Below are 144,179 nucleotides of genomic sequence, written 5' to 3'. Positions count from 1 at the left end.
GGCGCAGCGGAAATGAATCCAACTAGTATCCATGAGGCACAGGTTCCATCCCTGGCCTCGCTCAGTGGGTTAAGCATCCGGCGTTGCCATGAGCTGCAGTGTAGGTCGGCAGCTGTAGCTCTGATTCAATCCCTAGCCTGGTTTTAACTTCCATATGCTGTGAGTGTGGCCGTAAAAAGAAAAAAGAAAGAAGGAAAGAAAAAGCTCTATTCCACCAGTTCAGTTGAGAGAACAGTAGGAGGAATAAAGTAGAGGAATGCATTTAAGATACATTAAATGGAGCTCCTGTCATGGCTCAGTGGGTAACGAACCCAACAAGTATCCATGAAGACGCAAGTTCAATCCCTGGCCTCGCTTAGTGGGTTAAGGATCTGGCGTTGCCTCGAGCTGTGGTGTAGGTGGCAGACTCGGCTAGGATCCCACATTGCTGTGCTGTGGCTGTGGCCGGCGGCTACAGCTTGAATTCAATCCCTAGCCTGGGAATCAACATGTGCTGCGGGTGCAGCCCTGAAAACACAAAAAGAAAAAAAATAAAAATAAAAAAAATACATATTAAGTTGAACCATATAAAATTGTTATCTTCAACCTACACAAACAGGAAAAGTACCCAGACATGCTTAGAGACCAATGTGGCAAGAGTTGAGAGTGTGAGCATGCAGGCAAGAGCAGTTATAAGGATGCATCCCATTTTTGTGGCTTGAGTGCCTGGCTGAATGCAGGTGTATTATAACATAAGGAAAGTTGATGATGATTAGTTTGGGAAGGGCTTTAAATGTTAACTTTTCCTTTGAATTACTTGTGCTAGAGACCCCTTTTAGATGCCTACAGAGAAATGGTGAGTCAACTTTGTCCAGTATGGTAGCCACATGTGACTATTTAAAACTTATAAATTTGGGGAGTTCTCACTGGGAGTCTGGGGTAAATAGATGCAGACTATTGCATCTGGAGTGGATAAATAATGAGATCCTACTGTATAGCACGGGGAGCTATATCCAGTCACTTGTGATGGAACATGATGGAGAATAATGTGAGAAAAAGAATATATATATATGACTGGGTCGCTCTGCTGTATAGTAGAAATTGACAGAACACTGTAAATCAACTATAGTGGAAAAAATAAAAATAAGAAAATAAATAAATTTTAAAAAATTTAGGGCGTTCTCATTATGGCTCAGCAGTAACGAACCTAACTAGTATCCAAGAGGATGTGGGTTCAATCCCTGGCCTTGCTCAGTGGGTTAAGGATCCGATGTTGCTGTGAGCTGTGGTGTTTCTGTGGCTGTGGCATAGGTCAGCTCCAATGTGACCCCTCGCCTGGGAACTTCCATATGCTGTGGGTGCACCCCTAAAAAGAAAAAAAAAATTTAGTTCCTCAGCCACACTAGCCACATTTTCAGTGCTCAAGAGGCACGTGTGGCTGGTGGTCACCATTTTGGACAGTGCAGATAGACTATTTCCATCATCACAAAAGGTGTCACTGGTCAGGGTGGGCTGCAGAGCCTCATTTGGGAGAACTAGTAAATACGTTATTATTAAAACCAGAAATGGGATGAAGTGAGTCAAGAAGACTCATTAGAAGAACAGTGAGAAGGAATGGAAACTTGTGGATGAGACATGTGAAAGGCCAAGAAAAGGAAGGTGACTCCGTGAAACAAACAAGAGGCGGGACAGTGGCAGAGGAGGCTGTCACACACACTAAAGCAGGAGACCTTCCAGAGGTACAGAGAAGGGGACAGTCAGGCACTGCAGACAGGTCCAGTGACATAAGGAACAGGCAAGGCGCATTGGACTTGACCGTAATTAGGTCCCTGGTGAGTGCAGATCACAGGCACAGAGGAGACACCCAGGCTTTGTGCAGTGAATTGATGTATGAACAGAAGTGTGGTGACATTTGCCAAAGAAGAGGACTGTCTGCTGAAGCACTTTTTTTTTTCTTTTCTTTTTAGGGTTGTACCTGCGGCATATGGAAGTTCCCAGGCTAGGGGTCAAATCGGAGCTGCAGCTGCCGGCCTACACCACAGCCACAGCCACTCGGGGTCCAAGCTGTGTCTGCAACCTACACCACAGCTCATGGCAATGCCAGATCCTCAACCCACTAGGCGAGTCCAGGGATCGAACCCACATCCTCATGGATACTAGCTGGGCTCCTTACTGCTGAGTCACAATGGGAACTTCCATAAACTACTTCTTTATGACAGGTATTTGAGAGAAATATTTATGGAGACCAGCTTTTTTTTAATATACTGATTTTTATTTTTTTCCATTATAGCTGGTTTACAGTGTTCTGTCAATTTTCTCCTGTACAGTATGGTGACCCAGTTACATGCATACCTTCTTTTTTCTCACATTATCATGCTCCATCATAAGTGACTAGACATAGTTCCCGGTGATACACAGCAGGAGAGCTGTTTTAAAGACATGAACGTACAGGCCATTCATGCTGAGCTCTAATTAGTCTAAGCACTATGCCTGGATTCAGCAGGATGATCAGAAAAATATCTACCTCAACTTCCGTTTTAGTTACCTGAATGCCTGTGTCAACAAATGCCCCGCTTTGCCAATATGCCCTCTATTTCCAGGGGAATTTTTTCGGGGTTGTCCCTGCAAAGATGTACACTATCACCTCCAGGAAAAACCAACAAAGACATTTCTCCTGACTCTGATGACTTTAGAAGGTTTGGTTTAAGCCTCTTAGCAACGCAAATCTTTAAACAAATATTGTTTGATGCTCTGCTGCGGCTATGAAAAAGGTCGGAAGAAACTTGCACCTGTACTTTGGAAAATCTGTGACACTTGGGGACCTGTATCTAGTCATGTGCTAACTCTGCTGTGCTATTCCTCTACTTTTGTATTATCCTCCCTGAATAATTCTGACCCACTTCTATAACTCTGTTATAGATTCATTAACCACCTATAAAAACCATTATTAAAAAAGATGTCAATGAACGACTCACCTGAGATATGTTCATTTTCTGCTGCTCTTGGGAGAATGCAGAGAACTGTGAAGACCAAGCTGGCGGCAGGGGGAAGGAGGCAGGAAAGATCTGGTGAGCTTCTGCCTCCACTTGTCTAAAAAAACTCGCATCACACCAGTTGGGGAACAGGTCTCTCTGTGGAAAAATGTTCTGTTGATCACCGAGAATGGGCAGGAAGCACCACATAGAGACAGCCCTCTGAGTATGTACATCTCCGAATGATCACATGGCTGTAACCTTGCTGTTTTTCACTGGGTGACAGTACATTATTTTCCTATTGATTTCCAAAAATGTATGTCCCCTCTGACTAGTTAACAAAAGTTAAAACAGAAGATTAATATTAATATCCTATTAATATTATTGACATCTTGAGTTAGAAAATCAACAGAAAACTGAACATGGGAGTTCCTGTCGTGGCGCAGCAGAAACGAATCCGACCATGAGGATGCAGTTTCGATCCCTGGCCTTGCTCATTGGGTTAAGGATCCAGTGTTGCCGTGAGCTGTGGTGTAGGTTGCAGATGCGGCTCGGATCCTGCGTTGCTGTGGCTGTGGCATAGGCTGGTGGCTACAGCTCTGATTAGACCCCTAGCCTGGGAACTTCCATATGCTGCAGGTTTGGCCCTAAAAGGACAAAAGACCAAAAAAACCCCAAAAAACAAACAAACAAAAAAACTGTGAACATAAAGATGCGTAATGACAAAATATTTTAAAATCTTTTTTTTCTAACTTTTTACCATTTCTCAAAAAGACTTTGATCAAACACTTTCAGTGACTTACCTGTGACAGAATGAACAGCACTGTGCTTTGGTCCTAGCTTTGTCCTGGGGACCAGGGGACATACAGCTCAAGCTCAATATATACATATTTTTGTCTTTTTGCCTTTTCTAGGGCCGCTTCTTGTGACATATGGAAGTTCCCAGGCTAGGGGTCAAATCAGAGCTGTAGCTGCCAGCCTACACCACAGCCACAGCAACGTGGGATCCGAGCCGTGTCTGCAACCTACACCACAGCTCATGGCAACGCTGGATCCTTAACCCACTGAGTGAGGCCAAGGATCAAACCTGCAACCTCATGGTTCCTAGTCGGATTCGTTAACCACTGAGCCACGACGGGAACTCCTCAATGTTTTAAGGTTTTAAGAGTCAAACAGAAATCCATCCCTATATTATCATTTTGTGGTTCTAAATGTTCAGGACAAAGGAGGCCTCAGCACATCTCTAGACGCCACATGGGATGAACATGGTGTGAGAGTGGTTCAGAATCTGGAAAGAGTGAGGGAAGAATGAAGAAAGTAGGGGGTTATTTAAAGGACTGAAGATAGAACTTCCTTGACTCTGGCTGTGGCTTTACCTGTGCAGTCTTATCAGTCACCCATCCCTTTTGCCCCCGCTCACCACCTTCTGCAAACTGATTCACAGTTTCCACGGTCACACAGTCTGTGATGGTTTTTAGATGTGGTGACATCACCAAGTTTGGCTCTCTCTAGGCAAGATGATTAAGAACTACCTCTGGTGGAGCAAATCACAACCTGCTCCTTTAGGGGTTTTTCTGCATCAGTTCTGAGGCTCTGATGAGGGCGGGTTCTGTGGGAAGGGCTATTCTTCCAGGTGGGATTCCTGTCCCCAGGGCTCCCTCCTTCCTGCCACGAATGAGCTGCTTTGTTGCAGAGGTGATGAGACTTAAGCCTAGGAAACAAATTCACTTTAGTGGAGACTTTCAAATAGAGCAGGGTTTCTTGGCTTCAGTGCTAATGATACTGTGGGCTCGATAACTCTTTGTTGTGGGGGGGCTATACTGTGCATTGTAGGATGTCAAGCTGCATTTCTGGCTTCTACCCACCAGGTGCCAATCGTGACAACCCCAAACATTGTTTCCTGACATTTCCAAAGGTCCTCTGGGATGCCAAATCACCCTGGTTGGGAACCACCAGTGCAGGGCCTTAGACCCAATCCTCTTGGAATTCATGAGAACTGTTCTATCCATTACTGTAGCCACCAGCCACATCCCACTATTGAACACTTGAAATGTGGCTATTGCCACATGCTGAAATAACCTTTTTTTTAAAATTTATTTTATTTTTTTGTCTTTTTTTGCCATTTCTCGGGCTGCTCCAGCAGTATATGGAGGTTCCCAGGCTAGGGGTTGAATCGGAGCTGTATCTGCCAGCCTACACCACAGCCACACAACGTGGGATCTGAGCCGCGTCTGCGACCTACACTACAGCTCACGGCAAGGCTGGATCGTTAACCCACTGAGCAAGGGCAGGGATCAAACCCGCAACCTCATGGTTCCTAGTCGGATTCGTTAACCACTGCGCCATGACGGGAACTCCTGAAATAACCTTTTTTTAAAATGCAAGTTCCCAGGCAAGGGGTCGAATCAGAGCAGCAGTTGCCGGCCTATGCCACAGCCACGGCAATGCCAGATCCCAGACACATCAGTGACCTACACCATAGCTCACAGTAACGCAGGATTCTTTGACCCACTGAATGAGGCCAGGGATCAAACCTGCATCCTCATGGATACGAACCGGGTTCTTAACCCACTGAGCCACAGTGGGAATTCCTGAAATAACATTTATTTATTTATTTATTTCTGGTCTTTTGTCTTTTTAAGCCGCACCTGAGGCATATGGAGGTTCCCAGGCTAGGGGTCGAATCAGAGCTGTAGCTGCCGGCCTATGCCAGAGACATAGCAATGCCAGAACTGAGCCGTATCTGCGACCTACACCACAGCTCACGGCAGTGCCGGATCCTTAACCCACTGAGGGAGGCCAGGGATCGAACCCACAACCTCATGGTTCTTAGTCGGATTCATTTCTGCTGCGCCACGATGGGAACTCCAGTAACATTTTCGATATACATTTTTGAGGTAGACACAATATATCCTTAAAATTAATTTCACGTGTTTTAGTTTTTAATGTGGCTACTAGAACATTTAAGATTATATACGTGGCACGCGTCTTTCTATTGGACAGCACTGCACTAGAACATCAGACTGTGCATTCTGAAGACAGAAGACAGCATGGACAGTGCAGAAGCTGCTCGGAGCCTTAGTCTTAACCCAGAGGCTCTGGAGACAGAAAGGCCAGAAATCCCAGAATAAACATACGGGTTACAGAGTGAGATTTAGTTCGCACTGACTTTACAATCACAGTCCTGGGGATCTGGGGGCAAGTCACTCTGCTAGTGGTGTGATGGTTGCAACGCTGGGTTTTGGGTAAGCAGGGTCTTAGGAATAGCTTGAATCTGGGACTAAAGCGTATCTTTTTTTTACATCCTAGCTTCCTCACTTTTGTGACCTTGGGTCTCACCCCTCTGAGCCCATTTTCTTTTTCTCTTTTCTTTTCAGGGCCACACCTGCAGCATATGGAAGTTCCCAGGCTAGGGACTGAAACAAAGCCTCCGCTGCCAGCCTATGCCACAGCGGCATTTGTGACCTATGGGGCAGCTCATGGCATCACCTGGAGGCTCTCAGGGAGGGATCAAACCCACATTCTCACGGGTGCTAGTCGGGTTCCTAACCCACTGAGTCACAACAGGAACTCATTTTCTTTTTTAAATTTTTTTTGTCTTTTGTCTTTTTTTAGGGCCGCACCCACACAGCATATGGAGGTTCCCAGGCTAGGGGTCTAATCAGAGCTGTAGTTGCTGGCCTACACCACAACCAGAGCCACACCAGCTCCAAGTCACTGACTGTGACCTACACCACAGCTCATGGCAACGTTGAGATCCTTAACCCACTGACTGAGGCCAGGGATCGAACATGCAGCCTTATGGTTCCTGGTCGGATTGATTGTTTCTGCTGCGCCAGGAAAGGAACTCCTCTCGTTTTCTTTTCTTTTTCTTTTTTTTTTTGTCTTTTTGCTATTTCTTGGGCTGCTCCCGCGGCATATGGAGGTTCCCAGGCTAGGGGTCGAATCGGAGCTGTGGCCACTGGCCTGCGCCAGAGCCACAGCAACGCAGGATCCGAGCCGCGTCTGCATCCTACACCACAGCTCATGGCAACGCCGAATCGTTAACCCACTGAGCAAGCGCAGGGATCGAACCCGCAACCTCATGGTTCCTAGTCAGATTCGTTAACCACTGTGCCACGACGGGAACTCCTCATTTTCTTTTTTAATGATATGTTTATACCTATAAATAGAGTGGTTGTGAGGATTAAATACTGAATGAAACGAACAAACTGTGTCCTAAATATGAATCAACATTATTGGTTGGCTTATTAAGTACTTCTTACAGTGCTTATTACCTAGTACTTGGCTAAACGCATTACGGTGATGACTTTTCTCTGAACAATGCCACTAAGCAGTTACTAACAACCTTATTTTTAGATGAGAAAGCTGACTTATGCCAAAGTGACAGAGATGGCATTTCCTCGCTTCTTCTGGCTGCTAAACTGGGGAGCTCAACACAGACCCAGGGCCTGGGCGCGCTTTGTAGCAGGTTCACAACCAGTATTATAAATGCGCATTCCCTTCCCGCCGCTGGCAAAGGCTTTTCCCAGGTCCGACTGCGGTCGGCTCCCACATCCCCGCCCGCGCCGAGCATCTCTGACCGGCATCAGCTCCACCTGCGCCCCTGAAGCCCGATCCCATGCGCCTTCCCCAGGTCTACCTCCTGGCCGGGATAGAGGACAGGCGGAGGGGGTCCAGCCTTGGCGCAGGAGGGTTCCCGGGACTTGCTATTACCTGGCCGTGGGCACAAGCCCACCCTTCCTGCCTGGACGCCCAGACTTGAAACCTCCTCACCTGAGTGCGAACCCTCCGCTCCCGCAAGACCGCAGACAGCGGAAGCAGGAAAGTAGGGCTGACTGCACAAGCGCAGAGGAAACCCCGGGATGCCCATTCCCAGAATGCGGCGCGACCACCGGTGCGGCTCAAGACTACATTTCCCATGAACACCGCAAGTGCTTGCAAATATGGGTCTGGGGGCGGGGGGCGGGGGGCGCGGGCGATTTAGGGAGCAGTAAGACGTTATCAACGGTCTGTACTCATAAGTGGATCCCAGATTCTACCAAAGCTCCAGAGGTTATGGGTTAAACTCTGATATTACTGCAAATCCAATGTGTGGTCCTCCATCGATGATCCTCTTCGGATAAAACAAGCCATTTGGGAACAATTGGGGAAATTTGTCTGTAGACAGGATATTAGAAACTTTAAGGGAAGTTATCGTTACGTTTGTTGTTATAAAATTGGGATTAGGTAGGTAAATTTACTTTTTTAAAGAAATGCGTATTAAAGTACTTAACCATTGTATTATATATTTGTGATAAAATAACTAGAAAAGGCAAATATAGACAACGTTAAGAATATCTACCTCTAGAAAGAAGCAGTGGAATAGGATTCTTAGAGGTTTCGGGCACGAGTCAACATGGAAACAGGACATGATTGGCTAGGAGGTCCGAGATTTTCCTCAAAGGCAGGTCCTATTTTCTAGGTTAAAGTAAGCTAGCTAAATAGTGTCATTATTAGTTCTCTTAGCGATAAATTTTTGGTTAATAAAATCAGTCCAAATTACTGAGGAAATCAAAGTAGACGCGTAAAATATTTACTTTGTCTACAATGGTCAAATTAATTAAATTTCATTTTTTTCTTAAACGTAGTATTGATGTACCTGTTTAAAAAAAAATTAAGCTAGTTAAAGCTGAGAGGGAGGATTTTGATTGGTCTATATTAAGTTTCCTTGACAATGGTATGTCCCATAAGTGCAGGCTGACTAAGGTTTAGATTTTCAATGTGGGCCCCCATTTTGTGCATCCTGATAGACAATTAACTTTATCATGTATATATACAATTTTTGTAAATGAAACTAAAATCTAACAAATACTAGGAAATGGCGCCTATGATTAATATGAAAGTATGGTGTCTCTAATCCTCAGAATTTATTTCTGAGGAAGAAAGAGAAAGGAATACCTGAAAGTACACATAACTCAAATAAGGAAATGATTATCATGCAAACCATGCATGTCCTAGCAATGGATTTGCTTAAAATTTGTGTGCACACTTCTGAAATTAGAACTAAATTAGAAACCTCAGTTTATTCTTACATAAACACACACACACACACGTTTCTTGGTTGATATTTTGTAATACTGATTATTTTATATGGCAATGGGAAAAAGCATAAGTTTCGATTAGCAAGAAAAAAGGACTAATGTTATCAGCAAGTTAGGGCAATTTTATGAATCCAGGTGTGTTTTTTTCTTTGACATTTATGTATTTTCTTTAACATTGATTATATATATTTTTTGTCAAACCTAAAGGAACAATTCCAACTTTCATACCAATAAAAACATTTGGTAATGATTAGAAAAGAATAAAAAATGCATAGCAATGTGTCCATATTAACATGTATGCTACTGCTAAAATATTTAATAACTGATGGTTGTGCAATAAAAGTTCAAGTCCAGGAAGAAGAGAAAGTGAGGATGTAGTGTGTAGCAGAACTGGCTTCAATTCAGTGGAAAAAACATTCAGTAACCTCATTAGAACAAAGTAAGGCCATATCCACAGCATTCATATTACAATAAATAATTTTCACAGGGGTTCAAGCTATAGGTGCTTAAAAGCAAATTAAATTTCTGAATTTATGTTCTTAATATGTAGCTCTTTCAGATTGGCTTTTTAAACTTACTAATAGGCATTTAAGTTTCTCCATGGTTTTTCATGGCTTAATAGCTCAGTTCTTTTTGGTACTGAATAATATTCTATTGTCTGAATGTATCCCAGTTTATATACCCATTCATCTACTGAGGGTCATCTTGGTTATTTCCAAGCTTTGGATATTATGAATAAAGCTGCTATAAACATCCCTGTGCAAATTTTTGTATGGACATACATTTTTCAGCTCCTTTGGGTAAATACTAAGGTGCATGATTGCTGGGTCATATGGCATGATTATACCTAGTTGTGTAAGAAATTGCCAAACTAACTTCCAAGTGGCTGAACCATTTTGCATTCTCACCACCAGGGAATGAGAACTCCTGTTGCTGCCCACCCTGGTTGGCATTTGTTGTTGTCAGTGTTTTGGATTTTGGTCATTTTCATAGGTGTGTAGTGGTATTTCACTGTACTAGTTTGCAGTTCCCTAATGACATATGATGTTGAGTATCTTTTGATATCCTTATCTTCTTTGGTGAGGTGTCTATTCAGATCTTTTGTCCATGTTTACTTGGGTTCTTCTTATTGTTGAGCTTTAAATGTTCTTTACACATTTTGGATAAGTCCTTTATCAGATATGTCTCTGGCTCATATTTTCTCCTAGACCATGGCTTGTGTTCTCATCTTCTTGCCAGTCGGTGCTTTTTGCAGAGCAGAAACTTTTTATTTTAATGAAGTCCAGCTTATTAATCATTTCTTGCATGGATCGTATCTTTGGTGTTATATCTAAAAAATTATTACCAAACCTGAGATCATCTAGATTTTCTCCCATGTTATCTCCTAGGAGTTTTATAGTTTTGTACTTTACATTTAGGTTTACAATTTAAGTTAATATTTGTAAAGGTTATAATGTCCAGATAGATTTTTTTTTTGGTCTTTTTGCCTTTTCATGGGCTATTCTCATGGCATATGGAGATTCCTAGGCTAGGGGTTGAATCAGAGCTGTAGCTGCCAGCCTACACCAGAGCCACAGCAACTCGGGATCCGAGCCGCATCTGCTACCTACACCACAGCTCACGGCAACGCTGATCCTTAACCCACTGAGCAAAGCAAGGGATCGAACCCTCGACCTCATTGTTCCTAGTCGGATTCGTAAACCACTGAGCTATGACGGGAACTCCCAGATAGATTTTTTTTGCATTGTACATTCACTTGTTTCAGCATCATTTATTGAAAAATTTGTCATTTCTCCATTATGTTACCTTTGCTCCTTTGTCAAAGATTAGTTGACTAATCTAATTTGCGTTGGTCATTTTGAGCTCTCTATTCTGTTCCACTGATCTTTTAGTCTATTCTTTCACCACCACCACATTATCTTGATTACCATAACTTTAAGTCTTAAAGTTTGGTAACATTAGTCTTCTGACTTCATTCTTCTCTTCCAACATTGTAATAGCTAGTCTGGGTCTTTTGACTTTTTATAAACTTTAGGATCAGTTTGTTTATATCTACAAAATAACTTGAGATTTTGATTGGGATTGCATTGACTCTATAAATCAAATTGGGACATCTTGGCAATATTGAGTCATCCTATCCATAAACGTGGAATATCTCTCCATTTATCTAGTTATTCTTTCATCAGAGTTTTGTAGTTTTTCTTATAGATCTTGTGCATATTTTGTTAGACTTATCACTAAAAGTTCAATTAACAATCAAGTGAAGAAGAAAAAAGGAAATTTTATTTGAAGCAAACTGAGGATTGTAACCTCAAAGATAGAATCTTGGAAAGCTCTGAGAACTGTTTAGGGAACTATATTCAACATCCTGTGATAAACCATAATGGAAAAAGATATGAAAAAGAATAAATATATATTTAGAACAGTCACTTTGCTGTACAGCAGAAATTAATACAACATTGTAAGTCAACTATAGTTTAATAAAAAATTATTTTTCCTGTGGCATATGGACATTCCCGAGCTGGGGGTCGAACCACCTTCACTGTAGAAGCAACACTGAGTAGTTAAGCTGTGAGCCACAAGGGAAGTTCCAATAAAATTTATATATATGTATATATATCTTTAAAAGCTTCTACTACCCTCTTTTTTTTCCCTTTCAGTTTTAGGTTCTACTAACTGAGCCAATGCTATAGTCACAGGCAGTGTGGACAGTGTTTACATTTCAAGGACATAGTAAGAGTTATAACTTCAAGCTTTTTTCTTCCTTTCTTTCTTTCTTTTTTTTCTTTTTTTTCTTTTTTTCTTTTTAGGGCTGCACCTGTGGCATATGGAAGTTCCCAGGCTAGGGGTTGAATTGGAGCTGCAGCTGCCCACCTACACCACAGCCACAGCAATGAGGGATCCAAGCTTTGTCTGTGACGTACACCACAGGTCACGTCAGCATCGGATCCTTAACCCACTGAGCGAGGCCAGAGATCAAACACGTATCTTCATGGATACTAGTTGGGTTTGTAACCTGCTGAGCTACAGTGTGAACTCCCAACTTCAAGCTTTCTGATAGGAATATTTTTGTTTTCTCAGGGTGAGAATTTTGAAAAGATATTTTATCAAGTTGACTTCCTATACAGTTTTGGAATGTCCAAAGAGCTCCATTCTGGCCGTTTAAGAGTTAAGATGAGTACTTGCAAGTATTGACTTTGTTCCAGTTGTACCGAAAGCCAGCTAGGGTTCCAGCGAGTGGCTGTCCATCAGGGAGTTATTTGGTGCCTGTGGCATGGTTTCCATTTATTAATTTGGTAGCCTAATTCAGATATCATCTCAGCAACTTTCTGAGTGCAGTGTGATGGATTGAAAGCATGCTGCTTCTGAGTCTAGCTCCCCAAGGATTACCCTTGGGTTGATTTGACTCTTACACGTCTTGATTTCTCTCTCTTATAGGCTAAAATTGCCTTGGGTGCTCAAAGCAGTAGGTGGCCAGTCTTACTGTGTCCCCTGGTAACCAGAATTTGCTTAATGGTGGTAGTGGGATCCTCTGTGGGACCACTGTACATAACAAGGATTGATCCTCAGATATTTCTGCTAGGGTCTCAGTTGTCTGAGAATGTTTGTGGCTGGAAGGAGAAAATGTCCTTTTTCTTTGGAGCTGAGCAGGTGCACCCTCTCATTTCGCTAGCAAATGGTTTGTACAGACTGTGTATAAACTGTGTATAATAACTTGATTTCCAATTTAGGCCAAAATTTTGGAAAAGGCCCACTAACTCCAAGGTTCTGCCCTAGGTTCCTAGCAAATGTTCTGATACCTTGTCAGGGCTCAAATCCCAAGAAAAACAGCTGGATTAAAATTCAGGACATAAAGCAATTACGTCTGGATATCGGGAGGACTCAAAAAAGCACCTAAGGAATATCAAGAAGTAGGTGGGGCTCAAAGGGCCCATGCTGGTACTGCATGCCAGTTTGGGGTAGACTCCAGGTGTCTCTGATATCCTGCCAGTTATGCCGAGGAAATGTTGATAAAAGTTCAGTTCACAAGCAAGTTTGAAAGTAAAAAGGGAATCTTATTTGGGCCAAACTAAGGCTTATAACAGAGGAGATAGACTCTTGGAAAGTTCTGAGAACTGTTCCACCTGTTAGAAGTCAAAGGCACTGTCATATACATTTTTGAGACAAAGGATTGTATATTAAAATGACATATTGATGTTTTATATAAATGCTATTCTTTTTTTTTTTTTTTTTTGGTCTCTTTAGGGCCGCACCCATGGCTTATGGAAGTTCCCAGGTTTGGGGTCAAATCGGAGCTGTAGCCACTGGCTCACATCACAGCCACAGCAACACCAGATCTGAGCCGCATCTGCAACCTACACTACAGCTCATAGCAAAGCCGGATCCTTGACCCACTGAACAAGGCCAGGGATTGAACCTGCATCCTCATGGATGCCAGTGAGACGCGTTTCTGCAGAGCTGCGATGGAAACACCTAAATGCTATTCTTTTAAGAAGTTACATTAAGAAGAAAGGAAAAAAATTTATTGACCTTTATGGCTGAGCAGGCATTTCCATCTTGGAGGAGGTTTGGTTAACATGTAATGCAGATATACACTGCACATTAGGGTAGGAGGGAAGAGGCCCAAACAGACACACAGTGAGAATTTTATGTTTAATTTTTTTCCTTGTCCTGCCTTTATTTTTTTTAATTTTTTTGTCTTTTTGCTATTTCTTAGGGCCGCTCCTGCGGCACATGGAGGTTCCCAGGCTAGGGGTCCAATCGGAGCTGTAGCCATTGGCCTACTCCGGAGTCATAGCAACGCGGGATCCGAGCCGCGTCTGCAACCTACACCACAGCTCACGGCAACGCCGGATCGTTAACCCACTGAGCAAGGGCAGGGACCAAACCCGCAACCTCATGGTTCCTAGTCGGATTCGTTAACCACTGCGCCATGACAGGAACTCCTGTCCTGCCTTTAAATATAAATTTTATTTCATCAGATTTATATCGAAGTTTTCCATTGTCTTAGGGTGCTTATGTAAATGGTGTTGTGTTTTTAATTTCAAAGTCCTCTTGTTCATTGCTTGTGTATAGGAAAATAATTGGTATTTTTAAATATTAACTTTGTATCCTGCAAACTTGCCATAATTTCTTGTTAGTTCCAGGAGATTTTTTTCAGTTCTTTCATATTTTTTACAACCATGTCATCTGTGAACAAGGATGATTTTATTTCTTACTTCCAAATCTGTATGTTTTATTTCTTTTTCTTGTCCTATTGTATTAGTAGAACTGCCAGTATGATGTTGAAAAAGAGTTGTGAGAGGGGACAACCTTGCCTTGCTCCTGATCTTAAGTGGGATCTTGCCCAGGTATGATATTATCTATAGGTTTTTTGGTGGCTGTTCTTTATCAAGTTGAAGAAGTTCTCCTCTATTGAAAGTTTGCTGAGAATTTTTCATCATAATGGGTGTTGGATTTTGTCAAATACTTTTTCTGCATCTATTGATATGATCATGCGATTTGTCTTCCTTAGCCTGTTGATGTGATAGATTGCATTACATTACATTGATTTTCAAGTATGGGATCAGCCTCGCATACTTGGGATAAGCCCCCCCTTGGTTGTGGTGTATAATTCTTTTTATACATCAAATGATTCAATTTGCTAATATTTTGTTGAGAATTTTAGCATTTGCATCAATGAGAGATATTGGGCTGTTAGTTTTCTTGTAATGTCTTTGGTTTGGGTATTAGGGCGAGGCTGTCATGGAACAGATTAGCAAGTATTTCCTCTGTTTCTATCTTCTGGAAGAGATTGTAGAGAATTGGTATAATCTCGTCCTTAAATGTTTGATGGAAGTCGTCAGCGACTTCATCTGGGCCTGGTGATTTATATTTTGATTTTTTAGTGTGAACTAGGTTGCATCCCTGGGATGAACTCCATGTCATTGCAGTGCATTCAGTTTGCTATTTTACTGAGGATTTTGCTCATGAGAGCTATTGGTCTATCGTTTCCTTTAAGTGTCTTTTACCAGTTTTGTTACAGGGTCATGCTGGACTCACTTAAATGAATGAGAATTCTTTTCTCTCTTCTGTCTTCTGAAAGAGATTGTGTAGAACAGCTTTATTTCTTCATTAAATGTCTATCAGAATTCATCTGCTTAGTCTAAGATTATTTGGGTTATCCATTTCTCTTTCTTTTCTTTTTCTTTTTTTTTTGGTCTTTTTTTTCTTTTGCTATTTCTTGGGCCGCTCCCGCGGCATATGGAGGTTCCCAGCTAGGGGTTGAATCAGAGCTGCAGCCACGAGCCTACGCCAGAGCCACAGCAACGCTGGATCCGAGCAGCGTCTGCAACCTACACCATAGCTCACGGCAACACCGGATCGTCAACCCACTGAGCAAGGGCAGGGATCAAACCCGCAACCTCATGGTTCCTAGTCGGATTCGTTAACCACTGCGCCATGACGGGAACTCCCCATTTCTCTTTCAATGAATTTTGGCAATTTCTGTCTTGCAGAGAATTGGTTAATTTCATCTAAGTTGTAGAATTTATGGGCATGGACTTCATGTCATTCGCTTATTACCATTTTTAATGCTCATGCAGTTAGTAATGATACCCCTTCTTTCATTCATGATATTGTTCATTTGTACCATTTCTCTTTTTGTCTTGGTCAATCCTACTGAGCAAGGTGTATGTCAATTGTCATTTTTTTCAAAGAATCAGCTTTTAGATATGTTGGTTTTCCTCTATTGTTTTTCTATTTTCAATTTCATGATTTATGTACCTCTTTTCTTTTTTATTAATTATTATTTTTGTTGTTATTTCCCCAATACAGTTTTTTCTTCAGCTGTACAGCATAGTGACCCAGTTACACATATATGTATACATTCTTTTTTCTCACATTACATGCTCCATCATAAGTGATTAGACATAGTTCTCAGTGCTACACAGCAGAATCTCATTGCTAATCCATTCCAAAAGCAACAGTTTGCATCCATCAACACCAAGTTCTCAATCCATCCCACTCCCTCCCCCTCCCCCTAGGCAACCACAAGTCTATTCTCTAACTCCATGATTTTCTTTTCTGTGAAAGGTTCATTTGTGATGTATATTATATTCTAGATATAAGTGATATAATACGGTATTTGTTTTTCTCTTTCTGACTTACTTCACTAAGTATGAGAGTCTCTAGTTCCATCCATGTTGCTGCAACTGGCATTATGTCATTCTTTTTTATGGCTGAGTAGTATTCCATTGTGTACATACACCACACCTTCCTAATCCAATCATCTGTTGATGGACATTTGGGTTGTTTCCATGTCTCAGATACTGTGAATACTGCTGCAATGAACATGCACGGGCATGTATCTTTTTTAAGGAAGGTTTTGTCTGCATATATGCCCAAGAGTGCGGTTGCTGATCATATGGTAGTTCTATGTATAGTTTTCTAAGTTACCTCCATGGTGGTTGTACCAGCTTACATTCCCACCAACAATGCAGGAGGGTTCCCTTTTCTCCATACCCCCTCCAGCACTTGTTATCTGTGGACTTATTAATGATGGCCAATCTGACTGGTATGAGGTGGTATCTCATGGTAGTTTCGATTTGCATTTCTCTTATAATCAGCAATGTTGAGCATTTTTTCATGTGTTTGTTGGCCATCTGTACGTCTTCCTTGGAGAAATGTCTGTTCAGGTCTTTTGCCCATTTTTCCATTGGGTGATTGGTTTTTTTTGTTGTTGAGTTGTCTAAGTTGCTTGTATAATTTAGAGATTAAGCCCTTGTCAGTTGCATCATTTGAAACTATTTTCTCCTGTTCTGTAAGTTGTCTTTTTGTTTTATTTTGGTTTCCTTTGCTGTGCAAAAGCTTGTCAGTTTGATTAGGTCCCATGGGTTTATTTTAGCTTTTATTTCTGTTGCCTTGGGAGACTGACCTGAGAAAACATTTGTAAGGTTGATGTCAGAGAATGTTTTGCCTATGTTCTCTTCCAGGAGTTTGATGGTGTCTTGTCTTATATTTAAGTCTTTCAGCCATTTTGAGTTTATTTTTGTGCATGGTGTGAAGGTGTGTTCTAATTTCATCAATTTGCATGTAGCCATCCTGGTTTCCCAGCAATTCTTGCTGAAAAGACTGTCTTTTCCCCATTTTTTGTTCTTGCTCTTGCATCCTTTGTCAAAGATTAATTGACCATAGGTGTCTGGGTTTATTTATGGGTTCTCTATTCTGTTCCATTGGTCTATATGTCTGTTTTGGTACCAGTACCACCCTGTCTTGATGACTGTGGCTTTGTAATATTGCCTGAAATCTGGGAGAGTTATACCTCCTGCTTGGTTTTTGTTCTTCAGAATTGCTTTGGCAATTCTGGGCTTTTCGTGGTTCCATATAAATTTTTGGATTGTTTGTTCTAGTTCTGTGAAATATGACACAGGTAATTTGATAGGGATTGCACTGAATCTGTAGATTGCTTTGGGTAGTATGGCCATTTTTACAATATTAATTTTTCCAACCCAGGAGCATAGAATATCTTTCCATTTCTTTACATCTTCTTTAATTTATTTGATTAATGTTTCATAGTTCTTGGCATATAAGTCTTTCACCTCCTTGGTCAGGTATATACCCAGGTATTTGATTTTTGGGGGTGCAATTTTAAAAGGTATTGTATTTTTGTATTCCTTTTGTAATATTTCACTGTTAGTATACAGAAATGCGACTGATTTCTGAATGTTCATCTTATATCCTACTACTTTGTTGAATTTTTTTTTTTGTCTTTTTGTTGTTGTTGTTATTGTTGTTGTTGTTGTTGTTGCTATTTCTTGGGCCGCTCCCGCGGCATATGGAGGTTCCCAGGTTAGGGGTTGAATCGGAGCTGTAGCCACCGGCCTACACCAGAGCCACAGCAACGCGGGATCCGAGCCGCGTCTGCAACCTACACCACAGCTCAGGGCAACGCCAGATCGTTAACCCACTGAGCAAGGGCAGGGACCGAACCCGCAACCTCATGGTTCCTAGTCGGATTCGTTAACCACTGCGCCACGACGGGAACTCCAACTTTGTTGAATTTGTTGATCAGTTCAAGTAGTTTTTGGTTTGAGTCCTTAGGGTTTTCTATGTATATGGTGAATGTGGGCATTCCTGTCTTATTCCAGATTTCAGTGGGAAGGCTTTCAGCTTTTCTCCATTGAATATTATATTTGCTGTGGGTTTGTCATAAATGATTTTTATTATGTTAAGGTATGTTCCCCCTATACCCACTTTAGTAGGAGTTTGGATCATGAATGGATGTTGGACTTCATCAAATGCTTTCTTTGCATCTATTGAGATGATCCTATGGTTTTTAACTTTTATTTTGTTAATGTGGTATATGAGGTTGATTGATTTGCATACGTGGAACCATCTTTGTGCACCTGGGATGAATTCCATCTGGTCATGGTGTATGATCTTTTTTTGCGTGTTGTTGGATTTGGTTGGCTAAAACTTTGTTGAAAATCTTTATGTCTATTTCATCAAAGATATTGGTCGAGAGTTTTCTTTTTTGGTGGTATCTTTGTCTGGCTTTGGAATTAGTGTAGTGGTGGTGTCATAGAATGTCTTTGGGAGTGTTGCTTCTTCTTCAACCTTTTGGAAAAGTTTAAGGAGAATGGGTATATAAGTTCGTATTTGTATGTTTGGTAGAATTTGCCTGTGAAGCCATCTGGGCCTGGACTTTTATTTGTGTAGGGAGTATTTTTATGACATACTCAATTTAATTTCTAGTGATCTGTCTGTTCAGTTGATCTATTTCTTCTTGATTCAGTTTTGGCAGGCTGTAAGTCTAGAAGGTTTTCCATTTCTTCTACGTTGTCAAATTTGTTGGCATATAATTGTTGATAGTATTCTCCCATGGTTTTTTGTATTTCTGTAGTATCTGTTCTTACTTCTCCTTTTTCATTTCTTATTTTGTTTATCTGTTTTTTTCCTCTCCTGTTCTTGGTGAGTCTAGCCAGAGGTTTGTCTTTTTGTTTACCTTTCAAAGAACCAGCTCTTGGTTTTATTGATTTCTTCTATTTTTTTAAATCTCTATTTATCGGTTTTCTCTTTGATCTTTATGATTTATTTCCTTTGGCTGACCTTATGTTTTGCTTGTTCTTCTTTTTCTAATTCATCTAGGTGGTGGGTTAAGTTGTCGATTTGAGATTTTTCTTCTTTCTTGAGGAAGGCCTGTATTGCTATGAATTTCCCTCTGAGCACTGCTTTTGTGGCATCCCATAGATTTTGAGTGATTGTGTCTTCATTATCATTTGTCTTAAGGTATTTTTAAAATTTCCTTCTTGATCTCCTCATTGACCCATTGGTTTTTTTAGTAGCATATTGTTTAGTCTCCTTGTAGTGTGTTTTTTTCTCATTTCTTTCCCTGTGATTGATTTCTAGTTTCATGCCTTTGTGGTCAGAGGAGATACTTGAAATAATTTCTGTACTGTTAAATTTGTTGAGATTAGCTTTGTGCCCTAATATGTGATCAATTCTTGAGAATGTTCCATGTGCACTTAAGAAGAATGTGTATCCTGCTGGGAAACCTGGACAGCTGCATGCAAAGCAATGAAATTAGAACGCACCTTCACACCATGCACAAAAATAAACTCAAAATGGCTGAAAGACTTAAATATAAGACAAGACACCATCAAACTCCTAGAAGAGAACATAGGCAAAACACTCTCTGACATCAACCTCATGAATATTTTCTCAGGTCAGTCTCCCAAGGCAACAGAAATTAAGAGCAAAAATAAACCAATTGGATCTAATCAAACTGACAAGCTTTTGCACAGCAAAGGAAACCAAAAAGAAAACAAAAAGACAACTTACAGAATGGGAGAAAATAGTTTCAAATGATGCAACTGACAAGGGCTTAATCTCTAAATTATACAAGCAACTTAGACAACTCAACAACAAAAAAACCAATCACCCAATGGAAAAATGGGCAAAAGACCTGAACAGACATTTCTCCAAGGAAGACGTACAGATGGCCAACAAACACATGAAAAAATGCTCAACATTGCTGATTATAAGAGAAATGCAAATCGAAACTACCATGAGATACCACCTCATACCAGTCAGATTGGCCATCATTAATAAGTCCACAGATAACAAGTGCTGGAGGGGGTATGGAGAAAAGGGAACCCTCCTGCATTGTTGGTGGGAATGTAAGCTGGTACAACCACCATGGAGGTAACTTAGAAAACTATACATAGAACTACCATATGATCAGCAACCGCACTCTTGGGCATATATGCAGACAAAACCTTCCTTAAAAAAGATACATGCCCGTGCATGTTCATTGCAGCAGTATTCACAGTATCTGAGACATGGAAACAACCCAAATGTCCATCAACAGATGATTGGATTAGGAAGGTGTGGTGTATGTACACAATGGAATACTACTCAGCCATAAAAAAGAATGACATAATGCCAGTTGCAGCAACATGGATGGAACTAGAGACTCTCATACTTAGTGAAGTAAGTCAGAAAGAGAAAAACAAATACCGTATTATATCACTTATATCTAGAATATAATATACATCACAAATGAACCTTTCACAGAAAAGAAAATTATGGACTTGGTGAATAGACTTGTGGCCACCCGAGGGGAGAGGGAGGGAGTGGGAGGGATCAGGAGCTTGGGGTTATCAGATACAACTTGGAATGGATTTACAATGAGATCCTGCTGAGTAGCATTGAGAACTATGTCTAGATACTTATATCGCAACAGAACAAAGGGTGGAAAAAAAATGTATACATGTAAGTGTAACTTGGTTCCCATGCTGTACAGTGGAAAAATAAATTAAAAAAAAGAAGAATGTGTATCCTTATTTTTTTTGGATGTAATGTCCCAAAAATGTCCATTAAGTCTAACTTTTCAATTGTTTCCTTTAGGATCTCGGTTGCTTTATTGATTTTCTGCCTAGAGTATTTGTCCATTGATGTGAGTGGGGTGTTAAAGTCTCCTACTGTGATTGTATTCCCATCAATTTCTCCTTTTATGTCTGTTAGTATTTGCTGTAGATATCTGGGTGCTCCTATATTAGGGGCATATATATTTACGATTGTAATATCCTCTTCTTGAATGGATCCTTTAACCATTAAATAGTGTCCTTCTTTGTCTTTCTCTATGGTCTTCATTTTAAAGTCTATTTTGTCTGATATGAGTATTGCTACTCCTAGTTTTCTGTCTTGTCTGTTGGCATGAAATATCTTTTCCCATCCCCTCTCCTTCAATCTATATGTGTCCTTTGCCCCAAGGTGGTTTATTGTAGGTAGCAGATTGAAGGTTTTTGCTTTTTTTATCCACTCAGCCACTCTGTGTCTTTTGACTGGAGCATTCATTCCATTGACATTTAAGGTGATAATTGATAGATATTTATTTACTGCCATTTTAAACTTCATTTTCCAGTTGATTCTATGATTCTCCATTCTTCCTTTCTTTTTTTGGTTGCATGGTTTCTATTTATTTTATGCTTGAGTACTTTTCTTTTCAGATTTTGTGAATGTAATGTTCGGTTTTGATTTGTGGTTGCCTTGTTTTTTAAGTATGTTAACCCCTTCCTATATCTGCTTACTTTAGCCTGATAATCATAGCGGCTCAAACACATCATTAAAATAAAAAAAAAAAAAGAATCTATTTTTTCTTATTTCCTTTGCCCACATTGTATGATTTTGATGTCTTTTTTAATCTAAATCTTCATGTTTATATGTGTATGCTGGCTTATTTAAGTGATTGTTTTCCAATTGTGGTTTCCTCCATCCTAGTTCTCCCCCCGCTTTTTTTTAACTTAGAGAAGCCCTTTCACTATTTCTTTTAGAATGGGTTTTGTATTGCTGTACTCCTTCAACTTTTGTTTGTTGGAGAAATTCTTTATTTCCCCTTCTATTTTAAATGATATTTTTTCTGGATAGATTATTCTAGGTTGCAGATTTTTTCCTTTCAGTGCTTTAAATGTATCTTGCCACTCCCTTCTGGCCTGTAGTGTTTCTGTAGAGAAATCAGCTGATAGCCTTAGGGGGGTTCCCTTATAATTAATGCTTTGCTTTTCTCTTGCTGCCTTTAGAACCCTCTCTTTATCTTTAACTTTTGCCATTTTTATTATAATATGTCTTGGTGTGGGTCTGTTTGGGTTCCACTTATTTGGGGCCCTTGTGCTTCCTGTATCTTGATATCAGTATCCTTTAGATTTGGAAAGTTTTCAGCCATAATTTCTTCAAATATATTTTCAATCCCCTTTTCTTTTTCTTCTCCTTCTGGAATTCCTATTATTTGTAGATTGGCCTGTTTTATGTTATCCCCTGGGTCTCTTATATTGCTTTCATGTTTTTTCATTTGGTTTTCTGTCTGCTGTCCTGTTTGGGTGATTTCCGTTGTCCCATCTTCTGTATCACTAATTCCTTCCTCTGCATTATTCATTCTGGCCTTTATTGCCTTTAGCTCAGTGTGTATCTCTGCAAATGAATTTTCTAGTTTTTCTTGGCTCCTCCTTATATTTTCTAGTTCCTTTCTGAGGGAATCTGCATTACTGTTCATATCCTCTCTTAATTCCTTTGGTATTTTCACTATCTCCCTTTTGAACTCAAATTCTGTCAGACTGCAGAGGTCTGTTTCATTGTTGACTACATTAGGTGAGTTCTCCTGTTGCTTTAACTGGGATTGGTTTCTGAGCTTCTTCATCGTGCCTGTGTTTTTCTTTTTAGGTTAATTTGGGGAAGCTAAACAGCAGTTTTTACAGTCCAGGGCAGGCTGGTGGGGCAGCTCCATGCAGGTGTGCACTGGCACGCAGAGTGTGGCAGGCCTGGTGGGGTGGCTCCACACAGCAGGTGCATAGAGCACAGTGGGCCTGGTGGTTCTGCACACGTTCGCGAGTACCTGGAGCGTGGGGGGCCTGATGGGGTGGTTCCGCACAGGCACCTGCAGGTGCGTAGAGTGCAGTGGGCCTGGTGGGGTGGCTCTGTGCCTGGGTGTGTAGAGCGTGGTGGGCCTGGCAGGGTGGCTCCACGTGGGTGACCGCTGGTGCATAGACTGTCGTGGGCCTGGCAGGGCAGCTACCTGCGGGTGGGCGCGGGCATGTAGAGTGCAGCGAGCCTGGTGGCAGCTCCGCATGGGTGGGCGTGGGCGTCCGGAGCACGTCAGGCCTGGCGGGTTGCACTGGTGACGTTCTGCTGTCTGCCAGCTAGTGGGCAAGCAAGCACACTGCGGTGGCACAAGGAGTTTCCTATAGCGGCCCAACCCTCCTCCTCTCCCCTCCCAACAATGGCGCCTTGTATTTCCTGCAGATCTGGACCTTCTCCCGGGTTTCCTCTCATGGCTTTCTCCTCCCCAGCCCTTAGCATACTGCTACCCGCACCCGCAATGCACTGTTCTCTAGTCCCTTAGGCTGTCTTCTGACTGCTGACCCCAGCCCACTTCCAAGGACTGACCTCTGGAGCCTAAGTCTCAGCGCCCAGCCCCCACCTGAGCATCTCAGGCTGTGGTGTCTGTGCCAGTGGTTCAGATGAGCTGTGCATCTCTCACTCTGCTTTTGGTTCCTAGACCCGCTGCTGCACTTTTCTGGCATCTTGGAGATATTTCCGTTGGTCAGGTGGTTTCCCAGGGTGTGGGTTCCCTTTCTTTTTTACAGCTCCTTCACAGGAGTGCTAGTCCCATCCTGATTCCTTTTCTCTATTTTTTTTTCTTTTCTTTTACCCCATTATGTCAAGAGTTTCTTGCCCTTTTTGGAGGTTTAAGTTCTGCCAGCATTCAGTTGATGTTCTGTGAGAGTCGTTTTACATGTAGATGTGTTTTTTTGAAGTATTTGTGGGATAGGGTGAGCATGTCCTCTCAGTCTTCCACCATCTTGCCTCCAGCTATGTACCAATTTTTATTATTTCTTTCTTTTTGCTTGCTTTGAATTTAATTTGCTCTTCTTCCCCTAGATTTATAAGGTGGAGGCTTAGGTTACTGGTTTTAAATCCTTCTTTTCTAGGAATTCCCATCGTGGCTCAGTGCTTAACGACTCCAACTAGGAACCATGAGGTTGCGGGTTCAATCCCTGGCCTCACTCAGTGGGTTAAGGATCCGGCATTGCCGTGAGCTATGGTGTAGGTCACAGACGTGGCTCAGATCCCACATTGCTGTGGCTGTGGCGTCAGCCAGTGGCTGTAGATCTGATTAGACCCCTAGCCTGGGAACCTCCATATGCCATGCGTGCGGCCATAGAAAAGACAAAAAAAAAATCCTTCTTTTCTAAAATAAGCAAATGCTCTAAATATCTGTCTAAACACTGTTTCCTGGAAATTTTGATATGTTCTTTTCTCATTTTTATTGCATTTGCAATATAGTTTACCCTTGAACACTATAGACCACTTATACATGGATTTTTTTTTCAATAGTAAACACTACAGCACTACACAATCCAAGGTTGGTTGAGTTCATGTATGTGGAACTGCAGATACAGAGGAACTACAGGTACAGGCTGATGATAACTTATATGTAGATTTTTGAATGCATGGAAGTTTGGTTCTCCTAACCCCCATGTTATTCTATTTCTCCGTTTAGAACTCTGTTTGTGACCCATTGTATTTGAAACTCTTGGTACATGCATACAAATTGAGAATTGTAATGTCTTCTTGGATAATTCCTTCATCATTATGTAATGTGCTTCCTGATAATATTCCCTTTTCTGAAGTCTGCTTTTTTTGAAAATAATGTATCTATTCTAACTCTCTTTTGTTAGTATTTCATGGCAATATCTTTCTTACTCTTTTACTTTTAACCCAGCTATGACTATATATTTAAAGTGGGTTTCATGTATGCAGCATAGCATTGAGTCTTATTATTTTCTTTTTCTTTTTTTCTTTTTTTCAGGGTCAAACTTGTGGCATATGGCAGTTCCCAAGCTAGGGGTCAAATAAGAGCTGCAGTTGCTGGCCTACACCATGGCCACAGCAACATGGGATCCAAGTCACATCTGTGACCTACACCACAGCTCATGGCAATGCTGGATCCCCTACCCACTGAGCGAGGCCAAGGATTGAACCCCCATCCTAATGGATACTAGTTGGATTTGTTTCTGTTGCACCACAATGGGAATTTCCTTTAATTTATTTTTTAAATTAAAGTTTAGTTGGGTCGAGGATCCGTGTTGCCGTGAGCTGTGGTGTAGGTTGCAGACGCAGCTCAGATCCTGCGTTGTTGTGGCTCTGGCATAGGCTGGTGGCTACAGCTCCAATTCGACCCCTAGCCTGGGAACCCCCATAGGCAGTAGGAGTGGCCTAAGAAATGGCAAAAAAAAAAAAAAATGGAGTTCCCGTTGTGGTTCAGTGATTAACGAATCCGACTAGGAACCATGAGGTTGCGGGTTCGATCCCTGGCCTTCCTCAGTGGGTTAAGGATCTGGCATTGCTGTGAGCTATGGTGTAGTTTGCAGATGCGGCTCGGATCCTGCATTGCTGTGGCTCTGGCGTAGGCTGGTGGCTATAGTTCCGATTAGACCCCTAGCCTGGGAACCTCCATATGCTGTGGGAGCAGCCCAAGAAATGGCAAAAAAGACAAAAAAAAAGTTTAGTTGATTTACAATGTCGTGCTAATTTTTAGTACAGCAACGTGACTTAGTTATACACATATATACATTCTTTACTTTTAAATATTCCTTTCCATAATGGTTTATCCCAGGAGATTGGATATGTTTCCCTGTGCCATACAGTAGGACCTCATTGTCTATCCATTCTAAATGTCATAGTTTGCATCTACCACCCCCAAACTCCCAGTCCATCCCCCTCCCACCCCCTCCCCTTGACAACCAAAGTCTCTTCTCCTGGACCATGGGTCTATTTTTATTTTGTAGATAGGTTCATTTTTGCCAGATTTTGGATTCCACATATAAGTGATATCATATTGTATTTGTCTTTCTCTTTCTGACTTACTTCATTTAGTATGATAATCTCTAGTTGCAGCCATGTTGCTGCAAATGCATTATTTTGTTTTCTTACGGCTGAGTAGTATTTTATTGTATATATGTACCACATCTTCTTAATCCATTCATCTGTTGGTGGACCTTAAGCTTCTTTCCAAGTCTTGGATATTGTGAATAGTGCTGTGAGGAACAATGGGGTGCAATTATCCCATTGTTTTGTCCAGGTATATACCCAGGAGTGGGCTTTCTGGATCATATGGTAATTCTATATATAGCTTTCTGAAAACCTTCATATTGTTTTCCATAGTGGTTGTCCTAACTTACATTTACACCATGTGTAGGAGGGTTCCCTTCTTCTCCTAACCTCTCCAGCATTTGCTAATTGTAGACTTTTATGATTCTGTGGTGTCAGTTTGTAACTTCTCCTTTGTCATTTCTAATTTTATTTATTGGAGCACTCTTTTTTTTCTTGATGAGTCTAATTAAAAGTGTGTCAATTTTGTTGATCTTTTCAAAGAACAAGCTTTTAGTTTCTTTGATCTTTTCTATTATTTTCTTCATTTCTGTTTGATTTATATCTGCTCTGATCTTTGTCATTTTGTTTGTTCTTTTTCTAGTTGCTTTAGATATAAGGTTAAATTGTTTATTGGAGATATTTCTTAATTCATGAGGTAAGATTGTATTGCTATAAACTTCCCTCTTAGAAATTCTTTGGCTGCATCCCATAGGTTTTGGATCATCATTTTTTTTTTTTGAGATTATTTATTTATTTATTTTTAAATTATTTATTATTATTTTTTCCCACTGTACAGCAAGGGGGGGTCAGGTTATCCTTACATGTATACATTGCAATTACATTTTTCCCCCAGCCTTTTTTCTGTTGCAACATGAGTATCTAGACAAAGTTCTCAATGCTATTCAGCAGGATCTCCTTGTAAATCTATTCTAAGTTGTGTCTGATAAGCCCAAGTTCCCGATCCCTCCCACTCCCTCCCCCTCCCATCAGGCAGCCACAAGTCCATTTTCCAAGTCCATGATTTTCTTTTCTGAGGAGATGTTCATTTGTGCTGGATATTAGATTCCAGTTATAAGTGATATCATATGGTATTTGTCTTTGTCTTTCTGGCTCATTTCACTCAGTATGAGAGTCTCTAGCTCCATCCATGTTGCTGCAAATGGCATTATGTCATTCTTTTTTATGGCTGAGTAGTATTCCATTGTGTATATATACCACATCATCATGTTTTCATTTTCATTTTTCTCTAGGCATTTTTGATTTCCTCTTTGACTTTTTCAGTGATATATTAGTTGTTTAGTAGCATATTGTTTAGCCTTCATGGGTTTGTGTGTGTGTGTTTGTGTGTGTGTTTTGTAGTTGATTTATAATCCCAGGGTATTGTGGTCAGAAATAATGCTTGATATGATTTCAAATTTTCTGAAATTTACCTAGGCCTTTTTTTGTGTGACCCAGCATGTGATATGTCCTGTAGAATATTCTATGTACACTTGAAAAGAATGCATATTCTGCTGCTTTTGGATGGAATGTTGTGTAAATATTAAGTCCATCTGTTATAATGTGTCATTCAAGGCCTGTGTTTCCTTATTGATTTTCTGTCTGGATGATACATCCATTGATGTAAGCTGGCTGCTGGAGTTGCCAGCTATTATTGTGTTACTATTGATTTCTCTTTTTCTGGCTGTTAACATTTTCCTTATATGTTGAGGTGCTCCTATGTTCGGTGCATATATATTCACAATTGTTATATCTTCTTGAATTGATCTCTTTATTATTTTGTAGTGTCCTTTGTCTCTTGTAACATTCTTTTATTTTTTAGTCTTTTTGTCTTTTTAGGGCCACACCTGTGGCATATGGCTAGGGGTCGAATCAGAGCTATAGCAATCAGCCTGCACCAGAGGCACAGCAGTGCTGGATCCAAGCCACATCTGTGAACTACACCACACTCACAGCAATGCTGGATCCTTAACCCACTGAGCAAGGCCAGAGATTGAACCCAAAACCTCATGGTTCCTAGTTGGATTTGTTTCTGCTGTGGCACAATGGAAACTCCTCTTGTAACATTCTTTATTTTAAAGTCCATTTTGTCCAATATGAGTATTGCTACTCCAGCTTTCTTTTGATTTCAATTTGCGTGGAATACCTTTTCCCATCTCCTTTCAGTCCATATTTGTCCCTAGATATGAAGTGGGTCTCTTGTAGAGAGCATACGTATAAGTTTTATTTTTGTATCCATTCAGCCAGCCCATCTCTCTCTTTCTCTCTCTCTCTTTTTTTTGTCTTTTTGTCTTTTCTAAGGCTGCACTTGTGGCACATGGAGGTTCCCAGGCTAGGGGTCCACCTGGAGCTGTAGCTGCCAGCCTACACCAGAGCCACAGCACCGTGGGATCCAAGCCACATCTGCAACCTACACCACAGCTGCTCATGGCAATGCTGGAGCCTTAACCCACTGAGAAAGGCCAGGGATTGAACACGCAACCTCATGGTTCCTAGTTGGATTCGTTAATCACTGAGCCATGATGGGAACTCCTTTATTTTTATTTATTTTATTTTTTTAAAATTTATTTTTTAAATTTTATTTTGTTTTTCTCTCTTTTTTAATGGCTGCACTGATGGCCTATGGAAATTCCTGGGCCGTGGACTGAATCTGAGGCACGGCTATGACATTGCCAGATCCTTTAACACATTGTGCTAGGCTGGAGGTTGAACCTGAGCCTTCACAGCAACCCTTCCACTGCATGCAGATTCTTAACCCACTGTGCTACAGGAGGAACTCCAGCCAATGTGTCTTTTGATTGGAACATTTAATCCTTTTACATTTAAGGTAAGTATTGATATGTATTTTCTTATCACTGTTTTGTTAATTGTTTTGGATTTGTTTTTTAGGTCTTTTTTCTTCCTCTCCTTTTTTTGTTCCCTTCTCTTGTGATTTGATGACTTCATGATTGTGCTTGGATTCCTTTTACTTTCTTTTTTTTTTTTTGACCACAACTGCAGCATGTGAAAATTCCTGGGCCAGGGATCAGACCTGCAGCACAGCATTGACCTGAAACACAGCAGTGACAATGCCAGATCCTTAACCACTAGGTCACCAGGTAACTAATAGATTCCTTTTCTTATTTTTGCATAGTCTCCTTTAGATTTTCAGTTTGTGGTTTCCATGAAGTTTTGAAATAGAAGTCTACATAAATACAAGTTTGTTTTAAGTTGCCGGTTTCTTAATTTCAAATGCATTTCCAGTATTCTGCATTTTTACTCTCTTCTCAGGATTGCTAGTTTTGATATCATATTTGCTTGTGGACGATTTGCTAACTTTACTGTATGTTTGCCTTTACCAGTGAATTTTTATATTTTGTAGTTTTCTTTTTCTTTTCTTCTTCTTTCTTTTCTTTTCTTTTTTTGCTCTTTAGGGCCACACTTGTGGCATATGTAAGTTCCTAGACGAGGGCTGAATTGGAGCTTCGGCTGCCCGCCTATGCCACAGCCACAGCAATATAGGATCTGAGCCACATCTGTGATATACACCACAGTTCACTCCAATGCTAGATCCTTAACCCACTGAGGGAGGCCAATGAGTAACAGTCTTTGTTTTAAAGTCCACTCATGCATACTAATTTGGGCTCATTACCACTGAGCTATAATGGGCACTCTTCATTTTGTAATTATATTTTCCTAGTTTATTTTCCTTCTAGATAAGTTCCTTTAGCATTTGTTGTACAGCTGGTTTGGTGGTGCTGAATATCTTAATTTTGGCTTGTCTATAAGCTTTTGATTTCTCTGTCAAATCTCAATGAGAGCCTTGCTGAGTAGATTATTCTTTGTTGTAGGTTTTTCCCTTTCCTCACTTTAAATATATTGTGCTACTCCCTTCTGGCTTACAGAGTTTCTGCTGAAAAATCAGTTGATGATCTTATGGGGATTCTCTTGTATGTTATATGTTGATTTTCCCTGTTGCTTTTAACATCATCCTTTTTTTTCATTTTTTCCCCAAAATTATTTTTTCTTTTTACAACTGCACCTATGGCATATGGAACTTCCTGGACCAGTGGTTGAATTGTAGCTGCAGCTGCCAGCCTATGCCACAGCCACAGTAACACTGGATCTGAGCCTCATCTGTGACCTAATCTGCAGCTTGTGGCAATGCTGGATCCTTATCCCACTGAGTGAGGCTAGGAATAAAACCCACATCCTCATGGACACTATGTTGGGGACTTAACCTGCTGAGCCACAATAAGAACTCCATTTTGCTTCAGTTTAATTAACATGCATCTCACTGTTTTCTTCTTTGGGTTTATCCAATAAGACTCTCTGTGATTCCTGGACTTGAGTATTTCCTTTCCCATGCTAGGTAAGTTTCTGGCTATTATCTCTTCAAATATTTTTTTGGGCCCTCTCTCTATCTTCTTCTCTGGGACCCCTAATGGTATAGTTGGTGTATTTACTGTTGTTCAAGACGTCCCTTAAACTGTCCTCACTTCTTTTTATTTTCTTTATTCAGTTCCACAGCAGTGATTTCCTCCTTTTTTCCCCCTTCCAGCTCACTTATCCATTCTTCTGCCTCATTTATTCTGCTATGGCTTACCTCTTTGTATTTTTCATTTCAGTTCTTGTATTCTTCAGTTCTCTTTGTTCTTTATATATTCTACATCTTTGTTAAACATCTCTTGTATCTGCCTGTTCTGTGCCTCCATTCTTTTTCTAAGGTCTTTTGTCATAATCATCTTCACCATCATTACCTTGGATTCTTTTTCAGGTAGATTGCCCTTCCCCACTTTACTCGATTCTTCTTCTGAGGTGTTATCTTGTTCCTTTGTCTGGAACATATTCCTCTACTGTCTCCTTTTGTCAATTTTCAGTGTTTGCAGTCTCTATTCTGCAGGTTGCAGGATGGTAGTTTCTCTTGCTTATGATGTCTGCCCCCTGGTGGGTCAAGGCTGGTCTAGAGGCTTAGGTAAGCCTCCTGGTGGGAGGAACTGATGTCTGTCCACTGGTGGGTGGAGCTGGGTCCTGTCCCTCTGGTGGGCGGGGTGTTAAGAAGTGGCTCCAGACTCAGGAAGACTTTAGGCAGTCTGTCCTCTAAGGGGTGGGGCTTGTTCCCACCCTGTTCATAGTTTGACCTGAGGTGTGGCAAGGTTTTTGTGTCAAAATGGCAGGCTTTAGGAAAGCTCACACCTCAACTCCTCAGTAGCTCTACCAACAGTGTCTTTGTCCCCACAGTGCTATAGCCACTCCCTACTTCCCCAGGAGACCCTCCAAGACCAGCTTTTAGGTTTGGCCCAGGATCCTATGAAGTAACTGATTTTTCTCTGGGTCCTGGTGCACATTAGACCTCCAAGAGTGTCATTTCTATGTCCCCCAGTCCTGTGAAGTTCTTTCAATCAAGCCCCACTGGCTTTCAAGGGCAAATATTCTCCTTCGGATGCCAGATCCTCTGGCTGGGTAGCCTGACATGGGACTCAGAACTCTCACTGCTGTGGGAGAGCATCTGAAATACAGTTTTCCAGATTATGAGTCACTCACCCAGCAGGTATTGATTTTGATTATATTTTGAATGTGCCCCCCAGTCTTGTTGTGTCTACTTTTTTGTCTTTGGATATAGAATATCCTTTTTGGTAGGTTCCAGTCTTTTTTTGTCAATTGTTGTTTAAGAGTTAGTTGTGATTTTGGGGTTTTCATGAGAGGCGGTGAGCTCAAGTTTTTGTATTCCTTCACTTTGTCTCCCTCTGCTCATCTCTACTTTGAAATCATGACAATTTATAAATCTGTCCCTGGATTTGGGTATTTGATGCATGAATAAAATACCACAGTTACTACTATACCACAAAAAATTAAAAAAATATTTAATTTCTTTCAATATATCTGGTTTTCACTGTGATCCAGTATACTCTATGCATTAAAAACTTTATCAAGGACCATGGTCTTCACCAAAGTGCCAAAGTTTTCCACTGCACAAAACACATTCAGAAGCTAAGACACAAAGACTTGAATGCTATGGCAATAAGCATATTAATTTGAGTGACATTACTCAGTAATATTGCTCTTCATATTTCTCTACTTCTTAGTTTAAAATACAACATATGTGCTTCATGCAGTGGGTTAATTTTTATTACTACATGTGAATAAGAAACTTGAGGGAATTAATGCTGATTAGCTGTGGTGATTTGTTAAAAGACAAAAAGTACTAACTTTTCATGATGAGTTTGCCCAATGTCCACAGGTATTAATGGGTTTTTTTTGGCTTACTGGCACTAATCAGTCCTTCCATAGAAAGAAAGGCCACCTGAAAGCCATGTCATTAGGGAAAGAAAAGTTGCCAGGGCTCCTGTAGTTGTTTCACCAAGAGTCTTAATGTCACTCACCAGATGGAGTGGAAATAATGTTAATTGACACCAAGACAGCCAGATGATTGGGTAGGAAGATTTAGCTCCCAGAAAACCACTCTCCAAATTAAAAATCTTTCCTATGGGCTTAACTAATCCTGTAGGAATTTCCATCATGGCTCAGCAGTAATGAACCTTACTAGTAACCATGAGGATGCGGGTTCTATCTCTGGCCTTGCTCAGTGGGTTATGGATCTGGCATTGCCACAAGCTGAGGTGTAGGTTGCAGACATGGCTTGGATCTGGCATTGCTGTGGCTGTGATCGACAACTGCAGCTCCCATTTGACCCCTATCCATATGCTGCACATGCAGGCCCTAAAAAGCAAAAATAAAAATAAAAAAATTTAAAAAATTTTTAAAAAGCCTGCCCAAACCATTTAGCTTCTTAGAAATAATATACTTGGCTTTCCAATGATTGAGTTCTCTGTAGCACTGAGAACTTCCATGCTACAAACTGGAGACTGTTCAGAAATAAGTGATAGAACTTAATATGGCTAAAAATGTTACAGAAATAAAACATTGCCCTTTAAATAAATAATTAACCATTGTAAATTTAAAAATATGTAAAGAAGATGGAGCTAGAGGGAAGATGATAGAACTAAGAAGGACCAGGAATCTATCTCCCCTCCCAGACAATAATTATGCTTGCTGAATCTGTCTGATGTAACTATTTTGGAACTCTGGAGTCTCCTGATTTGCAGTTCAGGAGATGGGTTGGTTCTATAAATTTAAGTTAATTTTAGTCAGTTTCAGCTTTTAGCACCACAGTAGTTACTCATCTCACATACCTTCAACCCTGCTACAGGCAATCATGAACATGCTCCTGGAGCAGTTTTCATGGAGCAATAATGACCCTGTCCCCCAAACATTTGGGACCTGTGTTTATTGCTGACTGCTGCTTCTGATCACAGAGGTGCAGACACAGAGGTAGGCAGTCATTCATTTTTTTTTTCTTTTTTGGCTACACTTGAGGCATATGGAAGTTCCAGGCCAGAGATCAAATCCAAGATGCAGCTGCAACCTATGCCACAATTGCAGCAAAGCCAGATCCTTCATCTACTGCACTAGGCTGGGGATTGATCCTGCACTGCTGCACAGACAATGCCAGATCCATAATCTGGTACACCACAGCAGGAACTCCAGGAAGCCATTCTCTGTATCTGGCTGATGCAACTTCTAGAGGATGTATAGGTCCAGCACCTTTCTTTAAATCCCTTAATTTTTCTTTTTAAAAAAATTTTTGGGAGCCTGATCATTCCAAAACACTCACATATATAAGAAAATTTAGAAACTCATCGTAAATACCCAGGGAGAGAAGTAGGCTCAGAAAACAGAATCGAAGGGAGAATCAACCATGTCTACAGTAATAGGGAGACTTCAGTACCTCATTATCAATAAGGTACTATCATACAACTAGATAGAAGATAAATAAGGAAATAGAGAACCTGAACAACACAAGAAACCATCTAGATCCGACCTATACAGAACACTGTATCAAATGGACAATAGGACCTTTTCCAGAAGAGACTATATGTTAGGTCACAAATTGAGTCTCAGCAGAGAGAGCTATGATACAAAATTTCTTTTATGACCATAACAGGATGAGGTTATAATAAAATCATGGGATGTAGTGAAAACAGTGCTAAGGGGCAATTTATAGCTAAATAATATGAAAAGATTGGAAAAATTTGCCAGAGTCAGGATAAGCCAGACTACTTAAAAATGTATTCATTTTTTTTCCCAAGGAAAAAAAAAAAAAGAAAACAAATTTCCAGTGTGTTGGTTAGAAACATCATTCTTGCACTCTTTCTTTGGCAAAGCACGAAGAGTGCAAGGCAGCTGCTGACACATAGTAATGCTTTAATGTTAAGTAGGTGTGATGTGCCCAAGCTTAAAGGAGGACACAATTAGATGTGGTCCTGAGCTAAAGCACTACTATGTGTCAGCAGCTGCCTTGCACTCTCTCAGGCACGGAGGCTACTCTTGCTCTTGAATACAGCACAGAAAAGGCAGATGTATGGGAAACACTGCTTGGCAGCCTCAAGTGGTATATACCAGGCAGACTAGCAAAAACTACATAACGATGCCCAGGATCCTAAAAGCCCCTGGCATCATAATGGCGAGATAGTACCCCCACGAGCATCACACTGTTACCTACCCTGGATTGTTGCTCTCTGTCAAATCAGGCAGAACCAGAAATCCCTGGGGCTTCTGATCTTCAACAGCCATCACAGACACAGGTCTAGGAGGTTGCTCAGAACTTGTAGCCTGGCTTGTGTTTCCGGTGTTGGACCAGCAGGGAATTACAGGAGGCCCCTGAGGCCTACCTGGTTGGCCTGTTTGGAGATATCAACCTCTGTGCTCTCTGTGCCAGGAGGATCACCTTCCTGCTCAGGACCTGCAGCTGCCAAGGGGCTTCCATGGAACAACCACTTGGCTTGTGGGCTCAGGATAAGACATTGCTCATCCTCTTATGGAGATTGGACATTGGATTTTGCCTTTTCCAAGGATAAGTCACCAAAATATATGGTGCAAACTGGCAAAATAAAGGCCTGAAACCCTCACTCCCATTTTAAATATAATATGTAGATATAAAGCATTAATGTAGGGAATAAGGGTTTCACAATTAAAAATCAATGGCAACTTAATGGTTTCTGGAACATACTTATGTACTGTGGATTACATCTTTTCACTATAATCTTCTATACCTGTTTTCCTATGTCTTGTGACTACTGTCTGCTTTTGTGCTATTCTAATAACTTTGATATGGAAATAAATACTATCAAATAAAAGTTGTTTTTGGCTCATCACTCCATTTGATTTCACCTCACCTACTGCTGAAGCATTTACAAGTATAGTCATTCCCACACCACTGATGGCAGTTAAGTTTTTCTTAAGAATATGGAGGGGCCTCTGAGAATTCAGCTTAATCTTGTCTCAAGGTCCTGTCAAAATTCTCCCTGACCCAGAAGATGAATTCTCAAATTCTGGCCTAAGTCATGCCCCCATGAACTCTGTACAATGGCAGGAGACCATCTACTACTTGAAACAGTATTTTTTTTAAGGTTTTAACACACCTATGGGGATGATATTCCTCACCGAGTTTACCATGATTTGAGTCCATGATGCAGGAGAACTCAGGATGCAGTTCCACCTGAAATCACCTCCAGTATAGTAAGCAAACAGTGGCCATTGAAAGGTGTGTGTGTGTGTGTGTGAGTGTGTGCACGCACGTGCACATGCATGTTTGTTAGTCCCATCTTGAAGCATGACTTCTCTCTAGAATATTTATACATGTGGTATGGAACTTCTACCCTGGAAGGACCTGGAAGAGAGAACCCAAGTGACAATACGCCAGTTTAGTTTGGACTTTAAAAAGCTTCCATCAGAGAGAACCTCTGGCAGGAGACAGAAGAGGTTGAATAATGGGGGGCGATTTCTGCTGTCTTTGTGGAAAAGCAATTTCCTGGAAACTGGACACTTAGAAAATGTTTGGGGCTGAGGCATGTCAACCAGCATGCAGACCACAGTCTTCCAAAATTTTAGGAATGGTGTCAGATAGAGAAAAGACTCTGAGAGTGTGAGGAACTCCCACCTACCCATCACATCAAGGCTGAATCTCCTTTAGGCCTAATTTATTATTTTATCATCAGTTATAATCTGGCTTCATGCTCTTTAAGGATAGAGCAGACCATTAGTATAATGGAATGTTCTATATAGATTGTGGTAGTGTTTACAAAGGTGTATAAATTTTCAAAATGCATTAAAAGGCACCAAAAATACATATATGAATTATACATCAATACAGTTGATTTTTGATTTTTAATTATTTACAGACACATTTTGATTTTTAATAACAGTAGTAAAATAGATAATGGTTAGTAATTACTTATTGCTCATTTACTCTGTGCCATTGTTTTAAGTGACTGACATAGATTAACTCAGAAAATGCCTCCAAGAAGGACTGTAGGTAATTGCTGTCATATGCATCTCTCACAAATGAGGAGACTGAGGGACATCAAGGAGAACTGCCTTGCCCAAGGTCACACAGCCATATGGAAGGGGGAAGGGAATAAATACTCAAGTAGTATGTGGCAAAATCAGAATCTGGGTCTCACAATATACTGGGGATTCAAAATTCACTCTTATAATTCTAAAAATTTTAGTTCTACCTTTGGGCTATTATGAGTAAGGGTTCTATGGACATTTTTATATAATTCTTTTTAAAAATTTTATTTTTTGACTTTGTTTTTATACAATTATTTGTTTTCCTGGGAGTAAATATCTAGAATTGACATTGTTGATTTTAGGTAAGATATCATTATCTTTACAAGGAACCATCAAATAGATTTTAGTGCTATTGAAGGTTTAATTTGTACTTCCCTGATGACTGAAGTTTTAGACATTTTTTCTAGTACTTAGTGGCTATCTGTATATTTTCTTTTGTGAAATGCCTGTTTTAATCTTTTTCCTTTTCCATCACTTAAACTTTGTATTATTATTGCATCATGAATATTCTTTACATATTGTAAATGCACACCTTTTGATAGATATAATAGAAACATCTTCTCCCAGCATGTGATTTTACTGTTTCCATTAGAAAATCTCGAAAAGCAGACATTTTTAAATTTCATAAATTCCAACTTATCTTTTTCACTTTTATGTCTTATACGCTTGTGTTACATGTTAAAAATGTGTGTGCCTCGGAGTTCCCGTTGTGGCTCAGTGGTTAGCGAATCTGACTAGGAACCATGAGGTTGTGGGTTCGATCTCTGGCCTTGCTCAGTGGGTTAAGGATCCAGCGTTGCCGTGAGCTGTGGTGTGGGTCGCAGACAAGGCTCGGATCCTGCGTTGCTGTGGCTGTGTCAGAGGCTGGCGGCTATGGCTCCAATTGGACTCCTAGCCTGGGAACCTCCATATGCTGCAGGAGCGGCCCAAGAAATGGCAAAAAAAAAAAAAAAAAAGTGTGTGCCTCTAAGCAGTTTTTCTTTCCTAACAGAAATGTTGTACTGCTGGCTATTTGGTTTAGGTTTGTGATTTATTTTGAATAAATCTTTAATTAGGTATAAACATCAAGGTGCACTTAAAATATATGAATATCCAATTATTTTAATCACCATTTTTGAAAAAAAAATATTTTTTCCCCATCAAATTGCCCTGGAATATACACCAAAAATCAACTAACAACTTTCAGTTACAGTTCAGATCATTAGAGAACAGGAAAGAGCATTGCCCCTATTCTTAAAACATGAAAACAGCTGGGAAGACTATATATTAACAACTTTTCTTGAATACATCACGTTCATCAGGTTACAGGGCAAACAAAACAAAACAAACAAACAAACAAAAACAGCCCAAAGTCTGGTGAGCTAGGTGGCTGCAGGGTGAAACAGTAGTCCAAGCAGTTGCTTAACTGAGACAAAGAATACCAAATGTTATATAAAGTGATTGTAATGTAAAAGCTAAACAACATGCAAGATCAGCTGGGTTATTTCATCAGAGAGATGGAAAGAGTTTAAATGCTAGAAATAAAAAACACATACAATAAATGAAGAATGCCTTCAAAGGGCTCATCAGTATACTTGATACCACTGAGAAAATATTTAGTGACATTGAAGAGAGAGAACACAGACGTAGCATTTATATACATTTCTATCTGTATATGCTTCAATATGGTATTTCTATTAGTGACCCTGAGATGATATAATAGTACACAGAAAATGTTGTTTGACTTTGTTGGAAAAAGACAGCTTAGTAACAATGGCCTTTCCTATATGCCTGTGTCAGGAGGCAGCAGGAGAAAGGCAATGTGGTATAGAATTCTGAATTTTCAGATACTTTCTTTAAAAGATTTGTTATTAATACACACGGAGCAAATCATATCAGAGTAGTTACCAAGTAAGGGGTACATAACTCTATCATAATGCAGTTGAGTTCCGATACAAGCAAAACAAACAGCTAAGTGGCACACATATAAAAACTCACATGGACGAACAATAGAGAGAGAACTCAGAAAATATTCACATACATTCAATACTGTGCAGTTTATGCAATTTATTTCTTGTTTCTTAAAGCTTCCTAGTCTAGTGAATGTTCACAAACCAATATTGTTATATTTCATTAAATGTTTTAATATAACATGTGAAACAATAGTTTTGATATAACACAAAGGCTATTTTTACCTTTCTCAAATTGCTAAAACTGTCCCTTATAACAAACTCTGAGCGATATTAAAGTTTCATGACTTGTTGAAAGCTTTCACACATTCACAACTCAATTATCAGATATTTATGACAGCTCATTTTCTGGGTAAAGGATTACCTACATATGTTGAAATATCAGATTATCTTTCCCTGATATTTACCTAAGAGGGAAGAGTTGTGGATAAAAATTATGGTCATTCAGGATGCTGTTTGAGGTTTCTCCTGTGTTATGTTTCTGATATACATTGAGTTCATGTGCCCACAGAAATCATATTCATAGGTTTTGTTAACTAAGGGTGGGTAAGTATATGTCAGTATTAAGTATACCCCAAACCTATAGAACCTCAGCAGAGAACAAGTTTATTTCATTATGGCAAAAATCTGTGAACATGTAGGAGAAACTTTCATTCAACAGTCACTCTTTGGTCCTATTTTTTTCTATTTTGTACTCTTTCATCTTCTGTGCATGAGCCCCTTGGTTTTGCTGGGGGTAACATCCACTCCATTCTAAGGGATAGGAGAAAATATTAAGACTTCAAGAGATGTATTTAGTAAGATTTGTCATTGGTTAAAAATATGATCTCATATTTTTAACTATCACTATCCAGACATTAAAAATATGATCTCATCTGGATGGCAGGGTAGTTGAGAAACTTAGACTAGGTGTGGCATGAGGGAGAAGAGGAAATGGTTCCTGAACAATTAATAGTCATTACGTGTCATAACGATAGTTATTACCCCTCTGTTAGTTAAATAAAGATGTGACTTATAGTTAAGATTCCCCACATCTATAACCTTGATTTTGTCTCTTCTGATATACTGTGAGGTCTCTACCCGTTATGTATTTTCTGCTTTACTGAGAAAGCTGGATTTTAGCTAAAGGTTATCACATATTTATTACATTCTCAGTCTTCTCACTGTTAGATTTCTCTGATGATGAATGAATTTTGATTGCTGGCACAGTTTACACATTTTCATTACATTCCCAGAGTTCTTCTGCAGTGTTAGTTTTTTGAGGATTAAATGTACGAAGTATTTCTTGTATTCATTATCTTTTTAGAGTTTCTTTGCTGAATTGAGTTCTCTGATGTACAATGAGGACTGCACTCAGGATGAAACAGCCCATATAAAATGTATCCCAAGAATTTCTCTCTTGTGTTAAGTTCTCTGATGTTTAGTGAAAGCTGGTATCATCCAGATGAAATTCCAAGTGTTTTATTCTATTCATAGGGGCTCTCTCCTATGTATTTTATTTTGTTTTGTGAGATTTGATTTCCAGCTCAGAGTGTTTCCATATTCATTACATTTATATGTTTAATTCCCCATGTGGGATTTCTGATGTTCTCTAAGGCTTGATTTCTGGCTGAAAGTTTTCTCACATTTATCACATTTATAGGGTTTCTCCCCAGTGTGAGTCCTCTGATGTACACTGAGGTTTGATTTCTGGCTAAAAGCTTCTCCACAGTGATTACAATTATAAGGTTTCTCTCCTGTGTGAATTCTCTGATGTTTTCTTAGGACTGACCTCTCAATGAAAGCTTTGCCACATTCATTACATTCATAGGGTTTCTCCCCTGTGTGAGTTCTCTGATGTCCTCTGAGATTTGATTTCTGCCTGAAAGTTTTTCCACACTCATCACATTTATAAGGTTTCTCCCCTGTGTGAGTTCTGTGATGCACTCGGAGATTTGATTTCTGCCTAAAAGCTTCTCCACAATGATTACATTTATAGGGTTTTTCCCCTGTGTGAATTCTATGATGTCCCCTGAGTTGTGATTTCTGACCAAAAGCTTTCCCACATTGATTACATTTATAGGGCTTCTCCCCTGTATGAGTTCTATGATGCTTTTTCAGACCTGATTTCAGTTTGAAAGCCTTCCCACATTCATCGCATTTATATGGTCTTTCTCCTGTGTGAGTTCTCTGATGATTCCTTAGGCCTGACAAATGGCTGAATGATTTCCCACATTCACTACATTCAAAGGGTTTCTCCCCTGTGTGCGTCCTCTGATGTACTATGAGAATTGATTTATAGTTGAAAGACTTCCCACATTCATTACATCCAAAAGGTTTCTCTCCTGTGTGAATTCTCTGATGTATTCTTAGGCCTGACTTTGCACTGAAAGCTTTCTCACATCCATCACATTTATAGGGTTTCTCTCCTGTGTGAGTTCTCTGATGTTTTCTTAGGCGTGACTTCTCACTGAAAGCTTTCCCACATTCATGACATTCATAGGGTTTCTCTGTATGACTTTTCGGAAGCTGAATCAGGCGTGAAGTCATAGTGCAAGATTTTCCGCGTTCATTACGTTCACAGGGTTTCACTGGTATTGGAGTTCTGTAATGTACACTGAAAGTTGACTGGTAACCTAATGTCTCTGTACATGTGTCATAGTCAGAGGATTGGTCTATTGAATGAATTTGTTGGAGCACTGGGAGGGCTGAATTATGGCTGAAATTCTTTCCATATTCAAAGGGTTTCACCCCTAAATTAATCTTTTGCTGTTCTCTAATGTGTAATTTTTGGCTAAAAGATTTCCCTTCTGTGTCTGTCCTTTGAGTGTTCCTACTGAAATTATTTCCGTTTTCAGTACATTCGTATTTACTAAACTCATAGTGACTCTTCTCCTCTGGATGATTGCTCTGAGATACTATCAAGGTTGATTTATCACATTGATTTTCCCCAAATTTATTAAATTTATAAGATTTCACCTTGGGGTGGGTACTCTTAGGTGTAGCAATGGTAGTCTTTTCAAGAAAATCTTTTCCACATTCTTTATATTTAAAAGCTTGCCGCAAAGTCTGAATTGTCTGATGCTGAATAACTTTGTCTTTATGTCTGGAGGCTTTCACACTGCTAGTATAAGCCAAAGATTTCTCTCCAGTATTAGTTCTGCCATCCTTAACACTGAGGAGCAATTTCTCACATACGTGAGTTTTCTTTCTTGAAAACTGACAGTGTGGGGCCAATGAATTGCGAAGAAAGTAAGTAGACCCTGTACTGTCAAATTTACAGGGCATTGTGTTTGCAGGAAAAATGTTTATTTCCAGATTACATGGTTTTCCTGAAATTTCCTGATCTGTAGTCAATGATTTGTTGGTGAATAAAACTTGCTTCAAATGTTTGCCGTGGTTTTCTAGGCTCTTTTCTAAGAGTTCATCAGGTTGGGATTCTTCTAAAAATAAGAAAATTTAAAATATTTTATGATGTTTAATACATTTATTATGGATTGAAATTTATACATATGCCCCATTATGTATCTGACTCCTTGGTTTCTGGCTTAGTTCCTCCAAAATAATTTCAAGTGTATGTTCTCTTTTTGTTGTTAAACTTTTTGTAGTGGAAAGAGAGGAGTCTAGAAATGAAGATACATACATATTTGATATCTTAAAGTTTAATTCTTAAAACCAGGTACAGAAGAGGATATAAAGGAAAGGAACAATTAAGAAAGGAGAATATATTTAAGAGAGTTAGATCCTGGGAACAGACAAATTTTTATTATCTGCACTAGTAGATAATAAAAAGTATCAATCAAGAATTGCTTTCACTGTCTTTACCTGAGATAGAGTTTGCATTAGGGAAGAACACCAGAGTCTACATTCATAGTCAAATATAGATTAAAATAACTATTAGTCTATATGATTCTAACTGGAACTCCATTTTTTCCATTCAACACATTGACACTAAAATAAATTTATCATGGCACCAACTTTCTCACGTTGGAAGAAACAGAAACAGAAACATAAGTGTATCAGTGGAAATGAAAAAAAACTGATGAGAGTCAAAGCAATTTTTCCACCTATTTTGGAGTCATCTCTCTTTCTCGGTTTTGGTACCTTGGTATTATATCAAGGTTGTTCAACAGAGAATCCTTTTTAATCATCAAAATTTTAACTTCTCTATTTTCAATTTTTCCCAAACTGGTCTTGCCCCTGTCCAATACTTAATTCTATTTTCCTGCATATCTAGTTTAAATTCACTGTAAGAATCTTAAGGATCATATGTTTCAAACTGGCTCTAGACACTTTGCAAATATTCTTCTCTTTTTATGCTTTTTTTAGGGCCATACCCGCGCCGTATGGAGGTCCCCAGCTAAGGGTCCAATTGGAGTTACAGCTGCTGGCCTACATCACAGCCACAGCAAAACAGGATCAGAGCCACATCTGTGACCTACACCACAGCTCACAGCAATGCCAGATCCTTAACCCACTGAGTGAGGCCAGGGACTGAACCCACAACCTCCTGGTTCCTAGTCGGATTCGTTTCTGCTGTGCCAAGATGGGAACTCCTACAAGTATTCTTTACATTTATTTATTATAAATTTCTTGTTCATGTTTGACTGCTATTATCCTCCTGCTACCCACACTCCATGCAAAAATGTCAGGCCCATTTTAAAAATATTTGAAGGCTTTGGATATATTATATTAGATACCAAGAGATGAAAGATTAAAGTGATGTAATTCAGGAAAAGAAAGTTATATGCTAACTAAATGCTCATTATATATTCTAGCTACCAATCAACTAGTACATGGTATTTTTTGTTCTAATCTTGACAGGGTTATCAGTCTTCATTAAATGGTTCATTTCCAACAATAACTTTATACTCACATCCTTTCCCTAAATTATCCTCCACTCTAGCCTTAGAACTATTTAGAATCTAGATGGCCTTCAGGCAGAGCAAAGCTATTTTCCCAGGTCTTACAACAAAAAAGGCTTGTAATATCCTCTCAAAATTTAAGCAACATTTATTTTAAAATATGACAAAGTTACCACCTATATCACTCATTTTAACAAGGGATATGTAGAGAGCACCCATGTATGTAACTCACAATTTTTAAAGTAAATGAAGTCACTGAAATCAGGAGGAACCTTAAAATGGATGGCAAAGTCATAGTTAAATGAGCAGCATTTTCTTTTTCTTGGTTTCCTCAAAATAACGGCTCTCCTTTAAATCAATGGCACTTTATGTAATGCAAAACATATTTTATGCAGTTTGCTCAACCTTCCAAAACAAAACCCTTGCTGTGATATCCTTTGGATCTCTCTGTAATATAAATTAAGTTAGTGGTCCATAAAAAGCACTGTGCCTCAGAATTACCTAGAGGATTCTTTCACACATAAGGATTCAGATCCAAATACCAACCCACATCCAATGATTAAAAAGTCCCAGAACTTTATGGATAGTATTTTCTGAGTGAGTCAGTATGAAATCTCTCTCTACCTGGCTTTGGAATCAGCCTACGATGTTATTAAAAATATTTATATGATGAATACCAGAAAGGAAGAGTAAAACAGAGATTATTCTTTTGGGGAGATTATAATCCAGATGAGGAAAGGAGCTCATGCAGCAACTGTCTGGCAGAGAATCTCATCTTCTTTTGATACATCCATTAAATGGGTTTTAAGAGTTCACAGAAGCAAGAGATAAAGCATAAGCTAAAGTATTCCAAGATTGTATTATAGAAGTAGGAGTCTGAGCCCAAACTTAAAATGAGTAACAGTGCTTTCTTCCCATTTTCTAGCTGAGGTTAGCAATTTTATTTGCTTCTATTTCAAGAACCACCTTTTGGCTTTATAATTTATACTATTATCTTCATTACACCCTTTTCTTTGCTAAGGTTTCTTTAAAAACTTTATTGCTTAAAAAAATAAGTATATGAGGATAAAAATGTTTCCTCTAAGTTTTACTTCATCCATAGCACAAAGGGTCTAAAAACATGGTTTTCATTAAAAAAATCTGGATAGTAGACAATTTTAATTTATTCTTTGATAAAATAGTTTTTAAAGATCAATATCTTTTTTTTTGTTTGTTTGTTTTCTTGTCTTTTTAGGGCTGCACCCATGAACATGGAGGTTCCCAGGATAGGGGTTGAATTGGAGCTGTAGCTGCCGGCCTATGCCAGAGCCACAGCAATGCCAGATCCAAGCCATGTCTGTGACCTACACCACAGCTCACGGCAACGCCTGAGCCTTAACCCACTGAGCGAGGCTGGGGATCAAACCTGCAACCTCACGGTTCCTAGTTAGATTTGTTTCCACTGTGCCATGACGGGAACTCCATGTATCCATTATTAATTTTAAGATAGAGGGATTTAACTTTTTGTCAAATTGTTTGCAATAGTATTATTTAACAATAACATCTTTATTTTGTAGAATGTATTGATATTTGCCTAAAATATTTTTATGTTTTTGTCAATGTTCCAAGATAATTTAAAAGGAGGTTTACTTGGAGAGTTCTCTTGTGGTGCAGCAGGTTAAGGATCTGGCATCACTGCAGCAGCTTGGGTCACTGCTCTTGCACAAATTCGATCCCTAGCCCGGGAATGTCTGCATGCTGCAAGTGTGGCCAAAAACCAAAACAAACAAACAAAAGTTTATTCGTTTTCAGAACAGTTATGTAGTGTCTTTGTATAGCTTTGTTTTCAAACATAGTAGATTCATTTTATAAAATATGCAATTTATAATTTCTAGACCAGAGATTGGTAAACCTTTTTCTATAAAAGGCCAGAGAGTAAATGTTTTAGGCTTTGCCAGTTATTCAGTCTCTATTGCAACTACTCAACTATGCCTTTTAGTGTGAATATGTAAACAAATGGATGTGGCTGTGTTCCAATAAATGCTTCTTTAATAAAACAAGCAGTAGGCAGGATTTGACTGGCAGGCTATAGTTTGCTAAGCACTATTCTAGAGTCCACAGGCTGTGGAATGAAATCAGAGAGGGAGATTAAGGGTGACTATATCTAATGTGTTGCTATTTCCCCTTACAACTCTTGCAGTTTTTTGTTTTATGAATCTTGCTGGTAATTTCTTTGGTGACTAATATTTAAAACTTTTAAATATCCTTTAAAAATTATCTTCTTTAGCATCCTCAAAATGTCCTTTTTCTCACCTGTTTCTGACCTGAGTTGAAGCTTAAGTATTAATTAGATAAACACTGAGTTGTTTTTATATTTATTGACTTAATTCATGAATGAATTTTCAAACTTCCTAAATTATTTTTTGGGTATATCTCTGATAAAATATGACAGCATGGGAGTTCCTGTTTTGGCTCAGCGAGTTATGAACTCGACTAGTATCCAAGAGGATACAGGTTCTATCCCTGGCCTCGCTCAGTGGGTTAAGGATCCAGCATTGCTGTGAGCTGAGGCATAAGTCACAGATCTTGCCGTGGCTGTTGTGTAGGCTGGCAACTGCAGCTCTGATGAAACCTGCTAGCCCAGGAACTGTCATATCACAAGAGTGGCTCTAAAAAGCAAAAAAAAAAAAAAAAAAAAAGACAGTATTTTCCTCTCACTGGGTATATTTAATTCATTTACACTGGCAGTTGATATGGCAGATATGTCTGTCTTATTCCATGTCATATAATGTGTCTGCATAGCTTTTGTTCAGGAAATATTTAACACAGCAGGCCCGAGACTGCCACCCTTAGAAAGACCTACTTACAAGATTAGCCCTTGGCTGGCATATGGGAACTTAGATTTCATAATGGTTCCCAGGATTCCCAGAACTTTAAAAACTCCTTCCAGTGAAAACTCTGGGCCCCTCATCTCTAACGAGCTTTCCAGGGTGACATTTCACATGTCGTTAGAACTACTGCTGGAGGTCTTGGAAGCTTGCACCTGGCTTTCTCTTGACCTTGTTCCATGCACCTTTTCTCTTTGCTGATTTTTCTTTGTATCATTTCACTATATAAAGCTTAGTCATGAGTATGCCTATATTCTGAGTCCTCCAAGTGAATTAATGTATCTAATGGTGATCGGGGACCCTTGATATAGCTTTATAAGAAACTTTTCTAGTAACAGGTCTGTTTTCTTTGCTCTGTCAAATGTATTTAACTTCTAACAATTAGGAAGGATGCAGTTTGCTCCAGTTGTTATCCTTTCTAACAACGCTATGTAATGCCTTAATCATCTACTTATTTAGATTGTCTCTAGTAGTTTATTATTGTTATATAATGATAAAAGTAATGGTTTATTTCTCTCTCAGTTTACTCGTTTTATTAATTTTTCTTAGTTTTTATCTTTTTACTGTTAAATATACATCCATTACTTAATTTTTCAGCTTCAGCTTAGCTCCCGTCTTTTATTTTTTTTCCTTTTTTTTATAGCTCCCGTCTTTTAAAGATGAGAATATTAACATGCTTACATTCCATTCCTTTCATCAGTTGTCCCCCTTCCACATTTTATTAGATCTATTATTTTTAAAATTTCAAGTGTAAAAGCCTCTAAAAGAAGAGTGCAGAAAAAACATTTCAAATTGCTCACTTTTAGCTGATCACTTTGGATCTAATTTTCCTGGATGCCTTCTGCCAGTATTCAATAACTCACCTGGGGAACGCCTTTTTACAAATTCTTTCTCTAATAACCACGGATCATCCCCTTGTTCCAACATGAAGATCAGTTCTGGTTTTGTAAAGCAGTACCCTGTAAATGGGAAATACTTTAGTACTTGAGTTAGCTGCACAGGTTTCACTGTTTCTGAATGTGCAGAGAGGTACAGCTTTAGAAGTGGCACACTGGGGATGCTTGCTACAACTTTTTCTAGGGGCGGGGAATGACAACAAAAAACATTTGTTACACTCATAAGGGATCATCCTTCTTAAACTCTTGAGTCACAAGCCTAAATTAACATTAAGTTCTAAAATGGTCAATGTCTGTGCTTTGAAAGAGATCTCACAGGGACAGATTTCATATCTGGCCATAATGGAGTAAAAGGAACTAATTTACCCCTCCATATCAGATATCTAAAAACCATACAAATTATTTGAAATAATTTTAGAAAACAGGCAGAACAGACAGGGAGACTTGGAATAAACAAACGAGGTGAGCCCTGTGAATACTGCTGAGTTTGCAATCCATAGCACAAAAAGGGACCACCAAAACAGGGCCTGGCTGACTCAGTCATTCAAGGCAACAGAACTGGATTTTAAGGAAGCCATGAAAACTAGGATTTGTAAGATAAAATATAAGAGAAGAAAGAGCTATACCGATACAGAGTCTTGGAGATCTGCAGAAGGGTCTCCTAAGTACCAACTTTTGAAAGCACTTGAGGTTGGAGAAAGACCAGTGAAAAAAACGTAGACGGAAATATCACTTAAACACACAGAGAGGTGGGAAGCTTCTGTTTCTACTAGCCAGGGTAAAAAAACTTCCTAATCTATGGCTAATTGGTTAGAATAAGCAGAGGGTATTTACTGCCTTAGTGGAGGAGCCAAATTAGTCCTAGACTAAAATGAGCTCCGAATCCAATATAACAAAGCTTAAAGCAAACCTTGAAAGGATCATATTAACCCATATTAATTCTCACTTTCAGAACTCTCTTAAAAATAGTAAATTGTCTTTTAAAATAACAACAATGGGAATTCCCGTTGTGGCTCAGTGGGTTAAGAACATGACTAGTATCCAGGAGGATGCAGGTTCAATCCCTGGCCTCACTCAGTAGGTTAAGGATCCGGTGTTGCTGTGAGCTGTGGTGTAGGTCACAGACACGGCTTAGATCTGACGTTGCTCTGGTGGTGGTGTAGGCCAGCAGCTATAGCTCCTATTTGACCCCTAACCTGGGAACTTCCACAATCTATGGGTGCAGTCTTACAAAGCAAAATATAAATAAATAAAAAAGAGAGCAAATGAACCTACATCAAAAAAATAAAATAACAACATAGTACTATGACAATATACATAGTACTATACAATATACATAGTATTGTGATCATACTACTATGATCACAATAACACTGCCAAAGATGGAAGGTAAAAAATGGAAAATTATTGTAAGATTCTTAAAATATATATGGCATAATAAGTTAGTAGTTGAAGGTAAACCATAACAAGTTAGAGATATATACTGTAAATGCTAAAGGAACCTCCTAATCACAGAAAAGAGGCACACCCAATAAACCATTACATAGATGTCATGAAATCCTTAAAAATACAGATCCTTTGGAGTTCTTTGGTGGCCTAGTAGGCTAAGGATCCAGTGTTGTCACTGATGTGGCTTGGGTCACTGCGATGGCACAGTTCGATCCCTGGCCTGGGAATGCCTACATTGCTGTGGGCGTGGCCCCCCAAAATTTAAAAAACATAAATGTTTTACTTAGAATACCTTTAAATTCACAGGAAAGTTGCAGAGAAGGAATTCCTGTATAAACTGCGAACTATTTATCCTACTGTTGACATTTTATATTACTAGATTTGTATACCTATTAATACTAGATTTGTATACCTATTAATATTAATTATTATTAAATAGAATTTATACTTTATTCAGATTTTCTTGTGCTTTTTAACCTAATCATTTTTTTCCTGTTCCACAATTCCATCCAGGATACCACATTACATTTAGTTATTATGTCTCTTTAGCCTTCTCTAGACTGTTAAGGGATAATTTTTTTTTCTTAAATAATCTTGACAGTTTAGAGGACTCTGTAAAAAGGTCCTTCAGTTTCTGTTTGTCCAATGTTTTCCTCATAGGTGAAAAATGGGTTTGTATTTTTCAGAGAAACACCCCAGAGGGAAAACACCCCTCCCATTCCGGAAAATGGTAGACTCTGGTTTAAAAACAAAAAGTACTTGCTACTCTGGCTGATACATTCCCATGAGTCTTCAATGGATTAAAATGTATCATGAGTTTCAGCTGCAAATTATTACAAAACTTGCACAATCTAATCACTTGGTGCTCAGAAAAGATCTCAATATCCTAAAAACTCGCTGAAATGAACAGGCTAATTCTCCAATTCTGATAGAAGAAAAACGTTAAATGACCGACTCTTACGGTTTGGGGCTAAAACGGAAGGTGTGGTTGACGGGGTGTGCAGCTGATTCGCGGTAGAGAAATCTCCCCTCTGTGTATCTACCACACGAGCAAAAAAAGCTTATAAAAATTAAACTAAATATACATGGCAGTGGGGGGGGGGTGTTTTTACTCCCCCCCCCTTCTTACCCTATCTTATCAGGTACATGCTATCAATATGACTTATCACTGATGATAACCTGGCTGAGGTAGTGTGTGCCAGGGATGTCCCACCCCTACCCCTCAACTATCCGCCCTGCACTCTTTAGAAGGAAATCACTAGGCACAGACCACTAAAGGGGTGGGGAGTTATATTCCACCTCCTTGAAGGTGGAGTCACTACATATTTATCACTAGTACTAATTACATACTAATTACACAAATTGCTAGTATTTTGTGTTAGGCATTTTTCTGTCCTCTCGCATTAACTTATTCACTTAATCACTTTTATCAGTATGCACTCATAGGTAGTTTATATGTTGGGTTATAAACAAAAACTTTATTATTTTTTTGCTCAAATTGATGCAGCTTTAGCTGTTGGGATCTCTTTCAGTCTGGCTCCTTGTGTTCTTTGACATATTCCCAAAGTTCTGTTTTTTTGAGTATTTCCTTATGTTCCTCCACACTCATCTTGTGTGTTCCACACCCTAGTCCTAACACCAGCCATTGCTCCAAGGAACTGTGGTTCCCTTTATGGGACAATTGTACTAGCAGCTACTTGTAGATCTATTTCATTTTCTTTATAATTTTGTTTTGGAAGACAATGGGTTTCTAGGAATTCGACCATTTCATCTAGGTTATCCAACCTGCTGGCACACAATTACTCAGGGTAGTCTCAGGATTATTTTATTTCTGTCAAATTGGTAGTACTGCCCCACTTTCATTTTTGCTTTTAGTAATTTGAGCCTTCTTTTTTTCTTATTCCATATAGCTAAGGTTTGTGAATTCTGTTACTTTGTAAAAGAACCAATTTTTGTTTTCATTGATTTTCTCTATTGTTTTACTATTCTTTGTCTTTTTCTAATCTCTATTATGTTCTTCCTTCTGCTAGTTTTAGGTTTATGTTGCTCCTCTTTCTCTAGTTCCTTAAGGTGTAAAAGTAGGTTATTGATTTGAGGTCTTTTTTCTTGTTCAATATATGTGTTGACAGCTACAAATTCCCATCTTAGTGTGACATTCACCACATCCCATATGTTTTGGTATATTGTGTTAACATTTTTAGTCTCTCAAGGTATTTTCTAATTTCCCTTGTGATTTCTTTGACTCATGATTTTCTATATAATTAAGACATTTCATTTTCCTTCTGTTAATGATCTCTTAGTTTCATTAATTGTGATTGGAACAGATAGTATGTATGACTTAATCTTTTAAAATGTGTTAAAACTTGTGGTCTATCCTGGAGAATTATCCATGTGCACTTAAAAAAATGTGTAATCTGCTGAACTTGGGTGGAGTCTTCTAAATGTCTGTTGGGTTCCATTGGTTTATGGTGTTGTTCAAGTCCTTTATTTTTGTCGGGTTGTTTACTCCATTACTGAAAGTGAAATACTGAAGGGTTTATTACTGTAGAACTGTATGCTTCTCCCCTCAATTCTGTCTTCATATATCTCAAGGCTCTGATGTTTGGCACATATATGATTATGCATTTTTTGGTGGATTGGCACTTTTATCAATATATAATGTCCTTTTTTGTCCCTTGTAACAGTTAATTAAACTTAAAAGTTTCTGCACAGCAAAGGAAACCCTAAACAAAATGAAAAGACAACCCACAGAATGGGAGAAAATCTTTGCCAAGTGAATCAACTGACAAGGCATTAATCTCCAAAATTTATAAACACCTCCTACTGCTCAATACCAAAAACAAACAAACAACCCCATCCAAAAATGGTCAGAAGATCTAAACAGACAGTTCTCCAAAGAAGACATATGGATGGCCAAAAAAACACATGAAAAGATGTTCAACATCACTCATTATTAGAGAAATGTAAATCAAAACCACTATGAGGTACCACCTTACACCAGTCAGAATGGCCATCATCCAAAAGTCTACAAACAATAAGTGCTGAAGAGGGTGTGGAGAAAAAGGAACCCTATGACACGGTTGGTGGGATTGTAAATTAGTGCAACCACTGTGGAAAACAGTATGGTGAGTCCTCAGAAAACTAAAAATAGAACTACCATTTGATCCAGCAATCCCACTCCTGGGCATCTATCCAGAGAAAACCACGACTCGCAAAGACGCATGTACTCCAGTGTTCACTGCAGCACTATTTACAATAGCCAAGACATGGAAACAACCTAAATGTCCTTCGACAGAGGAGTGGATCAAGAAGATGTGGTACATACATATAGACAATGGAATGTTAGCCATTAAAAGGAATGAAATACCAGCATTTTTAGCAACATGGATGGACCTAGAAATTATCATGCTGAGTGAAGTCAGTCAGACAATGAGACACCAACATCAAATGCTTTCACTGACATGTGGAATCTGAAAAAAGGACAGAATGGACTTCTTTGCAGAACAGGTACTGACTCACAGACTTTGAAAAACTTATGGTTTCTTAAGTCTATTTTGACTGATAGTATAACCACTCCTACTGTTTTTTGTTTACTATTTGCATAGAAAATCTTTTCCCATCTTCAACCTATTTGTGTTTTTAGATCTAAATTAAGATGTAGAAGACATCATAGATTTGGATCATGCTTTGTTTTGTTTTGAATTCATCTTGGCAATCTCGATCTTTTGACAGAATTTAATCCATTTACACTTAAAGTACTTCCTGACAAGGAATGACTTACTTCTGTCGCTTTGCTACTAGCTTTACATAGCTAAGGTAGTGTGTATCAGGGATGTCCACTGTAAAGTTATTTCCTACCCTCATCCCCCAACTACCCTCTGCACTCTTTAGAAGGAAATCATTAGGAACAGAGCACTAAAGGGGAGAAGTATAGCTTCTTCGCCCTCATTTCCTCCATTGCTGGCATCATTTGTGTTTAGATAAATTTTTTTGCCCTGGTTCATTTTGATTTCCTTCTCATTTTTGTTTGTGAATATTCTGTAGATTTTTTGTGGTTATCATGGAGGTAATATATAACATTTAGTGATAACAATTTAAATTGATGTCAAATTAACTTTAATCATAAAAAACTCTATAGCTTTGTCCTCTATTTTTATATAATTGAGCTCACAAATTATATCTGTAAACACTGTGAGCCCAATAAAATAGATCTATAATTTTTATGTGCTTGTTACATTTTGTAGAAAATAAAAAGTGGAGCTTACAACAAAGTTAAAATAATACTGGCTTATACATTTGTCCATGCATGTGCCTTTACTAGAGATGCTAGATCATGACTAACATGCTAGATCTAGCATCCTTTTATTTCAACCTGAAATAAATTTAATATTTCCTGTAGAACAGATCTAGTGGTAATGAACTCCCTTTGATTTTGCTTATCTAAGATTAATCCAATTGTGATTAATTTCAATTGTCTTATCTTCTAGTTCATTGATTCTTTTTTTGGCCTGCTGTTGTCTCTTGTTGAAGTCCCTGTGAATTTTTCATTTCAGATATTATACTTTTCAACTGCAGATTTTCTGTTTGGTTCCTTTTAATTTTTTCCATCTCTCTCTCTTTTTTTTTTTGCTACTCTAATTTTACTTATATATTATTTTCTTGATGTCCTTTCTTTTCCCATGTTTTCTCTTAGCTCCTTGGTCATATTTAAGACAGTTGTCTTAGTGTTTGCCCAGCAAGTCTATGTCTGGGTCACTCAAAGATGGTTTTTTCTGTCAAAGAATCTTATACCCTTCAATGAGCCATATTTTCCCATTTCTTTGTATATCTTGTGATATTTTGCTGAACATTGGGCATTTGATTATTATAATATGGCAACTCTGGAAATCAGGTTTTCTTCTTCTCCTGGGTTTGCTGTTTTTATGTTTTGAATTGTTGGAAGCTATAGTAGTCCAACTGATTTGGGAATTTTCCAAACTATCTTTGCAAAGTCAATTGCATGTAGTGTGCGATCACTGATGTCTCTGTTCCTTTAGTTCATAGTGTTTTTATTTTTAAAAAATGTTTTTCCTTTTTCTTTTTAGGGCTGCACCTGTGGCGTATGGAATTTCCCAGGCTAGGGGTCTGTATCACAGCCACAGCAACGCCAGATCTGATCCATGACTGCAACCTATGCTGCAGTTCACAACAATGTCAGATCCTTAACCCACTGTGAGATGCTGGGAGCCGTTCATGAAGGTCTGCCTGCTGACAAAGTCCAGGAGACTGAGGACCCCAGACTGCACAGCATGTCTGGGAAAGCGATGGTCCTGCTGCTTCTTCACTGCCTGCTTATGCTGTTAATAAAAACTGCGGGAGCTGGGAAATTGCTGCTAAATAAAGTTTCCTGAAAAAAGACCCCGGGGAGGGTAAATGTCGGGGCCTAGTGCTTACCCACAAATTCTTACTATCCCCTTGTTCTATGATCATCATCCACTTCTGAGTTTCCTCCCTTTTTTCCAAAGAGACCCTAATAGAATGCTTTCATGTTTGGATTATTATTGCTTAACCTGTGAAAGAACCCTGGAGGCATAACAGAGGCTTGAGGCACAGGTCTCTCCATGCTCCAGCAGGTAGTTCTTTTCTATGCTAGGGACTAGTTGATGAATAGGGTAGATATTGGGCCTTAGTTATAGAAAAACTTGTGCGGTTTGCACCATGTAATTGAATACGGGTCAGGAAATTACCTACTCTCAGTCAATTGTATATTGCTATGCCCGGCCTGTTGGCCCAACCTCAAGGAGTGTCAATGCTGTGGTTTCTAGTTCTATAAGAATCAAAATAACCTTTGAGATATATGATTAACCTTTACTAATAGAATATAGTTTGGCCTTAGGTTTTAGACACATAAAATATTCTTAATTATAAAGTTAATAAGTTCATATTTTGGCTACCCACAAAATTAGACCATTAACATGAGTACATTTAATTCTAAAAAGTCAAGTGGAAAGCACAAAAAAGAACATTGTTTGTGTTCACAAATGTACCTGGTCATGTACTGGGTCATAAGGTAACATCTGACGGAGTGGAAAGTTAAAAAATATCACCAGATGTATGATGCCTGACGTAGGCCAAAGGAAAATAAAAATTGTATATAAGCTTGGTTAATTCAATCAATAAACGAGCAGTCCTGCATAAACGCCAGGTCTGTGTCCATTCTTTTGCCAATGCTGCTCATCCTTTAGGAGGCCCTGGTTCAGCTGGAGCGGGACTCCAGCAGTGAGAGGCCAGGGATTGAACCCATGTCCTTGTGGATACTAGGTGAGTTCATTACTACTGAGCCACAACAGGGACTCTCCATTTTTTAAAAAAATGTTACTGGAGTAAAGTTAACTTACAATGTTGTGTTAGTTCCAGGTGTACAGCAAAGTCATTTACACATATATACATGCATCCATTTCTTTTTAGATTCTTTTCCCATATAGGTTATTACAGAGTATTGAATAGATTTCCCTGTGCTACATTTTCCTTGTCACGTATCTATTTTATCTACAGTAGTGTGTATATGTTAATCCAAAACTCCTAACTTATCCCTCCGCACAACATTTCCCCTTTAGTAACCATAAGTTTGGTTTCAAAATCTTTCAAGAGGTTGTTTCTGTTCTGTGAGTAAGTTCTCCTGTATTATTTTTTAAATTAGATTCCACATATTAGTGATCCCTTAGGACAGGGTCTTTCTCTGATTTACTTCACTCAGTAGGATCATTTCTATCCATGTTGCTGCAAATGGCAGTATTTCATTCTTTTTTATGGCTGATTAATATTCCATTGTATATTTGCACCACATCTTCTTAATCCATTCATCAATCAATGGCCATTTAAGTTTTTTCCATATTCTGGCTATGGTAAATAGTGCTGCAATGAACACTGGGGTGCATATCTTCTTTCAAATTATGGTTTTCCCTGGACAGATGCTGGGGAGTGGGATTGCTAGATCATATAGTAGTTTTTTATTTTTAAAGGAAATTCTTATTTTATTTATGTATATATATATTGACTTCTTACACAATAAACATTCCTGTTCTCCTAATGGTTTGTTCTATATACTGGAATGGCCTAGGAAATGCATTGCCTGATTTTGACTTTATTGTATACTTTTAAAAGAGAACGTGGGAACAGAGAGAGGTGTCATAAATTCCTTGGGGTTCATTGTGTACAACACTCCTCCGACTCAAGGTTCATCCAGACTTTTGGGAAGTTTCAATGCTGAGGGGAGACTAGGGGAGCCCATCCTACTCCACAGGGAGAATTCTATAGTTCTATCACAGTGCTTTAGCTAAAGCATATGTTTTAAACTAAAGAAAGTTTCAACTTAACATCTAAATTTTTAAATGGTGTAGCATTTCAGCAACAAATAAGCTCAGAGTGCTCATTTCAGAAGTAAAATTAAAGAACTATTGCTCTGATGTCTGAGAGTCAAGCTGTTGTTCTTAGCTGTGCTCCACTTCCAGGCATGGGCAGACACATGAGGTTGCAGTGGCTCCTTGGCAGCACCATTCACCAGGGCATCATCCTCTGGGAGGGGGGTAACAGCACCAAAGCATCATTGCTGGTAACATAAGCCAGACATCAGAGGAGTTCCTGTCATTGATATATCAGTAGCAGTTCCAAATGCAGCTAATAAAATAACCCTTAAGAGTTAAGATAATGCTGATAAACAGAAGAAGAATAAGGATCTAACAGGTAGGATTCACCAACATGTTACTGTCTTTGTAAGGAAAATTAGGAGGCAGCTATCATGTATTCCTGAATGGAGTTTGGATAAACAAGCACACTGACTGCAACCAGGGTATTCAGGACAAAATCAAAGGTCTGGTAACAGAAGGATGGGATGATCCAGGCTCTGTGTGTGTTGCTTAAGTAGTCCCTGTACAGATTAGGATCACGAGAAGAGAAATTGCAATAGCAATGCACATGTTGGCATCATCTATGAACTCAAAGTCACCTCCTAGTTCAGAGCTTGAAAAGTGATACTGATCGTGATCAGCCATGATGCTCAGCAGAATCAACAGCACCACTGAACAGATCAGGATGACCTGGCAGCAGCTATTGGAGTAGAACTGTGTTCAGGGGGCCACAATCTTCATCACTCTGGCTGCCAGCACAATGGCATGAGTGCACGCCTAGGTTTTTAGGAGCTTTGACCGTGTTGTTCAGGGCTGTGCTTTGGCTGCTGCAGGCTCCCCTGCCACTCCTGCTCTGGGTCCTCATTGGCTGTCCACTGTCCCTCAGCCTGCTCCTCCCTTGAGAGAACTTCAAGTGGCCCCATATGGTAGTTCTCTATTTAGTTTTTTAAGGAATCTCCATAGTGGTTGCATGAATTTACATTCTCAACAACAGTGTAGGAGTGTTCCCTTTTCTCCATACCCTCTCCAGCATTTATTGTTTGTAGACACTTTGATGATAGCCATTCTGAATGGTGTGAGGTGATACCTGATTGCAGATTTGATTTGCATTTCTCTAATAATTAGTGATGTTGAGTGTGGGGAGCCGAGGAGATGCAGGGACTCAAAAAAAAAAAAAAAAAAAAAAGGGACCTTGCCTGATGACAGAAAAACCTGAAGGCAGGTTCCTAACCAAGGAAGGGAGCTCACCTGAACGGTACATGCTGATGGTGGGCCTCTGGACAGGATAAAAGCCTGCCTGAATGGTGCATGCTGAAGGTGGGCTTCTGGTCAGGATGAAAGCCTGCCTGTACGGTACAAGCCGAGGACAGGCCTCAGGTTATACAGCTCTCATATTGATGTTGATGGGGAAGAATTGGGGCTTTCCTGGGAAAACAATTTCCATGTTTGCGCCGGAGAACATGGATTGTTTCTCGGGTGACCTAGTCTTTCCTGTTGTTTTATTTGTTATTCAGTTTTCCTCAGTCTTTCCTGATTATTTGCCTATTCTTCTTATTTCCCATTTTTATTTTCTTGGGGTGATTTGTGATTTAACAAAATTACAATAATAATATAATAAGAATTTCATTCTAAAGGACTTCCCCTATTTAAATCCAACTTTATTAAAAACATAGTGTTTATCTACTAACTACTTATACAGTAAACTTTAGAGTTAGGATTTTAATGAGGTTCGTAGAAGTTAGACATATATTATTCATGATCAAAAGAAACCCAGCTGTGAGTTTTGTCCTTGATTTCAGAAACTTTTAGCAGTAGCTAGCTAAGTTGATTTGTATTTTCCCATACTGTCTCCCTGCCAAGGGCACTTTGAAGACAGACACTAGTTTGAAAACGAGATTTGTTGTGTTTGTAACTTCTTCAGCTTGTGGGAATTGGCTGGCCATGAGATGGTTTGTGCTGGGTCTCCTCTTTCCCACATGATATGCTGTGCCTGTTTGTCCTTGAATTGTGCTCACTAAATTTAGTTAAACTAAAGATTTTAAAACATGGTGTATTGCTACTGTACCGTGTGATCAAAAAACAAAGCCTAATAGTTAACCAATGTACTTTTAACACTATGATGTAATCTGCAGTGAAAAACTGTCTATATAATTAACAACTTATGCCAATAAAATTTGAGCAGTCCAGCACCCTGAAAGAAGGGACAAAGAGGCTGTCTCCATTCTTTCGCCGACACTGTCCATCTCCTATCGGGATGTATACACCCTGGCTGCAGGACCCGGTTGTTGGATCTGGCCTCTGGCAGTTGAGCATCGTTTCATGGGCTTATTGGCCATCCATATGTGTTCTTTGGAGAAATGTCTATTTAGATCTTCTGACCATGTTTTAATTCAAGGCTTTTTTTTGATATAAATGTGGATGCGATGTTTGTATATTTTGGGATTATTCTCTTGTCAGTTCATTAGCAAAGATGTTCTCCCATTCTATGGGTTGTCTTTTCATTTTGTTTGTGGTTTCCTTTGCTGTGCAAAAGATTTTAAGTTTAATTAGGTCCTGTTCACTTTTGCTTTTATTTTCATTACTATAGGAGACAAATCCAAAAAGATATTGCTGTGATTTATGTCAAAGAGTGTTCTGCCTATGTTTTCCCCTACGAGTTTTATAGTATGCAGCCTTATATTTAGGTCATTAATACATTTTCAGTTTATTTTTGTGTTTGGTATAAAAGAAAGTTCTAATTTCATTCTTTACATGTAGCAGTTCAGTTTTCCCAACACTATTTAATGAAGAGACTATTTTCTCCATTGTATATTCTTGCCTTCAATATCATAGATTAACTGACCATACTGCATGGACTTATTTCTGGACTCTCTATCCTGTTCCACTGATCTACATTTGTTTTTGTGCCAGTACCATACTGTTTTGATGGCTGTAGCTTTGTACTATAATCTGAAGTTGAGGAGAGACTGATTCCTCAAGATCCATTTTTAATTCTCACGATTGTTCTGGCTATTTGGGTCTTTTGTGTTCTCAAACAAAGTTAAAAAGTTTTTGTTCTAGTTCTGTGAAAAACGTTATTGGTAATTTGATAGGGATTGCATTGAATCTGTAGATTACCTTGGGTAATATAATCATATTGACAATATTGATTCTTCCAATCTAAGAACATGGTATATCTTTCCGTTTGTGCCATCTTTGATTTCCGTCATTTGTGTCTTACAGTTTCCAGAATACAGGTCTTTTGCCTCTTTAGGTAGGTTTATTCCTAGGTATTTTATTCTCTTTGATGCCATGGTAAATAGGATGCTTCCTTAATTTCCTTTTCTGATCTTTCATTGTTAGTGTATAGGAATGCAAGAGGTTACCAATTCACTGATGAGCTTAACTAGTTTTCTGGTAGCCTTAGGATTTTCTATGTGTAGTATGATGTTGTTTGCACACAATTTTTACTTCTTTCCCAATTTGGATTCCAAATTTATTTCTTTTTCTTCTCCAATTGCTGTGGCTAGGACTTCCAAAACTATGTTGAATAAAAGTGGCAAGAATGGACATCTTTGTCTTGTTCCTGATCTTAGAGGAAATGGTTTCAATGCTTCACCATTGAGAATGATGTTCACAGTGGGTTTGTCACATATGGCCCTTATTATGTTGAGATAGTTTTTTCTCTATGCCCACTTTCTGGAGAGTTTTTTTTTTTTAATCAGAATTGGATGTTGGATTTTGTCAAAAGCCTTTTCTGCATCTACTGAGATGATCATGTGGATTTATTCAGTTTGTTAATGTGGTATGTCAGACTCACTGATTTGCAGATAGTGAAGAGTCCTTGCATCACTGGGATAAATCCCACTTGATCAGGGGGTACAATCTTTTTAATGTATTGTTGGATTTGGTTTGCAGGTACTTTGTTGAGGATTTTCGCATTTATGTACATCAGTGATATAGGCCCATAATTTTCTTTTCTTGTGGTATATTTGCATAGTTTTGGTATCAGGGTGATGGTGGCCTCATAGAATGAATTTGGGAATGTTCTGGAATAGTTTCAGAAGGATAGGTGTTAACTCTTCTCTAAATGTTTGATAGATCTACCTGTGAAGCCATCTGGTCCTGGACTTTTGATTGCTGCAATTTTTAAAATCACAGTTTCAATTTCAGCATTTGTGATTAGTCTGTTCATCTTTTCTATTTCTTCCTGGTTCAGTCTTGGAAGATTGTATCTTTATACAAAACTTTGCTGGAAAAAGATACATGCAGCCCTATGTTCACTGCAGCACTATTCACAATAGCCAAGACATGCAAACAACCTAAATGTCCATCCTCAGATGAATGGATTAAGAAGATGTAGTACATATACAAAATGGAATACTACTCATCCATAAAAAGAACAAAATAATGCCATTTGCAGCAACATGGATGGAACTAGAGACTCTCATACTAAGTGACATAAGTCAGGAAGAGAAAGACAAAAACCATATGATATCACTTATATCTGGAATCTAATATATGGTACAAATGAGTCTTTCCCCAGGAAAAAAAAAAAACTCACACATTTGGAAAGCAGATTCACAAGTTGCCAAGGGGGAGGGGGAGGGAGTGGGATGGACTGGGAATTTGGGGTTACTTGATGCAAACTATTGCATTTGGAGTTGATAAGCAATGAGATCCTGCTATATAGTACAGGGAACTATATCTAGTCACTTATGATGGAACATGATGGAGGATAATGTGTGAAAAAGAATGTGTATGTATGTGTGACTGGGTCACTCTGCTGCACAGTAGAAATTGATGGAACACCATAAACCAAGTATAATGGAAAAATTAAAAATTATTTTAAAAGACTGTATCTTTCTAATAATTAGTCCATTTCTTCTAGGTTGTCCATTTTATTGGCATATAGTTGCATGTAGTAGTTTCTTAGATCCTTTGTATTTTTGCTATGTTTGTTTAAACATCTACATTTTCATTTCTGATTTTATTGATTTGAGCCTTTCCCCCCTTTTTTCTTGATGAGTCTCGCTAAAGATTAATCAATTTTGTTTATCTTTTCAGAATCAGCTATTAGTTTCATTGATCTTTTCTATTGTTTTCTTTGTCTCTATATCATTTATTTCTGCTCTGATCTTTATCATTACTTTCTTTCTACTAACTTTGGTTTTGTTTGTTCTTCTTTCTCTAGTTGCTTTAGGTATAAGGTTAGGTTGTTTATTTGGGATTTTTCTTTTGAATTGTCATGTTTTTATTTTCTCTAGGTATTTTTTGATTTCCTCTGATTTTTTTTAGTGATCCATTGGTTGTTTAGCAGCCTATTCTTTAGCATTCACATGTTTGTGCTTTTTGCATTTTTTTTCTTGTAGTTGATTTCTACTCTCACAGTGTTGTTGGAAAAAAAGCTTGGTATGACTTCAGTTTTCTTAAATTTACTGAGGCTTGGTATATGGCCCAAGAAGTGATCTTCCTGGAGAAGGTTCCATGTGCATTTGAATATAATGTGTATTCTCCTGTTTTCAGACAGAATGTTCTATAAATATCAATTAAGTCTATCCAGTCTAATATTTCATTTAAGACCTGTGTTTCCTTATGGATATCTGTCTGGATGATCTGTCCATTGCTGTAAGTGGGGTGTTAAAATCCCCACTAATGTGTTACTATTTATTTTTCCTTTCATGACTGTTAGCAGTTGCCTTACATAATGTGGTACTCCTATGTTGGGCACATATATATTTCCAATTGTTATATCTTCTTTTTGATCTCTCTCTCTCTCTTTTTGGCAGTGCCTGTGGTATATCTAAGTTCCAGGGCCAGGGATCAAATGTGTACCACTGCAGCAACCCAAGTCACTGCAGTGACACTGCTGGATTCTTAACCCACTGAGCTACAAGGGAACTCCTTGGACTGATCTCTTGATCATTTGGCAGTGTCCTTCTTTGTCTCTTTTAACATTGTTTAAGGTCTATTTTGTCTACTATGAGTATTGCTACTCCAGATTTCTTCTGATTTCCACTGAATATCTTCTTCCATCCCCTCACTTTCAGCCTGTGTGTGCCTCTTGTAGACAGCATAGATATGTTTTTGTATCCACTCAGCTAGTTTATGTCTTTTGGTTGGATAATTTAATCCTTTTAAGGTAATTACCAATATATGTACTTACTGCCATTTTCTTAATTGTTTTGCATTTGTTAACGTTGGAGTTTTTCCTTCTCGTCCTCTTTTGTTCTCTTATGACTTGATGGCTAACTTTAGGGTCCTATTGGGATTGCTTTTTCTTTGATATGTGTCTATTATAGCTTTTGGTTTGTGGTTCCCATGAAATTTTGATATGGATGGCATTCTATATATAGCAAAATTGTTTTAAGTTGCTGGTTTTAGTTGCTTAATTTCTAATGAATTTCCAATATTCAGTGTTCATCCTCTCTTTTCATGATTGCTGTTTTTGATACCATATTTTTCTATGGATTATTTCCACTTTTACTTTGTTTGCCTTTACTAGTGAGCTTTCCCATTTGTAATTTTCTTGTTTCTAGTTGTGTCCTTTTCTTTTTTTTAATGTTTTTGTTTTTTTGTCTTTTTGCTATTTCTTGGGCCGCTCCCACGGCATAGGGAGGTTCCCAGGCTAGGGGGCGAATCAGAGCTGTAGCCACCAGCCTACACCAGAGCCACAGCAACACGGGATCCAAGCCGCGTCTGCAACCTACACCACAGCTCATGGCAACGCCGGATCGTTAACCCACTGAGCAAGGGCAGGGACCAAACCCGCAACCTCATGGTTCCTAGTTGGATTTGTTAACCACTGCGCCACGACGGGAACGCCTCCTTTTCTTTTATACCTAGATAAGCTCCTTCAGCATTTGCAGTAAAGCTGGTTTGATGGTGCTGAATACTTTCAGCTTTTGCTTGTTTATGAAGCTTTGATTTCTCCTTCAAATCTGAATGAAAGCCTTGTTGGACGTTATTGGTTGTAGATTTTTTTCCTTTTCATCACTTTAAGTATATTGTGCCACTCCCTCTGGCCTGCAGTTTCTGCTGAAAAAATCAACTGATAACCTTATGGGGGTTCCCTTGTATGTAACTTATTGTTTTCCCTTGCTGCTTTTAATACTTTTTCTTTGCATTTAACTTTTGTCAGTTTGATTACTATGTGTCTTGCCATATTTCTCCTTGCATTTATTCTGTATGGTGCATTCTGTGCTTCCTGTAGCTAAGTGAGTGTTTCCTTTCCCATATTAGGGAATTTTTTAGCTATCATCTCTTTAAGTATTTTTTCAGGCCATTTCTCTCTCTCTTTTTCCTTCTGGGGCCCCTATGATGTGAATGTTGGTAAGTTTAATGTTGTTCCAGAGGTCTCTTAGACTGTCCTCAATTCTTTTCATTTTTTTCTTTTTTCTTTATTCCTTTCTGTGGCAGTGACTTCTACCAGTGTTTTCCACTTCATTTATTCATTCTTCTGCCTCAGTTATTCTGCTATTGATTACTTCTAATGTATTTTTCATTTTAGATATTGCATTTGTCGTCCTTGCTTTTTTAAATCTTCTATCTCTGTTAAACATTTCTCATAACATTTGATCCATGTCTCCATTCTTTTTCTGAGATCCTGGATCATCCTTACTATTATCACACTGAATTATTTTTCAGTAGATTATCTATCCCCTCTTTTTAGTTGTTTTTGTTTTTATCTTCTTCTTTTGTCTAAAACACATTTCTGTGTCATCTCATATTGTCTTTCTATAGCTGAAGTTCACTGGACAGCAGGTGTGCAGATGTGGCAGCTGGTGCCCAGCCCAGGAGTTTTCAGCAGTGTTGTACCCACTCATATACACCCAGAGCACATTATGGGAGCAGCGGTGGCTCATGACCTCTCCTGGAACTGGGTGCCAGCTCAGGATGGTGTCTGCAAGGGAGGTGGAAGTGGCTTGTGTGATGGAGACAGGTGGCTATTAGGGATGGAGTCTGTGACCGAGGTGGTAGCACTTCACAGAACCACTCCTGGACCAGGTGGGTACCAGTGGCAGCTCACACAACTGCTCTTGGTGCCAGGGTATGGTGGCAGTTGCTCTTGCAACTCCTCCCAGAGTCTGACCACTCCTGATACCAGGCAATGGTGGCTGCTGCTTGTGCAACCCCTTTCAGAGTTGAGAAGCTTGAGCAACCACCCCTGGTGTCAAGTGATGGGAGCTCGCCAGACCCTACTCAGAGTCAAGTGGCTCATGCAACCACTCCCAGTGCCAGGCAACAGTGGCTTGTGAGACTCCTACTGGATCTGGTGTAGGCAGTGTCCTGCTGCCTGAGAACATGATCCCACACCCCTAAATGTGTTGCCTAGACCCTAAGGTGGGCTGGTTTTCCTCAGCTTACACCCTCGAATGTGCTCACCCTAGGCTCTAGTCCTTCCATGCTGTTTCCATGCCACCAACCCCCAGTTTCTTCTACTTGGCCAGCCTCAGTTCTATCCCTGAGTCTGATCTCCACTTCCCAGACCCTAACCACAGCAGTAGATGCACATCTCAGGGTGAAGAGTGGAGGGTGGTGGCACTGACCATCTGTGCAGGATTATTGAACACAGTTGCTACAAACTGATTGCTCTGTTCACCTCCAAGACTCTGAAGTTCCTCCTCTACCCAGCTGATCTCCTGGGTGGTTCAGGGACTTCCCAGGGCGCAGGAAGTTTTCCTCTTTCCCAGCTCCCTCCTAGGGGTGCATTTCCCATCCCAGTTTGTTTTTCACTTTTTTCCCCCCTTTCTCTATCAGAATCTTGAGCTCCTTTGCCAGTGTTTAGTAGATTTCCTGTGTAAATCATTCCACATGTAGACATATTTTTGATGTATTTGTGGGAGGAGATGAGCTTCATGTCCTACTACTCTGTCATCTTAATTGTCCCATCTCAGCTACTTGGACAGGTTTCCTTATTAGGAGCTAAAAGCAAAACTGGTAAAGAAACAAACAACACAAAAAATTGAGAATCACCTCTCCCTGCTGTTGCAAACTGGATATATTCTGTGGCACTCCATAACCACTTATCAGCCTGAGGTGGAAGCTTAAGGTCTTCTCAAGTCTTATCTGAGTATGTGTCTTGCCTAGGCTAGTGAATGGCTTTCTAAATTTACCCAGGTACTTGGCTGCTTTTGAATGTCCTAATTTTTAAAAAAGTCCTTCCACAGCTTATCCTCTGGATCTTAGATGGTTTATTATATATCTCCACTCATTATCTCTTGCCTCAGGCATCTACGGATTTGTAGTCTGCTTTGTGTCTTTTAGGAGCAAGTCCTGTCACTTTTCCTGCTTGCATTCTACATTACATGAAACAGATGAATACCTTGATTCAGTCCTTTAGGTATCCCACAGACAGGTCTGAACAGACATACACAATAACTTGCAAATAAGGTATGTTCTGCTCCCTCTGGAGAGAGGACCTGGGAAACCACCTGCTCAAGACCAAGACCACTACTGCACTGGGTGGGGGGGGGGGTAGTGCTGTGTGAGGGACAAGAGTGAGTAAAAACACTACAAAAATTTCCTACCATTTTGTAGATGACTCTTTGTCTAGTTGCTGTAAACCTTCATTTTTCAGAGTTCTGACAAAATTTTTTTTTTGAAGTGTTTCTATGGGGGAATGAGAGCTTGAAGTTTTCTAGTTCAACATTTTGCTGACATCATTCTCTCCTACTTTTGAATTTTAAGAATTCTTTGTGTATTCTGACTACAAGACTTTTAGGTATTTGATTAGCAAATTTTCTTCCAGTCAGTGGCTTGTGTTTTCATTTTCTTAACAGTGTCTTTTAAAGGAAAACTTTTAAAGCATAATGAAGTTGAACATTATCAATTTTTTTCTTCTTTCATGGATCTTCTTTTGGTATGACATGTAAAAACATATCAAGGACTCCAGCACACAGATTTTCTCCTAAGTTTTTAGCTTCTAGAAGTTTCTGTGTTGCATTTTACATTTACGTCTGTGATACACTAAAATTTATTTCTGGGTAAGATATGAGGCCTAAATTTGATATTGTTGTTGTTTTTTATAACATATGAACAGTCAACTGCTCTGGCACTATTTGATGAAAGGCTATCCATTCTCCATTGAATTGCCTTTGCATTTTTGTCAAAATTCACTTGATTATATCTGTGTGTATCTATTGGAGTTCTCCATTCTGTTCCACTGAATAACAAGAGTATTCTTTCAACAATATCACATACCTTGAGATTGGAAAATATCATTCTTTGTACTTTTTCGGATTTATTTTGGCTATTATATAGCCATTGACTTTCCATATAAATCTTAGAATCAGTTTATTAGTAAAAACTTCCTGGAGTCATGATTGAGATTGCCTTGAATCTATAGATCACGTTTGAGAAAGTTAAGTTGCCCAATCCATAAATACAAAACATCTCTCCATTATTTAATTGTTCTTTAATTTCTTTCACCAGTGCCTTGTAGTTTTCTGCAAACACATCTTATGTTTTGTAGATTTATCCTTAAGTACTTCCCCTTTTTTAGTGCAATTGTTTTTTTTTTAAGCCTTAAGTTTCAATTGTTAATTTTTAATATACAGGAAAGCAAAAACTTGCAAATAGACCATGGATCCTGTATAGTTATTATATTTGCTTATTACTTCCAGGATTGTTTTGGTATCTATGGTACATATAACCTGTGAATACAGAGAGTTTTATTTCCTCCTTTCCAATCTATATATTTTCCTCCCTCTTTTCTTACCCTTCTGTTATAGTTATGTGTTTCAGTAAGACAACGAATAAGAGTGATGAGAAATTATTACTTGCCTTATTCCCTAAACAAAAAGTCTCATGTTGGTGTTGGATCTTTATCAGGTCATAGTCTCATATTCCTAATTTTTTGAGAGTGGCCCTTCCCCCCCCCCATGAATGGTGTTTTAGTATGTTCAGGCTGCTGTAACAAAAATACCATAGACTGGGTGGCTCATAAACAACAATTTATTTCTCATAGTTCTGGAGGCTGGGAAGTCCAAGACCAAGGTGCTAGTAGATTCACTGTGTGATGAGGGCGTATTTCCTGGTTCATAGATGGCCATCTTCTTGAGATATCCTCATATGATAAAAAGGGTGAATGAACTCTCTCTGTCCCTTTTTAAGGGCACTAATCCATTCACGATGGCTCAGACCTCATGACCTAATAAACTCCCAGCGGCCCCACCTTCAAATACCATCACATTTGAGGTTAGGATTTAAACATGAATTTCGGGGCGGGGGAGACACACAAACATTCAGTCTATAGCAAATGCATTATAAATTTAGTAAAAATTTAAAATATCTCCACTGATAGGAACATTTAGTATTTCTTACTGTTATTGTGACTTACATTTACAAATGTAGTTGCCTTATTTATAAATGTAGACTCAGTGTTGCATTTCTGGAATGAAACCTATCTGGATATATCACTGTTTTATATATTGCTGGATTTGGTTTCCTAATATTTATAAAAGATTTTTAGATCTAAGTTCAGGAGAAATGTTAGTCTGTAATTTTCTCATTGCACCCTGGAATAATACTGGACTCAGGAAATAGTGGCGGGGGGGTTGTTCCCTCTTCTTTACTTTCTTGGAGGAGTTTGTATAGAACTGATATTACTTCTTAAAAATTTGGTAGAATTCAGTGGTGAAATCATCTGGGCCTTGTGTTTCCTTTTCTAGACAGTTTTAAACTCTAAATTAAATTTCTTTTATAGAAAGGACTAGTCAGGCTAGGTATTTCATCATGAGTACATCTGGAAATTTGTGTTTCAAGGAATTGGTGTATTTTATCCAAATAATCAACTTTATGGGCACAGAACTGTTTATAGTATTCCCTTATTATACTTTTAGTGTCTAAGGGATCAGTAGTGATGACCACTCTTTCATAATTTATATTGGTACGTCATGTCTTTCCTCTTTTCTCTGTTAGCTTAGCTAGAGAGTAATAAATTTATTGATCTTTTAAGATAACTTATCTTGTTTATTTTTCTCCATTTTTTCTTATTTTCAATTTCACTGATTTCTGCTCTGATTTTTATCATTTTCCTTTCCTGCTTGCTTTAGGTTTAATTTCCTTTTTCTAGTGTCCTCAGGCAGATATTTTGGTTACTGTTTTTGGACCTTCTTTCCTATTACATGCACATAGTGCTATAAATTAGCTCTGAGTACTGCTTCAGTTGCATCTCACAAATTATTTTTTCATTTAAAGACATTCTCAAAATTTCTTTCGTGATTTCTTATTTGACCCATGGATCATTTAGAAATATGTTCATTAATTTCAAAATATTTTGTAGTACTCCAGCTATCTTTCTGTACTTAATTTCTTGGTGTTGTCTGAGAATATATTTTTAATTTCTACACTTTTAAATTTGATAAAGTATGCTCTATGGCCTAGAATGTGTTCTATTTTGGTTAATGTTTCATGTATACTTGCAAATAATGTGTATTCTCTTCTCGCTGGAATAATCTATATGTGTGTGTATATCTGTCTGTCTGTCTGTCTATCTATCTAGTCAGTATATCCAAATTGATTGATAGGGCTGTTCAGGTCATCTATATCTTTATCTTTACTAACTTTATGTCTTCTTAATCTATCTATCAATACTGACAGCAGAGTTTAAAGCTCCAACTCTAATAGTGGATTTGTCTATTTCTTTCCAGTTCTATTGGTTTTTTTCCTCCTGTATTTTGAGTTTCTTGTTATGTATATAAATGTTTAGCACTGTTATGCCTTCTTAGAGAATTGACCTCTATGTTAGTATGCACTGTTTCTCTATCCTTGATAATCTTCCATATTTTAAGTATACTTTGTCTAAAATTAATATATCTACTTTTTCTTTTGGTTAGTGTTAGCATGGCATATTTCTCTATCTCTCTTTACTTTTAAGCTGAGTTTTTGTGCTTAGGGTATGATCTTGTAGCCATTTGTTTTATATGTAGCCATTTTTTTTCTTCTCTTAGTGTATCATATATACTTCTTTAAAAATCCTAGTAGTTTCCTGGTGTCTAAAGTGTAGTTCAGGCACCTTATAACAGCATATACCCTATGATCTTTGCCACCCGTTGTGCTACTGCTGTCATTAACTTACCCACATGCTATAGTCATCTTATACCTTGTTACTGTTATTATTTTCAACTGCATCCTGAACATTCTAAGCATTATCAGATTCTGGATCTTCATTATCTTCTGTTCTAGTAGGCACCCTCTGACACTGTGGCAATTAGAAAGTGAGATACTATTTCTTACTGCCAGGTGAGGTTTGAAATCCAGATTCTCGACTTGGCCTCTATGGATGCCATAGGGCAGGAATTGGGGCCACTTTTTACTGCCAGTCAGTGCTGGAAGTCTTGGCTCTCCATTAGGCCTCCTCTATTAATATATTAATGGAAAGGTCTTGAATACATAATAACACACCCTCAATTTTCAGAGGGTGGTTTGAATACTTAGTCCAGTCCTTGGACTAAGTACTCCTTGCAGAATGATGGATGTCAGTCATTACCGATGGAGGTGAGATTTGATTTTTTCCATGTTGTTTAGCTAAGGTAGGGAAGTCACCTAAATTTTCTGACTTTCTATACTACCCTTCCTTTTCCCTGTCTAGAGGAAGCAGACTTTACTTGGGCTTTTTTTTGCTTGTGCCCACTGGTGTTTCTGGGATGCTCATTTTATACAGCACCAAGCTCAAATATGTTAGGCAAAAGTAAAACTGAGGAAACAAAGTGTTTTTTTCTTAGATCTGAGATCACTAGACAGTCTGTTTTCTTCTCTCCACTGTCCAAAGTCTTATGTTTGTTTTATATATAATGCCTAGGGTTTTATCTGTATTAAGAGGAGGAACAGGGTGAAGTACATCTAACCTATCTTATCTGAAACTATCAGTTGCCAAAATTTAAGTTTTTGTGCAACTTTTGTCAAAAAATTTTTTTTTACTCAATGAATTTTATTTATAGTTGTACAACAACCATCACAACCCAATTTTACAGCATTTCCATCCCCAACTCCCCAGCCCATCCCCCCCCTCAACCTGTCTCCTTTGGTAACCATAAGTTTTTGAAAGTCTTTGTTCTGCAAAGAAGTTCACTGTATCTTTTTTTTTAGATTTCACATATAAGTGATAGCATATAACATTTGTGTCTCACTGTCTGACTAACTTCACATAGCATGATAATTTATAGGTCCTTCCATGTTGCTGCAAATGCCATTATTTCATTCCTTTTCATGGCTGAGTATTATTGTGTACCTGTACCACATTTTTATCCACTCCTCTGCTGATCGATATTTAGGCTGCTTCCATGTCTTGGCTATTGTATATAGCGCTGCAATGAACATTGGACTACATGTATCTTTTCAAGTCATGGTTTTCTCTGGCTAGATGCCCAGGAGTGGGATTGCTGGATTAAATGGTAATTTTATTTTTAGTTTTTTGAGGAAATTCCATACTGTTTTCCATAGTGGTTGCACCAATTTACATTCCCTCCAACAGCGTAAGAGGGTTCCTTTTTCTCCATACTCCCTCCACTATTGTTTGTAGGTTTTTTGATGATGGCCATTCTGGCTGGTGTAAGGTGGTACCTCATAGTAGTTTTGATTTGCACTTCTCTAACAATTAGTGATGTTGAACATCTTTTCATGTGTCTTTCAGCCATCTGTATGTCCTCTTTGGAAAATTGTCTGTTTAGAACTTCCACCCATTTTTTAATTTTTTTTTTTGGTATTGAGCTGCAGGAGGTCTTTATACATTTTGCAGATCAATTCCCTGTCAGTCACTTTATTTGCAAATATTTTCTCCCATTCTGTGGCTTGTCTTTTCGTTTTGTTTAGTGTTTCCTTTGCTGTGCAAAAACTTTTAAGGTTAATTAGGTTCTATTTGTTTATTTTTGTTTTTATTGTCACTACTCTAGGAGGTGGATCTGAGAAGATATTGCTGTGGTTTATGTCAGAGAGTGTTTAGCCTATGTTTTCTTCTAAGAGTTTTATAGTATTTGGTCTTATATTTAGGCCTTTAATCCATTTTGAGTTTCTTTTTATGTATGGTATTAGGAAGTGTTCTAATTTCATTCATTTACATGTAGCTGTCCAGTTTTCCTAGCACCACTTATTGAAGGACTGGCTTTTCTCCATTGTATATTCTTGCCTCCTTTGTCACAGATAGGGGACTGCAGGTGTGTGGGTTTAATTCTGGGTTTTCTATCCTGTTCCACTGAGCTATATTTATGTTTTTGTGCCAGTATCATACTGTTTTGATGACTGTAGTTTTGTAGTATAGTTTGAAGTTAGGGAGCCTCATTCCTCACCTCCATTTTTCTTTTCTTTTTTCTTTTCTTTTTTTTTGGTCTTTTTGCTATTTCTTGGGCCGCTCCCGCGGCATAGGGAGGTTCCCAGGCTAGGGGTCGAATCGGAGCTGTAGCTGCCAGCCTATGCCAGAGCCATAGCAACTCGGGATCCGAGCCGCGTCTGCAACCTACACCACAGCTCACGGCAACGCCGGATCACTAACCCACTGAGCAAGGGCAGGGACCGAACCCGCAACCTCATGGTTCCTAGTCAGATTCGTTAACCACTGCGCCACGACGGGAACTCCCATTTTTCTTTCTCAGGATGGCTTTGGCTATTCTGTCTTTGTGCTTCCAAATTTTAAAATATTTTGTTGTAGTTCTGTGAAAAACATCCTTGGTAATTTAATAGGAATTGCATTGAATCTGTAGATTGCCTTGGGTAATGTAGTCATTTTGATAATAGTGATTTTCCAATCCATTTTTTGTGTAACTTTTAAATATGTAAAATATTTATGTATTTCAAATTCCTGATTGTATAAAAAGGTATATTCAAAGTCTCACATCCATTCCTGTCCCCTCCACTCATTTCTTTCCTTCTCATTATTACTTTCTGATTTTCTTTCAGTATTTCATCTTTGGAAATAAAAGCAGTTACATATATTCTTACCTCTCTTCCTTTCTTTCGCAAAAGGTATCTTTCTATACACTGCACTGCTTCTCTCTTTTTGACTTAATATATACTGAATGTTACTCCTTACCTGTGTATAAACACATCCTATATTATGGCTGTATATTATTCACTTGTGGGTAGATATAACCCAAGTTTGAGTCAAATAGTCAATGATGAACATTTGGGTTGTTGATGTTTTACTGTATTATCAACTGTGCTGTGATGAATGATTCTGTACATACATCATATAGTATCAGTGAAGGAAAGAGATTCCTGGAGATGAGATTGATGGGTAAAATCTAATGCAGCTGTGCTGTGATGAATGATTCTGTACATACGTCATATTGTATCAGTGAAGGAAAGATAGATTCCTGGAGATGCGATTGATGGGTAAAATCTAATGCAGCTGGAATTTTTCTTAGTGCCAAAAATGTATATTTATTAAAGGCAGATCCGACTGTCTATTTTATTTAAAACCCTACTATCTACCCATTGCTTAAAAACTTTAGGATATGGCTTCAGAACATTCTCTTGGTCCTCTTCCACATCTTATACCATATGCCTTCTTGCTGTCTTTGTCCTAGCCTCACTAATCTATTTTAGGACCTATGCTTACTATATTCTCTTCTACCAAGAATCTTGGTACTTGTTCTGTTCTCTGCTTGGAATACTTACATTTCCTTATTTCATTTCTTCCTACACTTTCCTTAGAGGTTTGCTCAAATGTCACTTTTATCTTAATATTTCTTTTTGAGTTTGAAAAACTTTATTAGACTAGTAAATAGTCTAGTGAACCCCTCTCCTGATGTAGCCTTCATCCAGTATCAACAAATATCACACCTTTTTTATGGCAAGGTTTCACTGCACTGCTAAAGTCAATTACTGATATTGGAGAAACTGCATTGCATACTTTTGCTTCCTTTTGGTACTTAGCAAATTTAGTTACATTTATTTATATAATTTAATTAAGTTTCCCCCCAATTTGTTGAACTCCCTGAAAGTACAGAGAGTCTGTATTTTGTTCATAATTACTTTTCTAGTGCTTAGTCTAACAACTGGACTGAGTATTCAAACCACCCTATGAAAATTGAGGGTATGTTATCATATATCTTCAAGATTGTACAGGGATCCAACAAATAATAGGTATTAGTAAATAGTTGTTAAACTTTAATTTTATTTCTTCAAGATCACATACTATATACATCATTGCCCTATCAGAGAAGGAGATATATTAGGAGATATAAATTAAGGATTTGTTTTAGTGACTTGATACAATATTTGTACAATGCAGTTAAAGCAGTGCTGAGAGAGAAATTCATAGCGGTACATGATCATATTAGAAAAAAAAAGGTGTCAAACAGTCTCACATTAAGAAATTATAAAAGGGCACAAGAAACCCAACTCAAGCAGAAGACAAAAAATACAGAGTAGAAATCGATGAAATTGAAAACAGAAAAAGGAAAAATCAGTGATAGGAGAAGGTGGCTGAGGAGCGATGAAACTGACAAATTTTGAGAGAGAACAAATTATCAATATGATGAATAAAACAGGGATATAAGTTTGGATCCTACAGATATTAAAGTGAAAATTAAGAGGATAATATGAAGAACTCTACACTTAAAAATTTGACTTGTTAGATAAAATGGCACAATTGCTACAAAGAAAAGCAAAATTCCATAGTTTTCCCAATAGAGACAACTTTTAAAGAAATTGAATTTGTAAGTTAAAACACCAAAAAAGGAAATCTCCAGGTCCAGATCTTTTGTTAGAGAATCCTACCAAATCTTTAAAGAAGAATAAACACCACTTCTACACAATCTCTTCCAGAAAAGAGGAAACAATGAGGCCAACATTATCCTGATATAAATACTAGATAAAGACAGTATGAAACAATAGACCAATGTCTCTCATGAACAGAGAGGCAAAATTACTTTTAAAATATTAGCAACTATATAATTGAGCAATAAATAAAAAGAATTATATGACATGACCAAGTAAGGTTTATTCCAAGTATGCAAGGTTAGATTAGTATTTGAAAATCAGCCAGTATAGTCTACCATGTTAATGGGGTAAATAAGAAAAATCACATAATCACAGCAGTAGATACAACAAAAGTATCTGACAAAATTTAATACTCATTCGTGATAAATACTCTCTATAAACTAGGTTTAGAGGGGAACTTCCTCAAGCTGATGAAGAACAGCTGTAGAAAATCTCTTGGTAACATCATCTGGTAAAAGACAGGATGCTTTCCCTCTGAGGTTGGAAACAAGGCAAATGTGTCTGTTTTCATCAATCCTAAGAAAGTTCAGCAAGGTCTCAGCATAAAAGAATAACATAACAAAACATGTATAGGACTTTTATGCTAAAAACTAAAAAACACAGATAAAAGAAATCAAAGATCTAAATATATGTGTGTGTCTGTGTGTGTATGCGTGTATGTGTGTGCATATTTAGTGAATTTTGAATGCCAACACAGCAAAGATGGTCACAAAACTAAAAACTTAAACATTTAATGTAACTCCTATCAAACACCAAGCAAGTTTTTAAAAAAACATAATGATATTATTCCAAAATTTATATGTGAAGGCAAAGTTACTAGAATGGCTAAAACGACACTGAAAAATAAGTATAATGTGGGAAGCAGCATGCTACCTGATTTAAGGAACTCAGAAATGGATCCACCTAAGTAAACCAAAATGATTTTTGACAAAACCGAAAAAGGAACTCAGTGAAAGATAATGGTATGTGCAAATAGATATCCATAGGTAAAAAAGTGATTTCTACTTAAACTTCACTCCTTATGAAAAATTAACTAAAAATGTACCAGAGATTTAAATTGCTGCAAACAATCTTTGAGAATGCTGACTTCAGTGGACAGCAGCCTGAAGTCCACAGCTGGCTCCCAACCAGCTGCCCACCTCATATCACCCACAGGTGAAGGTTTTTCCCTACCAATCTAGTCCTCTAGAAGAGGTTACTACTCCTTCACATGCAAAGACAGAATGTGAGAAATAAAGGAAACATGACATAACCAAGGGGAAACAATGTTATTTCCAGTAGCAAACCCCAAAGATAGGGAGATCTACAAACCTTCTGACAAAAATATTTTAAGGAAGGAGTTCCCGTCGTGGCGCAGTGGTTAATGAATCCAACTAGGAACCATGAGGTTGCGGGTTTGATCCCTGGCCTTGCTCAGTGGGTTAAGGATCCAGCGTTGCTGTGAGCTGTGGTGTAGGTCGCAGACGCGGCTCGGATCCCACGTTGCTGTAGCTCTGGCGTAGGCTGGTGGCTACAGCTCCAATTGGACCCCTAGCCTGGGAACTCCATATGCCGCGGGAGCGGCCCTAGAAAAGGCAAAAAGACAAAAGAAAAAAAAATGTTTTAAGGAAGATCAGCAAGCTAGAAGAAAACACAGATTGGCAACCTAGTGAAATCAGGAAAATATTATACAAATAAAATAAGAAATTAAGCAAAAAAAGAAACAATAATAAAAAAGAACGAACCCAGAAGGTTATTTAAGGAAATCAAAGCTATTTCTAGAAACATCACCTATCAAGACTGAATCAGAGAAAAACAGAAAATATGAACAGACCAATAAATGAGCAAAGAGATTGAATCAGTGATCAAGAACCTCCCAGGACAAATAACAGCAGGGCCCGGTGGCTTCATTTTACAAATGCTACCAAACATCAAAAGAAGAATTAATACCAATTCTTCCCAAACTCTTCCGGAAAAACTGAGGAAAAGAGTTACTTCCAAACTCATTCTATGAGGGCCGCATTACCCTGATTTCAAAGCCAGATAAGGACATCAGAAGTAAAACTAGCTTTTACTGGGGCGCAGGAGCAGCCAGCTCCGCTGCCAGCGCGGTGATGGGGGTAGGCGCGGATCCCGCCGCCGCCGCCGCCGCCGCCGCCGCCGCGCGCTCCGCCCGCCGCCTCCCGCCTCCCGGCTTCCCGCTCGCCTCTGCCTCCTGCCTCCTGCCTCCGGCCTCGGCTCCGGCTCGCGCCGCCTGCCTGCCTGCCGCGGAGACGGCTTAGGGCCTGAGGTCTGAACTTGTGCCCAGCGCCATGCTGAGGCAGAAGAAGGAAAGGGATGCGAAGGAACCTGACACTATGAAAGAAGAAAGTGGCACTGATGTCTCTGTTCGCTCCAGGAAAAGGAAGGCAAATATGGCCTTTTTTTTTTTTTTTTTTTGCAAGCTCCAGATGGAGAAGTGGCCAAAATTGACAGAACTGTGAAAAGCCAGTGTGGCAATCAGCCTTGGGTCAATAATGCAGTCTTTGAAAACCTGTGCTCCTTTGTTCCCACACCTGACAAAGAGGATGAGCTTGAATTCCCTAATTCTGTGTATAAGCCTCAGAGTTGCACACCATCCAGAGCCTCGCATACTGAACTGGGCAAATAGAGCGGAGGTATGGAAAATCATGTTAAACAAGGAAAAGATGAACTTGAGGGATAAGTACCTTATGCAGTGGCACCTTCTTCTGGAGCCTAAAATGCGAGTGATTCTTCTGGATTGGTTAATGGAGGTGTGTTAAGAGAGAGACATTTTACTTGACACAGGATTTCTTCGATCAGTGTATGGCAACACAACAAAACGTTGTAAAAACGCTTTTACAGCTTATTGGGATCTCATCTTTATTTATTGCTGCCAAACTTGAGGAAATCTATCCTCCAAAGTTGCACCAGTTTGCTTATGTGACAGATGGGGCTTGATCAGGAGACGAAATTCTTACCATGGAATTAATCATTATGAAGGCCCTTAATGGCATTTAAGTCCCCTGACCATTGTGTCCTGGCTGAATGTATACATGCAGGTTGTATATCTAAATGATTTTTAGGAAGTGCTCCTGCCACAGTATCCCCAGCAAATCTTCATACAGATCGCAGAGCTTTTAGATCTCTGTGTCCTGGATGTTGGCTGCTTAGAATTTTCCTATGATGTACCTGCTGCTTCTGCCTTGTATCATTCCTCTTCATCCGAATTGATGAAGAAGATTTCAGGGTATCAGTGGTGTGATATAGAGAAGTGTGTCAAGTGGATGGTTCCATTTGCCATGGTTATAAGGGAGACAGGAAGCTCAAAACTTAAGCACTTCAGAGGGGTTCCTGCTGAAGATATCCATAACATCCAGACCCATATAAACAGCTTGGATTTGCTGGACAAAGCCCAAGCAAAGAAAGCCATATTGTCTGAAGAAAATAGGATTTCTCCTCTCCCCACTGGAGTCCCCCCCAGCAGAGCAGTAAGAAGCAGAGCAGTGGGCAGGGAACAGCATGACCACACCAGCATCCTCCACCAAAGACAGGTGTGTGGAAGTGCCTGCTCCAGGTTCTCTCCTGTCTGCTGCAGCAGAGGCCTGCATTAGCTTTTACAGATATTTAAATGGAGGAGCACATCTCTTCCACCATAGGTTTCTGTGGATAGCATTGGACAGGGAGAAGTGTTTTTTATTGAATGTTTAGATTTTCTAATAAGTGGGTCAGGTACACCAGCCACCTCCAGAACACCACCGAGTGCTCCAGATGCTGCTAAGAGGGTGATACTTGACTTGATTGACTAGTCACACAAATAACAAAGGCTTGAAGTTGAGGAGTACCATGTTGCTGTTGGCCTCCCCTTGAGTGTTCTGGGTTGTGTTGTATTAAGTGGAGCAGGTGGTTTTGAGTGTTGTGATGTGCAGCCCACAACCAGCTGTGCCGGGGGTCTGCCCTTTTCATATATCAGTTGACAGTGTGCAATGCCTTTTATGAACTATTGTTTTGTAAGTGCTGCTATGCCTATCTGTTTTTTAATAAAGATGACACTGTCTTTGAGAGAAAAAAAAAAAAAGAAGAAAACTATACACCAATATCCCTGACAAATGCAGAGGCATAAAATCTCAACAAAATATTAGTAAAGCATTTTTAAGAACACATAAGAAGGATTATACATTATGATCAAGTGGGATTTACCCCTCAGATGTAAGGATGGTTCAACAAAGGCAACTCAATAAATATAACATATTAATAAAATGAAAAAAATCACATGATCATCTCAACAAATGTTGAAAAAGAATCTTACAAAAGACCACATTCCTTCATGACAAAAGATTTGGTATAGAAAGAATATACCTCAATATAACAAAGGCCATATATGGCAAATTGAAAAGCTTTTCATCCAATATCAGGAGCAAGACTGGGATACCTACTCTCATACTATTATTCAATATAGTACTGGAAGTTCTAGCTAGAACAGTTAGGAAAGAAAAAAAAAAGAATGAAAAGGCATCCAAAGAGGAAAGGAAGAAGCAAAATTGTTGCTATTTATAGATATTATAATTCTGTATTTAGAAAATCCCAAAGACTCAGCCAAAAAAACTGTTGGAATTAATCAACAACGTCAGTAAATTTTCAGGGTACAAAATCAACATGCAGAAATCAGTTGCATTTCTATATTAAGAACGAAATGTGAAACAGAAAACTATGCCATTCACCATAGCATCAAAAACAATAAAATACTTAGGAATAAACTGAACCAAAGGAAGTAAGACATCTCTACGATGAAAACTACAAGACTTTGCTGACAGAAATCAAAAAAGACGAATAAATGGATCTGTGTTTATGGATGATGAGAATTAATACTGTTAAAATGTCCATACTACCCAAAGCCATCTATAGAATCAATGAAATCCCTATCATAATGCTGATGGTATTCTTCACAGAAATAGAAAAAAATCCTATAATTTGTATGGAACCACAAAGACCCCAGATAGCCGAAGCAATCTTGAGGAAAAAAAAAAACAAAACCCAAAAAACAGAAAACAAAGCTAGAGGTATCACATGCCCTGATTTCAAACTATACTACAAAGCTACAGTAATAAAGACAGTATGGTACTGGCACAAAAATTCAGACCAAAGGAAAGGAATAGAGGTAACAGAATGAAATCTCTGTTATAGGGTCAACTAATATCTGACAATGGAGCCAGGAACACCCAATGGGGAAAAGATGTCTCTCCGATAAATGTGCTAAGAAAACGGGATAAACACATGCAAAGCAATAAAACTGGACCCTAACTTATACCACTCACAAAAACTAACTTGAAGTTCTCTTGTGGTGCAGCAGCTTAAGGATCCAGCATGGTCACTGCAGACGTTTGGATTGCTGCTGTGGTATAGGTTTGATCCCTGGCCCAAACATCCACATGCTGCAGGAGTTGCCAAAAAAAAAAAAAAAAAGAATATTTAAATTGCTCTTCTTTGGAGTTCTCTTGTGGCACAGGGGCTTGGGGATCTGGCGTTGTCACTGCAGAGTTGCTGCTGTAGCATGGGTTCAATCCCTGTCCTGGGAACATCTGTGTGCTGAGTGCACCGCCAAAAAAGAAATTAACTTGAAATGAATCAAAGACTTAAACATGAGACCTGATACTATAAAATTCCTAATAGAAAACACAAGGAAGAAGGTCCTTGGATATGACACCAAAAGCACAAACAAGAAAAGAAAAAATCCACAAATGGTACTACCTTAAATTTAAAAGTTTTGCACAGCAAAAGAAACAACTAACAACATGAAAAGGCAACATAGAGAATGGGAGAAAAATTTTACAAACCTCATATCTGATAATAGCTAAAATATATAAAGAACACATACAATTTAATAACAAAACAGCATTTCAATTAAAAATGGGCAGAAGATCTGAGTAGACTTTTTAAAAATAAGACATATAGATGGCCAACAGGTGCATAAAAGGATGCTTTATGTCATTAACCATCAGGGAAATGTAAATTAAAACCACAATGAGGTATCACTTTATATCTGTTAGAAAAGCTGTTATCAAAAAGACAATAAATAACAAGTGTCAGCGCTGTTGATGGGAATATAAACTTGTGTAGCTACTATGGAAAAGAGTATTGGAAGCTCCTCAAAAAGTTGGAAGGTGGAGCTACTATATGATTCAGCAATTCCACTTCTGGGAACAAAAACACTAACTCAAAAAGATATGTGCATCCCCATGTTCACTGCTGCATTATTTACAATAGTCAAGATATGGAAACAACATAAATATCCACTGAGAGATGAATGAATAAAGAACATGTGGTACATAAATAAAACAGAACATTCAACCATGAAAAGGAATACATCCTGCCATTTGATGTATAACAACATGGATGGACCTTGAGCACATCTGCATTATGTTAAGTAAGATACATCAGACAGAAAAACAAATATTGTATGATAGTACTTATAATTGAAATTTTAAAATGCCAAACTTGTAAATATAGAGAATGAAATCAAGTTTCCAGGAGATGGTGGGGAAGGGGCAGGACAGATGTTGTTTAAGGGTACAAACTTGCAACAAGTAGTAAATAAGCCCTAGAGATATAATGCCCAGTACAGTAAATACAGGCAACAATATTACCTTATAATCATTGAATTTGCAGAGACTGTAACTTGATTATTCCAACTACTAAAAGGAAAGGGTAATTATGTAATAATTAGCACTAGAGGTGCTAATTATCACTAAATGGCCAAACATATTACCATATATAAATGTATCAAACAAGTTGTACACCTTAAATTTATACAATGTTATATGTCAAATATATTTCAATTAAAAAGTAAAAAGAATAAATACAGGTACTATGGCTAAAAAGTTCTCAAATCTTGGGAGGGAAATGGACATCCAGATTCATGAAATTCAAAGGCCCCAAATAGGACTAACCTAAAGTAAAGTACATTGAGACTTTTATCAAATTGTCAAAGCCATGGACAAAGAGAATTTTGAAAATGGCAAGACAGAAGTGACTCATCATATAGAAGTGAACTCCTATAAAATTTTTAATGGATTTCTCAGCACAAATTTTGCAGACTAGGAGAGAGCAGAGTGCTATATTCAAAACACTAAAAGAAAATAAAATGCCAACCTAGAATAATACATTTGGCAAAATTATCCTTTACAAATGAAGAAGAAATAAAGCCTTTTCCAGACGAAGACAAACTTATGGAGTCTGTAACCATTAGACTTGCCTTACAAGAAATGCTAAATTAAGGAAATGAAAAAATATAAAACATCAACACAAAATAACCTCACTAATGAACGTAAATAAATAAATACAGAGTAATATAGCACTGTAATAAGTTATTTTTAATGCTAATATAAAAATTAAAAGACAATCAAAGGCATAGAGTACCTGAATGGATAAAAAGTAAAGATTCAGAGATATGCTATATACAGGAGCCTCATTTTAAATTTAAAGACAAGCATAGGTTGAAAATGAAGGGATGGAAAAAGATATTCCACACAAACGGTAACCAAAAAAAAAGCAAAGGTGGCTATACTTATAGCAGACAAAGGAAGTCATTATATAATGATAAAAAGGTCAATTCCACAGAATATATAACAATTATATACATATATTTACCCAACTCCAGAGTGTGCATACACACACATACACACATATATATACACAGACATACACAGAATGTTTCACCCAACAGAAAAATACACATTCTTTCAAATGGATCATTCTGCAGGATAGATGCTAGGTCACAAAACAAGTCAACAAATTTAATATGACTGAAATCATTCTAAGAATCCTTTCTGAACTAGAAATCAACAACAGGAGGAAAGTAAGAAACTTACGAGTATGTGGAAACTAAATAACATACTCTTGCATAAATATTGGGTCTAAAAGGAACTACAAAGAATATTTTAAAAGTATCTTAAGAAAAACAAAAACAACATACTGAAACTTATGACAGGCAGCAAAATTGGTACTAAGAAGAAAGTTTATAGTAATAAAAGTCTACATTTAAAAAGAAGGATATCAAAGAAACAATTAACTTTACATCTCAAGGAACTAGAAAAAAGAATTAAGCCCAAAGTTAGTGGAAAGAAGGAACTAATAATGATTGGAGGAGAAATAGAGAATGGAATAACAGAAACTAAGTGTTGTTTTTTTGAAAAGCTAAGCAAAAATCAACAAATCCTTAGGCTAGACTAAAAGAGAGAGAGAAAAATTCAAATAAATAAAATCAGAAATGAAAATAGCTATTATAAGAGATGCCTCAGAAATAAAAAGGGTCATGTAGGACTATGATGAACAACCATGCCAAGGAATTAGAAAACCTAGGTGAAATGGATAAATTTCCATAAATATACAATCTATCAAAACTGAATCATGAAGAAACAGAAGCCTGAACAGAACTATGAAAAATAAGGAGACTTAATCTGTAATCACAAAGTTCCTGATAAAGAAATGCCCAGGAACAGATGGCTTCCTGGTAGAATTCTACCAAACACTCAAAGAATTAATACCAATCCTTTTTAAACTCTTAAAAATATGGAACAGGAAACATTTCTAAACTCGTTTTATGAGGTCAGTATCACAGTGATTTGATTCTAAACCCAGAAACAGACACTGCAAGAAAAGTATAGGCCAATACTGCTAATGAATAGAGATTCAAAAATTCTCAACAAAAGACTAGCAAACTAAGTTTAATAGCACATTTAAAAGAATCTTAAACCATGAACAGTGGGATTTATCCTTGGGACACAAGGATGGTTAACTACATGCAAATCAATCTATGTGTTACACCACATTAAATAAATGAAAAAAAAAATATCTTCTCAACAGATGTTGAAAAAGCATTGGGACAAAGTTCAACACCTATTCATGATTAAAATTCTCAACAAAATAGGTATAGAAGAAAATTTCCTCAACATAGTAAAGGCCACATATGAAAAGTTTACAATTAATGGGGAAACTTGAAAGTTTTCCTTCTAAGATTCGGTACAAAACAAGGATGCCCACTCTCACTTGTATTCAACATAGCATTAGAAGTCTTATCCAGGGCAATTAGACAATTAAATAAAAGGCATCTAAATAAAAAATAAGAAGTAAAATTACCTATCTCTGTTTGCAGATGACAAAATCCTATATGTAGAGAACTGAAAAGAACCCAAAAAAACCTATTAGAAGTAATAAGCAAATTTAGTGAAGTCAGAGGATCCAAAAATTAACACACACAACATTAGCTGTGTTTCTATAATCCAAGAATGAGTAATCAAAAAAGGAAATTAAAAAGTATTTAGGAATTAACTTGACCAAAGAGGTCAGAGACTTGTATGCTAAATATTATAAAACACTGATGAAGGAAATTAAAGAACATACAGATAAATGGAAAGGCACCCATGTTCACAAACTGAAGAAATAAATACTGTTAAACTGTCCAAAGTGATCTACAGATTCAGTGTGATCCCTATCAAAAATCCCAATGCTATTCTTTACAGAGATAGAGAAAACTATCCTAAAATTCATATAGGAAACACAAAAGATCCTGGATGGCCAAAGCAATCTTGAGAAAGAAGAACAATGCTGGAGGCACCATACTTCCTGACTTCAAGATATACTATAAGGCTACAGTAATGATGACAGTATGGCACTGGCATAAAGACAGAGTTCCAGACCAATGGAACCATTCAGAAAGCCCAGCTATCTATCCAAACATCTATAGTGAATTGGTCTTCTACAGCGGGTGCTAAGGACACAAAATGGGGAAAGCAATAACAGTGCTGGGAAAACTGGACATCCACATGTAGAAGTTAAAACTGGACACTTGTCTCATACTACATACAAAAAACAACTCAAAATGGATTAAGGAATTAAATGTCAGATCTGAAATTGTAAAACTTCTGGAAGAAAACATAGGGAAAATGCTCCTTTATGGTAGTCTTGGCAATGGTTATTATATGGCACCAAAAGCACAGACAACAAAGGCAAAAATAAACAAGTGAGACTGCATCAAATGAAAAAGATTTTGGATAGAGGAGGAAATAATAAACAGGGTGAAAAAGAACAGAGTGGGAGAAAATACCTACAAATCGTAATAATAATTATAAAGAGTAAATATCCAGAAGTATAGGGGAGTTATAGAGTTCAATAGCAAAAAAGCAAATAACCAAATTAAAAATGGGCAAAGGACCTGAGTTGACTTTTCTCAAAAGAAGCCATACAAATGATCGGTGGTTTTTAGAAAAATGTGCTGAACATCACTAATCATCAGGGAAATGCAAATCAAAACCACAATGAGATATCAGTTCCCACCTGTTGGAGAATAGTGATTAACAAAAAGACAAAAGGTAAGTGTTGTTGAGGATGTGGAGAAAACAGAACGCTTGTACACCGTTGGTGGGAATGTAAATTGGTACAGCCATTTCACAAAACAATACGGTTCCCACAAAAAACTAAAACTAGCATTACCTTATGTGCCAGTAATTCCACTTCTGGGTATATATACAAATTTAGTGAAATCAGGATCTCAAAGAGCTATTTGCACTCCATGGTCACTGTAGCATTATTCAAAATAGTCAAAATATGGAAACAGTCTAAAAATGTCCTGTGATGGATGAAAGATGAAGGAAGATGTGGTGTATCTACACACAGTAAAATATTATTCAGCCACAAAAAGGAGGGAAATACTGACATTTGTCCCAACATGGATAAAACTAGAGGACATTATGCTAAGTGAAAGAAGCCAGATACAGAAAGACAAATACTGCATGACCTTAGTAGAATTCAAAACAGTCAAACTCATGGAAACAGAAAGCAGAATGTTGGTTTCCAGGGGATTGGGAGACAGGGAATGGGAAGATGTTGGTGGAGGGGTACAAAGTCCAATTATCTAAGATGAATAAGCTAGGAGATCTAATATACAAATGTGACTATAGTTAACAATATTGTATCATATTTGCCAATGGGGTAGATCTTAAGTGTTCTCACACTCCCCCACTCTGTCCCCCCAAGCAAGGGGGTTATGTCAGGTGATGGATAGGAAATTTTTGTCACTACGCCTCAGTAAAGATAGAAAAAAAAATACACAAGAGCAATGAACAGACATTTACTAAGGATATAGAGATGGCATATGAACGTATGAAAAAACATTTAACATTACTAGCCACTAAGGAAATACAAGTAGTATTACAACCACTAATATAAAAAATAGTGGGAGTTTCTGTTGTGGTGCAGAGGAAACCAATCTGACTAGTATCCATGAGGATACAGGTTTGATCCCTGGCCTCGCTCAGTGTGGTTAAGGATCTGGCATTGCCATGAGCTGTGGTGTAGGTTGCAGGCGCGGCTCGGATCCTACATTGCTGTGGCTGTGGCATAGGTCAGTGGCTGTAGCCCTGATTTGACCCCTGGCCTGGGAACCTCCATGTGCCTCAGGTATGGCCCTAAGAGGACAAAAAGTAACTGGATTTCTCATAAATTTCTGATGGAAATGCAAAATGGTGTGGCCACTCTGGAAAACAGTTTGGCAATTTCTGTTTTTTAAAATTGAGATAGTTTGTTTATAACATTATGTAAGTTCCAGGTGTAAAACACAGTGGTTCACAATTTTTAATGATTACACTTCATTTACAGTTATTACAAAATATTGGCTATATTCCATGCTGTAAAATATATCCTTGTAGCTTATTTACTTTATACACAGTAGTTTGTACCTCTTAATCTTCTACCCCTATTTTACCCCTCCTCCCTTCCCTCTTTCCACTGGTAATCTCTAGTGTGTTCTGTGAATCTGGTTTTTTTAAATTATATTCACTAGATTGTTCATTTTTTAGATTCCACATATAAGTGATAGAATATACTATTTGTCTTTCTCTGTCTGACTTATTTTACTAAGCATCCCTCCAAGTCCATCCATGTTGTTGCAAATGGGAAAATTTCATTCTTTTTTATATATACACATTGATGGACATTCAGGTAGCATCCATATCTAGGGTGTTGTAAATAATGCTGCTATGAACATTGGGGTGCATAAATCTTTTTGAATTAATGTTTTAATTTTCTTTGGACATAGACCCAGGAGTGAGATTGCTGGATCATATGGTAGTTCTATCTTTAGTTTTTTTTGTTTTTTGTTTTTGCCTTTTTGTATTTTCTAGGGCTGCACCCATGGCATACGGAGGTTCCCAGGCTAGGGGGCTAATTGGAGCTGCAGCCACCGGCCTACACCACAGCTCACGGCAATGCTGAATCCTTAACCCACTGAGCAAGACTAGGGATTGAATCCACAGCCTCATGGTTCCTAGTCAGATTCGTTAACCACTGAGCCATGACGGGAACTCCTATCTTTAGTTTTTGAGGAACCTCCAAACTTTCCCATGGTGGCTGCACCAACTTACAGTCCCATCAAGATGGTATAAAGGTTCATTTTTCTCCACATCCTTACCAACATTTGCTATTTGTGGTCTTTTTGATGATAGAGTTTGGCAGTTTCGTAAAGAACGAAACATATACTTACAATTCCAATCACACTCCTAGGCATTTATCCCAGAGATACAATAATTTATTTTCACAAAAAATGTGAATGTGAATGTTTGTAGGATCTTTATTTACAATAGCCTAAAATTATAAACAACCAAAATGCCCACTAATAGGTGAATGGCTAAACAAACTATGACACATTAAGAGAGTGGAATACCATCGTAGTAAAAAAAGAAGTAAACTATTGATACACACTACAACTTGGCTCTCAATCTCAATACATCAAATACTGTAAGATGATTCCCATTTACATAAATGTCCTGGAAATGGGAAAATTATAACAGAGATGAAGAGTAGATTAATAGTTGGCAGACACTATCATACCTATCCACCCTCTCTCAACAGTGTGATAGGTATGATAATAGAGATAGCATGGGAGAAGTTTTTGTGGTGATGGAATAGTTCTGTATCTGGATTGCAGTGGTGGTTACATGAATCTCTACATATGATAAAACAGCACGGAACTGTTCACATATATTGTGCAAATGCCTATTTACATGTTATAGTTATGCTAGACTATAACTATAATATAGTTATATAATATTATAACCATTAGGGGAAACTTGTGAAGAATACAGTTGTGCTAATTCTATGCATCTTAAATATGTCATATAAAAAATGGTAAAGCATATATAAAAACCAAAGACAAGGTGAAAATATTTTCTTCTTAAAAAGGCAAGCCAGAGATGGGAGAAAAAAGATATATGTTGGAAGACATACATCTGATAAAGATCTGAACTCCTTCAACTCAACAATAAGATCAAAGTAAAAAAATTAAACAAAAAATGGGCAAAAGAATTGATGAGACACTTCGTTAAAAGAGATTTATGAATGGTTAAAAAGCACACAAAAAGAGGTTCTCTGTTCATTACCAAAGAAAAGCAAATTGAAACCCAATAAGATACATTACGACTTCACATCAACTAGAATGGTTATAAGTAACAAGACTTAACAAACCAAATGTTGGTAATCAAAGAGCAATGAAAACTCTCAGATACTGCTTATAGGCATGAAAAACAGTAGACTCAACTAAGAAACACTTGGCGGTTTCTGATAAAGTTACATATGTACTTACCAGAAGGCCCAGCAAGCCCACTCCTAGGTATTTACACAAGAAATGAAAACATGTTGACACAAAGATTTATATGTGAAGGTTCACAGCAGCTTTATTCATAACAGCCCCAAACTGGAAAAACACCCATGTTATCTATCAATTGAAAGGATAACAAACTGTGGTATATGCATACAAAGGAATACTGCTCAGGATAAAAAGAATAAACTAGGGATAAGACACACATGCACAAGTCTCAAAAGCATCATGCTAAACAAAAGAAGCCAGACCAAAAAAGGTACCTATTTTAGGAATCCGTTTTTATAAAATCTGAAAAAAAGAAAAAAACTATTGAAATAGAAAGCAGATCAGTGAGTGTTTGGGGCCTGAGAAGTAGGGATGCAGGGAGGGGACTCACTGCAAAGGGGTACAAGGAATTTGGGGGAGATGATGAAAATATTCCAAATCATGACTTTGCTCTATCTGTTGTGTAATCTTTTAAAGCTCACTGACTTGTCCATTGACAAGTGCTCAATTTTATTTTCCATTTACTATTCCTCGACAGAAGAGATTAACATTTAAAAATCAAAAACACAGAACTGCGTTTTCAAGGGAGTCACATGGTAAGGTCTGCTCACCCACTGAGACGAGGTGGCTGTAGTTCTCCAGCGTCACATCTCTGTACAGGGTCCTCTGTGCAGAGTCCAGCTGCTGCCACTCCTCCTGGGTGAACGCCACAGTCACGTCTTTGAATGACACTGCTGCCTGTAACAGCACATTTCTAATCAATCTGAGGGTTCAGAATCAGGACAAGGAAACTATTTTTGAAAACTAACTCCTACTAAGTTTACTGTTTGGAGTTTAAAACAAAATGCTATAAAGGGTGACTAAGTCTGTCTTACATTCGGGGATACGATTAGTCAAAAAAATTATTCTCATGTTCTGATTGATTTATACTTATTTTAAAATTATGGAGTTCCCATCATGGCTCAGTGGTTAATGAACCCAACTGGTATCCACAAGGATGTGGGTTTGTTCCCTGGTTTCGCTCAGTGGGTTAAGGATCTGGCGTTGCCGTGAGCTGTGATGTAGGTCGCAAGTGCCTCTCGGATCCCTTGCTGCTTTGGCTGTGGTGTAGGCTGGCAGCTATAGCTCTGCTTTGACCCCTAGCCTAGGAACTTCCATATGCCGCAGGTGCAGCCCTAAAAAGACAATAAATAAGTAAACAAAATAAAACAAAACACATATATTGCCACTTAATACACTGAGAAAGCTTCATCCTTTATTTTTTCAGGTACAGTTATTACAAATAGGATTCCTGTTTATATTTCCCAGGCACCAATGGATTACGCTGAGCACTCTGTAGGATATATACACCCTAACCTGAAAATCTCTGCTGGGAGGACCAATAAGATACATGTAAGCCCAGGAGGTATTACATACCACCAGATTTATATTTTAAGAGCAATGCTCTAGAGCAGGATTTCTTCAATTTGGCTCTAGTGACACCCCGAAACAGATAATGCTATTTTTGCGGAAGACTGTCCTGTGTATTTTAGGATATTTGCCAGAATCCCTGTCCTCTATTGATTAGATATCAAGAGCCATCCCCAGTTAGGACAGTCAAAAATATCTCCAAATACTTCCACACACTTTGCTGTACACCTGAAATGAATACAACACTGTATGTCAACTATACTTCAATAAATATTTTAAAAATACAAAAGAAGTTCCCTGAGGACCTAGTGGTTAAGGATCCAGCATTGTCGCTACTATGGCTCGGTTCACTGCTGTAGTGGGGGTTCAGTTTCTGGTCTAGGAACTTCTGCATGGTGTGGCCAAGAAAAGAAAAATCAAATGATTTTATGGCGAAACAAAACAAACAAAAAATCATGAGCAGGGCAAAAACACAAAAAATTAGGAAAATTGTGCAATCTATATCACTGAAAAAGGGTTATAAAGATATACTGAATAAACTATTACATTTAGAATGGATAAATACTAAGATCATACTGTAGAGTACAGGGAACTATATCCAACCTCTTGGGATAGACAATGATGGACAATAATACAAGAAAAATAATGCATATATATGTATGACTGGGTCATTTTTCTGTACACAGAAAGTGGTACAACACTGTAAATCAACTATATTTTAACAAAAAGATACATATATAAAAGATACATTGAATATAGTAAGTAAAATCAGCACATGGATAAGAAAACAGATGAAGGATAAACAGTTCAACAAAAAAGAAGTAAAATTACAAACAAAAAAAGATGTTCCACCTCACTTATAAGAAGAGGAAAGCTTTTATTTATTTATTTATTTTGTCATTTTAGGGCTGCACCCACGGCATATGAAGGTTCCCAGGCTAGGGGTCTAACTGGAGCTACAGCTGTCGGCCTACGCCAGAGCCACAACAATGCCAGATCCGAGCTGCACCTGTGACCTACACCACAGCTCACAGCAACACCAGATCCTTAACCCACCGACCTGCAATCAGATTCGTTTCTGCTGCACCATGACGGGAACTCCGAGAGGAAAGCTTTTAAAACTAAACTTGAATTATCATTTTTTATACCACATTGGTAAAAATTCTAAAAGTTTGATGGCAGACTCTATTTGGTAAGGCTTTGGAGAAGAAGCACTCAGACTGTTGGCTCTACCATAAATTACATACAGAATCTGATCACTTCAAAGGAACTAACACACTTATGATCATCATTTTTTGCTAGGATTACAGAAATAGCTTCCTGTATTGTTCCTGCTTTCACTACTATCCCACTAGAGTCTATCTTCAAAACATGAACAGTTATTCTTTTTTTTTCCTTTTTTTTCTTTTTGTTTGTGCCCATGTCATGTGGAAGTTCCTGGGCCAGGGATCAAACCCCTGTCCAAGAAGTGACAATGCCAGATCCTTAACCCACTGAGTCGCCAGGTACTCCCAGATAGTTATGTGAAACTATCCTTTCGACTCAAAAGAATAAAAATGAAAACCCTCAAAACTCCCCAGAGAGATAATGTGTTCATGAATTGGAAGACTAACTATGGTCAAGATTCTCCCCAAACTGATCTATATTATAGATTCTATAGTCGGTGCAGTCAAAATCAAAATATCAGCCAACTCTCCTGAGATAGATAAGCTGTTTTAAAACTTTCTATAGGAGTTCCCATCATGGCTCAGCAGTTAACGAACACGACTAGGACCCATGAGGATGCAGGTTCCATCTCTGGCTTCACTCAGTGGGTTAAGGACCTGGCATTGCCATGAGCTGTGGTGTAGTTCGCAGACATGGCTTAGATCTAGCGTTGCTGTTGTTGTGGTGCAGGCTGGCAGCTGTAGCTCCGATTGCACCCGTAGCGTAGGCACGTCCATATGCTGCAGGTGTGGCCCTAAAAAGCAAAAAACAAAAACAAAAACAAAAACAAAACCCCCAAAGCCCAAAATTTTCTATAGAGACGCAAAGTACCTAGAATATCCAAAACACTCTTAAAAAAGAACCAAGTTGGAACACACATATTATCTGATTTCAGGAGCTACTATAAATAGGCATTCATCAAGACAAAGTGGTATTAACAAAAGAAAAATAAGAACATCAGGAGTGAACAGAGTCCAGAAACAGACCCTATATAGGTTGCTAGCTAATTTCCCTCTGAGATGCCAATGCAATTCAATGGAGAAAAGCATATTCTTGTCAACAAATGATGCTGACGGATGGGTTTGAAAAGGTAGAGACCACAAAACATGGCAAGTGTATGTTCCTCCACTCCCAACATTTAGATTCCACTGCCAGGACAGACTACTAAGACCCTCAGACACAGAATTTCTTAGTTTTATATTAGGCTAGCTAGAACCTACTTTGTCCTTTTCTGAGTGGCAGTCTTTATACTAAAATAAAATTTTAAAGCTGATCAAAAAAGGAAAGTATTGATATAACAGATAAAGACTTTGAAATCCTAAGAAATACTGTCAACAAGCTCATGAAAATACATTTAAAAACAGATAAAAACGAACAGTTTTCTATCAAAATGTAATGGCCAAAGTTATACAAAAAAAAAAAAAAAACAAATCCAGCATAGACTTATGACCAATAAAATAAAATCTTCATGCAAAAATTCTTCATAAGGCCCAAATTGATAGGTGAGTTTCACACAATCTACATGTAACACAAGTTTCTCATCTAAATTATTATTAAAGAAAAGGAGCAAGAAAATGTCATATTTCCTTTTATGAGACTATGACCATGATACCATAATTGGACAGAGAAACAAGAAAATATAGTCAAATCCAACCTGTAGATACAGAAATAAAAATCCTAAATACAGTATTAGCAAAAAGTCCTAGGAAAATATCTAAGAAGCAACTTGTCACACTCATTAGCAATTAGGGTCTATATAGGGATTTAAGTTAACATTACAATATCTGTTACGCTGTGTACAGTATTCATAGGTTTAAGGAAATAAGCTACAGCTCTGATCCAATAGATACACAAAATGTAATCAATATAATTCAATGCATATTCATGACTAACATGAAATCTTAGCAAACCAGTACCTGGAGGGAACTTTCTCAACTCCGACAAAGGTTACCTACCAAAAGCTGACAGTGAACATCACAGTTAATAGTAAAACAGTGCATATTTTCCCTCTAGATTGACTTAATATATTTCTATTTTTCCTTTTTCATTTAATGCATGCATCCTCTGAACCTTCTAAGTCCATTACAATGCAAAATGGGGAAAAAATAAAGAGCTCACCTGAGGTATGTTCATTTTGTGCTCTTGGGAGGGTTGAGAACTGTGGTGCAGCTGAGGGGGACAGAAGATGGGTGTCATGAGATTTAACCTCCTGATAGCTCCTAGATTCACCTCCCAAAAACCTCAGCACATTTTCCTTATAGACACAGGGCCCTGTGTGCCTTGTAAAGGCACGAGAGGTTTCAGGTACAGGTGGCACCACTTGTCTTTGTGTGACTCAGAGATGACCAGGAGGCATAAATCTGCATACAGAAGTTCCTGGGCTAGTGGTCAAACGGGAGCCATAGCCACAGAAACATCAGATTGAAGACACAACTACAACTTACACCATAGATCATGGCAACTTCGGATTCTTAAGCCACTGAGTGAGGCCAGGGATTGAACACACATCCTCATGGATATTAGTCGGGTTCTTAACCCACTGAGCCACAACAGGAATTCCAAATCTGCAGCTTTTTACTGAATGAATGTGAACTTTTCTCAACTGTTTTAAAAATAATTCATGTGTCTTTCTAACACAAATAAAAACAGCAGATTTGTTAAACTAAATATACCAAGGGATAAGACCTTGTTCATTAAAATTAACTTAGAAGACAGAGTTCCCCTCGTGGCTCAGCGGTAACGAACCTGAATAGTATCCATGAGAACTTGGGTTCGATGCCTGGCCTTGCTCAGTGAATTAGGGATCCTGAGATGCTGTGAGTTGTGGTGTAGGTCACAGCCTGGCTTGGATCCCGAGTTGCTGTGGCTGTGGTGTAGGCTGGCAGCTACAGCTCTGATTTGACCCCTAGCCTGGGAACTTCCATATGCCATGGATGCAGATCTAAAAAGACCAAAAAAAAAAAAAATTAACTTAGAAGAAAAATATTCAGTATGCATCATTTATTCATTTTTCTTTTTGTCATTTATCTATTTTTCTTAGTAATATTGTTTACTCCCTGGTATAAACAATCCAGAGAAAGCCTAGTAAAGGAGATGGGATGCCTTAAGGCAGGAAATTTTAATTGTTCAGCTGTGATGTATTTATGGAAAGGCCCTTTTGATAAGATGCTCTTGGTGACTTACCTGTGAGAGTGAAGTGCACTGTTTTCCTCCTGATTCTGTCGCAAACTGAGCTTCCCTGAACAAGTCATTGAACCTTTCAGGCCCAATGTCTTTAAAGTTTTCAGGAGTTAGAAATAGGTGACCTTGAAAAACCCTTAACATATCATCATTCTGGGATCCTGTGAGGTCAGGAGGTCACTAGTGTCACATATAGTGATGGACACATGCGACAGCAGCAGAGCATGTGTCATGAGCGGGCGCCATTTGAGGGGAGTGGAAACAGCATTTCCTCCTTCTGCCTGATTATGCCCCTGCCTTCACAAGGTCTCCAAGAAAGTGGCCTTTCCTAAGTGGCCTGTCCCTAAGCCACCCAGCTCACCTTGTTCTTCTCAAGGCTGTCCAAACTCACAAGTGTCATAAGTCTGCTGGCTTCTAGAGGTGGCGTCATTTCCAAGAACGGCTCATTCTCAGCAGGGAGATTAAGAACAACTTCTGACCTTACGCATCTAGGATCTGCTCCTTTCTGGGTTCTTCTGTCTCTGCTCTGAAGTTCTGGAGACAGGTTTAAGGTCAGATGGTGCTCTCCTCCAGGTTAAGACTCCTGTTTATAGAGACTCCCTGCTTCCTACCTCACAAGGGTCCATTTGTTTCAAGGTAACTGGAACATGGATCCAAAAAAAAATTCATTTTAGGAGTAAAAGTCTAACTCTCGGAATTCATTATAATATCAGACTTAAAGGAGAGCCTGACCATGCAGAAGGGGCCTGGGACCTCTGACCCAAGTGACCTAAAGAGACACTAGAAGTCCCAGAATACATTTGACACATGGTTGGAATCCATCTACATTCATGTTCCTTCATATTTCTGGAAATTGGGGACAGGCCACTTTGCTAAGTGCTGTTAAGGCTACAATGATGGTTTTGGGCAGGTGTGATACTGAGACAAAGCCTGAGGCTGTAAGTAAACCACACACACACGCCCTTGCATCCAAACTCCCTCACTGCTGGCTTGTGACCTGAACATGGTTCCACCAATCTGTGCCTCGGTTTTTGTTAATGTGGTTGTGCGGGTTACATAAAGCCATCAAATGAAAAGAATAAAGTGTCTTCCAACTACAATAGCAGTTGTCACTTACCCAGTGCTCAGTATCTGGCATTTGTCTAAATAATTTACAAGTGATGACTCTGATCTATGCTATAAAACAGTCATCATTAATACCATTTTCACTCGAGAAACTGTACTCTTACCCAGGTTCTGTCACCCTGCGTACAGGTAACAGGGGGAATTTAACAAGGCCCTTCTGGATCCAGAGCTGGGGCTCTCATCACAGTCGCCAGGACCACCCTCAGTGCTATAAATGCAATTATTTCCCCCCTGCTGCTGACATGGGCTTTTTCCCCCTGTAAGGCTGCAGGCGAGGCTGGGCACACGGTCCCCCCTACAATGAGCATCTGCTTTTTTTTTTTTTTTTTGGTATTTTTAGGGCCGCACCTATGGCATTTGTAAGTTCCCAAGCTAGGGGTCCAATCGGAGTTTAGCTGTCCTACACCACAACCATAGCAGCCGGATGCAAGCCACTGCTCCGACCTACACCACAGCTTGGGGCAAGGCTGGATGCTTAATCCACTGAGTAGGCCAGGGATCGAAGCCATGTCCTCATGGCTACTAGTCGGGTTCCTTACCGCTGAGCCACCACGGGAACTCCTGAACATCTGCTCTTAACCGGATCAGCCTGACCTGCGCCCCAGGAACAGCGGGCAGGGGTACCCCTACCAGCCTTCCAACAGGCAGAGGGCCTGCTGGGGCTCATACACTAGCGCTCATTGGAGGGAGTCCCAAAGACTTTCCGTTCCCATCCTTAGGCACAAATGCACCCCTCCTACCTAGTCACCCGCACTCTCACCCCAGGTGCGCCTCCTTCACTTTCCGAGCAGACCCCCCAGGTTCCCAAACCGCTCTCCGGAGCCCAGAGAAGACGAGTGAGCTGACGGGACTACTGCTGCGCACGCGCAAAAGAAGCCTAGCCTCTCCTTCCCAGAGTGCCGCGAGGTAAAACAGACGGATTCGAGACTACATTTCCCATACACCTCCGCGTCCACTCTGGAGGTCGCTACTTTGGCATTTGCGCAGTTTAGAAAGCTGAAGGGGTCAGTCTAGAAAGTGCTGTCTCCTGCCCAGGATCTCAATAACCTGGAAGAGAACGGGTTAAACTTGAGCTTAACTGCCAGATGCGAAGTGTGGTCCTCTATTGACTCCCGATTGAAATAGCAGTTTTGTTTGTTTGTTTTTTGATAAGTGGTTTGGAAGCAGTTGGGGAAACTTGAATATGTATTGGATTTTGAAAATATTAAAATTACCATTACTTAGGTAAAGTGTGATAGCATTTTGGAGTTATGTAGGAAAATTGATTTTGGAAGAAAAAAAATGGCAGGGCGATTGAAATTAAATAGCTGTAAAATTATAATTTTATTATTTTTCATGTGGGGCTTGTACACTGTTTCTAAGCAGCCAACAGTGCCATTAACCCCTAAGCCCCGTACTGGCTGCCTAGAATCCAGTGTGGAGGTTCTCTTGGGGGTGGGGTGGGGTTTCAAGACAGTGCTGCAGCTGTAACTGTATACAGGGAATCTGTTGGTTTTTATGCATAAACATTATTTCCTAGTGATTGCTGTATGTTATAAATAGAAAATAATTGTTTAAAATTGCTATTTATTATAAAATTAAACTAACAAAAAATAGAAAAGTTAAATATAATAACCACCTGTAATATCTGATTACACCTTTCCATATTTCCTATGTAAATATATTCATACCCACTGGTATAGTCACAAATGTGAAACTTTCTTTACAAGCTGTTTTTCAAACAAAAATTTAAACTTTTTATCTCAAAAAACCACATGGTTTCCAGCTGAATTCTTTTATTGTTTCAATAAATGTTGTTGATTAAATTCCATTGATCTTGGATTTCTGTGCACATAAGTTTGTTTGCTTTTTGCTGACATTATCCTTTGTCATTCTTTAATGAATTATAAATAAGCACAAAAATGCTGGTCAAATTGTATTAAATCAATATTACATATATGTATATGTATGTATTTTTGCTTTTTTAGGGCTGCACCCAGTGGCATATGGAAGTTCCCAGTCTAGGGGTCGAGTCAGAGCTACAGCTGCTTGCCTATGCCACCCACAGAAACAGTAGATCCAAGTCGCATCTGCAACCTATACCACAGCTCATCCGGATCCCTGACTCATGGAGCTAGGCCAAGGATCAAACCTCATGGATAGTAGTTGGATTCATTTCCACTGAGCCACAATGGGAACTCCAAAATCAATATTATATTAAATCAATCATAATAGACTTTAACATAAAGATCACCCATGGATAGAAAATTATCACTTCATGAAACAAACATTTATTGAAGATTTACTATGCAACAGACATCTTTCTAGATGTTATGAAAGCAATATCAAATAAAAGATATTAAATTTCCTATCCTTATGGGGTTTATGATCCAGGTTGTTGTCAGGGTTACCTCAAGAAACAGGTGTCATTTGTCAAGAAACAAAGGGGACACTTGAGTCTAATAAATGTGGCTCCAAAAAATGTTGGGTAGGAGTTTCTACTGAGGCACAACAGGATTGTTGGCATCTCTGCAGCCACCAGGACTAAAGTTCAATCCCTGGCTGGGCACAGTGGGTTACAGGATCTGGCAGTGGCATTACTGCAGCTGCAGCATAGGTTGCAATTGTGGCTGGGATCTGATCCTTGGTCTGGGAACTCCATATGCCTGGGGGTGAACAAAAAAAAAAAAAAAAAAAGAAAGAAAAGTTGGGTAGGGTTGGTCAAACATCCTATGATGATGATAAGGAACCATTACCATCACCAGTCTGATAGTGAGGGTAAGTAATATTACCAGAACCTGGCAGAAGAGGCCACAGTTACGAGAGCTGTGGTCTTGATACCAAACCCAAGTTCATTCTGCTCATCACATGACAAGCTAATAAATTCACAGACGAGTTGTTAGGCAAGGAATAATGATTTTAATTGGACTGCTGAGGAGATGGCAGACTAGTGTCTCAAAAACCCATCTCTCAGTCCCGCTTTCTCTGTTCTGTTCCATTGACCTATGTGTCTGTTTTTGTGCCAGTACCATACTGTTTTGATTACTGTAGCTGTGCAATATGGTCTGAAGTTAGGGAACATAATTTCTCCAGTCCTGTTCTTCTTTCTTAAGATTATTTTGGCTATTCAAAGTCTTTTGTGGTTCAAGACAAATTTTAGGATTATTTGTTCGAGTTCCATGAAAAATGTCATGGGTATTTTATCTGTTGATTGCTTTATGTGGTATAGACTTTTTAAAACAACATTAATTCTTCCAATCAACTCTGAATATCTTCCCATGTATTTGCTTCCACTTCAGTGTCCTTCAATGTTTTCAGAGTTAGGTCTTTCACCTCCTTGCTTAAGTTTATGCCTAGATATGTTATTCATTTTGGTGAAAAAATTTTAATATATATTTTATGGCCATACCCATGGCATGGCAAATGGGAATTCCTAGGCCAGAGAGTGAGTCTGAGACACAGTTGCAACCTATGCTGCAGCTGTGGTAAGGCTGGATCCTTTAACTCACTCTGTAGGGCTGGGGATCAAACATCTCACTCCAGAGTGACTCAAGCCACTGCAGTTGAATTTTTTTTTTTAATGGCCACAACTGAAGCTTCCCAAGCTAGGGGTCAAGTTGGAACTACAGCTTCAGGCCTACACCACAGCCATGGCAACACTGGATCTGAGCCACATCCATGAACTACACCACAGCTTACAGCAATGCCAGATCCTTAACCCACTGAATGAGGGTAGGGATTGAACCCACATCATCATAAATACTGTATTGAATTCTTAATCCACTGAGCCACAGTGGGAACTCCCAGTGCAGTTGGATTCTTTTTTTTTTTTTTTTTTTGCCTTTTTGCTATTTCTTGGGCTGCTCCCGCGGTATATGGAGGTTCCCAGGCTAGGGGTCCAATTGGAGCTTTAGCCACTGGCCTACACCAGAGCCACAGCAACACGGGATCTGAGCTGCGCCTGCAACCTACACCACAGCTCATGGCAACACCGGATCGTTAACCCGCTGAGCGAGGGCAGGGACCAAACCCTCAACCTCATGGTTTCTAGTCGGATTCCTTAACCACTGCGCCATGACGGGAACTCCTGGATTCTTAACATGCTGCGCCATGGCAGGATCTCCTTGATGAAATTGTTAATGGGAATTTTTTTTTAAATTTGCTTTCTCTTTCTGATAGTTTATTATCATGTAAATAAAAAACGATAGATTTTTGCACATTCATCTTATATCTTGCAACTTTTCTAAATTCATTTATCCTAGTTTTTTGGTAGAGATTTTAGTGTTTTCTAAATATAGCATTATGTCATGTACAAATAGTGATAGTTTTACTTACTGCTTCCCTTCTAATTTGAATGCCTTTTATTTTTGTTTTTCTTTTCTTTTTGTTTTAATGGCTGCACCTGTGGCATATAGAAGTTCCTAGGCTAGGGGATGAATTGGAGCTGCAGCTGCAGGCCCATGCCACACCATAGAGACACCAGATCCAAGCTACATCTGCAACCTACTCACAGCTTGTGGTAACACCAGACCCTTAACCCACTATCAAGGCCAGAGATTGAACCCGCATTCTCATGAAAACTGTATCAGTTCCTTAACCCACTGAGCCACAATGGGAACACCTTTTTTTTTTTTGGCTGTCTCATTGCATATGGAGTACCTGGGGGCAGGGATTACATCCAAGCCATAGTTGTGACCTATGCTCTAGGTGCAGCAATGCCAGATCCTTAACTGAGCTGAGGATCGAATCTGTGTCCCATTACTCCAGATGCACTTCTGATCCTGTTGTGCCACAGTGGGAGCTCCTATTTCTTTTTCTTGTCTGATTGCTGCAGCTAGGACTTCCACAGAAGTGTCAAGAGTGGGTATTCCTTCTTATTCCTGATTTTAGAGGAAATTTTCAGTTTTTCACCTTTGGTATGTTGCTGTGAGTTAACCATAATATGGACTTTATTATGTTGAGATATGTTCCCTTTATACCAAATTCGTTGAGAGGTTTTTTTTGTTTTGTTTGTTCATTTTTTGTTTTGGTCTTTTTGTCTTTTTAGGGCCATACCCATGGCATATGGAGGTTCCCAGGCTAGGGGTCAAATTGTAGCTGTAGCAGCTGGCCTATGCCACAGCCACAGCATCAGGGGATCCAAGCCATGTCTGCAACCTACACCATAGCTCAACACCGGATCCTTAACTCACTGAGCTAGGCCAGGGATCAAACCTGAATCCTCAAGGATGCTAGTATGTTTCAGCAACCGCTGAGCCATGACGGGAACACCAAGAGAGTTATTTTTTAACCATGAATGAATATTGAATTTCAACAAATGCTGTTTTTCCATCTACTGAGATGATCATGTAATTTTTATCTTTCATTTTGTTAATATAGGGTATCACATTGATTGATTTGCAGATATTAAGCCATTCTTGCATCCCTGGAATATATCCCACTTGATCATGGTATATGATCTTTCTTATGTATTATTGAATTTGATTTGCTAATATTTTTTGAAGGTTTTGCATCTATATTCATCAGTCATACTGGCTTGTAATTTTCTTTTTCGTCTGGTTTTGGTGTCATAGTGATTGTGGCCTTAATAAAATGAGTTTGGGAGTGTTCCCTGCCCCTCAAGTTTTTAGAGTAGTTTGAGAAGGATAGGTGTTAACTGTTCTTTAATGTTTGTTAGAATTCCCCTGTGGAACGATCCAATCTTGGAATTTTGTTTTTTGATATCTGATTCAATTTCTTTTTTTTCCCCAAGCTGCATCTGTGACCTACACTGAAGCTTACAACAATGCTGGATCCTTAACCCAGTGAGCAAGGCGAGGGATCAAAACCACATCCTCAAGAAGACAAGGTCCAACCTTAACATGCTGAGCTACAACAGAAACACCTCTGATTCAATTTTAATATTAGTAATTAGTCTGATAAGATGAACTATTTATTCTGATTCAGTCTTGGAAGGTTGTATGTTTCTAGGACTTTATCTGCTTCTTCTGGGTTGTCTGATTTGTTGGTATATAACAGTTTGTATTATTCTCATGATTTTTTTTTTGTATTTCTGTGATCTTGGTTTAATTTTTTTCTTTTATTTATTTGGGTTCTCTCTCATTTTCTTAATAAGATGTCATAAATCTTATTAACTTTTTAAATCTTAAAAAATACCCAGCTTTTGAATTTATTGATCTTTTCTATTGTTCTTTTTTTTCTTTTCTTTTTTTTTGGAGGGAGGTCTCTGTTTTATTTCTTTATGCTCTGATCTTTATTTATTTTCTTTCTACTGATTTTGGCCTTGGTTTGTTTTTCTTTTTCTAATTCCTTTAGATGGTAGGTTAGATTGTTTGTTTGATATTTTTCTTGTCTCTTGAGGTAGACCTCTATTGCTGTAAACTTCTGTCTTAGAATGGGTTTTGGAAAGTTGCGTTTAATTTTCATTTTTCTCAAGATACTTTCTAATGTGCTCTTTGATTTGTTGTTTTTGTTTTTGTTTTTTAGTAACATATTGTTTAATCCCTATGTGCTTGTGGTTTTTTTCCCCTATTTTTATTCCTGTATTGATTTCTAGTTCCATACCATTGCAGTCAGAAAAGATGCTTGGTAAAATTTCTGTGCTCTTTAGTTTGTTGAGATATGTTTTGTGACCTATCATGTGATCTATTCTGGAGAATATACCATGTGTACTTGAAAATATTGTGTATTCTGCTGTTTTTTGGATGGAATGTCCTGTAGGTATCTATTAATTCCAACTGGTCTAATGTTTCATTTAAGGTCACTGTTTATTTATTTTCTGTCTGGATAATCTGTTCAATGATATAAGTGGGGTGTTAAATTCCCCTATTATTGTATTATTGTCAAGTTCTCTCTTTATGTCTGTTGATATTTGTTTTATATATTTAAGTGTTAGGTGCATACATGTATTAGGTGCATACATGTTTACATATATTATGTCTTCTTCTGTATTGATCCCCTTATCATTAAATAATGTCCTTCTTTGTCTTTTATAATAAACTTTATTTATTTAGGAAGTTCCCAAAGCAATTTTATTTAGATGCATATCATGACTGTATTTCTTGCTCCTTGAGTGTACACTGGTTAGGGTGGAAGGGACGGAGCATGAAGGTGGATAACTCACAAAATCACCACACAAAAGTGATGGACAGAAACTGCAAGCACTGAGATAATCAACCTGGCAAGAGTGGTCAGCTGGGGAGAGTCTGGTCCTTCTCAGGGACAAGACAGCCTACCTGTGGGAGTGACAGAAGGGGCATCAGGGAAGGTCTCAGCAGCAGTAGCCATGGGCACAACCATACAGAGGAGCTGGAAAACCAGAGGTTCCCCTGAGCACATCTGGCAAAGGAGGAGATGGGAGGCAGTGATTTAGGAAATGGATTCCCCATATTCCACCCCAGCAATGTGAAACAAGCAGTCTCTGAGGCTGGGGAGAAGAGGACTGAAAGCTGGCCCTCCAGGTCTGGGGACCATCCCTGCTCCCAGTATAGTAGTCATAGGCCAACACACCCTGGGGAGAGCATCTGGGCCAGTGTTCCCACCCAGGTGCTGAAGCAGAGCCTTGCACATGAGTACATTTCCCCTTTACAAAAGGGTCACCTCAATGGTTCCCTTTATTCCAAAACACAATCATCTCTCCTTCCCCCAGCAGCAAACAGGTAAGATGGAAGGCAGGGGATTGAGGAAACAGTCCTGGGATCTAAAACCTTAACTCTTCATTCCTCATCTCACCCACGAGGTTGCTTTGAACCAGCACTGTTGCCTGGTAACAGCTTTCGGCAGATTTGAAATGCATTTCTTCCTCCCACAATCCAGCAGACAAAACAAGGAGGGAAGCAACCAAAGCATAAAGCAGCAGAAGAAAAATTTAGGAGTCCATTAGATCCTGGAAGGCAGGATCATATACAAGCTGCTGAGGTGTGGAGGACTGGAACTGTCTGAGCAAACTGGCCACAGGCCTGGAGAGTTGGGGCAAAGGGGAGCTTTTATGCAAGAACTGGTGCCATCTTCTGGTGAGATCTGGTGTAGAGGCATTACCCATTCCTTCTCAAATAACAAAGATAAGACCACTGGTCTAGCAAAGTTATTGTGGATATTCAATGAACTGGTGCATGGCCATGTCTACAATGCAGGATGCATACTACCAAATAAATTTTTGTAGATAAATCAGTGGCCAGAGACATTCACTCTATTGCCTTAAATGGTCATCAGTTATTTCTGCGATTAAATAATAATATCCAGCTTTTACTAAGATATAACTTACCTATGCTGCCTATGCCACACCCCGTGCTAAGCACTAGATACATTTCTCATTGACATCCTGCTCTGATTCAGCAGGAATTTTTATCCCCATTATTTTTAAAGAGATGAGCAATGTGAGGACCAGAAGTTAAGTAACTGGTTCAACATGAGGAAACAATAGAAAAGTTAGACTTAATTGATATCTTCAGGACCCTACATCCAAAAAAAGCAGAATACACATTCTTCTCAAATGCTCATGGAACATTCTCAAGAATCGACCACATATTGGGACACAAAGCGAATCTCAATAAATTTAGGAGCATAGAAATTATCTCAAGTATCTTCTCTGACCACAACACCATGAAATTAGAAATCAACCATGGGAAAAGGAAAGAGAAAAAACCTACTGCATGGAGACTAAACAACATGCTACTAAAAAACCAATGGGTCAATGAGGAAATCAAGAAGGAAATTAAAAACTACCTTAAAACAAATGATAATGAAGACACAACCGCTCAAAATCTATGGGATGCTGCGAAAGCAGTGCTCAGAGGGAAATTTATAGCAATACAGGCCTTTCTCAAAAAAGAAGAAAGATCCCAAATTGACAACTTAACCCTCCACCTAAATGAATTAGAAAAAGAAGAACAAAAAAGTCCTAAAGTCAGCAGAAGGAAGGAAATTATAAAGATCAAAGAAGACATCAATAAAATAGAGACTCAAAAAACAATAGAGAAAATTAATAAAACCAAGAGCTGGTTCTTTGAAAAAGTCAACAAAATTGACAACCCCCTGGCCAGACTCACTAAAAAGAGGAGAGAAAGAACCCAAATAACCAAAATTATAAGTGAAAAAGGAGAAATCACAACGGATACAGCAGAAATACAAAAAACCATAAGAGAATACTATGAACAACTATATGGCAACAAGTTTGACAATCTGGAAGAAATGGACAATTTTCTAGAATCTTACAGCCTGCCAAAACTGAATCAAGTAGAAACAGACCAACTGAACAGATCAATCACTAGAAATGAAATTGAAGAGGTCATAAAATCACTCCCTACAAAGAAAAGTCCAGGACCAGATGACTTCACAGGTGAATTTTATCAAACATATAAAGAGGAATTGGTGCCCATCCTCCTTAAACTCTTTCAAAAGGTTGAAGAAGAAGGAATACTCCCAAAGACATTCTATGATGCCACCATCACCCTCATTCCAAAACCAGACAGAGATACCACCAAAAAAGAAAACTATCGCCCAATATCATTGATGAATATGGATGCAAAAATTCTCAACAAAATTTTAGCCAACCGAAGCCAACATATCAAAAAAATTATACACCATGACCAGGTTGGGTTCATCCCAGGTTCACAAGGATGGTTCAACATACGCAAATCAATCAGCATCATACACCACATTAACAAAAAAAAAGTCAAAAATCATATGATCATCTCAATAGACGCAGAAAAAGCATTTGACAAAGTCCAACATCCATTCATGATCAAGACCCTCACCAAAGTGGCTATAGAGGGAACATTCCTGAATATAATCAAAGCCATTTAGGATAAACCCATAGCAAATATAACACTCAATGGGGAAAAACTGAAAGCCTTCTCACTCAAATCTGGAACAAGACAGGGATGCCCACTCTCACCACTGCTCTTCAACATAGTTTTGGAAGTCCTAGCCACAGCAATTAGACAAACAAAAGAAATAAAAGGCATCCATATAGGAAGAGAAGAGATAAAACTGTCACTGTATGCAGATGACATGATACTATACATAGAAAACCCTAAGGACTCAACCCCAAAACTACTTGAACTGATTCATAAATTCAGCAACGTAGCAGGATATAAGATTCACATTCAGAAGTCAGTTGCATTTCTGTATACCAGCAATGAAATATTAGAAAAGGAATACAAAAATATAATACCTTTTAAAATTGCACCTCACAAAATCAAACACCTCGGAATACACCTGACCAAGGAGGTAAAGGACCTATATGCCGAGAACTATAAAACTTTAATCAAAGAAATCAAAGAAGATGTAAAGAAATGGAAAGATATTCCATGTTCCTGGGTTGGGAAAATCAATATTGTAAAAATGGCCATACGACCCAAAGCAATCTACAGATTCAATGCAATCCCTATCAAATTACCCATGACATTTTTCACAGAAGTAGAACAAACAATCCAAACATTTATATGGAACAACAAAACACCCAGAATCGCCAAAGCAATCCTGAGAAACAAAAACCAAGCAGGAGGCATTAACTCTCCCAGACTTCAAGAAATACTACAAAGCCACAGTCATCAAAACAGTGTGGTACTGGGATCAAAACAGACAGACAGACCAATGGAACAGAATAGAGAATCCGGAAATCAACCCTGACACCTATGGTCAATTAATCTTTGACAAGGGAGGCAAGAACATCAAATGGGAAAAAGAAAGTCTATTCAGCAAGCATTGCTGGGAAACCTGGACAGCTGCATGCAAAGCAATGAAACTAGAACACACCCTCACACCATGCACAAAAATAAACTCAAAATGGCTGAAAGACTTAAATATACGACAGGACACCATCAAACTCCTAGAAGAAAACATAGGCAAAACACTCTCTGACATCAACATCATGAATATTTTCTCAGGTCAGTCTCCCAAAGCAATCGAAATTAGAGCAAAAATAAACCCATGGGACCTCATCAAACTGGAAAGCTTTTGCACAGCAAAGGAAACCCAAAGGAAAACAAAAAGTCAACTTACAGAATGGGAGAAAACAGTTTCAAATGATGCAACCGACAAGGGCTTAATCTCTAGAATATATAAACAACTTATACAGCCCAACAGCAAAAAAGCCAATCAATCAATGGAAAAATGGGCAAAAGACTTGAATAGACTGTTCTCCAGAGAAGATATACAGATGGCCAACAAACACATGAAAAAATGCTCAACATCCCTGATTATAAGAGAAATCCAAATCAAAACTACCATGAGATATCACCTCACACCAGTCAGAATGGCCATCATTAATAAATCCACAAATAACAAGTGCTGGAGGGGGTGTGGAGAAAAGGGAACCCTCCTACACTGTTGGTGGGAATGTAAACTGGTACAGCCACTATGGAGAACAGTTTGGAGATACCTTAGAAATCTATACATAGAACTTCCATATGACCCCACAATCCCACTCTTGGGCATCTATCCGGACAAAACTACTTAAAAGAGACACGTGCACCCGCATGTTCATTGCAGCACTATTCACAATAGCCAGGACATGGAAACCAACCAAATGTCCATCGACAGAGGATTGGATTCGGAAGATGTGGTATATATACACAATGGAATACTACTCAGCCATTAAAAAGAATGACATAATGCCATTTGCAGCAACATGGATGGAACTAGAGACTCTCATACTGAGTGAAATGAGCCAGAAAGACAAAGACAAATACCATATGATATCACTTATAACTGGAATCTAATATCCAGCACAAATGAACATCTCCTCAGAAAAGAAAATCATGGACTTGGAAAATGGACTTGTGGCTGCCTGATGGGAGGGGGAGGGAGGGGGAGGGAGTGGGAGGGATCGGGAACTTGGGCTTATCAAACACAACTTAGAATAGATTTACAAGGAGATCCTGCTGAATTGCATTGAGAACTTTGTCTAGATACTCGTGTTGCAACAGAAGAAAGGCTGAGGGAAAAATATAATTGTAATGTATACCTGTAAGGATAACCTGACCCCCTTGCTGTACAGTGGGAAAATAAAAACAAAAAAACAAAAAAACAAAAAAACATGACACTAACATGTGATTAAGCCACAGCTCACGCCTAGACCTGTTTGACTTCAAAGCCCAAGTTCGCCACCACTACATCACACAGGCCTGGTAACATCCTAACCTCATGTCCCACAACGTCAAGTCCAGCCTCTGAAAGGGCCCAGCGGGATCAGCCTTTTAGGCCTATCACTCCAGGCTGGCTAAAGCTCCCAATGACCAGACTAACCTCACATCAGCTCTAAAGGTTAGAAACATTAGAGACTCTTGACCTCCTTCAGGCCCCTTCCCAGGTCCCTTCTGAGAGCTGGACTGTCTGCTGGCACCTGGGATGCGAAGGACCCCCCACAAGCCAGAGAGTAGCATATACGTTCCACTCCTGGCTGAAGGCAGGTTAGGGGCCTCAGCAGAAGACAGGATGCTCTCAACAGCCTAGAAAGGACCCAGTAACACTGGCTTTTCACACTGGCCCCATGAGGCCTGTTCATATCTCCCCAGCTCAGAAGAAAAGCTTGCCAGTCTAAGGTCTCGGCTGCAGCAGGAAAAAGGATTTAGGCATTAGCCACAAGCAAGAAGACAAGCAGTGGACCCCTGCCTTTGGTTTGGAGGTTCTCAGAGCAAGAGCCAGAGTAGACCAGCCAGACCTGGATGAAGAACAGAAAGGCAAGCCCAAATAGACTTCCTTTGGAGGTGATATTGGAGGTCCCACAATGCCAATCAAGATAGGGTGTTCTGATGGTCAGGTATCAAGGAGAACCAAAGGGCATGCAAAGGACTGATGGAGACCCTATAGAACCAAGAGGAAGCTTCCCGGAGGGAGACCAGGTAGGAGAAGGTGTAATGATGCAGAGAGAGTGGGACCAGAAAAGGAGCAGTCCTGGCTGATGAAAACAGGGCAAACTGTTACAGGAGGTACCACCCAAACCACACCAGAAAACGCAGTGTCACAAAGGGGACCAAAGCTGGGGCACCTGCTGGGGGCTCTGTTCTGCCATCAACTATGGTTTTGGGTGGATCTGGTAACTTCTCTGAGCCTTAATTTCCTTGACTGCCTAGTGGGATAATAATCCCTGCTTTGTCACAAGGCTCTTACGAGGACTAGGCAAGATCAGGGACATGAAAGCACTCTGTATATGGCCAGGCAGCAGGATGCATAAGGCCACCCTGCAGCCTGTGGTGTCTTCCCCAACCCTTTCCAGCACAGGCTCCAGGGCAAACACTGGGACTGTTTAAAGATCACCAGGAAGGCCTGTCTACTTCCTGCAGGCTCCACAGCTGGGCTCTGTCTTCCCACCTGCTCTCCCCTGGCCCTGTTCCAGGGGAGAATGGAAAATAAAATCAGTTTAGGAGTTCCCATCATGGTGCAGCAGAAATGAATCCGACTAGGAACCATGAGGTTGCGGGTTCAATCCCTGGCCTCTCTCAGTGGGTTAAGGATCCTGAGTTTCCATGAGCTGTGGTGTAGTTTGCAGTCTTGGCTTGGATCTGGTGTTGCTGTGGCTGTGGCATAGGCCGGACCATATAGTTCTGATTTGACCCCTAGCCTGGGAACCTCCATATGCCATGGGCGCGGCCCTAAAAAGACCAAAATAAATAAATAAATAAATAAATAAATAAATAAAAAAAGAAAAAAAGAAAAGAAAATCAGTTTAAAAGCAAAATATTTATAAATACTGGAGGAAAAACATACAGCAGAGGGCAGCAAGATTTTTCACATCTGACCAGCTTTTGTCCAAAAGGAAGCAGCATAGTTTTCTGCTGCTGCTTTGTTCTCTCAATCTCATTCCAGGAGGTCAAGGGTAAAGATACATGGGTGGGGGTGGGAGGGCCCAAGAGAAAAAAAGTGTGCACTAAGTGTTAGAAAATACATTCCGTAGTCAGATGGGGAATCAGAATAGCAAGAGACCCTTGGTTCAGGTTTGAAAACAACACACATCACCAAAAAGTGTTCCTTTTCTACTGCACTCCACCGCCAGGGTCTCCAGTGTCTCATGTCAGAAAGGCACAATCACTTGTTCCCAGACACCAAGACAGATGCATGTCTTCACTGTGAGGGGCAGGGATGATGGACGCCATGCTGAGGGTAAGTCTACAAAGTCCCTGTTGACCTCCAAACTGTCCCTTCCTGTTGCTCAACTGTCATCTCCAATGGGCTTGCTCATGGCCACCTGGGAATCACTAGTGCCCCAGGCATATCTGCTGCTGCTAACAGGGTTTTTATTTATGAGAACCCAGTGGAACCCCATCCAAAGGTGCCCAAGGAAGATTCCACTCTGGCAGACACAGAATGCCCCTCTCACATGGTGCTACGGGCATTAGGTTTGGAAACACACCACTGCCTCCAAAGTCAACCCTCAAATGTTCAGAATGCAAGCAACACATTGCTACAAGAACAAAGGCACGTGTCTGTGAGACAGAGATCTGGAAGATATTTGCAACATGGTTCACCAGCTTCCATCCACCTTGCCTTTCCAAGTCAGCAAAGCTGGCTATGTCTTATGTAAGACACAGAGCAAAGCACTTCTACACAGCATCCCTTGCAAATGGTATGTAGGAAAGGCTATAACGTCAGGGCTAGAGACGGCGCAATGCAGAAGATAAGAGCAAGTCCCTTGGGCCACCAAAAGGCAGAACACAGGGTAAGGGCAAAACACAACAGCACCAGGATAGTTGCAATCAAATGCGTGGGCTCAAACATTTGCTTTAGCTGTTTCATTGGTCCCCTGAGGAAGACAGTGCTCCCAATAGATGAAATGTTACCAAAGGTATGAAGCACTGAAAAGAGGTATAGTCCCTTCTTGGGCACCCAGAGCACAAAAGTTCCCAGCGTGGGCAGAGAATTCCTGCAGCAAAACAGGTGATGAAGCCTTTTATTCTGGTACCTGAACTTAAGGAAGTTGCCTCAACAACATTGGACAGACTGTCCCGGTCCTCCATGTCCTGTCCGCTCAGCACCTTCTTCAGCTTGTCCATGGCAGGTGTGGTCCACTCCAGCTCATAAACTTTGTTTTAAAGTCTACTTTATCTGATATGAGTATTGCTACTCTTTCTTTCTTTCTTTCTTTCTGTCGGGAGGGAGGGAGGGCGTGGCGGTGAGGAGGGTTTAGGGCTTTCTTTCTTTAAGTTAGGAGGAATGTCCTTACTGTCCTTCCTTCCTTCCTTCCTTCCTCCCTACCTTCCTTCCTTTCTTTCTTCTTTCTTTCTTTCCTTCTTCCTTCCCTCCTTCCTTCCTTCCTTCCTTCCTTCCTTCTTTCTTTCTTTCCTGTTTTTTAGGGCCACATCAATGGCACGTTGGAGGTTCCCAGCATAGGGGTTGAATTGGAGCTATAGCTGCTGGCCACAGCCATAGCCACAGACAGGCCAGATCCGAGCCTCATCTGTGACCTACACCACAGCTCACAGCAGTGCCGGATACTTAAGCCACTAGCAAGGCCAGGGATCGAACCTGTGTCCTCACGGATTCTAGTCAGATTCGTTTCCACTGAGCCAAGACAGTAACTCCACCCCTGATTTCATATCAGTTCTTCTGTATGAGGTATTTTTTTCCATCCCCTCACTTTCAGTCTTTGTGTGTCTTTAGATCTGATGTTAGTCTCTCGTAGGAAACATGTAGATGGATTTTATTTTTTCATCCAACCAACAGCCCTATGTCTTTTGATTGGAGCATTTAGTATTGATCAAGATCTTGAGTTCCTCTGTGTTTTACTTTTTATTTCTGGATTAGACCTTGCAATTTCGTCTCTGAGCATAGCTGGAATTTAAACTCCCCTTATGGGCCTGGAATCAGTAATGGAGATTGTACAGTAAGGCCTTGAGAAGAGTGCATCTTTGTTCACAGGATCACCCCTCAGGAATTGGTGAGAGAGAAATGAAATAGCCACTTTCAGAAGTAAGTTAATCAATTCTTTTTCAAATCTCCTACAGGCAGTACTTTTAGTCACCTCATAGGCCTTAAAAATTCAGAGATCATTCCAGAGACAACAAACCTGAATGGTCTCATAAGCTTCAAATGCCTAATTTGTCAGGCAGAGAATATCTGTTCTGACCAACCACTCATAGATGTTTTGCTATAACCTTCTCTTCTAATAATAACTTCAGGCTTCCTGAATGCTTATTAAATCCACCTAAGTGAAGGAATATGATTTCTTCATCTTAATCTTGACTTCATATTGAATCCATCCTAGCAGGGTTGGGGGGAGAAAGTGTATTTATTTGGCATCCATCCTTCTATGGATAGAAATTTATAAAAGATTCCGGAGCATAATGCCCATCTTGAAGATATTCTTGTATTCAAACCTCATCAGAATGAAAACTTGTGGTGATCTCTATCTATTGAGAGCCCAAATATATTGGATCACTTTTTAAATGCTTTGATTAACTCCATCTAGGAATTGTCCCTCTACATTTTGGTCATTATAGATGAATTTTGTCTTTTCTAGTGTTTCATGCAAAAGGAATCATGTGGTGCATACTCTTGTATGTAGCTTTTTTTTTCACTCGGGATAATGCTTTTGAGATTTATCCAATAGTTGAGTACCAGCAATGTAGAAAAATTCTCACACAGGGTGAAATAACTGCTTATGAGAGCAAAGTATACTCATTATGTCCAATGGACACAGGTCATATCTGAATCTAAAGATATATAGCCATTCAATTTTCATGGGTATCCTCATCGTGGCTCAGTGGTTAACAAATCTGACTAGGAACCATGACGTTGTGGTTTCGATCCCTGGCCTCACTTGGTGAGTTAAAGATCCGGCATTGCCGTGAACTGTGGTGCAGATCGAAGACACAGTTTGGATCTGGTGTTTCTGTGGCTCTGGCATAGGCTGGTGGCTATAGCTCCGATTAGACCACTAGCCTGGGAATCTCCATATGCCACGGGTGCAGCCATAGAAAAGCCAAAAACCAAACAAACATATGATTGTGTCAATAAAGGCAGAAAAGGCATTTGACAAAATTCAACATCCTTTCACAATAAAAACTCTCAACAAATTGTGTAAAAAAGAAACAAACTTCAGTATAGTAAAGGCCAAGCCACAGATAATATCATACTTGATAGTAAAAGATCAAAAGCTCTTTCTAAGATCAGGAACAAGAAAAGGGTGCCCACTATCACCACCTCTATTTAATATAGTACTGGAAGGCCTAACAAGAGAAATTAGGCAAGAAAAAGAAATAAAAGCCATTGAAATCAGAAAGGAAGAAAAATTACCCCTCAACACTTCTATTCAACTTTGTACTGAAGTTTCCATCCAGTCCATAAGGGAGTAAAAAGAAATTAAAGGCATCCTTATTGATAAGAAAGCAGTGCAGCTGTCTATATTCAAACTGACACAATCTTACATGTGGAAAATCTCAAGGAACACACACACACACACACACACACACACACACACACACACACACACACACGCTCATACAATACTACACTAATAAACAAGGTTACAGACAGAGGTCACATGATGCAGGATCAATATCCAAATTCAACTACATTTCAATTTACTTGCAAAGAAAAATCAGAAAGTGAAAATAAGAAAAATAATTCTATTAATAATACTATCTAAAAATACCTAGGAATAAATTTAACCAAAAATGTAAGACTTGTACACTTAAAAATAGAAAATACTATTGAAGAAGTTAAAGCAAAACTAAATAAATATAAAAACTTTCATGTTCATGAATTGAATTAGAATCTCAATATCATCAAGATAGCAATTTTGTCAAATTGATCAACCCCTATCAAAAGCACCAGTAGGATGAAAGAAATCAAAGACGACACAAATAGATGGAAAGATAAGCCATGCTCCTGGATTGGAAGAGTTAATATTATCAAAATGACTATACTACCTAAGGTAATATACAGATTCAATACAATCCCTATCAAATTACCAAGGACATTTTTCACAGAACTCAAACAAAATATTTTAAAGTTTGTTTGGAAGCACAAAAGACCAAGAATAGCCAAAGACATCCTGAAAAAGAAAAATGGAGCTGGAGGAATCCGGCTCCCAGACCTCAGACTATACCACAAAGCAACAATCATCAAAACCGTATATGGTACTGGCACAAAGACAGAAATATAGATCAGTGGAAGGGGATAGAAAGCCCAGAACTCAACCCACACACCTACAGCCAACTAATCTATGACAAAGGAGGCAAGAATATACAATGGAGAAAGGACAGCTTGTTCAATAAGTGGTGCTGGGAAAACCGGACAGCCACATGGAAAAGAATGAAATTAGAACACTCCCTAACACCATACACAAAAATAAACTCAAAATGGATTAGAGACCTAGATATAAGACCAGACACTCTAAAACTCTTAGAGGAAAACATAGGCCAAACACTCTTTGACACAAATGACAGCAACATCTTCTCAGATCCACCTCTTAGAGTCATGACAATAAAAACAAAAATAATCAAATGGGACCTAATCAAACTTAAAAAGTTTCTCCACAGCAAAGGAAACCCTAAAGAAAACAAAAAGACAACCCACAGAATGGGAGAAAATCTTTGCAAGTGAATCAACCGACAAGGCATTAATCTCCAAAATTTATAAACACCTTCTGCAGCTCCATACTAAAAAAACAAACAACCCCATCAAAAAATGGGCAGAAGATCTAAACAGACAGTTCTCCAGAGAAGACATACAGATAGCCAAAAAACACATGAAAAGATGTTCAACATCACTCATCATTAGAGAAATGTAAATCAAAACCACTCTGAGGTACCACCTTACACCAGCCAGAATGGCCATCATCCAAAAGTCTACAAACAATAAGTGCTGAAGAGGGTGTGGAGAAAAAGGAACCCTATGACACGGGTGGTGGGATTGTAAATTGGTGCAACCACTGTGGAAAGCAGTATGGAGATTCCTCAGAAAACTAAAAATAGAACTATCATTTGACCCAGCAATCCCACTCCTGGGCATCTATCCAGAGAAAATCATGACTCGCAAAGACACATGTACTCCAATGTTCATTGCAGCACTATTTAAAATAGCCAAGATATGGAAACAACCTAAATGTCCATCGACAGAGGAGTGGATCAAGAAGATGTGGTACACATACACAATGGAATATTACTCAGCCATTAAACGGAATGAAATACCGGCATTTTTAGCAACATGGGTGGACCTAGAAATTATCATGCTAAGCGAAGTCAGCCATACAATGAGACACCAACATCAAATGCTTTCATTGACATGTGGAATCTGAAAAAAGGACAGACTGAACTTTGCAGAACAGATGCTGACTACAGACACTGAAAAACGTACGGTCTCTGGAGGAGCCAGTTTGTGGGGTGGGGGGATGTGCTTGGGTTGTGGGATGGAAATCCTGTGTAAACGGATTGTTATGATCATTATACAACTACAGATGTGATAAATTTATTTAAGTAATAAAAAAATTAAATTAATAATTTAAAAAAGTACCAGTAGGGTTTTTTTTTTTTTTCGGTAGATATCGACAAGCAAAGAACTTAAGATAGACAGGATAGTTTTATTTTAAAAAAAGGTGAATAACTTACCTCTCTAATTTCCAAACTAACTGTGAAGTCATAGTCATCAAGATCAACTTGGTATTGGCATAAGATTAGACATGTAGATCAAGGGAATACAAATAAATTTTTACATTTATGGTCAAATGATTTTTGGCTAAGGTACCAAGACCATTCAATGGAGTAAAGATAGTCCTTCTAGCAATCAGTGCAGGGACAATTAAATACCCACATGCAAACTTCCTGAAACCCCAAAGCAATAAAACAAAAACCCTAAATAGCATAACCAAAAAGCAATACAAAATGGATCATAGACCTAAAATATAGAAGTTAAACATATAATCTTTTTTTTTTGGTCTTTTTAAGGCTGTACCTGAGGCATATGGAATTTCCCAGGCTAGTGGTTGAATCGGGGCTGTAGCTGCCTGCCAGCCTAAGCTGGACCTGTGGCCTAAAAGATTTTTTAAAAATTAAAAAATAAGAAAAAACAATAAAAATATAAGAATGGTAGAAAGAAGGAAGACTGGTTAAGGACTTGAGGCATGATACAGTGGTGAGTACCCTGGGTTTTCTTTTTGCCTCTTGTATATACCAGATGGGCAGCTGGAAAAGTCTGCAATAGCATCAGACCAAAAAAAAAGTCTTCTTCCTCTAGCCAAAGGCCTGTGAAAAGAATGATCTAGCGGAACAGAATATCTCCCCTATTCCAATCAAATATGAATAGAAAAACTCCCCAACGTGGTGTCAGTGGGGCCAGATAGGGAGTTGTAATTCCAGCCCCACCTAGCAACAGCAAGTGTTATCTATGTTCTTGCAGCTGGTGTGAAGGAGGCCAAGCAGGGAGCTTAAGTTCCAACCCTGCTCATACTACACACGCAACAAGGCAAAACTAGGTTGTCATTGTTGGCCCTCGAATATCCCTATCTAAGTATAGTCACTGGGGCCAGTGGGGAGTGAAATATCCTCTCCCAAGGAGGTGGCAGGGAGGAGGTATATGAGTTAGCCCTCTGCTTTTCTGTCTCCCTTGAGCTCATCTGGGTCCACCAGGAAGTTGACCTTTATTCCATCGGACAGCAGCAAAGTAGAATGAGGCAATATGAAGAGGTACTAGTTGGCACTTCAATTTCCTTCCCTCAGTGAGGGCTCAACGCGCTCAATTGCATCCACACCTGGCAGCAACAAGGCAAAACACAAATTACCCAAATTTGGCCCAAAGCATAAAGCTACAGATTACTGATCTTCAAAGAGGATCAAAGCAAAGAAAATATGCCAAAGAACATCATAAATCAAAATTCTATGAACTAAAGAACTTATATTCACACACACACACACACACACACACACACATACACACACACATCTTGTACACATATCTTCTATACAGCAAAATACTGACCAAATCCCAAGTGTCCTTCAGTGGATGAATGCTTAAATAAACTGTGGCATATTCACAAAATGGAACACTACTAGGCCACAAAAATAAAGAACTATTGGAGTTCCCATTGTGGCTCAGCAGCAATGAACCTAATTAGTATCCATGAGGGTACGGGTTTTATCCCTGGCCTTGCTCTTGGATCTGGCATTGGCGTGAGCTGTGGTGTAGGTTACAGAGGCGGCTCAGATCTGGCATTCCTGTGGCTGTGGTATAGGCCAATTCGACCCCTAGCCTGGGAACTTCCATATGCCATGGGTGCAGCCCTAAAAAGCAAAACCAAACCAACCCAAAACAAAAACCCGAAGTAACACTTGTATCTTAAGAGGATACTCTGAGACAAAAAGTAAGCCAATCTCAAAGAGTTGCATACTGTGTGATTACTTTATATAATATTCTCCAAATGACAACATTATACAAATGAAGAATAGATCAATAGTTGCAAGGGGTTGAGGGTGGGCAGCAAGGTGAAATTTGAACCATGTTGGTGGGTGACTGGTGTTATTTAATTAAATATTGGTAAATAAAACCCTTGCATATTGGAATCACGTAAAATGAGGACCACTTCTATTTCAAAATTAAAAATCAAAAAAGAAAAAACATTAAAAATAAATAGAAGTTAAGTACAGATGGTTTCAAACTAACTGAGAGACCCCAATTGCTAACAGACCTGCTCTACAAGAAATAATAAAGGAAGACCTTTAGGGAAAAGGAAAGGAATAATAGACAGAAATTTAGATATATACAAAGAAAGAAAGCATGATATAATGGTCAATATCTTCAATTTATCACTTGCTACCCATTTTTTTGTTTGTTTATTTTTTTAGGGCCACACCTGCAGCATATGGAAGTTCCCAGGCTGGGGGTCAAACTGGAGCTGCAGCTGCTGGCCTATGCCACAGCCATAGCAAAGCTGGATCTGAGCCATGTCTTTGACCTACACAACAGCTCACAGCAATGCCAGATCCTTAACCCACTGAGCGAGGCCCAGGATTGAACCCAGGTCCTTATGGATGCTAGTTAGGTTCCTTACCACTGAGCCATGATGGGAACTCCCACTACTCATTCTTAAGTTGTAGCTTTACCTGGTCTTTATTTTCAAATCTTCCATGGATCCATTCTCTACAACTCCACATCCAGAATCAAGCAAATCACCTATATAAAGAGATCTTTAAACAGAGAAATTTGAATATGGATTAGATATAGATGACATTAAGAAATTACTCTTAACTTTATTAGGTGTGAAAATACATGTTTATTATGGAAAAATTCCTTTTTGTTAGCTAAGTTTACTGAAGTATTTATAGGCTAACTAAATGATTGGTATTTGCTTTAAAATATTGCCATAGGGAGTTCCCCAGTGGTCTAGTGGTTAGGAATTGGTGCTTTTACCATAGTGGCCCTGACTTACTCCCTGGTCCTGGGAACTCAGATCCCACATCAAGCTGCTGCATGCTGTGGCAAAATAAACAAACAAATAAAATATTTTAAAAATTGGCATATGAATAAAAATGGAAATGTATAGTTGAAGATATAAATGAAATAAGGTTGTTGGAGTTTCCGTTGTGTTGCAGCGGAAATGAATCTGACCAGGAACCATGAGGTTGTGGGTTTGATCCCTGGCCTTGCTCAGTGGGTTAAGGATCTGGTGTTGCTGTGAGCTGTGGTGTAGGTCACAGACACAGCTCCAATTCTGCATTGCTGTGGCTGTGGCATTAGTCGGCAGCTGTGGCTCTGATGAGACCCCTAGCCTGGGAACTTCCATATGCCACAGATGTGGCTCAAAAAAGCCAAAAAAAAAAAAAAGAAAGAAAGAAAATAAATAAGATTGCAAAAATTTGGTTATTATTGAAACTAGGTTATGTATATATGAAGGTTCATTATACTGTTCTTTCTACATTTGTAACTTTTTGAATTTTTCATAATAGCTTATTTATTAAGCAATAGTCAATGTGACTATATATCTAGACTCCATCATTCATACACTGTGGGACAGTGAGAGATAATTTTAATCATTTGAGTTTAATTTTCTTTATTTTGAAAGGGGGTTATAATTATACTTATGAGAACTAATATGCTATTACAGATAAAATGCTTAAAACTGTCACCGGCACTGAATAAGACATTAGCTAATATATCATCATCAAATAATAATAGTAATAAAATAACTTTATATACCATTAGAATTCATTAGAACATGTCCTTATTTTGAGTGTTTTCTATTATTTTCATGAAAATTAGTGGTATAGTAAAAAATACTTAAAGTATTTGAGAGCAGGAGCCTGGAGGGAAGTGACAGAAGTTTTAAACAGATATAAGGAAGGAACCCTGGAAAAAATGTCCCTGAGACAGCTGTGATTATCACCTCAGTTGTGGTCTTAGAGATACTATAGAGAGATACTATAGTCTTAGAGATACTATAGCCTTTTTGGCAACTCTCAAGTTCTTTTTCTGGGTGTAAAGTATTTGAATTTTTACATAGATTATCTTGGGGACTTTACTCTGTCCATATCTCCAAAGCATGGTCTAGACCCTCACTATCCACCCCAGTAAATCCAGGTGGACCTGGCTGGAAGACAGAATGCACAGAAACACCATAACATTTCTTCTTATGTTCTGGGTCAACAACTGTATCATCTGCATCAGACTTGTGCCTGTAACTGATGTTATTGAATACGTCAATGCCACCAACATTTTTTCACTAAAGATGCGTTTAGTTCTGTCACACATGGATTGTGCGGTGGCATTCTTTTATATGTGTTATCACATTCCAAGATGTAATTTTTCTCATTCTCATGAGATTGGCCGGTGGCTACATTGTGATTTTCTTTTACAGACGCAGAAAGAATATTCAGCATCTTCATGCAACACTGTTTCTTTCATCTAGAGGCTCTCACAAGCCATTAGAACTGTTCTACCGCTTCTCATCTATTTTGCTGTCTTTTATTGGAGCAGTTCTTGCCACACCTTTACTTGAGTGCAATGAAGAAAAAGTGTTGATTGTTGGAAAATACTTCAGGCGTGTTTCTTGTTACACTGTTTTTTGTTTACTTTTGATCATTGGTAGAGAAAGTCATTTCCTGAATCCACACTGTCTTTATGAAGTAGAGAAATTACTCCCATCCCAAAGAAATGTCCAAGTAACTTTTACCTATATTCTTTATCCAACCCAACATTCTACGAAGAATTGGCATTCAGAAGAAATAATAAGATATTTCTTAGTCCACTACCTGAAATATAATCTAAAACCCGGAGTTCCTGTTGTGGCGCAGCGGAAACAAATCCGACTAGGAACCATGAGGTTGCAGGTTTGATCCCTGGCCTTGCTCAGTGAGTAAAGGATCCGGCATTGCCATGAGCTGTGGTGTAGGTCGCAGACTCGGCTTGGATCTGGCGTTGCTGTGGCTGTGACTGTGGCCGGCAACTGCAGCTCCGATTTGACCCCTAGCCTGGGAACCTCCATATGCCGCAGGAGCAGCCCTTAAAAAAAAAAAAAAAGGCAAAACCCTTCATCTTCAATAAGACAATCAATATCGTATACATTATTATTTAATACATGTATGTATATATTTATAATCATATCATACATATATATGTATATAGGTAGATAATTTTTAATGTCAGATGTCATGTTGGGTTTCTTGCAACTACTAATTCAATATCTTATTTTCCTCCCTTTATTTACAATGTAGTCATCATGAAAAACCATTTCAGAAGGATATTAGACCCTCAAGGAGATAGAGCAAAATTTCCCACTCTTTCAATGTGGGCTGTGCATAATGACTTCCTATCAAGGAATTGGGAATAGAAAGAGAAAAAAAGGGAAGCATTACAGTGAAGACATGAGACAAATACATCAGGTGATAGGTGCTGACCTTGATCACACAGCTAGGTGATCAAGTTCAACATTGACAGTGGCAAGTCAAGTCCAGGGTATGATAGCACATACCCTTGATGTGCTGTGACCAGGATGGCACTTCACCTCTGTGGTCTTCCTCCCCAAAACTTATAACTTGAGTCTAATCATGAGAAAAACATCAGAAAAACCTCAGTTGAGGGACATTTTCCAAAACACCTGACCAGTGCTCATCAAAACTCTCAAGGTCACTAAAAATAGTAAAATTCTGAGAAAATGTCACAGTTAGGAGGAGCCTAAGGAATCATAATGACTGAAAGTCATGTAGTATCCTGGATGGAATCTGTAACAGAACAAGGACATTAAGTGAGGATATTTAAATAGTTGATATTGATATATTATTCATACTGATTAATTAATTGTGACAAATGTACCATTGTAATGTAAGATGTTAAAAATGGGAGAAACTGGGTGTGGGGTATATAGGAACTCTGTACTACCTTTACAGCTTTTCTGTAAATATATACCAATTATAAAATAAAAAGTTGATTTAAAAAAGGCAATTAGATGAGAGTTCCCTTTGTGACTCAGTGGTTAATGAATCTGACTAGGATCCATGAGGATGTGAGTTTGATCCCAGGCCTCGATCAGTTGGTTAAGGATCCCATGTTGCTGTGAGCTGTGGTATGGGTCATAGATGTGGCTTGGATCCTGTGTGGCTGTGGCTGTGGCTATGGCTGTGTTATAGTCCAGCAGCTGTAGCTCTGATTTGACCCCTAGCCTTGGAACTTCTATATGCTGCCAGTGCGGCCCTAAAAAGCAAAAAAAAAAAAAAGGAAATTAGAAAAAATATACTCACTTAACTTTGAAAAAGGTTTCCTTGCCTACAGTATGACTTCCACATTTTAAGATTTACCTGACTTCCTACTGTGAATAGCCTACTTTTTAATGTGTATAATCTTATGGTGCTAGTATAAATGTAAGCATTTGAGATTTACAAAGAGCATATATTAATTTTTTTAATTTGGCACTTCAAGAAGGTTCATATAAGAAAAAGTATGGTTTGGAGTTCTTGCTGTGGTGCAGTGAGTTAATGATGGTGGCTTTGTCTCTGTGGCATTGCCAGCGTTGCCACAGCTCTGGCAGAAGTCGCAGATGTGGCTCGGATTTTACCCCTGGCCTGCGAACTTCCATATGCTGTGGGTGAGGCCGAGAAAGAAAAGATAAAAAAGTATGGTTTGATAGGTTTGATATGAATTATTTTTATATAGATCCCTTTTTGATAAACACTAAATTAGATGCTACACACTTCACATAATAATAAACACAGTATTAAATTCTGGATAAGTATTCAAACTGTCAAATGTAGAAAAAATGGGCTTTCATTTAATAGGCTAAAACTTTCCAAGAAGTAATATAGGAAAAGAGTTTTGATATGTGATATATGCAGGAGATATGTAAAATTGTAGTGCAAAAATCATCAGTGAGTAAACCATTAGAAAACTCTGTATCTTATTGGACCTATTCATGAATCTTGAGTTTTGAGATACTTAAACAATGGTAGGGGGTCCTTATTACACTGTTCATTTGAAGGCCATATGCCATATTGAGAGGGGAAAATCTCCTTTCTCCACTTCAGGCCATATAGTTATTGAAGTAACTATACTTCAGTTGTGATGCCTACGCATGAACTTTACAGAAATAGAAATAATTCCATTTATTTAGTATTGATTTATTCAAAATATACTCATTAAGCTACTGCCATACATGAGATGCTGTTCTAGGTATTAGTGAAACAATGATGAGATACCTGTGAAATAGGAGGGATGAGGGTAGGGCGCAACTTTTAAAAGAATGACCTAGCCTTTGGGGACAAGACGAAAACTGGTTTGAACAGATTAGGCCCAAGATGGCAAAAAGTGTGACTTCCAGTGGACTTGGGTCTCATTATATTCTCACCATAATAGATTAGCATGTGCTAAGTGACATGCCCACAGGTGCCATGACAGTTCTGAGACAACTGTAATAAAAGGCCAAAAAGTGGGTGGTAGCCCAATTCTTGGAAATCCCTGCCCCTTACCCAAAATAGTTGAAATAATCCTTCTACTCATTAGCCTTTGAAATTACCCAGCCCATAAAAACCCATAACCTCACATTTCTGGGCCTCTTGCCCTATGAGATGGCCTGTACTCTGCCTGTCTCTCTCAATAAATCTATTTCTTACCTATCACTTTGCCTCTCACTAAATTCCTTCTGTGCTAAGACGTAAAGAACTTGAACTTCAGTAAGTCCTGAGACCAAGTGTGTGATTTTAATTAAAAGACCCAATCTGGGTCTTAACTGAGTTAGCATCCCAGCTCATGGGTTCAAGTCCCAACCTGAGACTTGAGTTTGCAGCTGGAGTCCTTTTCCACATGAATTTTATATTTTAGTAAATGAGGATAAGAATAAAATGAAAAGCTATGTCCTAAAAGAAATTAACCTTGTAATAACCAGCCAACTTTTTTTTGCCTGGTATAACTTCCTAATTCCTGATCCCTTCTGCCTGTCTTTCATTTCGTGCTTGGAGTTCCTTTCTATGTGCTAGATTGGCTGCTGCCCATTTCAAATTGATTTTTGCTTAAATAAACTCTTAAAATGTTTAATACACCTAAGTTTATATTTTCAACAAAAAGACCGACTGACATTAGATATTGTTGATATTTGCTGAAGCTGGGGAAAGAAATGCACTGACTGCAAGCTCTACCAGTAGAAGGGGGACAGAGCACTTCTGATGGCATAACCCTGAGACACAAACCCACTGTAACATCCAATCCCAGAAAGAGAAGAATGAAAGAACGGAGCAAAATAAATATTTGAAAAAATAATGATCAAAAACTTTTCAAAATTATTTATTACACCAAACCACAAATCCAAAAAGTTCAAAGAATGTAAAGAAGAAAAAATAACCACAAAACCCTCCAAATCAAAGCCACACATTTATGCATATCATATCCAACGTGGAGAAAACCAAAGACAATGAAAAACATCTTGAAGGCAGCCAAAGGAAAAAGCACATTACTTAACAAGAACAAAGATGAGAATGATCATAGACTTATCAGAAAATAAGTGAGCAAGAAGATAATCTTTAAAGTGTTGAAAGAAAACAGGGCCTGGCAGTGCCTAGGAAATGGCAGGTATTTATTACATATAGGGTGGAGAGGCAGCTGCTGCTAATGTTTTCTTGACTTGGATGCTGGTTACAGATTTCACTTTATAATTATTCTGTGAACTGTACATGTATGATCTGTGCACTTTATCATGTAAAAGAACACTAGTCTCCCTTCCTGGCTCAGCAGTTAATGCACCTAACTAGGATCCATGAGGATGTGGGTTCGATCCCTGGGCTCGCTCAGTGGTTTAAGGATCTGGCGTTGTTGTGTGTTGTTATGTAGGCTGGCAGCAGTAGCTCTGATTTGTCCCCTAGCCTGGGAACTTCCATATGCCACTGATGTGGCCCTAAAAAGCGGGGAAAAAAAAAGAGAGAGAGAAAGAAAGAAAGAAAGAGGAGTTCCCATCGTGGCGCAGTGGTTAATGAACCCGACTAGCATCCATGAGGTTGCGGGTTCGGTCCCTGCCCTTGCTCAGTGGGTTAACGATCCGGCGTTGCCATGAGCTGTGGTGTAGGTTGCAGACGCGGCTCGGATCCCGAGTTGCTGTAGCTCTGGCGTAGGCCGGTGGCTACAGCTCCGGTTCAACCCGTAGCCTGGGAACCTCCATATGCCGCGGGAGCGGCCCAAGAAATAGCAACAACAACAACAACAACAACAACAACAACAACAACAACAAAAGAAAAAAAAAAAGAAAGAAAGAAAGAAAAAAAGACTAATCTAATTTCTCAGACCAGCTGATGACAAACTGTAGCACTTTTCCATCCTCATCCCCATCCTTATTCTTCCAGGCAGCATCTGGAATTCCTAGAGTTCTTTCCATCTTCCAACCCTGTATTTACTTTTTTGGAATTAGGGTTCCTATGTTCTGGAATTAGGGTTCCTATGTTCTGGAATTGTGGCTCCTCCTGCCCGGTGGACACCGAGACAGAATCAACTCTCATCCAGGGGATTAGCAAGGTCATGGAGTAGCGCCCTCTGTGCTTTTTGGGTGGGCAGGGCAGGGTGTGAATACTCCCTACCTGGCATGAGGGAATAGACACATGTTGGCCCCCTGCCCCTTTATACCAGGGGTTGGGGAAGCTGGTCCCCCTCTTTCAACCCCCCTAGTATGGTCCATTCTTCGCTATCATTACAGAAATATTATTTAGGTAAGGCTCAGGCTCAGGCTGCCATCCTGTACACTCCCATTTTCCTCTGAGGCTGCTACTCTTTTTTTTTTAACTTTACAGATTCCTAGTGAAAAGCCTAAGCCCACTGACCCTCCATTCCTTGTTGGAAAATGTATGGGGCTTAGGGAACAGTAGGAGCTCAGATCTTAGCCAGGTCTTCTGCCACAGCCCCAGGCAGCCAGGGTGGACCTACACCATTGCCCAGCCCCCATTTCTCTCTGCTCTGCCCAGTGGGTCCCCGACATTGCCAGAGTCATGAGGGGAATCCAGAGTCTGGATCTGAATTTTTGACTCCCTATTAGCTGTGTTATCTTAAATGAATCCCTTCACCTCTCCACCCCTTTTTCCTCACCTGTAAACTAGGGATAATAAGATCCACTTCACTGGCTATGGGGAGGGTTATATAAAGTACATTGTGACTGCGATGGTACAGATACTTATTAATACTATTATTGTTGACCAAATATTGTGCTAAGAACTTTACATGTGTTGATTCCTTTAATCCTCAGAGCAGCCCTATGAGGTTCATCACCACATTTTACAGATGGGGACAATGAGGCATATGGAGGTTCTATGATATGAGCTGGTCACACTGCTCTTTGGTGGCAGAGGTGCATTGAAACCAAGGCCATCTCTAGAGGCCACAGGCTCTACATTTGTGCCAGAGAGCTTCCTGCAGGTATTACTTAAACATCTTTTTTTTAAAGATTTTATTCCCTTTTATTAAAAACTAAAACTACAGGAAGGAAAAGTGAATGTACAAACAAGAGCATGGGGAAGCAGCCAGGTAGGAGGACAGACTGTCCCACACAAGGGCCTGGCTGGGATCACCCTCACTATGAGTCATCAGCCCCAACCCTAACCAACCTTCCCTCCGGCAGAAGCCAAGGCTGCGGGGCTGGGTGATCGGTCAGGGTCCCCTCTCTGCAACATCTTTTTTGTTTTAATTGAAATATAGTTGAATTATAATATCACGTTAGTTTCTGCAAAGTGCTTACACATATTCATATTCTTCTCATTATGGTTTATTAGAGGATATCGAATATAGTTCCCTGTGCTATACAGTAGGACCTTGTTGTTTAATTTATTTTTTTGGAAGTTTCTGGGCCAGGAATAGAGTCTGAGCCACAGCTGCAACCTATACCACAGCTGTGGCAATGCTGGATCCTTAACCCACTGCACTGGGCTGTGGCTTGAACCCACACCTCAGCAGCGACCTGAGCCACCACAGAGACAATGCCAGATCCTTAACCCACTGTGCCACAGCAGGAACTTCCTGCTTGTTTTTTTTTTTTTAATTTTAGATATCATAGTTTGTATCTGCTAATCCCAAACTTCTAATTTATTCCTCTCCCACTCTGTTCACCTTTGGTAATGTCTGTGAGTCTGTTTTCTCTATTTGTGAGTCTGTTTCTGTTTCATAAATAAGTTCATTTGTGTCATATTTTAGATTCCACATATAAGGGGTATCATATAGTATTTGTCTTTCTCTTTCTGACTTGACTAGTAAAATAATCTCTAGGTTCATCCATGTTGCTGCAAAAGGCATTATTTCATTTCTTTTTTATGGCTAAGTTGTATTTTGTCATGTATATATACCAGATTTTCTTTATCCATTCACCTGTGGATGGACACTTAGGTTGCTTCCATATCTTGAAAATTGTGAATAATGCTACTATGAACACTGAGGTGTATGTATATTTTGTTTGTTTGTTTTTTGTTTTTTGTTTTTGTGTTTTTTAGGGCTGCACCCACGGCATGTGAAGGTTCCCAGGCTAGGGGTTTAATCAGAGCTACAGTTGCTGGCCTACACCACAGCCACAGCAACACCAGATCCAAGCTGTGCCTGTGACCTCCGTCACAGCTCATGGCAATGCCGAATCCTTAACCCACTGAGGGAGGCCAGGGATTGAACCCGCAACCCCATGGTTCCTAGTCCGATTCGTTTCTGCTGCACCACAACCGGAACTCCATGTATCTTTTTTTTTTTTGGTCTTTTTGCTATTTCTTGGGCCGCTCCCGCGGCATATGGAAGTTCCCAGGCTAGGGGGCGAATCGGAGCTGTAGCCACCAGCCTACACCAGAGCCACAGCAACGCAGGATCCGAGCCGCGTCTGCAACCTACACCACAGCTCACGGCAACGCCGGATCGTTAACCCACTGAGCAAGGGCAGGGATCGAACCTGCAACCTCATGGTTCCTAGTCTGATTCGTTAACCACTGCACCACGACGGGAACTCCCATGTATCTTTTTGAAATCAGTGTTTTTGTGTTTTTTCGGTATATATTCAGGAATGGGATTGCTAGTTCATATGGTAGTTATATTTTAATTTTCTGAGAAACCTCCAACTGTTTTCTATAGTGCCTGCCTGTATTTACATTCCCATCTATGTACAAGTGTCCCCTTTTCTCCACATCCTTGCCAACACTTCTTAGGTCTTGTCTTTTTGATAATAGCCATTTTAGTTTTAACAGATTATATCCCATTGTGGTTTTGAGTTACATTTCCCTGATGATTAGCAATGCTGAGCATCTACTCATGTGCCCATAAGCCATCTGCAAATCACTTTGGAAAAATGTATATTCAGCTCTTCTGCCCATTTTTCAACTAGCTTGTTTGTTTGATGTTGAGTTGTATGAGCTGTTTATGTATTTTGGATATTAACCCTTTATTGGTCATATCATTTGCAATATTTCTCCCACTCGGGTTTTTTTCATTTCCTTTGCTACAAAAGCTTTTAAGTATAATTAGGACCCATTTGTTTATTCTTGCTTTTATTTCCTCTGCTTTAAAAGACAGATCCAAAAAAATTATTATAATTTATATCAGTGTTCTGCCTTTGTTTCCCTCTAGTTTTATGATTTATGGTCTTATGTTTAGATTTTTAATCCATTTTGAGTTTATTTTGGTACATGGTATTAGAGAATGTTCTAATTTATTCTTTTCCAGGTAGCTGTCCAATTTTCCCAGGACTACTTTTGAAGGCACTGTCTTTTTTCTATTTTATATTCTTGACTCCTTGGTCATAGATCAACTGATCATAAGCATGTAGGTTAATTTCTGGGCTCTCTATTCTGTTGCATTGATATATGTGTTTGTTGCCTTTCCCTCACTGAATTGTTTTGGCTCCCTTGTCAAACACAGATTGACCACATATATGATGAGCTCTCAATTCTGCTCTCAGTGTGTCCTTATGCCAGTACCACAATGTTTAGATTACTATAGCCTTGTAATAGATTTTGAAATCAGGTGTCAGTCCTCCAATTATTTGTTTTTGCTATATGAACTTTAGGATGTGTTTTTCCATTTCTATAAAAAATGTTGCTGGGATTTTCACAGAGTTTGTATTGAATCTATATTTCACTTTGAGTACTATTATCATCTTAATAATATCAGGTCTTTAAGTCCACAAACATAATATACCTCCATTTATTTTTGTCTTTTTATTTATTTTTATTTATTTTTGTTTTTTAAGGCCACATGTGCAGCATATGGACGTTCCCAGGCTAGGGGTTTAATCAGAGCTACAGCTGCCAGACTATGCCACAGCCACAGCAATGCCAGATCCAAGTCGCATCTGCAATCTACACCACAGCTCATGGCAACACCAGATCCTTAACTCACTGAGCAAGGGCAGGGATTGAACCCACAACCTCATGGTTCCTAGTCAGATTTGTTTCCTCTGCTCCACAATGGGAATTCCTATTTTTGTTTTTTTAAATTGCTTTCAGCAATGTGTTGTAGTTTTCAGTGTACAATTCTTTTCCTCTTTGGTTGAATTTATTCCTAAGTGTTTTCTTTACTTATTTTCTGATGCCTTGTAAATGAAACTGTTTTCTTAACTTTACCCATAACATCACTATAGATAGGCTGAGACTGACATGAAATAGTAATGGCTGTTTCTTTCCTGTTGCTTTGAAGATTCTCTTTGCCTTTTGATAGTTTCATTATAATGTATCTTACAGTGAGTTTCTTTGAGTTTATCCAACATGGAGAGCTATAGCAATGCCAGATCCGAGTCATATCTGTGACCTACACCACAGCTCACCACAATGCTGGATCCTCGACCCACTGAGCAAGGCCATGGATCGAACCTACAACCTCATGGTTCCTAGTCAGATTCGTTTCTGCTGCGCCACAACAGGAACTCCCTTAAAATAATCTTACTGCACATTTATCTTCTTCTGGAACTACCGTATTCTGTATGATTGCTCCCTTAATGGTATTGCACAAGTCCCTTAGGCTCTATTCACTTTTCTTCGTTTTTTTTTTTTCTTTTCTGCTCCTCATAGTTGACTTTGATCATCCCATCTTCAGAATTACGGATTCTTTCTTCTATCTGCTTAAATTTTCTGTTGAGTCTTTCTAGTGAATTTTTCATTTCAGTTATAGTACTTTACACCTCCATAATTTGTTGGTTTCTTTTGATAACTTGTCATTTTTGATTCTCATTTGTTCTCACATAATCTTCCTGATCTCCTTATGTTGTTTATCCATGCTTTTCTCTAGATCTTTGAGAATATTTAGGACAGTTGTTTTAAGTCCTTATCCCTGGACTTCCTCAGGGATGGTTTCTAGCAATTTATTTAGTTCATTGAAGGGGCCATGCTTCCCTGTTTCTCTGTATCATTGTAATCTTTGTTGTTGTTGTTGAAAAGTGTTCATTTGACTATTATAACATAACAACTGGAATTCATATTCTCCCCATTCCTCAGGGTTTGGTGTTTATTTTTTGATTGTTGAAGACTGTGGTACTCTATTTGTCTTGACCCTTTTCCACCTATTTTTGTAAAAACTATTCTTGCTGTGTGTGACCACTGAAATCTCTGTTTTCTTAACTCATGCTTATCTAATGTTTTAACAGAGATTTTCTTGAATGCCAAGGGCTCCCCTAGGCTTTGCAAATTGGCTTGTGCTGGAGGAGTGCTTCAACACTTAATTAAGCTTTCTCTGAGCCTAGAGATCAACCCAAGGTAAAGCTTAAAGACTTCTTAAATCTTTTGAACATGCATCCTGCCTGGGCATGCATGTGGCTTTCTAAATTCCCTTGTATACATGACTGCTTTTGAGTGTCCTAGTTTCTCAAATAGTCTCACCCAGCTCATCCTCAAGACCTTAATAGGCCTATTATATGTTTCTGCCTGTAATCTACCAGCTAAAAGAATTATGAAAAGAAGAACTAATAAAACCCAGGGTTAGCAGAAGGAAGGAAATAATACAGATCAGAGAGGAAAACAGACATTTAAAAAAAGTAGAAGAAACTCAAAAAAAATCAAGAACTCATTCTTTGAAAGGGTTAACAAAATTGACTAACCTCTGGCAAGGCTTACCAAGAAGAAAATAAATAAATAAAATAAGAAATGAAAAAGGAAAAATCTGAACTGATACACACACACATACACATATATATATAAGTATAATAAACTATAATTAAATAAGTATAAAATAAATACAAATAAATATATTTTAAAATAAATGAATATTACAAAACATAAGAGAATACTATGAACAATTGTATGCCAATTAATTGCACAACCTAGAAGAAATGGACAACTTTCTAGAAACATACATTGTACCAAAACTGAATCAATAAACAGATAATTTGAATAGACCAATCACTAGAAGTGAAATAGAATCTGTAATTAAAAAAAAAACTCCCTACAAACAAAAGTCCAGGACCAGATGGCTTCACAGGAGAATTCTATCAAACATACAAGGAAGAACTTATACTAGTCAGTCTCAAACTCTTCCAAACGACTGAAAAGGAGGAAATACTCCAAAGACATTCTATGAAGCCACCATCACCCTAATACCAAAACCAGATAAAGACATCACCAAAAAAATTATAGAACAATTTCTCTGATGAATATAGATACAAAAATTCTCAACAAAGTTTTAGCAAGTTGAATCAAAAAATACATAAAAACATTCACACACCGCAACCAAATGGGATTCATCTCATAAGTTCAAAAGGATGGTTCAACATATGCAAATCAATCAATTTAGTACACCACATTAACAAAAGAAAGTCAACAACTACAAATGCAGAAGAAGCATTTGACAAAATTCAACATCCATTCATGAAAAAACTCTTACTTAAATGGGTATAGATGGAAAATATCACAACAAAATAAAACTATTTATGGCAAACCCACAGCTAATGTAATACTCAGCAGAGAAAAGCTGAAAGCCTTCCTGCTAAAATCTGGAATAAGACAAGGATGCCCACTCTTATCACTTCTATTCAGTATAGTATTGGAAGTCCTAGCCAGAGCAATCAGACAAGAAAGAGAAATAAAAGCTCTCAAAATTGTAAGGGAAAAGCTAACACTGTCTCTATATGCAGATGACATGATACTGTATATAGAAAATTCTAAAGATGCCACACAAAAACTATTGCATCTGATGAAGGAATTCAGCAAAGCAATGGGATACAAGATTAACATTCAGAAATTGGTTGCTTTTCTGTATACTAACCATGAAAGGTAAAAAGACAATACATTTTAAAAATCACACCCCCCAAAAAAACTACCCAAAAAACCCACCTAGGAATAAACCTGACCGAGGAGATGAAACTCTTATATGGTGAGAACTAGCAAACATTGATAAAAGGAATTAAAGAGGATTCAAAGTTAAAGAGGATTCAAAGAAATGGAAAGATATCTCATGCTCTTGAATTGCAAGAATTAATGCTGTTAAAATGGCTATATGACCTAAAGCAATCTACAAATTTAATGCAATCCCTATCAAATTACCCAAGGCATTTTTCACAGAATTAGCACAAATAATCCAAAATTTCATACAGAACAATAAGAGATCATGAATTGCCAAAGAAATCCTGAGGAAAAAGAACAAAGGGGGAGGCATAACGTTCATAGATTTCAGACAATACTACAGAGCTTACAGTAATCAAAACAGTGTGGTATTGGTACAAAAACAGACATACAGATCAATGGAACAGAATATAGACCCCAGAAATAAACCCAGACGCCTACAATCAGTTAATCTTCAACAAAGGCGGTAAGAGTATAAAATGGGAAAAAGTCTCTTTAGCAAGCAGTGTGGGGAAAATTGAACAGCTGCATGTACATAATGAAATTAGAACACAATTTCACACCATGCACAAAAATAAACCCAAAATGGCTTAAAGACTTAAACATAAGACATAATACCATTAAACTCATAGAAGAGAACACAGGCAAAACATTTTCTGACTTAAATCATACAAATATTTTATTAGGTTAGTATCCCAAGGCAATATAAATAAAAACAAACAAATGGGACTTTATCAAACTTACAAGCTTTTTCACAGCAAAGGAAACCATAAAAAAACAAACAAAAAAACCAAAAAAAAAAAGCAAAAACATAACCTATGGAATGGGAGAAGATACTTGCAAATGATGCAACTGACAAGGGCTTAATCTCCAAAATATACAAACAACTCATACAACTCAACAACAACAACAACAAAACAAACAACCCAACTTAAAAATGGGCAGAAGACCTAAACAGGCATTTCTCTAAAAAAGGCACACAGATGACCAGTAGGCGCATGAAAAGATACTCAGCATCACTAATTATTAGAAAAATGCAAATCAAAACTACAATGAAGTGCCACCTCACAGAGGTCAGAATGCACATCACTAAAATGTCTACAAATAACAAATGCTTGAGAGAGTGTGGAGAAAGGGGAACACTACTACACTGTTGGTGGAAATATAAGTTGGTACAATCACTATGGAAAAGGTATGAAGTTTCCTCAGAAAACTAAAAATAGAATTACCATATGATCCAGCAATCCCACTGTTGGGCATATATCCAAACAAAACTATACATGCGCCCATATATTCATAGCAGCACTATTCACAATAGCCAAGACATGGAAACAACCTAAATGTCCATCAACAGATAAATGGCTTAAGAAGATATGGTCATATATACAATGGAATACTACACCGCCATAAAAAAGAATGAAATAATGCCATTTTCAGTGGATTCATGAACGGATGCAACTAGAGATTGTCATACTAAGTGAACTAAGCCAGAAAGAGGAAGACAAATACCATATGATATCATTTATATGTGGAATCTAAAATATGGCACAAATGAACCTATCTACAAAACAGTAGCAGACTTACAGACATAGAGAACAGACTTGTAGTTGCCAAGGGGGACAGGGGAGGGAGTGGGATGGACCGGGAGTTTGAGGTTAGTAGATGCAAAGTATTACATTTAGAATGGATAAGTAATGAGGTCCTGCTGTACAGCACAGGGAACCATATCAAGTCTCTTGGGGTTGACCATGATGATGGAAGATAATATAGGAGAGGGGATATATATGACTGGATCGCTTTGCTGTTCAGAAGAAATTGGCACAACATTCTAAATCAACTATCATTAATTTTTTCTTAATAGGTAAACAACAAATTCCTACTCTATAGCGCCAGGAACTATAGTCAACATCCTGTAATAAACCATAATGGAAAAGAATATGAAAAAGGATATATTATATATGTATGTGTGTATATAAAATATATATAACTGAATCACTGTGAAGTACAGCAGAAATCAATGCAATATTGTATATCAACTATGTTTTACTTAATAAAATACTATGTAAATGAGAGGAAAAAATCAAATACCCTTTTTATGTTTTCACATTTTTTTGCCTGAATTCAACTTAAGCAGCTAGGTAAATGAACCCTGAATTATTTGTATAATTATTGACTTACTAATTTACTGTTTTATATTTCAAACGTTCTACTTTTTTTTTTTTAGGTGTGGGTAAGTCTTATGTACAATCTGATAGCATTTTGTTAATAGGTAATATTAACTCCTTTAAGTAAGTTGAGTGGCAGATATATTTATTTTACTTTATGTTCCGTTATGTTATAAAAAGTCTTTCTAGTAGTAGTCCTGCTTTCATTGCTCTATTAATTTTTTCTCTAATAACTAGGAAGATTTTGTTTTTGCTCAGGGACACTTTTATAATTATAAACTTAGGTATTTTGTTAGTCTTCTATTTACTTAGACAGTGTACAGTCCATATTACAGAACCAATGATGAGATTAATGTATTTTTCTCTCTCCCTAACTATTCTTTAATGCCCAATTTTAGTACCTTTTCTAATATTTTAGTTTTTATCAATTTGCCATTAAGTAAATATCTTATAACTGATTTTTCAGCTATAAATGATATAGTTGAGCTCCCAACTTTTAAAGATCAGAAAATCAGCACACTTATATTGCATTGGCTATGTTCCACCTTCATCTTCCACATTGCATTGGATCCATTCTTTGTAAATTACCAAAGCTAAAGCTCTAAAAATTCCCACTTATAACTGATCACTTTGGATTTAACTTTCCCTTGATACCTTCTCCTGGTACTCAATAATTCACCTGAGTATATCCTATTTAGAAATTTTTCCTCTAATAACCATGGATCTTCTTCCACCAACTTGAAGGTCACATTTGGTTTTCTAAGGCAATGGTCTATAAATGGAATATAATTTAGGATTTGGATCAGCTGCACACGCTTCAATACTTCTGACTATAAAGGAAGGTATAGCCTCAGGAGCTACATAGGAGGTGCTCATTTGACGTCTCTGAGAAGGTAAAAAAAGGCATGAATCTTCTTAAATTTCTGAATCTTAGGACTAAATTACTAAATGATAATGACTCTCCATGTATGGGGGTTTTATAAAAAGGACTGCATGGGGACTATAGCTTTATTTCCTCATAACAAGTAAGTAGAAAAACATAAAATTGGACAATAGGCAGTGCAGGACAGGAAGTCTTAAGAAAAAGGAAACAAATTAGGTGACTCTCACTATTTCTACAGTCTGGAAAATTTCTGACTGTGAAAATTCTCATCGGCCACAGTGTAGCAAGGGAAACCAAATGGAGTCTCAGTAAGTTGCAGAGACAGAATGAGAAATTTAGGGATGTCATGGCAACTAGAATTTGTTAAGACACAATACAGGAAGGGAAAGAGCTGTATTGAGAGAGAGCTGTGGAAATCTACAGAAAGAGCTCCTGGACTCTTTGGCTGAGTACAGACTTGTGCACACATGGAAGGAAACCATCTGATAATGCAGAGAGGAGTAGGATGAAAAAAATCACCATAGCACACACAGAAGGAGAAGTTTGTTATACCACCAGCATGGAGTAGAAAGACCTCTCAATTCATGAAGGATTCAGTAGAATAACCTGACAGATTCTTAGTTGTTCCTTAGTGTAGGAACAAAGTTAGCCCTAGACTATAAACTGCTCTGAATCCAACTGTGTAAAGCTTTAGATCTTGAAAAAAAATCAAACCAATCCCAAATGAGTTAACTTTATTTCACAGAAAGCCCTCAAGTATTTTAAGACAGCCCAAAATGCAAATACCCAACTAGCATCCACAACCAGCATCCCATAAAAAATTATGAAGTATGAGGAGTTCCCATGGTGGCTCAGTGGTAATGAATCTGACTGGTATCCAAGAGGACACAGGTTCAATCCCTGACTTCACTCAGTGGGTTAAGGATCCAGCGTTGCCACGAGCTATGGTGTAGGTCTTAGATGTGACTCAGATTTGGTGTTGCTGTGGCTGTGGTGTAGGCCAGCAGTTGCAGCTCTGATTCAATGCCTAGCCTGGGAACTTCCATATGCCACAGGTGTGGCCCTAAAAAGACAAAAAATAATCACGAAGTATGAAAGGAAGGCACATATGACCCTTAAGCAGAAGAGTCGATCCATAGAAACAACAGGACAAAATGATAAAAGTATAAGTTAAGAATGAAGGAACAAACAGGATCGCATGCTCAAGGGAGTCACATGGTAAGGTCTGCTCACACAGGGAGAGGAGGTGGCTGTAGTTCTCCAGCATCATCTCTCTGTACAGGGTCCCCTGAGTAGGGCCCAGGTGTTTCCACACCTCCTAGATGAACTCAAAAGTCACATCCTTGAATGCCACTTGTGCCCGTAACAGCACATTTCTGATTTATCTGAAGGGTTTAGAAACTGACAAATAATATGGAAGATAAATTTGAAAACTCTTATGATGTGTATTGTTGCGAGTTTAAAATAAAATACTATAAAACTTTAAATTATTACAGTCCTAATTTTTCTAATACTTTGGGAATATCACACAATTTCTACAAATATTATTTTTACACCATAATTCATTTGTATATATTTCTAAAACACGTACATATACTCTTAATTACTATACTACTGATAAAGCTTAGTGGCTTTTAAAAATAAAGCCACTATAAATAGGCTTCCTGTAATCATTTCCTATACACCAATGGCTTATACACCTGTACACTCTCTAGGGCACACAAATCCTCACGCAAAGTCCTCTGTTAAAGTAATGGGGAATTAAGGAAGAGACACATGGAAGCCCTAGAGCTAATACTCAGAAGCACCCTTATATTTTCAGCGACAAGGTGGCCCTCTGCAAGCCTGGAAGTGAGGTCCCCTAGGAACCAAGACTGATGACTTCTTGATCATGGACTTCCAATCTCCAGACTTATTATGAGATAAAACATTTCTGTTGTTTAAGCCGCCCAGTCTGTGGTATTTTGTTTTAGCTGTTTGAGTACTTATACATTCATAAAAGAAAAAAATGGAAAAAATTATTTAAAAATTGATAAATTGAAAACCTCTGCTCTTTGAAAACTATTGTTAAGAATATAAAAAAGGAGTTCCCGTCATGGCTCAGTGGTTAATGAATCCAACTAGGAACCATGAGGTTGCAGGTTTGATCCCTGGCCTTGCTCAGTGGGTTAAGAATCCGGCATTGATATGACCCTGCAATCCCACTCTTGGGCATATATCCGGACAAAACTCTACTTAAAGGAGACACATGCACCCGCATGTTCATTGCAGCACTATTCACAATAGCCAGGACATGGAAACAACCCAAATGTCCATCGACAGACAATTGGATTAGGAAGATGTCATATATATACACAATGGAATACTACTCAGCCATAAAAAAGAACGATATAATACCATTTATAGCAACATGGGTGGAACTAGAGAATCTCATACTGAGTGAAATAAGCCAGAAAGACAAAGACAAATACCATATGATTTCACTTATAACTGGAATCTAATATACAGCACAAATGAACATCTCCACAGAAAAGAAAATCATGGACTTGGAGAATAGACTTGTGGCTGCCAGACAGGAGAGGGAGAGAGTGGGGGGGATCGGGAGCTTGGGGTTATCAGATACAACTTAGAATAGATTTACAAGGAGATCCTGCTGAGTAGCATTGAGAACTATGTCTAGATACTCATGGTGCAACAGAACAAAGGGTGGGAAAAAAAATGTATACATGTAAGTGTATCTTGGCCCCCATGCTGTACAGTGGAAAAATAATTAAAGAAATTAAAAAAAAAAAAAGAATCCAGCATTGCTGTGAGCTGTGGTGCAGGTTGCAGACGCGGCTCGGATCTGGTGTTGCTGTGGCTGTGGTGTAGGCCGGCGGCTAAAGCTCTGATTCGACCCCTAGCCTGGGACCCTCCATATGTCGTGGGTGCACCCTAGAAAAGACCCCCCCCCAAAAAAAAGGAATATAAAAAAACCTGAAACTGAGAGAAAATATCTATGAGTCACGTATCTGAGGAAAGATTTTTATTGACCATACATAAAGTCTCCAAATTAGTAAGAAACAAGTTTTTAAAATGGGAAAAAGAATCGAATAGGCAGTTCACCAAAGAGGAATGGATAACAAAAACATGCTTGTTACTAGATATTAGGAAAATTCAAATTAAAACTAAAATGAGGGAGTTCTCATTGTGGTGCAGTGGAAGCGAATCCCACTAGGAACCATGAGGTTTCGGGTTCAATCCCTGGCCTCTCTCAGGGGGTGAAGGATCCAGCGTTGCCATGAGCTGTGATGTAGGCTGCAGACACAGTTTGGATCCCGAGTTGCTGTGGCTGTGGTGTAGGCTGGCAGCTGTAGCTTCGATTTGACCCCCTAGCCTGGGAACTTCCATATGCCATGGGTGCAGCCCTAAACAAAACAAAACAAAATGAAACAAAACAACTAAAATGAAATACTATTACAAACCTAAAATAATGGCTCCAACTAAAAAGCCTGATATTGTTAAATGCTGATAAAGATGTAGAATAACTGGAACCCTCACACATTGCTGACAGGATTGCAAAATGGGACAGCCACTTTGAAAAACAGTTTGATTAAAAAAAAAAAAAACCAACAGTTTGACAGTTTCCTGTGATGTTAGACATACAATTATTATGTGACCCAGCAAGTCTTCACGGTTCTTCGTATTAACCTGAGACTGAAGACATATGTTCACACAGACAAACCTGTATGTGACTATTTACAGCTGGAAATTACCCAAATATGCATCGATTGGTGAATGGATAAATAAACTGAGTAACAGCCATACAAGAGGTATGACTACGCATCAATAAAAAGGAACAAGCTACTGAAACGTGGACCTGAGATGGAGTGAATGGCATTGTCTTTGACTTCGAAATCTGTCACAAGTAATTGCCCCAGACAATTCACTGACACTCTCAGGTCTAGTTTTTTGAAGTTTTAAATGAGTTAGAGGGAGGTGGCCATAGAAATCCTTCCTGGAACCATCACTGCCGTACTCTGTGAAGTCAGAACATCACTAGGGCCACCTCTGTGACAGCAGCATCTGTAAAGAATAGGGCCATTTACAGATGGAGAGAGCCGAGGAGAATTTCCTCTCTCTGCCTGGTCATCCCAGACACATGGACCTCGCCCTCACAAGCTCTCCATCAAAGTAGCCTTTCCTAAGGAGTCTGCCCCTGGGCCACTCCAGCTCAGCTTGCTCTTTTCAAGGCTAATCCAAACTCCCAGCTGTCGCACCACGTGGTGGCTTCTGAATGTGGTGGCATAACCAATTTTGGCTCATTCTTGGCAGAAGGATCAAGAAGCAGTTCCTGATCCTGTGCGGACCTGCTCCTGCCTGAGCTCTTCTGCCTCTGCTCTGTAGCTTCAAAGAGAGGTCTAAGGTCAGGGGGTGCTTTCTCACAGGGAAGACTCTTTTTACCACAGTCCCCCTGCTTCCTACCATAGTCCACCTGCTTCCTACTTCACAAGAGCTGCTTTGCTCTAAAATGAATTTCCCAGGAGCTGGATCTGGGCCTGGGCAACTTATTTTAAGGTCACAAAGCTGATCCTCTTGGAATTCACTATAATGCTGGACTGGAAACAGCCTGCAGTGCATGAGGGTCTGGGAGGCTCTGTCTGACTCAAGGGATCCGAGGAGACAACAGAAATCCAAAATACATTTGACACATGGTAGGAGTCCATCTGCTTCCCCTTCCTATTATATCCCTGGAGATTTGGAGACAGGCTATTCTGTTAAGTGCTATGAAGGTTGCAATGCTGATTTTTGGCAGGTGTGATTTTAGACAAAACCTGACACTGGAAGTCAAGCACACTAGCCCTTGAATCCAGACCCCTCATTGTTAGCTCAAAACCTGACACTGGAAGTCAAGCACACTAGCCCTTGAATTCAGACCCCTCATTGTTAGCTCGCGACCGGAACTATCACTCCACCAAGTTGAGCCTCGATTATTTGTAATACAGATGGTTATATGGGCCTCACAGAATGGTTGTTAAGGTTGATACATAAGATATTCAATGAAAACACACTAGCAGTCGTCACAGCAGGGCTTAGAACCCTGCACCAGCCAATTTGATTTATGGGGGATGACTTATCGGAGTTTTAATACAATGCTATGAAGCGGTCATCAATATCCCTACTGACAGATGTGAAACCCGTCTCAAACCAGGTTCATTCTGTCGCCCCTGCTTACAGGTAACAAACAGAGCTGAAATTTACCCAGGGTCTTTCTGGCTCCAGAGCGCAGGCTCCACCGCGGAAGCATCCCTGCACTCTCTGGCGCGCTCACCTCCTGTATTGTAAACAAACAAGCACTCCACCCCCACCCCACCCCCAGCAACCTGCTGGGACTTTTCTCACTCCGGCAACTGGTGGGACCCGGCCACACGATCCTCACAAAACCTGGCCGGTACTAAGCACTTGTTCCCACTCCTGATAAGGGCTCAGCCGCAGCTGCACCCCGTAGTTCAACACCGGGGGCGGGGTGGGGGGGGTTGGGACTTCGTGCTCCTGTCCTCTGGGTCAAAAGCCCACTCCTGAAAGTTCCTAGGCTGCGCAGAGCCCCTGCCCCCCAGCAATCCAGCCTACTTGAGCACAAGCATCAGCCACCAAACATAGGCCAGAGCAGAGACAGCGGGGGGCGGGGGGCGGGGACAACGACGCAGGAGGGCCTGCACATGCGCAAATGTGGCCTAGATGCTTCCCAGAAGGTTGCCCTGTGAGCAGCCGGATTCAAACTCCATTTCCCCTAAACCTCTGTGCCTCTCCTCTTCCTCCTCCCCTTCGTTCTTCTCGTCCTCCTCCTCCTCCTCGTCCTCTCCCCTTCCTCCCCTCTTTTTTTTCTTCATCCACCTCCTCTCCCTTCTCCTTGCCTTTCCTCTTCTATTTCTTTTCTTTCTTTTTTTTTTTTTTTGTATTTTTAGGGCTGCACCCATGGCATATGGAGGTTCCCGGGCGAGGGGTCAAATCGAAGCCACAGCCTAGGCCACAGCCACAGCAATGTGCCAGATCCGAGCCGCTTTGTGACTGACACCACAGCTCAGGGGGCAACGCCAGATCGAAAGCCACTGAGCAGAGTCAGGGGTGGAACCCGCCTAGTTGGGTTCACTACTGCTGAGCCACGATGGGAACTCCTGCAGCATTTCGTCTTTATTAGACAATTGGGAGATGTTCCCTTCTACCCAGGTTCTCTCAGTGCCCTCAGGACTGTGGCAAATTTGGACTTTACCTCCAAATACTACAATGAGTGGTCCTCCATCACATCGCCATGGTGAAAACAAAGACGTTGGGAACAATTTGGGGAATTTCAGTTCGGACTGGCACTGGGAAATTTGAATTTGGACTGGCCATTAGGAATTGAACATATCAATAATATCAATGAATATTACTCAGTGGTTATATGGAATTGTGTTGGAAAAGGAGTTGATTTTGTAAAGACAGGCGTAATGACAAGTTTAGCACTGAAGTCGTCTTTGTTAGTTTATTTTACAAAATTTCAGCAAACATGACAAAACTAAACTAAAGCAAACATAGCAAAAGGTTAGGTTTCTTTTTTTTTTCTTTTTTGGCCGCCCACGGCATATGGAGCTCCTGGGCCAGGCATCAGATCCCAGCCACAGTCTCAGCCTAAGCCACAGCTGTGGCAGCAGAGAATCTTTAACCCCAAGTGCTGGTCTGAGGACTGAATGCATCAGAGTGCTCCCAAGATGCTGAGAGGAGCGCCACAGCGGGAGCTCCAAAAGGTTAGGTTTCTTAAGTCAAGGGCATGGCTATTTTATCATTATGTACTTTTCTGTTGTGGAGAAAAATTAATCAATAGCCTATTTAAAGGGAAAATAGAGAATCTTATTGAAGCCTACCTGAGAATTATAGCCCTGGAGATAGTCTTTCAGAAAACTCTGAGGAGTATTCCACCTATTAAAGTCAAAGATAATCATACATTTTGAGACAAAGGATGGTAGTCAAAATGACAAACATTTTACATAAAGTTTGCTGAAGATACACAGCCCAGATCTGCATATACTAGGGAGGGGTAGGTCACCACAACCCCTTACAGGATTAGGAAAGGAAAAATTAATCTTCTAAGGAGTTATGTTGCTGGTGTCAGAAGAAGAAAAAAATTGATTTATGGTGGAGAAGGCATTTCCACCTTTGAGGAGGTCTGGTTAATGTATGGTGTAGACACACACTGCACACCCAGTAGGGGCAGGGAATATGTTATACCTAAATTTTCCTGCCCTACCTTAAAACATATGTTTTATTCCATTACTATGTTTTTCCTGTTTCTGTAACACAAAGAAAAGAAAAGAAAAGGAAACGCATTCTCTTTCCATTAACTCCCTGTTAAGACTCGAAGTTGCCAAGAGAATTCGAAATGCAAATATCTTTTGGGAATAAGGCAGATAAAACACTTGAAGCACAACAGCACCATAAAAGAAAGTTTCTGTGACCGACAGAAGTTTTCTCAGGAAAGGGAAAACAGCAAAACTCAAAAATGCATAACATATGAACATACAAACAATGCAAAATAAAAAAAAAAGATTATTAAGCAAATCACTCATTTCCCAGAGATGACCCTGCTTAATCCTTAGTGAGCATCCTGTTTTTGTTTTTAACTAGTTTAGGCACATACACGCATAATATTATAGGAACATCTTTTAATAAATTGTATCTATGGATCATGTATCTGGGCAATATTATTTCACATCAATCATTTCCTCCATGACGGTGATTTTTTAAGTTGGATCCTATTCCTCCAGTGGAAAAAAGGAAGGCAGTTATCAAGTAGTACAATCTATGTGAACACAGCACAAAACTATACTCTTCAGCAGCATCTGGGACCTCCGCCCTGGGATGCTCAGCCTTCTTGGAATACCTCGCTGCGGGTGTAGACCGGGCTCTGCGCCAGCGGGGCTGTTGGCAAGCACAGCCCAGGCGAGAATCAAAAGCTATCCTCGCCGCCGCCCGCCCGCCGCCGCCGCAGCCGCCGCCGCCCCCGCGTGGGCTTGCTCCGCGTGACCTCCCGCCTTGCTCTGCCTCTTTGGGGGAATCCTTCGCAGTTCTGCTTCCAGGCGCGTCCTCGGACCTCGCCTGGCTGGATTTGGAGGCGTCCTCCCGCTTCGCTCTGCCAGAGCAGCTATGGGGGCGCAGGTCTGAGCTCGTCCTCCTGTTCGCTTGACCGGGTCTGCCTGGGTCTTGGAGCGCAGGGTGGGTTTCCCAGCAGCCCAGATCTGGGCGCGTCTCCCGTAGAGGTGAGCTTGCCTGTCCGTCTTCCCCGGCCATATCCCCGGCCACCGTGAACCGAGTCTGGGTTTTGCCCAGCTGGAAAAAGAGTCTTCTGTGTTGGTCAGTCCCCGATGATCGTGGATATGTCCTCTTAAATAGACTGACTTTTCTTTTTCCATCTTTGCAAAAATGGACCTCCTCAATGTCACGTAGACTTTTTGTTTCTATATATAATGCAAATGGCTTATCAATAATCCAATACCTTTCTTTTTCATTAGGTGCAGCTTTCTAGATAAATATCCTTGAACTAATTCAAGAGCTAAGTGTGAAGTAAATGGTCAACCCAACTACATTTATTCATGGAATAAGCTTCGCATCTTGATATTTTATCTCCCTTATGTTCTGTGCTGAGCAAACCTGTTAAATAAAACTTGTTATTTTGTAAATACTTGAGTTGTTCTCATTTATTTATTTTTTTGGCCATACCTGCAGCATGTGGAAGTCCCCCAGCCAGGGCTTGAACCTGAGCCACAGCAGTGACCCTAGCTGCTGTAGTGACAACGCGGGATCCTTAACCTGCTGTGCTATGAGGAAACGCCATAATTTTTTTAAATTAAAAAGAATTTTTTTTGGCTTTTCTGGGGCCCCACCCATGGCATATTGTGGTTCCCAGGCTAGGCGTCTAATCAGAGTTGTAACCACTGGCTTACACCACAGCTCACAGCAAAGCCGAATCCTTAACCCACTGAGCAAGGCCAGGGATTGAACCTGCAACCTCATGGTTCCTAGTTGGATTCGTTAACCACTGAGCCATGACAGGAACTCCCATTTTTTTTTAATGTGAGTATATTTAAATGTTTCTTTTTAAAATTTAAATACATGCTCAATTTAATCAAAATGCAGCAGTGCGTGGTGGGACGACGGAATTTTCCTTCTACTCTCCATTCCATCTTCCTTATAAAACCAGTATTAACTGATGCAGAATTCTAGACTTTATGTTAGAGCTAGCTGCATTTTTCAAAAAACATGGTTACCACTTATTGACAACTTGTATTTACATGAGTTGTCTCCTGATCCAGTTATCTGATCAGGCTGTGTTGGATTAAATCATTCTGGTTTGTAGGAATAAACCAAATTTATTTAATCAAACTCTTTGTATTTGATGTTCAGTTTGTTTCCTATTTTCATTTCTATAAATAATAAATAGCAAATATTGTTGCCCATACATCTTTTGCATATATGTGTGATTATTTCTTTGGCACAAGCACCAAAATGATAAGACTTGCCCAGTTAAAATGTATACACGTTTAATATTTCATAGATGCTAACACATAGTCCTCATGTCTATTCCAATACCAAATAGCATGCATTTTTGATACCTAATTATTAGTGATACATAAGAAATTGCTATTTATCCCCCAATGGAGAGAAAGTGGACTGCACATATATTCATTCAACAAACATTGAAAACCTACTCTGTGACAGACATGGTTCTAGATCCTGGGATTCTAACAAATAATATAAGAGATTTAAAAAATCCCTACACCTGTAGTGTTTTTGGTCAGGGTTGTTTTGGTCATTGTTAAGAAACAATGGGACACTTAAGGTGATCTAATAAAACAAGGGCTGAGGTGGTGAGACACACGTTGTGACTAGTGACTGTCAGGAGCCAATATGACCCCAAGGCCTTCAATGAGGGCATGGAGTATTACTACAACTTGGCAGGATGGGAGCCATGGTCTTAAGGAGAGGAACATTCAAGTGGCCCACTCTTGGTTCAGCCTAGAGCGCCAAAGGAATACCTACCCAAACTTCACTTGTTTTTCATCCTCCCATGTCCTGTCTGGTAGTTATTTTTTTACTCGTCTCACTCTCCTCGGTCCTAGCAGTGCATCCACATAGTGTCCTCTGAGGCTTCTTGTTCATTTTCCAGTTACATTCTTTCCCAGCCCCGGACTCACCAGTGAACTCACTGAGCCATTGGTCATGAGTCAGTATGATTATAAACTCATCTCCTTTCACACAAAGTCGACACCTCTCCAAACTCTGCTCACTAGGAAGGATTGCTCTTCACCACTGCCTTTCAGGGCCACCATTCTGTCACTATACCGTGCAGACTGTGTGTGTATCTGTAACCCAAGGAGAGTACTCTTTCCTCCTCTGTTCAATGTTTATAGTGGACTCCACCTGGGGCTCTAAGGTGCAATGAGGGTCATGTATTGAGCCAGTAGGTATAAGCACCATGTGACTTGGAACTGCTTGATTATACAGTTTGCTTGTACCATCTGGTCCTGTTTTGGTCCATTTACTGTCCCATTTAACATAGGAATAGCCTTGGAGTTCCTGTCATAGCGCAGCGGAAATGAATCCGACTAGGAACCATGAGGTTTGCGGGTTCGATCCCTGGCTTCGCTCAGGGGGTGAAGTATCCGGCGTTGCCGTGAGCTGTGGTGTAGGTCACAGACGTGGCTTGGATCTGGCATTGCTGTGGCTTTGGTGTAGGCTGGTAGCTGCAACTCTGATTAGACCCCCTAGCCCAGGAACCTCCATATGCCATGGGTATGGCTCTAAAAAGACAAAAGACAAAAAAAACCCCAAAAAACAAACAAAAAAACAAAAAAAACCCCACAAAGGAATAGCCTTATACACATCTAGTATTTTGACTGAGTGAAGCAGATTACACAAGTTCATAGTAAATATTTTGCATTACATAGTCATTTGCTCTCCCCTGTTCAGAAGTTTAGTCTCATCAGATCAGTAGCTGCTTTTCAAATGGAGGGTGGTTATCATGAGAAAAAGTTACACCTCACTCCAAAACCCCAGGAGCCTGAGCTGTATTAAATCTTCCAATCAGAAACATGGCATGTGTCTCCATGTATTTAGGTCTCCTTTGATTTTTTGATTGGCATTTTGTATTTTTTTGTCATACAGATCCTGCGCATGTTTTGTCAAATATGTTTTAATTTTTTTAGAGCAATTGTAGAAAATAGTATGTTTCTTATTTCAGTTTCCAATGATCTTTGCTAATACATAGGAATATGATGGCTATTTGTGCTGACCTTGTATTCTGGATCTTGCTAAATTCAATAGTTTTAGGAGTGTTTTGGTGAATTCCTTGGCATTTTCTATCATGAAATCAGTAAATAAGAGTAGATTTTTTTTTCCCCTTTCCAATTTGTATGCCTTGCTTTTTCTCTTCTCTTTTCTCACATTATTGAAATATCCAGGGCTCTAGTGCTATGTAAGTTATTTTGGGGAAAG

The 144,179-nt window shown here is 39.1% G+C and overlaps 2 protein-coding genes and 3 pseudogenes across 2 annotated transcripts in view; 1 reads left to right on the top strand and 4 right to left on the bottom strand.

Moving 5' to 3' along the window:
- ZNF510 (zinc finger protein 510) overlaps nt 1-3,330 on the bottom strand; it is an 18,625-nt gene extending 15,295 nt beyond the window's left edge. The window contains exon 1 of the mRNA XM_047754832.1: nt 2,955-3,330. Within this exon, the coding sequence (XP_047610788.1) occupies nt 2,955-3,161 (207 nt within the window). The 5' untranslated portion in view covers nt 3,162-3,330. The remainder of the gene's footprint in view (nt 1-2,954) is intronic.
- A 35,538-nt stretch (nt 3,331-38,868) lies between these two features.
- ZNF782 (zinc finger protein 782) lies at nt 38,869-94,820 on the bottom strand. The gene is given in 7 exon segments (XM_047754831.1): nt 38,869-39,935; nt 39,937-41,705; nt 46,858-46,953; nt 87,651-87,777; nt 91,774-91,824; nt 93,197-93,475; nt 94,701-94,820. Coding segments are annotated over 6 exon segments (2,238 nt in total). The 5' UTR covers nt 93,266-93,475; nt 94,701-94,820; the 3' UTR covers nt 38,869-39,809.
- On the bottom strand, nt 55,748-58,037 carry LOC125112928 (lysosomal-associated transmembrane protein 4B-like; annotated as a pseudogene).
- LOC125112578 (G1/S-specific cyclin-E1-like) lies at nt 75,582-76,929 on the top strand (annotated as a pseudogene).
- Nucleotides 94,821-108,455: 13,635 nt separating the features above from the next.
- On the bottom strand, nt 108,456-108,932 carry LOC125112349 (vesicle transport protein SFT2B-like; annotated as a pseudogene).
- Nucleotides 108,933-144,179: the final 35,247 nt, after the last annotated feature.

This window comes from Phacochoerus africanus, chromosome 12 (assembly GCF_016906955.1).
Source record: "Phacochoerus africanus isolate WHEZ1 chromosome 12, ROS_Pafr_v1, whole genome shotgun sequence".
NCBI lineage: Eukaryota > Metazoa > Chordata > Mammalia > Artiodactyla > Suidae > Phacochoerus > Phacochoerus africanus.
This window is presented reverse-complemented; position numbering and strand designations above follow the sequence as displayed.